Source organism: Pseudorasbora parva, chromosome 13 (assembly GCF_024679245.1).
Source record: "Pseudorasbora parva isolate DD20220531a chromosome 13, ASM2467924v1, whole genome shotgun sequence".
Taxonomy (NCBI): domain Eukaryota; kingdom Metazoa; phylum Chordata; class Actinopteri; order Cypriniformes; family Gobionidae; genus Pseudorasbora; species Pseudorasbora parva.
The window spans coordinates 13,827,101-13,971,279 of record NC_090184.1 but is presented as its reverse complement, the minus strand read 5'-3'; the positions used below and the strand labels follow the sequence as shown (position 1 = coordinate 13,971,279).

At 39.6% G+C, this 144,179-nt stretch overlaps 4 protein-coding genes across 4 annotated transcripts; 1 reads left to right on the top strand and 3 right to left on the bottom strand.

Moving 5' to 3' along the window:
• Positions 1-16,575: 16,575 nt before the first annotated feature.
• On the bottom strand, positions 16,576-19,337 carry LOC137038090 (E3 ubiquitin-protein ligase NEURL3-like). The gene is made up of 4 exons (XM_067412533.1): positions 19,207-19,337; positions 17,810-18,307; positions 16,982-17,137; positions 16,576-16,892 (listed from the first exon to the last, which is right to left on the bottom strand). The coding sequence occupies exons 1-4, from the start codon at positions 19,223-19,225 to the stop codon at positions 16,723-16,725; spliced, it is 843 nt and encodes a 280-aa protein (XP_067268634.1). The 5' UTR covers positions 19,226-19,337; the 3' UTR covers positions 16,576-16,722.
• Positions 19,338-53,798: 34,461 nt separating this feature from the next.
• LOC137038088 (G2/M phase-specific E3 ubiquitin-protein ligase-like) lies at positions 53,799-59,910 on the bottom strand. Its single transcript, XM_067412532.1, has 11 exons — positions 59,624-59,910; positions 59,043-59,540; positions 58,845-58,952; positions 58,631-58,738; positions 58,077-58,312; positions 57,794-57,934; positions 57,018-57,232; positions 56,656-56,923; positions 56,421-56,581; positions 55,087-55,325; positions 53,799-54,984 (listed from the first exon to the last, which is right to left on the bottom strand). Exons 1-11 carry the CDS (start codon positions 59,625-59,627, stop codon positions 54,719-54,721), a joined length of 2,244 nt encoding a protein of 747 aa, XP_067268633.1. The 5' UTR covers positions 59,628-59,910; the 3' UTR covers positions 53,799-54,718.
• A 17,013-nt stretch (positions 59,911-76,923) lies between these two features.
• Positions 76,924-80,265, top strand: nkx6.3 (NK6 homeobox 3). Its single transcript, XM_067412531.1, has 3 exons — positions 76,924-77,585; positions 78,763-78,932; positions 79,677-80,265. The coding sequence occupies exons 1-3, from the start codon at positions 77,165-77,167 to the stop codon at positions 79,905-79,907; spliced, it is 822 nt and encodes a 273-aa protein (XP_067268632.1). The 5' UTR covers positions 76,924-77,164; the 3' UTR covers positions 79,908-80,265.
• A 5,793-nt stretch (positions 80,266-86,058) lies between these two features.
• Positions 86,059-138,330, bottom strand: inpp5l (inositol polyphosphate-5-phosphatase L). Its single transcript, XM_067413240.1, has 16 exons — positions 137,792-138,330; positions 113,723-113,764; positions 111,029-111,129; positions 110,458-110,545; positions 104,459-104,522; positions 99,542-99,645; positions 97,678-97,730; positions 97,222-97,341; positions 95,688-95,766; positions 95,506-95,601; positions 93,658-93,732; positions 93,498-93,571; positions 91,915-92,026; positions 91,677-91,745; positions 91,504-91,563; positions 86,059-86,133 (listed from the first exon to the last, which is right to left on the bottom strand). The coding sequence occupies exons 1-15, from the start codon at positions 137,849-137,851 to the stop codon at positions 91,522-91,524; spliced, it is 1,179 nt and encodes a 392-aa protein (XP_067269341.1). The 5' UTR covers positions 137,852-138,330; the 3' UTR covers positions 86,059-86,133; positions 91,504-91,521.
• Between the last annotated feature and the right edge of the window lie 5,849 nt (positions 138,331-144,179).

The following is a 144,179-nucleotide window of genomic DNA, read 5'->3' as shown; positions in this document are numbered from 1 at the left end:
TTGTTTTCTATGGGGCACAGCTGATTGGTTCCTGCTGTATCAACAGCCAATGAGCTTTCTGCTTAACTTTCAATTACTTGGTCAACGTCTACAATAGAAGTGTGCAGCACCCTTTTAGAAGCCCTCCACCTTCCCCAGCTCCACCTGCATAGATCTGCTAAAGGTAATTTATGTATGCTAATGTACAGCCGCAGCATGTCTTATTTGCTCACAGCAGCGTGTTGTTGTAAGCATTGACAGTAGCAAGTCCCGTACATGCTCTGCCGAAGCAGCAATGAACAACAGCAGCAGATATATTCCATCAAGACCAAACTTATTGTCAAATATTATCATTTATTTCAGCTTTATTTCAATTAACGAAAAAAAAAATCATTTAAGTTTTAGTTAAGAGTTGGTTCTGCTGCAAAATTTATTTCTTGGGACATGGATATCAGAACCCGATCTCACGAAAATGCGTGTAAATAGTGTGTGTGCAATCTCATGAAATGTAAACGGCAAAATGAGTTTGGTGTGCATATGGTACGCATTTTTTTTGCGTGCTATATGATGCGCACTTTATGGCGTATTATACGTACGAACCACCCACCCCACCACCCCCCAAAAAAATTCAAGTACAAGTGAAGTACAAATAAAAAAAGTATTAAAAAAAACAGAACAGATTTTTCCTCAAATAAATGAGTAAACTTGTTTTCCTTCACTTTGTAGACAATGCCTCCTTCCCAAATGTATCTACTGTATGAATAAATGACCGTTGTCAACCTGTCGCACAGGAAGCAGTCTGACAGGAATCTAGCAGATCAGGCTCAACAACAGCTACTCATGATGGGGCAATATAATGCCTCTGACAGGCAATGAAACATTACAACTGTTTTTAATGTACTCAAAACAAGGTAACCTTTGCCCACCAAAACACAGCAGCTGGTTAATGGCAATGTTTTGTATTGTTTTTTACTGAATAACATTTTAATTTTTTAGTTTCATATAGCTGTATGTTATATAAGTAAAAACATGCAAAGACCTAAAATAACCCTACAACCCCAAAAACCTATAATATAAAACCCCAGTTATCTTTGCATTCACACCGTCGCTGACCTTAAGAAGTGGACTTGGATCTGTTTTTGGTAAACTTTAGTGTCAATCACTTTAGCAGAATAAGATGTCTTCAGGCTACTAAGGGAAATCACCAGCCACTTCACACAAAATAGGTATGTAGGTACATTTGGTAGCTGGTGGGTGTGAATTTCACTCCCTGTGTGTAAAATGTGTAGCATGCATATCCACAAATGTTACAGCAAGAAGGAAAGTGACAGAAAAGATCACAGATAGTGATGTTTCATGTTCAAAATCCCCTTTATATTCAAAAACCAACATGAAACTAACTAGCAGTGAAGAACAGAAGAATGCTGTTGAGAAAAAGAGAGTCATGAAATTTGAAGAGAACTGAAACACGCGTATTTACCGTGAGGAGACGTTTCCCAGGAATGAGTAGCACAGAAAGAAGCAGAGAGAGGGAAAGGATTACAGCCAGCTCTGTTTTAGCCGGGAGGGCGTTTGCAATTTACTCGGATTCTGTGACTCAGTGTGTGTGTGTGTGTGTGTGTGTGTGTGTGTGTGTGTGTGTGTGTGTGTGTGTGTGTGTGTGTGTGTGTGTGTGTGTGTGTGTGTGTGTGTGTGTGTGTTCCCTTGTTTATATTTCATTGTGGCTGGTCCCCACTTTTCAAAAAGCTTATAAATCATACAGGATGATGTTTCCTGTGATAGGTTTAGGGGCAGGGGCAGTGTAGGGGGATAGAAAATATGGTTTGTACAGAATAAAAACCATTACGTCTATGGAGAGTCCCCACAAAGAAAGTGAACCAGACGTGTGTGTGAGTGCATGCGTGCGTGTGTTTGTGTGTTACACCATTCTGTGCAAGCCAGGATCATACATGAAACTCTCTGTGCCTAACGAGTCCAAAGCGCTGTAATAGTTTCCATCCCATACTCACATACATACACACACACATGCACAGCTGGAAATAATAGAAAGTACCATGCAGGCTGAGGAGAAACACCCTCTTGTGTGTAAAATCAAAAGAACAAATGAGTGCATTTCCCTTCCCACACACACAGACGGCCTGTTTGATCTGCAAATACATCAGTTCATTGTTCATTGGAGGACAGAGACTCACTTTCTCCGTTTCTCTCTCTGAAATGCTATCATCTCATGTCATCATGTCTTTTCTACTGTCAAACAAATGAACACAACATGCATCCGGGGCTTCATTTAGTCAGGTCATACTGCCTGAATATTACAAATGCAAAACATGTCAATTGAAGATGTGCCCTCTGCTAGAGCATGAATTGTGACAATCAAATAACATCACAATGTCCTTCTAGTTCAGCCCCGACACACTTTCTGGCTATTTCTACAGGCAATGAGGTTTAGTGGCCACTTATGTCCATTAAATTAGAGGATACTTAACTACTGGGCTGGCCAGCTAAGATGGGGCACTCTATATAACATCAACCTAAAAAACACATTTCAAATTACCGTCTAGGGTTGCATAAAGAGAAAATCTTGACATCCGACTGCTTTCTTTGAAGTGCCAGTGGTCAATTCATGAATGAGCCAGATCTTTTAATTAAATTGTGTAAAAATCTCAACAATAATCCATTCGCAGTTGTTAAAAGTGAAAGATTATCAGTAACAAACTTAAATTTCAGTGTGTTATTCGTTTACTTATTTACTTACTTTTTTATTTGTTGTTCAACAATTCCATTTAGGTTGTAAAAAAAAAATATTCCACTACCAATAAAGGGGTTAGTTCTCCTAAAAATGAAAACTATCCCATGATTTACTCACCCTCAGTTCATCCTACACTGTAAAAAAAAAAAGTCTGTAGAAATAGGGCACAATGTACTGCATAAATATGAAGGAATATTGTTTTTTACAGATGTTTTTACCTGTATTTTGAATTACACGATGCATTAGTTTGTGTTTTAAGAGTTAATGTAAATTTCCGTAAAATTACTGCATAATGTACTGGCAGAAAATTACCAGTACAATTTTTGTTTTTATTTTTTTACAGTGTAAGTGTTCATGACATTCTTCTTTCAGACGAATACAATCAGAGTTATATTAGGAATGCCCTGGCTCTTCCAAGCTTTATAATGGCAGTAACTGTTGCTCTGTTCAACCTTTGGAAAAAGTGTAGCGCCCGCGCCTCTTGCAGTTCAAAATGCTTATCCTACATCAGACGAGAGTTACTGGTGTAATGTCGTCAAACGAGAGGTTTCCGTAAGTTGAATACGGAAGGCGATTCGCCGGAAGCTAGATAATTTACTTTATAAAGTTTTAAATATGGATATTTTTCTAAACAAACACGGCGATTCCCTTCTGAAGGCCTTTATTAAACCCCTGGAGCCGTGTGGAGCATTTATGATAGATATAGATGCACTTTTATGGACTATATATCAGAACTATGGACTATGTTTGGAAAAGCCAGGACATTTTTAATAATAAATAATGATTTTATTCGTCTGAAAGACTAATTACACCTATGGCTTGAGGGTCAGTAAATCGTGGGCTAATTTTCATTTTTGGGAATTTTTCTAAGCCTTTAAACCAGCACTTATATATTCAATATGAGTCATCAGCATACGGAGATGTTAAAACATGCCTCTTGTGTGGCTAGTTTTGTAAAAATGTGGATAGAGCTGAGGTTAACTGTATAATTACACAAACTGTAAAACAATGACAGAACTTACACCCAATTACACTAATTCTTACACACAGTGACTCATTAAAAGTGCTGTTTATAACGTGTAATGCACTCTTGTGAAGAACCCTTTCACAACCATTTCTTATTCCAAGTAAAGGCAGTTTGATGTGAATGAGATCATTCATCCCCATTTACACCACCTTCCTTTCCTTATAATAATCTCTAATATCACACAACAGTATGCAATATGAGTGGCTGAATGAGTCACAAAAAGACTGTAATTCAAATGAATGAAGAGTCATTCAAGATGGGAAATTACAGCAACTACATTACATAAACTGCTTTACCTGCGAGGCCAAAGCATTTTCTTAGCAGCCATTACTCTAGTCAAAAAGGAAACACTGTTACATACTTTTTTTTCTTTTTTTTCAGTTTAATGTAATTTATGTGATTTTGATCAAAGCATAAAATTGATTACAATTACAGCAAAACGAAAACCTTTCAAACAATTCCAAACTTTTGAATGGTATAACATTATATCAACCATTGTAAGACATACAGACCAAAAATACTGGAGGTATTTTGTAGTGAGCCAAAGGCTCTTACCGTGCTGCACGTCTGTTGATAAGGATGTTTGTTTTCTTCATCGAACTGAGCCTTTAAGTGCAATCTTCAGTTCACTCTAACTATTAACTATTCTATAACCCCCATTCTGGTCTGACTCAATGGCACCCTCACTTCTTTTCTTCCTCCTCAGGCTCTGTTCTGTCATCCAACATAAATATTTAACAGTCAGACAATGTGACCAACTACCGAAGGTCTCGTCCTACTCACTCTGCCACTCTCCTCCCACATTTATTCTTATGAATTCCCCACTCTTATTACTAGATTTCTGGGGTGCTGCTGTCACGGTAATGTAATGCTGATGACCAACTCATTGGACTCGTTGGCCACTGCAGAAACCCAACAAGTTATAGAGTGGTGCAAATATGTCGTCACACCCTGGAAGACCAATTCGCCGCTGACTCCTTTCTTCTTATTTTTATAAATGTACTTTTTTAATAAGTAACCAGATAAGACTGCTTTGGCTGAGAGTATGTACATAGTAGAACAAAACACCAAAAAAGTACAAAAGTATCAAAAGTTATGTTTACCACAGGCCTTGTTTTACTCAAACATTGAATAACCCCATTATAAATTCTCCCATAGGTAAATCTCAAAGGAACCAGCAGAGAATTAGACTTTGGGGTTCTGATGTCATACGTTCACCACGCTATACAAGAAAGTAAAAAAGATTCTGATCTGACAGAAGATGATCTGGTGTACCTGACAGAGAAATTAACAGTAAGAACTGGAGAACACTTCTGTCGCAACTTTTTGACATAAAACATTACAATGGCTGTCATGACTGAATACAGGAAGCAAATGCAAGTAAGCTCATTTATTGTCAAAAGTAAAAAGAAGTAACAGACACAGATGACGTCGGGTGGCGCAGGGACTAAGACGGTCAACACACAGAATAGATGAGAAATGGTGAGTCGTTGTGATCAGGTGCAGGTGCAGGTGCAGTTGGAATCCAGAAAGAGCATAATCCACAGGAACACCGAGCAGGAACAAGAAGCACGAGACTGGAACGCCAAACAGGACCGGGAGACACACAGCACAGAAGACATCAACAACGATCTGACAATGGAGATGAGAAACGGATGAGTATATGTAGGTGAGAGTGATTAGCTGCAGCTGGTGCTGTAATAACGTTCAGCTGAGCCTTAACACACATAACAACACAGACATGAGACAAGCAGGAAACAATGCATTCATAAACCGTGACAGTACCCCTCCTCCTAGGAACGCCTCCTGGCGTTCCCAGACTCCCTTACCTGTCGATTGTAATCATCGTTAAGGGAGTGATCCAGAATGTCTCTAGCAGGTACCCAACTTCTCTCCTCTGGACCGTAACCTTCCCAGTCCACCAAGTACTGGAACCCGCGTCCCCTCCGCCTAGAGTCCAGAATGCGATTGACCGAATAAGTGGGTTCCCCATCTACGAGTCGCGGCGGGGGAGGAACCGGGACTGGCGGATTAATATGAGAATGAAACACGGGTTTTACTTTGGATACGTGGAAGACGGGATGAATCCTCCCGTACGCAGGAGGGAGTTTGAGGCGGACTGCCACCGGACTAATGATCTTGGTGACAGTAAACGGACCAATAAATTTAGGAGCAAGCTTATTAGAAACGGAGCGGAGAGGAATGTTCTTGGTAGAAAGCCACACCTTTTGACCAACGACGTATACGGGAGGCCTTGACCGGTGGCGATCGGCCTTGGCCTTGGTGCGCTCCCTCACCTGGAGCAGAGTCTCACGGGCTCTAGTCCAGGTGCGGTGACACCTCTGGATAAAGGCGTGAGCAGAGGGGACCGCGACCTCGGGTTCCAGACTAGGAAAAATAGGTGGCTGGTAACCTACACTACACTCAAACGGAGATAGGCCCGTGGATGACACTGGTAACGTATTGTGGGCGTACTCCACCATAGACAGTTGCTGGCTCCACGAGGAAGGATTCTTAGAGACCAGACATCGCAACGCTCTTTCCAAATCTTGGTTGGCTCTTTCAGTTTGGCCATTGCTCTGGGGGTGAAACCCTGAGGACAGACTGACAGTCGCTCCCAGTAACCTACAAAATTCTTGCCAAAATTTGGACACAAATTGGGGTCCTCTGTCGGAAACCACGTCCGTCGGGAGGCCATGTAAGCGAAAGACGTGATTAATGACTATCAACGCTGTCTCCTTGGCTGAAGGTAATTTGGGCAAGGGAATGAAATGAGCCGCCTTCGAGAACCTGTCCACCACGGTTAAAACCACCGTGTAACCTTGAGAGAGCGGAAGGGCGGTGATAAAATCTAGCGCTATATGGGACCAGGGTCTCGAAGGGACAGACAGCGGTTGAAGTAACCCATCAGGGGGTCGATTGGAAGTCTTACCAGTGGCACAAACTGAACAAGCCAAAACAAAACTGTGAACGTCTCGAGCCATAAGTGGCCACCAGAATCGTTGCTTGACCAAAAATTGAGTTCGTCTGACTCCTGGATGACAAGCCACATTAGAACAATGCCCCCACTGAATAACGTTGGACCGCAATTCCTCCGGCACAAATAACCGATTCGGTGGGCAACCGGACGGAGGCGTTACCCCTTCGAAGGCCTTCTTGACCTTCGAATCGACCTCCCATGTGAGTGTGGAGACAACTAGGGTCTCAGGTAAAATGCATTCGGGAGTAGACGGGCGTTCGGAACGGTCAAAAATGCGCGATAAAGAATCGGGTTTGATGTTCTTGGAACCCGGGCGGTACGAGAGAGTAAAATCAAAACGACCGAAAAAAAGTGCCCACCGAGCCTGCCTGGAGTTCAATCTTTTAGCAGTTCTAATGTATTCCAAGTTCTTGTGATTAGTCCAAACTATAAAAGGCACCCCCGAGCCTTCTAACCAGTGGCGCCATTCCTCCAATGCTAACTTGACTGCCAACAACTCTCTGTTACCAATGTCATAATTCCGTTCGGCAGAGGATAAACGATGGGAAAAAAACACGCAAGGGTGCATCTTGTCGTCTGTGGGAGAACGTTGGGACAACACCGCACCTACCCCCACCTCTGACGCATCGACCTCCACCACAAACTGACGTGATGGATCAGGGGCGATTAAAATGGGGGCTGAAACAAAGCAACCTTTCAGTTTGACAAACACAGCCTCGACTGTGTTTGACCACCTGAACGCAGTTCTGGGGGAGGTCAAGGCGATCAGAGGTGCGGCTAGTTGGCTGAAGTTGCGAATAAAACGCCGGTAGAAATTGGCGAATCCCAGAAACCTCTGTAGGGCCTTACGGGAATCTGGACTTGGCCAATCTACCACAGCCTTAACCTTTTCGGGATCCATACGCATTCCCTCAGTCGAAACGATGTACCCCAGGAAAGGAACAGACTGTGCATGAAAAGCGCATTTCTCCGCCTTGACAAAAAGCCCATTCACTAGCAACCTCTGAAGCACTCGTCGAACGTGCTGCACGTGTTCCTGGAGAGAAGAGGAAAAAATCAATATGTCATCCAGGTAGACATATATGAACTGATCGACCATATCTCGCAGCACGTCATTGACGAGTGCCTGGAAGACCGCTGGGGAGTTGGACAGGCCGAAAGGCATGACCAAATATTCAAAGTGCCCCCTGGGGGTGTTAAAAGCGGTCTTCCATTCATCCCCCTCCCTAATGCGGACCAAATGATAAGCGTTTCGTAAATCCAATTTTGTGAAAATCGACGCTCCCTGCAACCTCTCGAAAGCTGAAGACATCAACGGTAAAGGGTAAGTATTCTTTACCGTGATGTTGTTCAGCCCCCGGTAATCAATACAAGATCGCAGAGATCCGTCCTTCTTCCCCACAAAAAAGAACCCCGCCCCCGCTGGAGAAGAGGAATGGCGGATGAACCCTGTTGCCAGTGAATCAGAAATATATTTCTCCATAGCCTCCCTTTCTGGAGCAGAAAGTGAATATAACTTGCCTTTAGGCGGAGATTTACCTGGCAGTAAATCTATGGCACAGTCATAGGGACGATGCGGAGGGAGAGAAGCAGCCCGAGACTTACTGAACACCTCCTTCAGGTCGCGGTACTCTGCGGGCACGTTAGACAAATCCACTGCTTCCTCCTGAAAGACAGAGACAGAAACAGACGGACATGCAGACACAAGACAGGACTCATGACATGTATTGCTCCACGCCAAGATCTCTTTCTGATGCCAGTCCACTCTAGGGTTGTGATGGATGAGCCAGGGGTGACCAAGAACGATGGGTGCGAGAGGAGAGTCCAGAATATAAAAGGAGATAATCTCAGAGTGGTTGCCTGACGTGATGAGGGTAATCTCTCCAGTGGTGAGCGAAATGGTGGGAAGTTCTTGACCGTTAAGGGCATGTACACCGATCTTGTTAGTGAGGGGTCTGAGTGGAATCTGAAGCTTGTGTGCAAATGTGTGATCCATGAAGTTACCTTCAGCCCCGGAGTCCAGAAGTGCCTGACAGTCGTGGGTGTTGGTTGACCATCTCAGTCTTACCGGGAGGAGTGTAGATGTGGATGAGGTCTTCTCGGCGGAGATCCCACCCGATAGTAGCCTCATACTTACTATCGGGCTTGGCCTTTTACCGGACAGTTGTAAGCGTAATGGCCCGCTCCCCCGCAGTAGAGGCAAAGGCCTTGAGATCTCCGCCTCTCCCTCTCCTCCCGGGAAAGCCGAGCTCGCCCCACCTGCATGGGTTCGTGATCGTAGACTGGACTGACCGCGTCCCCGCCGCTGAAACGTGGACCCTCAGCTCCTCCAGGGAAGCGGCTGGGCAGGGTCCGTCGCTCGACTCTGGACAGTCGAGCATCCACTCTTAGAGCCAGCTCGATAAGTCCATTAAGTGATGTCGGAAGGTCCAAGGCGTAAATCTCCCTCTGGACGCGGTCAGCCAACCCATGCAGGAAAACGTCCCACTGCGCCTCCTCGTTCCATTGACACTCTGCTGCTAATGTTCTGAACTCAATGGAAAAGTCAGAAACTGATCTCTCTCCCTGACGAAGATCCACAAGTATTCTGGCCGCCTCTCTCCCGGCGACGGCCCGATCAAATACTCGTTTCATCTCAGCGGAGAGTGTCTGGAACGAGGCGCAGCACGGATCTTGGTTCTCCCACACCGCCGTTCCCCATAACGCCGCTCTCCCAGTCAACAGCGTCAGGACAAATGCCACCTTGGCTCGCTCACTGTTGAAGGTCCTGGGTTGAAGAGAAAAATGCATGGAACACCGTGTTAGAAATGCTCTGCAGTAACTGGGTTCACCTGAATATGCCTCAGGAACTGGTAGACGTGCCTCTGACTGGGAAGGGCTCTCTGGTGGTGTGGGGGGAACGGCCGGTGTGGGCGGCGCAGTGGGAGCTCGCAGAAGTTGAAATTGCTGGGTGAGCTCGGACACCTGCGCCACCAGGGCCTGGACTGCGCGACCCGTGTCATTAAGATTCTTCTCCTGGGAATCCATACGACGAATACTGCAGTTAACAAAGTCCTCAAGCGCTGTAGATGGATTACTCGCTGCTTCCATTGCTTGGTCAGATCGTTCTGTCATGACTGAATACAGGAAGCAAATGCAAGTAAGCTCATTTATTGTCAAAAGTAAAAAGAAGTAACAGACACAGATGACGTCGGGTGGCGCAGGGACTAAGACGGTCAACACACAGAATAGATGAGAAATGGTGAGTCGTTGTGATCAGGTGCAGGTGCAGGTGCAGTTGGAATCCAGAAAGAGCATAATCCACAGGAACACCGAGCAGGAACAAGAAGCACGAGACTGGAACGCCAAACAGGACCGGGAGACACACAGCACAGAAGACATCAACAACGATCTGACAATGGAGATGAGAAACGGATGAGTATATGTAGGTGAGAGTGATTAGCTGCAGCTGGTGCTGAAATAACGATCAGCTGAGCCTCTGATCAAACAATGAGTATCAGCCACGCCCACTCACACACACATAACAACACAGACATGAGACAAGCAGGAAACAATGCATTCATAAACCGTGACAATGGCAAGTTAATACAGTAAATATTGAAACGCAAACCTATTCCAAGGTAATGGTTATATGGTAACAATTGATGAAGCAAAATATTATGACTAGTCACAGCAGGTGAAGCAAATATTGTTGAGTATCTCCTAACAAGCTCACATGTTAAGGTCCGGGTAGATGGAAAACAAACAATCAGTTCTTGTAATCAATGTGTTGTATGCAGGAGAAGTGTGCAGAAAGAAAGATATGAGCGACTTTGACAAGGGCAGAATTGTTATGGTAAGGCGACTGGGTGAGAATATCTCTGAAACGACAAGGCTTGTGGATTGCTCTTGGTCAGCAGTGGTGAGAATTTACCAACAGCGGTCCAAGGAAGGACAAACTACAAACCAGTGACAGGGTGTTAGGCGCCCAAGGGTCATTGATGCATGAGAGCAGCAACGGCTATCCCCGTCTGGTCTGAACCAACAGAAGGTCTACTGTGGCACTGCTGCATATGGGACAGTGTATGCCATTTACCTGGGGGAGTGATGGGACCAGGATACACTGTGGGATGACGACAAGCTGGTGGAGCAACAGTGTGATACTCTGGCCAATGTTCCACTCCACACCATTCATGTGGACATAAATTTGACAGATGCCACCAACCTAAACATTTTTCCAGACCATGTACACCCCTTCATAACCATGTTGTTCCCTGGTAGATGTAGGCTCTCTCAGCAGGATAATGCACATTGCATACATTGTTTAGGAGTGGTTTTTGAGGAACATGATAGAGTTTAAGGTGTTACCATGGCCTTCAGATTCCCCAGCTCTCAATCCAACTGAGCATTCTAGACCAACAAGTTCAATTCACAGCAGCTGTACATCACAACTGACAGGACTAGAGCTCTGCTGCTTACATCTTGGTACCGGATACCACAGCACACCTTCAGGGGTCTAGTAATGCATCCGTGGTTCAGAGCCGTTTTGACAGCACATGGAGCACAAAACTCCTATTAGGTCACACAGTTTTGGCTCATATTGGCCTAAAAAAATTAGCATATTGTAATAAAGTTCATTATTTTCCATAATGTAAAGATAAAAATTAAACTTTCATATATTTTATATTCATTGCACACCAACTGAAATATTTCAGGTCTTTTATTGTTTTAATATTGATGATTTTGGCATAGAGCTCATGAAAACCCAATATTAGCGTATCATGAAAAGGTTCTCTAAACGAGCGATTAACCTAATCATCTGAATCAACTAATTAACTCTTAACACCTGCAAAAGATTCCTGAGGCTTTTAAAAACTCTCAGCTTGGTTCATTATTCAAAACCGCAATCATGGGTAAAGCCTAGTTCACACTGCCCGATTTTTGCCCCGATTTTGAGTCGCCGACAGGTTTTGCGAAATCGCCGACAAATGCCCGAGATCACAGGCAAATCGTTGCTCATGCACGCGAGTGACAATCACGCAGTGTGAATAATCAAAGACCCGATCAGAGAGAATCGCCGACGAGTCGCCGACGCCGGTGAGATATTTGGCATGCTAAATATCTGGACCTGTCGGCGATTCAAACTCCTGCTGTGTGAACAGCGTTCTGACTGAAAATTACACCGACAGCCAATGAGAGAGTGAGATACAGCAGCAGGACGTTCAGGGAGGAGTTATAGAGCAGAATATCAGTATTTTAATAGATATATTTACAATTCTATCAAACAGAAACAAAGCCCAAACATTTGCACATCCAGCCACAGCCGCAGCACATTACAAAATAGTTTATTTACCTCAAGCTGTCTTTGCAGAACACAATCCTGGCTCCCTCTGTCTCTCCAACAATTTCTTCCGGCATAATATTTTTTCTTTTTCTCCACAAATCAGCGCACATACAGTTTGGAGCAAACGTTGTGCAGTTTATCATTTTAAATAACGATTCAAACTCTTGCGCGAGAACTCCGGTCTGACGCACGTGTGATCTCGCGTTGTTTACTCGGCACATCGCACGTGTGTTTGGGAAACGTAGATTGCGCACCGGAGAGAGAGAGTTGTCGGCGATTCTTCCTCTTGTTCAGTCATGCAGTGTGAACTCCTCTGTCATCAAACCATCGTGCAGTGTGAACACAACAGTGACTGAATGATACCCCAGATAGTCATGCAGTGTGAATAGAGCAGTGACCCGACAAGTTTGAAAATCGTGCAGTCTGAACTAGGCTTAAGACTGCCGACCCGACACTGTCCAGAAGGCCGTCATTAACACCCTGAAGCGAGAGAGTAAGACACAGAAAGAAATTTCTGAACGAATAGGCTGTTCCCAGAGTACTGTATCAAGGTCTGTGGGAAGGAAAAAGTGTGGCAAAAAACGCTGCACAACGAGAAGAGGTGACCGGACCCTGAGGAAGATTGTGGAGAAGGACCGATTTCCAGACCTTGGGGGACCTGCGGAAGCAGTGGACTGAGTCTGGAGTAGAAACATCCAGAGCCACCGTGCACAGGCGTGTGCAGGAAATGGGCTACAGGTGCCGCATTCCACAGGTCAAGCCACTTTGGGCTACAGAGAAGCAGCACTGGACTGTTGCTCAGTGGTACAAAGTACTTTTTTCGGATGAAAGCAAATTTTGCATGACATTCGGAAATCAAGGTGCCAGAGTCTGGAGGAAGACTGGGGAGAAGGAAATGCCAAAATGCCTGAAGTCCAGTGTCAAGTACCCACAGTCAGTGATGGTCTGGGGTGCCATGTCAGCTGCTGGTGTTGGTCCACTGTGTTTTACCAAGGGCAGGGTCAATGCAGCTAGCTATCAGGAAATTTTGGAGCACTTCATGCTTCCATCTGCTGAAAAGCTTTATGGAGATGAAGATTAGGTTTTTCAGCACGACCTGGCACCTGCTCACAGTGCCAAAACCACTGGTAAATGGTTTACTGACCATGGTATTACTGTGCTCAATTGGCCTGCCAACTCTCCTGACCTGAACCCCATAGAGAATCTGTGAGATATTGTGAAGAGAAAGTTGAGAGACGCAAGACCCAACACTCTGGATGAGCTTAAGGCCGCTATCGAAGCATCCTAGGCCTCCATAACACCTCAGCAGTGCCACAGGCTGATCGCCTCCACGCCACGCCTCATTGAAGCAGTCATTTCTGCAAAAGGATTCCCGACCACGTATAGAGTTTATAACTGAACATAATTATTTGATGGTTGAATTTTTTTGTATTAAAAACTCTTTTATTGGTCGGATGAAATATGCTAATTTTTTGAGATAGGAATTTTGGGTTTTCATGAGCTGTATGCCAAAATCATCAGTATTAAAAAAATAAAAGACCTGAAATATTTCAGTTGGTGTGCAATGAATTTGAAAATTTAATTTTTATCATTACATTATGGAAAATAATGAACTTTATCACAATATGCTAATTTAGAAGGACCTATATATAAAATGGTAAATGGACTGCATTTATATAGCACTTTTAACAGACCCTATGGCCATCCAAAGCGCTTTACCTTTTTGCCTCACATTCACCCATTCATACACCTACGGCGATGTAGGGCGCCATCTAGCTCGTAGGGAGCAGCTGGGGTTGGATGTCTTGCTCATGGACACTTTGACACATGGACAGGTGGAACTGGGGATTGAACCACCAACCTTTCGGTTTGTAGACAACCTACATGAACCACTGTGCCACTGCCGCCCCAAATATATATACTGTGTATATTTATTTAATTTATTGTAAGACTTAATTTTTAGGAACACCAACGTTAACTCGTTAAAGCAAATATCTAATCAGCCAATCACACGGAAGCAACTCAATGCATTTAGGCATGTAGACATGCATTGCGTCCGAAACTGGAAAATGCTGCCTTTGGAGGATGCATTTCAAGGTAGGAAGGCATCAAGGCACGTCCAAAACTAATGTTAGCATCACTTCCTGCCTCCTGAGATACCTTCATCTGATTTTTGAAGACAGCACAGACGCATCCTTCGCTGCCTTTGATATCCCACAATCCTATGCGTTCTATTCTGTGACATTTGAGCTAGAAAAGAAAGATCTTGTCTGAAAGTTGCAGTTGCTGGTCAGCTTATGTGTAAATGTAAATGTTTGAGCAACGTTTTCCACCTTTGATGTCATTTACAGCGAGAAAATACTACTTTAGTAATTAGATATTCGCTCAGTTACCACCAACACTCTATTTTGTTGTAGATCATTAAACTGTTACGCTGCCTCGGAAGTCTGTCCGTAATCAGTTTCGTGAGGTGCCTTCGTGCTCAAACACTGCCCTACAGGTCATTGCCTGATAAGGCAGCGAAGCAAGGTTGACTAGGTTTTTGAACGCAGCCCTGCACTGAGCATCAGAATGGGGAAGAAAGGTGATTTAAGTGAATTTTCAACATGACATGGTTTTTGGTGTCAGACGGGCTGGTCTGAATATTTCAGAAACTGCTGATCTACTGGGATTTTCACGCACAACCATCTCTAGGGTTTACAGAGAATGGTCTGGAAAAGAGTGAGTTTCAGTTCTGTGGGCGAAAATACCTTGTTGATGCCGGAGGTCAGAGGAGAATGGCCAGACTGGTTCAAGCTGAAAGGCAACAACTTAAAATAACTACTCGTTAAAAAAGGTTAAGTAGAAGAGCATCTTCTGCACATCGAAGCAGATGGGCTGCAGCAGCAGAAGACACACTGGTGCTAAGCCTGTTAAGCTAAGAACAGAACAGAAACTAAGGCCACAATTTGCACAGCTCACCAAAAAAAGACCTCGCCTGGTCTGATGAGTCTTAACTCCGAGGACCCTGTAAAGGGTCGGGAATGACATCATACTCTTTATGCATCACTTCGGCATTTGTTTTACACAAAGTAATGTATTTACACTAAATTACTCTGGTACCATTTACGCCTGGATTTGACCTACCTAAATTGAAAAGCCTCCCATACACACATACAGTGGTATAAGTTCAAAATGTTTGTCATTTTACAGGAAACCTTTTGACGTTACATAAAACACTGCTAAAAGGGATAAACATGTAAGACATGTAACCCACTATTTTCTGGAATTTAGTTGAAACAGCTAAAACTGTCTGAAGGGTCCTAGAGCTCATAGGGCCTGAGTTACACACTTTCAAAAATGAATTTATAAAAATAATATTCATAAAGCGCCGACTTTTTTGGGGGGGGGGGGGATTACAGCTATAAACATATACTTACATGTTTATCACTTTTAGCAGTGTTTTATGTAACTTCAAATGGTTTCCTATCAAATGAAACCAAAATTTTGAACTTAGACCACTGTATGTATGTATGGGAGGCTTTTCAATTTGGGTTAGGCAAATCCAGGCGGAAATCCCAAAATATTGGTCTTGGAGTTTTAGTAGTTAATTTCTGCTGCAACATTCAGATGGTAGGGTCAGAATTTGAGGTAAATTCATGAAAGCATGGATACATCTGCCTTGTATCAACTCTTCAGGCTTTTAACACAAAAAAACTTAAGATTTGTTTAAACTCTCTTATGTATCAACCAGCCCTGATGCTATTTTGATTGGTTGAAATGTCATGTAAATATAAATGCTAAAAATATAAATGCTAACAAAGTAGATTTCTATTTTGTCATATTATATAATTTATATTAGGCCTATATCAAAACCAGCTTTGTCCTCATTAATTCAGTATTCCTCCATATTCAGTAAAATTCATAAGAAAACTATAGTGTGAACTTCTAGACTTTAATCTATAACAGTCAGCCCACATGCAAACAAACGAAACCAAATATAGCACTTTCTCTTATTAGTACACACTGCATTTCTCACGCCCAAATTCGTAATTCCTCATCCCCACCCTTCCTGACTCTTTTCAACTATTATTTTAAAGGGGAAAAGCTCACCCACTTCTAAATATAGACTTCTCCTGCTGGACTGAGCCTTATATTTTGAATGTATAACATCGTCGTAAAGGAGTTAAAATAAGTAGAATAATGGCTAATTAAAATGTTGTAAGTAACCGTTTCTTCTGTTGGAGTATTTGTTTTTCTGTACAATACTGACACCTGGCGGAAATGTTCAGTAGTGCAAGCGCTTTATATGCTTTGAGGTAAATAAATTAGCATAAAAGGTCAGTCCTACAAACTGTTTACATAAAATCCATTTAATACACAATTAAAAACATTGTTCATATTACATATATACATATTTACATTACATACATATTTACATTATAGCTTTAGACCATAATCAGATATTTTCATAAATATATGTTATTTCTAAATAAATAATCAGAATTCTACAATCATTTACAGAAGAGAAAGTGCAACTAAAGAGAAACGTTTTTTAAAAGCATTTGCACAGTGCAGTGATAGATTTGTACATCCCAACAGCAATTGTGAAATAAATTGTACAAAATACATTCAACAAACAGTCCACATGGCCCCTAGTTTAACTGGGATGAAAACACGTCACATCATGGCTGGAAGAAACTCAAGCACTGACGACACAGAGGGCATGTCCCAAACGTCGTGTAAACCCTCATGCCGCACGGACGACAAACACATTTATGACCGCAGCTTAAACGACAGTTTGCCACCTCACTGTAACACACCACACATTCTTCACAGTCTGGAGTTTCATGATCTGAGGGGAGAAGAGAAGAGGTTAGGAGGTGAAACTACATGTACTAACTAGACCATACAATGGCTGCCATGAGCTTATGTGATTCTTACCTGTGTTGTCAAGGTAATGGCTTCTCAGGTTTCTCTGTTCCAGCATGTTCATTTGTTCCTTGTTTCTTCTGAGCCTCTCTTTATCTTCGGCTTGTTTGATGTGTGTGAGAGCAGGACAGGACATTCTAGTGAAGATACAACATCTCTTTTTGGAACCTATAATGAAACCACAGACCATATACACTGTTAGGCAAAACTAACAAAATAATTATAAATTTTATATATATATATATATATATATATATATATATATATATATATATATATATATATAAAATTAGTATCTTAAGTGGATTAAAAATAATAATACTGTCAAATGCAGGTTATTGTAATATATATATATATATATATATATATATATATATATATATATATATATATATATATATATATATTATGTCAAAAATCAAGATATTAATTGTTTATTCTACTGTATGTTAATCTCAAATATAATGCAATTTACTAAAATGTAAATATTTTGAGATTATTTAAAAAAAAAGTAATAATATAATAAGGTGATTGTAAAAAAAAAAAATATATATATATATATATATATATATATATATATATACACAATCACATTCACCATTTTATATCATTATTATTTATATATTAATTGTTATTATTAGTAGTAGTATTATTCATTATTCTAATAATTATTAGATCATTATATATATATATATATATATATATATATATATATATATATATATATATATATATATATATATATATATATATATATATATATATATCAAAGGGTACAAAAAGCACTTTTTGTTTTCTTTTGCTAATAATGCTATCAGAGCAGATGATCAGAAGCCTCACCCAGCATCACCACTGAAGTGGTCTGTCCATAGACGTCAATCATCGCCCAGACGGGCCATGTGGGGTTCAGGGTGGTCTGCTCCGTGTGTGTTCTATCAGAACTCCATATGCGCAGACAGCCATTCTTCTTCAACCAGAACTGAATCTCTGAGCCAGGGCGACAGATGCCCTCGGGGACTACTACTGCCGCGAACAGTGGAGAGTTGGTCAGGTCTGGGATGGCCAGAGGGGGTAAAGTTGTGTGCTCGGGTAAAACATGAGTAAATCCGACCCGCAGTGCTCCGTGCCAACGTCGCTCGCTGTGCTCGACTCGCAGGCGCACCTTCTCCTCTATTTGCACCGGTCGCCCGCTGAACGTCAGGCCGTGACAGAATGACGACACGTCCCTGGTCACCCGACGACCACCTTCACTCAGCGTTATCAGCGGACCCTTCACGTCTGAGTGAAAGGAAATCGCTCTCAGGCTCCTTGGCGCGTGACACACGCATTTCACCGTATCTGGAAAATAAATAAAGGGTCATTATAGATTCATCTAAATAACCACGCGGTATATGTGGACATTCCTGCTATGATTCATGGGTCTTTTTTGCAACTGTGTTTGTTCGGGACTTTCCTGTAGGCTACGTCCGATTCGCGATTCTTTCTTGTGAGCAGAATCAACCGTTTCGAACGACTCATTCAAGGACCGGACTGAATTTAGATATAGTTCAGACACTTTTCTCATTCCTCTCAATGGCAAACGTGTCCTCCTAATTAACATTTACGACGACGAGACAGTTTTATCCATCAACACAGGGTTTAATCTTAGTCGAGAGATTACATTTTAATTCATTCAGTGATGTTTAATGTAAGCCAAATGCAATTAAAGGTTTGATTTAAATTAATCAACCTGAAGTGGGACACATTAAATTAAAATAATCATCCTTATTAAAGCTTAAAACGCAATGCATGTAATTTACAGCATCAAATAAGTCGTTTGAAATGAACTTTGCGCTTTGAAAAAGAACTGTTCAAAAGAACCGATTCGCTGAACTGACTCAATGTCGGCAACATCGCTTTATAGCCACTAGAGGCCGCCGCTGCTCACTGTCAAAATCACTGTTTTGGAAAGTTTCCTTCCACGCATCGCATTACACCACACGTTATCGAGCTCGGATTCACCAACGTTGCACTGCATATATTATAATTACATATTTTTGACGCATAATATAATTTACTGACATTTTTATTGTATACATTACTTTAATGTAATTTATTGGTTAACCTTCTTTAAAATTACATTTAGAAACTTGCTAATTTCAATTTTCAAATATCAACACAACTCTAATCTTGACATATTGCTTTTTCATTAAGAGATATTGTAGAAAAGTTACCATTTGCCTCTAGTGTCATCTTACCTTTATTTTTCTTTGTCATCCTGTTTTCTTAAGCTCTTGGTATCGTCAGTAGGACACATCAGTTTCTATATCTAAGCAGAAGGAGAATGTGTTGCTTTTTAAATGCATGTTTTGGTTTATAGCTAAACACGAGGATACCATTGGATGGGCGGGACTGGGGCGGAGTCTTGGAAAGTTCCTTTGAGGATGACTGAAGTGATAGCAATAACGGCTCGGAAAATTTTCGGTATTTAGTAGCCTAATCCATTCGTTTTTTGTACGTAATCTGGTGAGCAAAATAAATGATTTGGGTGTTTTTTATGCGCGTTTGGTCCTCAGACTCGGTATAACACGGAAAATACACTTTTCACACGTTTATTTATTTTGTCTACTAAAGTAGCGTATAGCCTACAGTTTGATTGGAAATGCATTTAATAAAGTGACATTTATTTGTATGTTTTCTACACGTCTTCTCACATTTAAAAAATAGTATATTTAGGCTAAATGGTATATAGACCTATTCAGTATAAATTATTTACTTTTGCCATTCAGCCATTTTAATTAATGTATAATTGAACATGTTTTCTAAAAAAAAAATCCTGGATCAGGGACATATTAGCTTGTGTTTTGCACTTTAATTGATTTAAATTTCAAGAGCTTTGCAAACCAATCAACAATATTCAAAAAACGCAGTAGTTATTATTTCACTTTCAATTTGAGTGTTTGAGTCAAAGTTACTATATTTTTATGATATCATTAACTCATTAAATCATTCACTCATCTTGTGATAACCACCACCACAACATATAACACAAGATAACACCTTCTTTGTTTGCTTGGTCTATGATTGTTTCAAACGGTCAATGTGGAAATGAATTAAATCTCTAAATGTATTTTCTGTTGCCATTTTTTAATTTTTATTAATCAGAGAATCCTGAAGAATGTATCACAGGTTACAAAAAAATCATATTAGAATGATTTCTGAAGGATCATGTGACACTAAAGCATGGAGTATATATATATATATATATATATATATATATATATATATATATATATATATATATATATATATATATATATATATATATATATACACACACACTACTGGTCAGTAATTTGGGGTCAGTCTTTTTTTTGTGGTTGGTATTATATTGATAAAAATTGATAGTAAATGAGATATATATTATTTGAAAATATGTTTTTATTTTGAATAAATGCAGTTATTTTGAACCTTTTATTCATCAAATATATTAGGCAGCAGAACTGTTTCCAACACTCATAATAAATCCGAATATTAGAATGATTTCTGGAGGATCATGTAGACTGGATGTCACATGTGACTCTGAAGACTGGAGTAACGATCCTGAAAATTCAGATTTGCATCACAGAAATAAAGGATTATTTAAAGTATAATAAATTGAAAACCAAATATTTTAAATTGTAATAACATTTCACAATATGTTTTTTAAAAAATCTGTATTTTGTGATGAAATAAACTACAGAAGAAACTTCTTTCAAAAACATTACAATTAATAATGTGTCCAAACTTTTGGCCTGTAAAGACCCTGTTACATTTTTCACTCTTTGCTATATGGCAGCCATTTGCTAAAATCATTAAAGTTCATTTTTTCTCATTAATAACACAGCACCCCATATTGACAGAAAAACACAGAATTCTTGAAAAAAAAAATCAGATTTATTAAAAGAAAAACTGAAATATCACATGGTCCTAAGTATTTAGACCCTTTGCTCAGTGTTTAGTAGAAGCAACCTTTTGATCTAATACAGCCATGAGTCTTTTTGGGAAAGGTGCAACAAGTTTTTCACACCTGGATTTGGGGATTCTCTGCCATTCCTCCTTGCAGATCCTCTCCAGTTCTGTCAGGTTGGATGGTAAACGTTGGTGGACAGTCATTTTCAGGTCTCTCCAGAGATGCTCAATTGGGTTTAAGTCAGGGCTCTGGCTGGGCCATTCAAGAGCAGCCACAGAGTTGTTTTGAACCCACTCCTTCGTTATTTTAGCTGTGTGCTTAGGGTCATTGTCTTGTTGAAAGGTGAACCTTCGGCCCAGTCTGAGGTCTTGAGCATTCTGGAGAAGGTTTTCGTCCAGGATATCCCTGTACTTGGCCGCATTTATCTTTCTCTCGATTTCAACCAGTCATCCTGTCCCTGCAGCTGAAAAACACCCTCATTGCATGATGCTGCCACCACCATGCTTCACTTTTGGGACTGTATTGGACAGGTTATATTTTTCTCCACACATACCGCTTATTAAGGCCAAAAAGTTGGTCTCATCAGACCAGAGAATCTTATTTCTCACCATCTGGGATTCCTTCAGGTGTTTTTTAGCAAACATTGATGTGTCTTGCACTGAGGAGAGGCTTCCATCGGGCTACTCAGCCATAAAGACTCGACTGGTGGAGGGCTGCAGTGATGGTTAACTTTCTACAACTTTCTCCCATCTCCAGACTGCATCACTGGAGCTCAGTCCCAATGATCTTTGGGTTCTTCTTTACCTCGCTCAACAAGGCTCTTCTCCCCCGATAGCTCAGTTTGCCTGGACAGCCAGCTCTAGGAAGAGTTCCGGTCGTCCCAAACGTCTTCCATTTAAGGATTATGGATGCCACTGTGCTATTACGCCACATTCACACGGGGCGTACGCATCAACGCTTCCCATTTACTTTGAATGGGTGACATCATCCGTTGCCGAACTGAATTGTGGGTTCCTTCACGTCGCTTCACTCGCGTTGCAAGCGGCAGAAGCTGAAGATTTCTCAACTTTTCAAGCGCCAGCGCAGGCGTCATCCAATCAGATCGCCGTATGCAAATATCCTAGAGCAGGCGCTAGCCAATTGTGTTCATTACTGCTCCTTGAACTATCCAGACGCAGCTCCCGGACCAGTACGTGGTATTCTTGCCGCTGTCGCGGTTTTTTAGGATTGATTATACCCAAAAGCTTCGAGCACCTGTGCAGTGCACTGACAACAACTACAGGGGAAATCGCATTCGCACATACAACCAAATCGGCATCCATTTTGTCTCACAGACTAGCTGTCAAAAAAGGCGCTTTTTTTGTGTTGTGGTCCAAGCGGCAAGTAAGCTAATGTGATTGGCTGTTGTCACTATGACGATCGCTTCAGCACCAAGCTTCAGCCGTGCCCACCGTCAAGCGTTAACGCCTACGCCCCGTGTGAACACACCGTCAGGAACCTTAAGGGCAGCAGAATTTATTTTGTAACCTTGGCCAGATCTGTGCCTTGCCACAATTCTGTCTCTGAGCTCTTCAGGCAGTTCCTTTGACCTCATGATTCTCATTTGCTCTGACATGCACTGTGAATTGTAAGGTCTTATATAGACAGGTGTGTGGCTTTCCTGATCAAGTCCAATCAGCATAATCAAACAGCTGGACTCAAATGAAGGTGTAGAACCATCTCAAGGATGATCAGAAGAAATGGACAGCGCCTCAGTTAAATATATGATTGTGGTGTGGCAGGCAGCGGGGCGAGGGACCGCGAGAGCGGGCCGGTGATTAACGTTCACGAGTGCCAGCTGCGTGGCACACCGGTCTCGTCTCGCGGCCATGTGACGGGAGCATATAAGGAGGAGCAAGGACAGCGGAAGACGAGAGAGGACCAGGCCTGGATTTTCCCCGAATCTGGAGTCTCGAACAGGTCTCGGACAATGATTTCACTCACATCATCAAGAGTGATATCCTGTAGGCCTATGGACTGAAAGGCCAGCTCTTTCTCTTCCTCTGGTTCCTGCTTAATGTCAGGGCTTTCTCCACCTTGTGGTAAACTGTAACTTTTGCTGGACTCCTGAAGAGATGTACCTCTCTACCCTGTGAATCTAGATTGGATGATGACGGCAATTCCTACCCTCTCTTTCCTTCTGGCCCCCACCATCCTACAGAACAGCAGGACATCTGTACAAACCAGCCTTATGGCACCCCTCAACCTGGCTCCATCCAACCCATGGATTCTCCCAGCAGGATATTTGACTGTCCAAGCATCCAAATCACTTCTATCCCAGCCAGTTGCCACCAGGACCTGGGCACCCACCAATTGGAGCAGTTGGCAGGTGCTTGTGGGGAAGCCGGTGCCGGGTCTCTATCAAGGGACCAGCTCTTCCTGCCATTGGATGGCTCCTATAGGGACACGTCCTCACTGTGTCCCAGCCCCTGCAGCAGTTTGTCGTCCCGCAGCTGGTTGTCCGACGCCTCATCCTGTGAATCCTTCTCGCACATCTACGATGATGTGGAGGCAGAGCTGAATGAGGCGGCCGCTCGAGTCCGGCTTGCGTCTCCTCTGATGTCACCGTTGACGTCTCCTCTGCCATCGCCCCTTACCTCTCCCCAGGCGATCCCCCTCAGCAGCGAGGGCTCTCCGACAGCGCGTCCCTCCTTCCTCCCGGGTTTTGGCACCAATGTAATACAGTTCGTAGATGGGAAGGAAGGAGGCGGGAACCGGCGAACGTTTCAAACCCATTTATTCAAAATAAATAAACAAAATGAAAGTAAAACCGCGGGCAGCCCCTCACGGACGACTGCCCGCAAACACACAAAATAAAACATAACATAAACTCCAGGCCTGGTCCTCTCTCGTCTTCCGCTGTCCTTGCTCCTCCTTATATGCTCCCGTCACATGGCCGCGAGACGAGACCGGTGTGCCACGCAGCTGGCACTCGTGAACGTTAATCACCGGCCCGCTCTCGCGGTCCCTCGCCCCGCTGCTTGCCACACCACAATGATCATCTATCATCAAAGGGTCACATGCAAAGGGTCTGAATACTTAGGAGCATGTGATATTTCAGTGTTTCTTTTTTTTATAACTTTGCAAAAATGTCAAGAATTCTTTGTTTTTCAGTCAATTTGGAGTGATGTGTCTATGAGGAAAAAAATTATTTAAATGATTTTAGAAAATGGCTGCAATATAGCAAAGAGTGAAAAATGTGAGGAGTTCTGAATATGTTCCGTACCCACTGTGTATACCCACACACACACACACACACACACTGACCAGGCTGTGGTGTGCCAAGCAGCGGGGCGAGGGACCGCGAGAGCGGGACGAGGGACCGCGAGTGCGGGCCGGTGATTAATGTTAACGAGTGCCAGCTGCGTGGCACACCGGTCTCGTCTCGCGGCCATGTGACGGGAGCATAAAAGGAGGAACATGGCAGCGGAAGACGAGAGAGGACCAGGCCTGGAATTTTATGTTATTTTTTGTTTATGTGTTTGTGGGCAGTCGTCCGTGAGGGGCTGCCCACGTTTTGTTTTGTGTGTTTGCGGGCAGTCGTCCGTGAGGGGCTGCCCGCGGTTTTACTTTCATTTTGTTTATTTATTTTTAATAAATGTTGTTAAACGTTCGCCGGTTCCCGCCTCCTTCCTTCCCATCTACGAACTCGTAACACAGGCATAACATTATGACCATTGACAGGTGAAGTGAATAACACTGATCATCTCTTCATCACGGCACCTGTTAGTGGCTGGGATATATTAGGCAGCAAGTGAATATGTTGCCCTCAAAGTTGATGTGTTAGAAGCAGGAAAAATGGGCAAGTGTAGGGATTTGAGCGAGTTTGACAAGGGCCAAATTGTGATGGCTAGACGACCCATATATATATGGATAGGGATTGGGTGAGGCTGCACTCTTCTCGTCTTCAGCACTCCCATCTCTGGGCTGTGTTAATGTCCAGTAACAGACTTCATAATATTTTCATTCAAATGACATTCGGGAAATGATTGCAATGCAGTTTATGTGCTACTCCAGAATAGAGATAAGCCAAAATGAAAACCCGTCTGGTGGCTAAATGTGTGTTTGGCACACAAAACCAGTCGATCGCGATTAGGTTTAGGACGGAGAAAATATAATTTACCTGATATAAAAATAAATTAAAGTCTATATTAGTCCTCACTATTATAGCCTATTGAAACGAATTGTGTGTGTGTGTGTGCGTGTGTGCGTGTGTGTGTGTGTGTGTGTGTGTGTGTGTGTGTGTGTGTGTGTGTGTGTGATGTGATCATAAATCATTGTCTTTGGAAAGTCCCCATAAAACATACGTGTAAAACTTAAAAGAAAATCACGGTCCCGTACTGTCTTGTAAGTTTGTTACTTCATTGTGCTTCATTATGTCATAAAGTTCTGAAATGATGTATCACATGGATGTATAAGGAGCCACACTTTAACTGAACTGTCAAAACGAAACCTTGATATTGTGCTGAGAATGGATAAGAATGCTCTTTGAACATTGATAAAAAGCTTGATTATTTAGTAGTGTAAATCATGTAAGTATGCTAGGCCAAAAGCAACATGCATCGCGGAGGCTATGGCCAAATTTCTCCCAATAATGTTATTGTTGCATCATTATCAAAGCTGAGTCTGCTTTAATATGAGTCACATAAAAATGTAATGTGGCCATTTTGTCAGTCTGACGTAAAACCATTGTCGTTTTTAGGAAGAAGTTATGTATTAATCTAACATTTCCTAATTAAAAAAAGCAATACAACTGCTATTAATTGTGAATTGTTTGTAGAAGCTAAAAAAAACCCCGAAGTATTAGAGTATGATGTTCATGCTGTCACATTTTGAAAAGTGTTTATTCCATATGGTGCCAGATAAGTGTAAGAAGAAAAAAGGTGAATCCATAATATTGTCAATCAATAATTAACTGTCAGGTATTAAGCTTTTACCTCAAGACATGGCAAGACACACATCTGAAATGGCGATAGATAGATAGATGTGCTGCACTCCTGTTGCACCAGTTTACTTTCACTTTTACTCAATTGTTTTTGTGCTTCAACATTTTTGGAAATCCTAAAATTCAATATATATTTACAAAATAAACAATGGACAAGCATTGTGGATAAAAGGTGTTATTCATATTTGCCATTTCAATGCCATTTATGTATACTTTAAGCTGTTTTCAAAATTTTCCTGGATCAAGGACATGATAGATTTTGTTTTGCACTTCACATATTCAGAAGATAAAGATAAAGACAGTATTATTTCACTTTCTATTTGAGTGTTTGAGTCAAGGTTACTATATTTTATACAATTTCCTCATTCAATCACTCATTTAGTTGAATTGTTTCAAAGGAGTAAATTAATTAAATAAATGTATACCATTCAAGCATGTTTATACGAAGCGAGGAATAACAAATAATAATACATATGAACAAATAATAATGGTAATAAAGAAAATATTACAACACAAAATAACAACTTAAATAAACGATGTAACAAATTAGAACATTTGACACCACAGTGTTTTAACATATATACTCACACATACTGGGGGTCACTGTGGTGGACAGTAGGAAAACAATAAATATATAAAATACGTATTATTACATTACTTCTGTTTTGGTCCCCCTCATTTGTCAGGTATAAGGAAATGGAAGACCCAGATGCAGAGTGAACAGATCATTTATTGACAGGCACAAGAGGGTGGTGGAGGGTGACAGTTCAAACTGCTGGGTCAATGGGGAACAATGACAGGACAGATGAGGGTGGCTGCTGGAACCAGCTCCAGGATGCAGCAGGTCGGAGAACCACTGAGGACTGACCAGACCAGGCAGATGGTAGAGGTGAAGACAGGGCAGGACACAACGAAGCAGAGGTCCGCTACTTGCTGCTCACAAACTCAGAACCGGTCTAGCTACCAGGTAGAAGGAACCAGCAGGCAGGGAATCGAATCCCACGGAGGAGGCAGGAACAAACACGTGACAACACTCAAGACGAATAAAGAAAACAAAACAAAAACAAAAAAACTGCCAAAACACCAGTAAACAAAAGATAAACTAAAAATAACTGGAACTAGAAAATGGAAAAAACAGAAGAGAAATCAAAATAAAGCCCGGAGAAACCTAGATCAAAATAAAGACAGAAACTTGACTAGACTAAAAATTTATGAACAAAGAAAAAATTGAAAATTAAGAAATACTTATCTAGAACTGACAGAAGGACTAAATCTTAATAGGACTTAACAAAAACTGCAAGCAAACACTGAATACATACTCACAAGCACACACAACGGACCAGCAAAGACAAGAGGAACAAGGAGCTCAATATAAAGAGATCAGCACATGAGGAACAGGTGAGCAGAATTAATGAAACGAGGACTAGACCAGACTAAAGAAGGGGGCATGGTAACAGCAAACAAGGAGGCAAGACAATAGGAAAAAAGAGAGACGGATCCATCACATAGAAACGGGGGGGGGGGGGGGGGGTAAAAAATGCTGTTTCACTGTTAAAGACTTGGATTCCCATCCTAAACATAGACAAAGTTTCAAAAACTACTGTTGGACGTTTGATGGAGTATTTCTGTGTCAAAAATACTCCTTCTGGTTTCTCACAAGTTTCGGAGAGTTTTTTTTCGAGTATGGCTCGACTTGACGTTAATAGATCGGAAGGTCCTTGTATGGGCCGTACGGGCTCTTCTCCCGATCGGGTGCGCGCGCGCGTGACTAATGCGAGAGAGGAAATGCAGGCCTGTAAACACTCAGGTGCAGATCCAGTCGATCCAGGTGCCGCGCTCCACTTTATTCCTATGGGTGAGGTCGAGAGACTTCAACGCTTCAGCACAGCATTCCGGGAAGGCAGCGCTGCATTTGACCCGATTTGAACACAGAAATGACGGGAAGCTTCACAGCATCGCTTCAGTCGCATCTCAAAGTGGATTTACACGCCACTGCTGTCACAGGACTTCACCAAATCATTCCAAAGAAGTGTGTTTTTGACGGAGCGGTCCTAGCGATAAAGGTTCGGTCCTGCTTTGGAAGCAGCCGGTGAGTAAAACTAGTTCAAATGTCTCTGCTGTTGGCTATCGTCGCGTGAGTAAACATCAGTAAACGACACGATCGCATGCTTCGTCATTCAAATGCGCTAACGGACTCCATTGTTGTTCTATGTACACTAGTCTGATGTGCAAAACTGTTTTGCTTGCTACTGCTAGGGTTTAATCGCATACAGTAGTCCATAAACCGAATCATGTCCTCATGAACTGCGAGTAAACACACACAAATGTTGACAGGCCACTAAATACAGTACATACCACAGAGACGGACGTCCTGCTGTTGCCGTTTCTCCTGTTCAATTTATTTCAGCCTCCGAATGTGATTCTGGATCATATATCAATTAGCTGAGATCGATAGCCATGGGTTTCTCCACGCTTGAGGACGTCACCGCTTTGTGCTCTTCATTCTTTAGCTCCGCCCACACGATACGCCTCCAGGCGCTCGGTTTTTTCCGGAAAGACTCGGTACAGCCTATATTTCTTTTATAAATATAATAAAACTAAAGACTTTTCGGAGATATGAAGGATGCAATACTACTCTATAGGTACTCAAGATTGACATAAGATTGAATGAAACTGAGTGTTTCACCCCCCCCCCCCCCCCTTTAAACAAAGACAAAACAGACTAGACTGCCAGGGCACAACCCTGACACACTTGCTGTCAAATCAGCCCTTACCAATCAAGGCATGGACTCCACTCGACCCCTTAAGGTGTGCGAGGTGGAGGTTCCATGGATTGGACTCGTTTGTTCAGAACATCCCACAGATGCTCGATTGGATTGAGATCGGGGAAATTTGAAGGCCAAGTCAACACCTCAAAATCGTTGTTGTGCTCCTTAAACTGTCCCTGAACCATTTTTGCTTTGTTGCAGGGCACATTATCCTGCGGAAAGAGGCCACAGCCATCAGAAAATACAGTTTCTGTGAAAGGATACATGGTCTGATGCTCACATGCCATGGTCAGCATGGGTCAGCACCCTGACTGGTCTGTGATTATGCAGCCTCATACACAACAAACTGCAATGCACTGTGTATTCTGACACCTTTCTGTCAAAACCATCATTAACTTCTTGAGCAATTTGGGCTACAACAGCTCGTGTGTTTGTTCGGACCACACGGTCAGCCTTCGCTCCCCACGTGCATCAATGAGCCTTGGCCACCAATGACGCGGTCACTGGTTCACCACTGTTCCTTCCTTGGACCACTTTTGATAGATACTGACCACTGCAGTCCAGGAACACCTCACAAGAGCTGCAGTTTTGGAGATGCTCTGACCCAGTCGTCTAGCCATCACAATTTGGTCCTTGTCAAACTCAAATCCTTACGCTTGCCCATTTGTCCTGCTTCTAACACATCGATCTTGAGGACAAAATATTCACTTTACATTTAAAACATTATTAAAGACAAGTAACAGTATTTTTTTAGGGTAAATACTGAATAAAGTAATCAAAAGCTAAATAAATAATAGTCTTCACTCTATGAATTAACAGATTAATCCTTATTAAAGTTACAAATGTTTTTCAGTCAAGAGCAGTGAGTGATTTTTTTTCATTGACTTTTGTTGTTTGATTAAAAACACAAAGACAGCAGCAGAAATATTAGGCTGCTATCCCTTTAAGACAATGCACGGACCCAATATACATGTGTGTTGACTCTCTACTGTTTACGTTCACCTAAGACATAAGTAACTATGTTTACTAGTGATGTTACGTTCGTGGATCAATCTTTTGAACGAATCTTTTAGGTGAACGAATCGTTCTCGTTCACGTAGTCTATTGACTCCTCCCTCCACTGCAGCGTGGCGCTATTAGCAGCGAGCGCATGCACAGCTCTGTCGACTGTTTCATTCTGTCAAAGAATGACAAAACCTCAAGCCAATAGCGTTCGAGTATGAGATGTGACGGAGCATGTGATTTGTTGAATTCAGTGAACGAATACGCCCTTTAATGACCGAGAGGCTTTGAGTCTGACTCTGAACGAGGAATCTCGTTCGTGAACGAATTGGGTCATGTCGTTCGTTCGTGAACGAAATGAATCAGTGGTTGAAGGATACTGATAGCGAACAGCTCGGCTCGTGTAGGTGGCATATTTGCAGCAAAGAAAGAAATGTGCACTTTACCACTGTAATGAAAACAATGTAATAATGCAGGTTGATGGTTAAATGATTAGCCTACTACAGAGTAAAGTAAAGTGTGATTGTATTTTATGTTTTATGTTTGAACCGTTTTCTTCATTACGTTTGAGTCATGTCATGCACTTCTCTAAAAACTGTAAAACAAATAAAAAATGTGACAGTAGCCTATATGGTTAAAAAGATCTCGTGTGTCACGTCATAGCATTCTGAGCTACTGAACGAACTTCACTCACCGAGTCGCCGTTTTGAGTCTGAACGAGAGAGAGAGAGAGAGAGAGATCTCGTTCGTGAATGAACTGGTACTTCTCGTTCGTGAACGAAATTAACCAGCTCTAAACGAGAGAGAGAGATCTCGTTCGTGAACGAACTGGTAGGCTACCTTCGTGGTCATTTAGCATGCGTGTCAGTCTCGTTCAGCAATCAGCAGAAAGCGGATGCAAAGCACAGTTAGACAAATCTCTTGTTTATAAGCCCATGTTGACCATACTCCCAGATATTTGAATCTCTAAATGTCTGACCAAACAATTAAATGTTAATCATGCAAGAAAACATGCTTTGGTCATCTGAACCACTTATTTAGACTTATTTTATTTAATGAGTAGATTATGCACATTTTAATTAAGCCAAATCAGTTTTTTTTTTAAGTAAATACGTTCGTTGACTTAAGACATTACACATAAAACACTCTTTTTCGTCACCTGCGGTCATATATTTAGGTAATATTTATTTTTTAAAATGTTACTGAACGAATCAATGAACAAATCTGAATGAATCATTTTTTGTGAACAAACTGAAAATGAACGACTCTCTTAAAAGAATCAAAATTTCCACCACTAATGTTAAGAGTTTTTTTTTTTACATCCTTTAGTGTGAATTAAATGTGGGATAGGACGCATGCTACAGCGCAAGAAGACGGGAAAGAGAGCTCAATACAGTAATCGTGCACTGTCTGAGACGCAGCTTTCTGTGCGCGTGTGTCAGATGTGTGTGCACAAAACTTGTCACACAAAAGAGTTCACGTTCGCATCTTTTTGTGCTTGAGTATTTAAATAGGCAATACCTTAATATTGTGGTGAGAATGGATAAGAACGTTCATAAAAAGCTTGATTATTTAGTATTGTAAATCATGTAAGTATGCTAGGCCTATAAAGGCAACATGCATCGCGGAGGCTATGGCCAAATTTCTTTCCATACTGTTATGGTTGCATCATTATCAAAGTTGAGTCTGCTTTAATATGAGTCACATAAAAATGTTCTGTGGCCATTTTGTCAGTCTGACGTAAAACCATTGTCCTTTTTTAGAAAGAAGTTATGTATTAATCTAACATTTCCTAATTTAAAAAAAAAGCAATACAACTGCGTAAACGAAAACTGAAACCAAAACTATTGGTCCAAAAACATTTTCGTAAACTGAAATAAAATTAAAAAATCTGAATTTTCACATCTAGTCCTAAATGGCAGTTCACAAAGAATCAATGCGTCCGTGGCAGTGAAATGGGAAATAACACAAGGTAATGAGATGCACGTTGAACTTCTTTTAACTTAAGCTCACTGTTTTAGAACGCCGTTTCTTACGCGATGAGAGACGCAGGTGCAAAAGTCAGCAACTACAGTAGCAAGTACTAGCCTACTGAGCGTTTGAGATTTCATGTTTGCATAATATTGACAGGCTCAAAGGTGTTATCATAATCATTTACTACTAATAATATAATTGTCTGTGTGGAGACATTTCCCCATAAAGTAGGGAATACCAGGACACACATACACACACGTTTGTTTCACTATATAAGTGAGGACATTGCATGGACTTCCATTGATTTTATATCAGGTTAATTATATTTTATATCCCCTAACCCAATCCCTATCCCTAAACCTACCCATCCCAAGAACGTGCAAAACAATAGATTTAAATAAAAACATGTTTTGGCCGATTTATAAGCCTTTTTAACTAGTGAGGACCAGTCAAATGTCCTCACTAGTCAGTTATCATAATATTTTACTAGATAAGTGAGGACATTGGTCCCCTTTACAATTATAGAACAACACACACACACACACACACACACACACACACACACACACACACACACACACACACACACACACACACACACACACACACACACACACACACACACACACACACACACACACACACACATTATTTCATCTTTGTTATGAATGAGTTTGTCTGGAATTTATAATTTTTACTTTTATATTTTACGTTGCATTTATTTTGTTCCTTAGATCCTCTGAGTATTAGCTTATGTCAAAAATATCAAATATAATTTTTTAATATCAAAATATAATTTATTTCATTTTTAATCTCCAGATCCTTGTTTGTATAGGTCATAGTTTGACTCAAGCTTTTTTGCTCAAAGGTGAAGACCCAACTTTATGCATGTTTTGTAAGACCGTCCTGGGTTTAAACAATAAAGCTTGTTTATCAAGTTATTTCACTTAAGGATGTTTAGTAAGATTAAACTCTAATCTGTGCAAACATTAAACTTTGCTGAAATTAAAAACCTTGATTTGGTCTCTACACTTCATTTTGGTAACGCTGCTAAACTATAATATCTAAAACTAAAACTGAAACTAAATAAATAAAAACTAAATAGAAATGTATTTGCAAAATAAAAACTAAACTATAACTAGCAAAACCATTTGTAAAACTAACTAAAACTAAACTGAAATTTGTAGCAAAATTGAAAACGATACTAAAATAAAAACTAATTTCAAAAAGCAAAACTATAATAACCTTGGTTTGTAGAAGCTAAAAAAACCCCGAAGTATTAGAGTATGATGTTCATGCTGTCACATTTTGAAAAGTGTGTATTCCATATGGTGCCAGATAAGTGTAAGAAGACAAAAAGTGAATCCATAATATTGTCAATCAATAATTAACTGTCAGGTATTAAGCTTTTACCTCAAGACATGGCAAGACACACATCTGAAATGGCGATAGATAGATAGATAGATGTGCTGCACTCCTGTTGCACCAGTTTACTTTCACTTTTACTCAATTGTTTTTGTGCTTCAACATTTTTGTTGAAAATTCTATATATATTTACAAAATAAACAATGGACAAGCATTGTGGATAAAAGGTGTTATTCATATTTTCCATTTTAATGCCATATATATATACTTTAAGCTGTTTTCAAAATTTTCCTGGATCAAGGACATAACAGATTTTGTTTTGCACTTCACATATTCAGAAAACACAGTATTATTTCACTTTCTATTTGAGTGTTTGAGTCAAGGTCAAACACCTAGATCAAAATAAAGACAGAAACTTGACTAGACTAAAAATGTATGAACAAAGAAAAAACTGAAAATAAAGAAATACTTATCTAGAACTGACAGAAGAACTAAATCTTAATAGGACTTAACAAGGAATGCAAGCAAACACTGAATACGTACTCACAAGCACACACAACGGACCAGCAAAGACAAGAGGAACAAGGAGAGACGGATCCATGTACTAAGACACAACACTAACATAGAAACATTAAACAAAGACAAAACAGACTATGAGTAATGAGTAGATTATGCACATTTTAATAAAGCCAAATCAGTTTTTTTTTAAGTAAATGCGTTCGTTGACTTAAAACATTGCACATAGAACACTCTTTTTCATCACCCGCGGTCATATTTATGTAATCATTTTAAAAAAATGTTACTGAACGAATCAATGAACGAATCTGAACGAATCATTTTGGTGAACAAACTGAAATTTTGACTCTCTTAAAAGAATCAAAATTTCCACCACTAATGTTAAGAGTTTTTTTTTAACATCATTTAGTGTGAATTAAATGTGGGATAGGACGCATGCTTCAACGCAAGAAGACGTGAAAGAGAGCTCAATACAGTAATCGTGCACTGTCTGAGACGCAGCTTTCTGTGCGCGTGTGTCAGATGTGTGTGCACAAAACTTGTTAGACAAGCACAAAAGAGTTCACGTTCGCATCTTTTTGCGCTTGAATATTTAAATAGGCAAGGCTTAAACTTGTGAGTGGCATCACTAGGTTAACTGTACAGTTGATTGCATTTTTGCGCATTGGGTTGTGCTCCCACTCAGTGTTTGAGGGGTGGAGGGGTAATTAGTGAAGTTTTTATTAACAAAATTTCGGGAGGAGCACGTGCAGATAATTAAACCTGACTAAACATAAGCGGAGCACGCTCATATAATTAAACCTAATTAAACACAAGTGGAGCACATCAAGCTAATCAACGATAAGAGGGGTGTATAAATACAGCTGATTTACCTTCTTTCGTTGACCATTTTCATTTTAGCATCCCTCCACCACCCCAGCTCCTCACTTGATTCTAACAAACTCTTATTAGATGTCAACTCAATCTATAATATACTCCAGTCCAGTTCTAGAGTATCTCTATCACGGGGGGGGTACTCTGGGTTCGGGCGAAATTCCGAGCCCGGCGCCCTCCCCCGGACAGCACGCCAAATACGCATAATCTTTACTCTATTTAATTTGATGTAAGTGTGAACTAGTGAATTATTATTGGCCTTCCAATGCCTCTGGGCCCCCGGTCCACAGTACCCCCCTGACTATAGTCTTTTTAAATGTTAATGACACACCTTTCTACTTTGGTGTTGTTTAACTCTATAATTGCCATTTTTCAGTCTTTGTAAATGCACTGCCACACATAAATTACATGGCCAAAAGAGTAGATATCAATTCTGAATGAACACATATTCTTATTCCAGATCCACCCATTCAGTTATGCTTATGTGAAGAGTTATGCTCATGCACATTTAAAGTAGAGATTATCATACAAAATCAGACCTCACTGATGATCGTGTCTGAATAGGATCAAATCACTGCAGCCTTTACAGATGAGTAGAAGCTGTTATCCTTCCGTCCTTCGGATGAGGCATTAAACCAAGGTCCTGACTCTCTGTGGTCAAGATGTTTTTTGGGGAAAAGAGTAGGGGTGTGACTCCAACAACACCCTGGCTTAAATTTGCCCATTGGCCTCTGTCCATAATGGCCTCCTAATCATCTCTGTATCCTGATTGGCTTCATCACTCGTCTCCTCTCCACCAATCAGCTGGTGTGTGGTGAGCGTTCTGGCACAAAATGGCTGCCGTCGCATCATCCAGGTGGATACTGCACATTGATAGAGGTTGAGGAGATTTTCCACCTTATATATGTAAAGTGCTATGAGTACCCAAGAAAAACGCAATATAAATGTAACAAATCATTGTTATAACAACAGAAGAGAAGACTAGCACCCTATTAACCCCTATATTTTTATAAATAAATGTTAAATATAAGGTACTTTTGGCCACATCTATCCTTCAGATGGATCGTTAAACCAAAGTCATGACTCTCTGTGGTCATTAAAAATCCCATTGCTCTTCTCATAAAAGGGTGGACCTCTGTGTCCTGGCCAAATTCCCTCCATTGGCCCTTACCAATCACGGCCTCCTGCCATGGCATCATCCAAATGGTGCTGCACACTGGTGGTGGTTGAGGAGAGACCCTTGACATGAGTGTAAAGCGCTTTGGGTGAACCGTATGAAAGCGCTATATAAATGCCTCATTCATTCATTCACGTCTATTTACCTAAAAACATTTCTGATTTAGTGCATTGTGAATTGACTTAGGGCTACTTCAGGCCAAGGTTACGGATATCATTGAAACTACTGTGGAGGTGGGAGCCAATAGAACGGATGCATTCTTAAGTTGATGATAAGTTTATCACTATAATGCGATAATGTTTCATTTGACTTCGCAGAGAACGTGAGTAATGTTGTGAAAATAAGATAAATTTATTGCTGTTATTCATAAATACAGGCTGTTTATTACATCTATTGTAAAGCTTATCTTAAAAGATAAGCTTAGTAGATAAAGAGCATTTTAGAGGAAATAAGTTTACTACTAACAGAAGCTCAGAGAAAATATGTATTTTGTGAGTATTCTGTAGTTGGACAGGACATTGTTTGAATTTAAAAACTTATTGTCATATTAGTATGTGCTGTATTTAATTATATGAGCATATTAATATAACTAACTCTATTGCGACTGACATGAGGTCAGTTATAAATGCTCTGGTTAAAAATATGTAAACAAGCTATTGTTTTATCCCTCCTTTGTTTTTTTTAGTCCATGTTTATTCCTATTAAATGTTTTCTTTCCTGCCATAAGAGTTCTTGGTAGTGTTCAACCAGGAATAAAATAGCATAGAGGTTAAAGAGAACAAATCATCTTTCTTTTTTACATGACCATCCTCAAATATTCACAAGTTTAAAAAGTCTTAATAGACTTGTAAGTCTTGTGCAATTTGTTTCACAATTGATTTATAACCTTATTTTATTAGGCATATAATTACAACAGTTTCTCAAGTTGTCAGTACCCTGCAAATAAAATATCAGAATATTTTAATATTTTACTAACTTTTGTAGGCAGTTATGACTGTCCATTATCAAACATGCAAGACGGTGTGTTCACAAGTGAGCGGTTTCAGAAATGAATCATCCTGTGAATTTCACAGGATGCAGATCAGAAGCTATATGGCTGCTGTTTCATGCTGGTGGAAATTTAGGACACCAAGATGCTTTTGATACCCTGACCATGTGACAGTTGCCCTCTACATCCACAAATATTAAGCATCTTATTAGATTTTCAGAATGCGTTTAGTATGTTAAACAACGCAGTGGCTCAAGCACAAAGCTTGAGCCCTTGCCCCTTTGAAAGTGAAAGTGCCCTTTTCGATCGCGCCGCGGTGCCCACGCGAACGCGATTTCTACCGAGGGCGACCCCGCACGGAAGGCGATTCTTACCGGTATACACGTACCACCGCGGAGGTCCGTGCACGCCACTGAAACGGAATTTTGATTTAGCTTTAGGCTATCCACCGTCAGTTTCAGTATGATGTAAGATTAAAGGATTTAATGACATAGCATTTTAGGACTGACACATCACACAAAATATTTTACGTGTGATGTCAATTATTTTCTCCATATGTTTACCCAGCAACAATAAGGAGCGCAAAAGATGATGTCACTATGTATTTCAAGGAAGTCACATGCGGTATACACGTACCACCGCGGAGGTCCGTGCACGCCACTGAAACGGAATTTTGATTTAGCTTTAGGCTATCCACCGTCAGTTTCAGTATGATGTAAGATTAAAGGATTTAATGACATAGCATTTTAGGACTGACACATCACACAAAATATTTTACGTGTGATGTCAATTATTTTCTCCATATGTTTACCCAGCAACAATAAGGAGCGCAAAAGATGATGTCACTATGTATTTCAAGGAAGTCACATGCGGTATACACGTACCACCGCGGAGGTCCGTGCACGCCACTGAAACGGAATTTTGATTTAGCTTTAGGCTATCCACCGTCAGTTTCAGTATGATGTAAGATTAAAGGATTTAATGACATAGCATTTTAGGACTGACACATCACACAAAATATTTTACGTGTGATGTCAATTATTTTCTCCATATGTTTACCCAGCAACAATAAGGAGCGCAAAAGATGATGTCACTATGTATTTCAAGGAAGTCACATGCGATTTATTTTAATTGTTTTACTTTTATCACGTCACGTGAGCAGAGTGAAAGAGCGGAAACGGATGGTGTTCTGGAAGTGATCTCACAACACAACCAGTAATTTTCCTATAGCAGCTACAGTAGGGCTGGTGCTTCTAAGCTGGCTGGAGTGGTCGTGGTCAGGAGGAGGAGAGACCAGTCTGCAATAGATAATCTCATACACAAATCCATGGCCTTATCATTAAATGAGTGCATATCTGGCACTACATTTTAGCAGGGTTGTGTGTAAAGGGTTCCCTGAAATATGATTGCCGCCCCCACTGGTTCCCAATACTATCGATAGTTTTCCGTCACGTGACTGTCGCGAAGCCTTGGAGGCAAAACCGCCATAGAACTCAATTGAACTGCAGCATAAACCTGTCAAATTTTCCATCTTAAAGGTGCACTATGCAACTTTCCGTCCCCTGGAGGGCGCCTATTCTAAACAAAGGCGTAGTTTGATGACGCCAAGTGTGAGCGCAGTATTTTGGTACAAGTGGTCTTTACCTCACAGCCGGTGGAAAATAGGACTCGGGCAGAAATCATGTTCATGGATGCGGTTATTAACGTTAGGCCTACTGTAGTGTAAAGCAGAGCAGGAGTGAGTGTTGTGGAGCTGAGCACGGCCGCTGGAGCATTTGTTTTACAAACACAAGGCTCGCAAGTACCGGGACTTTTATTATGACCGTACGGGACACAGTTGCCGGGCGCACTTCCGCCTTTTCCGGTCAGGTAAGGCAGCTCTGTTTATCATAACAGATACATTTAAGTGTGTTTAAAATGATCAGGGCTCTCAAGTCTCACGCATTGGGCGTGAGACACACGCATTTCAACCCGTTCACACGCTCACACGCCACACCTTGTATTTCTCACGCAGAGAAATCGCCAGGGTAACACACACTATAAGTTGCGCGCTATTAGAGGAATCAAGCGAGTTCCCCATAGAGTATAGAGCACGGCCCTGCCACGCACCAGTTAATCTAATAAAAATAGAGACCGAACAGCCAATCATAAAATAGATTTGCTGTATCTGGGTAAGATATGGATATTCCCTCCACCCAATAACGTTTACGTTCTGATTCCAACGTCACATTCTGTGATTCACGCCACGGCCTCCGCCTCGCTCATTGAATCAAATGCTCTCTGAAGTACCGTTAGTTGGCAACTAGAAGCCCCGATGACAGACCAGACGAAGAGGCACAAAGATAACGGTGTTAAGTTAAGTTTTTGACAGCACTTTGTGTTTTCTATTCTTAATCCCTCAACAAAATTTAAAGGACACTCAATCATGATTTGCATGAAATGCCTTTTGCTATCACGTTATTGCGCTCTCACTCAGTGAACATCTGTGCTCTTCTGCACTCGTGAATGCGGTGATGGACAGCTGTCCTCATTCGACTGCTGTTTGGATGGGATTTTTTTTTTTTAACTCACTTTCATTAATTAATTTATTAAAAGTAACTCCATTTTGTAAGATCATTTTCATCTAGTAATTCCAAACATCACGAGGCAGACGACATTATGATCAAATACAGTCGAGTTATTAACCCGCTCCACAGCACCACCCAGTGGATTGAGTTATAACTGCGAGATTTAGAGGGATTTATAATGGATTCACTGCATTTAGGCCAGCGAAGCAATATAGTAAAATTTCAATTTTATTTTTATTTTTCGAATATTAATTACAAATCGAATATATTCGTGCTCACCCCTATTTTTGGAAGTTGAAGTGTAGCGATATAAAATTTGCAATGCAATATGCAAAATGGCAATGCATTTCAGTATTTAAATTTACATTTTCCATACCATGTGTGCAACATTTGGAACAAAATGATAATTCAAATTGAATAATATAATTTACATTTGCTATTTCCTACACTAGTTTTAACATATAATTTAAACATAACTTGTATATTGTAATACTTTATATAAGTTGCAAAATTAAAATTAAAAGGTATTACAGATATATTTAGATGTGTTTAACATGTTCAAGCAAAAATTGTAGCAAAATGATCTTTTAAATGTTATTTTTCCAAATTGCATTTAAACTCCCATTTAAGATTCTTGCGATTGCATTTTGATTATATATCCCGCAATGAATGTAGCAAAATTCAATGTGGAATTGAAAATGCAAAACTCCATCTCGCCTAGAGGTAGAGCCGGCCCTGCCGCTGTCATAAAGAGAGGAAAAAATACAACTATACTGATGATATAGCAAACAATAATCATAGGCAGCTTGTCTAAGATTAATTGAGAGTAAAATAATCTCTGTTGTAAACCACAGTTCACTTCAGTGCGACCGTGCTCATGTTAAGGTGCAACCAACCTCTGGGCTGAAGGCCTCAAAAACCTGCTACCAACACCAATAAACAACACTAACCATTCTCTCTCTCTCTCTCACACACACACTAATTAAATGCGTTTTTTTTTTATTTGTACGAATGTGTAATTTTTCATATCAGACCCCCGTACCCAGCCAAACCCCGTTGCTGCCGCCACGGCCGAAATCTCACTCTGAACTCAGTTCAAAACTTGAGAGCCCTGAATGATGTTATGACGTTACTCTGTGCGTTCGCTCGGCGCTGCTGTGACATGTTCACACTGCTAGGAGAAAAGCGCTTCTGCAGAATAAAACCGAGGGTAATGCAGAAATGACGCGATTGACAGGCGACTCACTCAAACGCTATGCTGACACGTCCCGGTTCATTGGTTAAAATGCCAATTTTCTCACAATTTACAAATAGTTGGAAACATTTGGGATATTGTAAGTACTCAACTGAACAAAATATATAACAGTGGCCTAGTGGTTTTTGGATATTTTACTGCAAAAATACTACACGGTGCACCTTTAAAACAAAAATATGTGTACAAAAAACACACGTTTTGAACACTATACAGCACCTGCTGCAGTATTTCAACCACTAAAAACAATGGGACGTCTTAACGTGAAAAACACAATTTTTTTTTATATTAGGCTGTACCTTTTATATTAGAGTTGCACCAACAAGGATTCAGATAAGCAAAGTTTAACTCTTATTCTAAACCATCAAAGTGTCACTTTTTTGATGATGCATACTATAAGTACTAAGGCGAGTAGAGGAAACCCGGAATATGAACGCAATGTTTTCTTTCTAATGTGTTTCAATGGGGAAAACACCTAGCGAGAAACCTCGTGTTGCACTATTATTCTGGGTTAATTTGCTTTCCTGTGCAAAGTTTGCAACTCTAATACAGTGTATATTGAATTTGGTATTTTAATATCAATGTCTTACAGCATTAATACTGACTACAAAATAGTCCAGTGGGGAAGAGCGTTGTGTGTATGAAGAGGCTCTGCTCATCAGCTCGTCGGTTCTCAGTATCGAACTTGTCCGAAAGAAACGGTTTTCGATTCTGTACTGCTGATCTGAGAACCGCTGCAGGTTCAGTTGCACGCACATGCTCAATATGAGCAGCTCGTGAGTTCATCAGTTCTCTCAGCAAAACTCAGTTTAGTGAACGGTTGGAGTTACAACATATAATTTAAGACATTAGTTTAGTTCTATTCAGAGGGACTCTTGTCACTCATGTCAGAAAGTGAGCAACTAAAGTAACTTGTGTGATCAGTGCTGATTTGAGATGCGAACCGTTAAGAACGATTCAGTCCGATTTGGTGAACTGGTTCGCCCGGTTCACTAAAAAGAACCGGTTAAAAAGAACAATTAGTTTGTGAACCGGACATCATAGAGTGATGATCCGATCGGGCTCACAAGTGAAGAAGTAATGGTTCATGTTTGTGCCTTTTCCGAATTGTGGCAACAGAATGCAAAAATTTGCAGCGAACACTTGACTAACTTACACAGACACAACACAGCGGGCCGGTTGAAGAAAAATGCCATTCCATGGTCGAAGACGGGTGCAACCACTGTGGAGGTAATGTAAACTGTATTTATCTTTCCATTTGGGCACACTCGGCTTGAGGAAAGATGTGCAGTAATAAAATAATCATGCTTTACACACACAATGCTCTTCTCAACTGGACTATTTGCCTTTTTTTCTGGCTACAACTGCGTTCCCACGGGACTTCAGCGTGAGACTACAGCTAGCCGTCTAAAACACTTTAGGTGAATTTAAACAATGGCTAAGTGGCTAAACACATCTCATTGTCATTTAAGGGCCCTGTTCATGTTGGACAGACATTTTAATTGCATTTTGTCTGTTAAGAGCCACAAAGACACCCTTTACGTCTATGCCCCCATAACTGCCGTTTTAGCTGAGTGGGGGCTCTGGGCATTAACTGTACCAATAGCTCCGCGTTGCAAGGACCAATCCGGTTAGTTTTTTTTCTTCTATAGACTGTACTCACAAAGGTATAACGATCAAGATAAACTTAAAAATGTAGTTGTCCTTTAAGGCTTAAGGTCGTTTCTTTCAAAAATCAGACAAGAAATTCTTTATGAAGTACTTGAATTAAATACAATTATAGTAAGTAGGTTTCGGTAAAATATATGTGGGTTCCAGACCAGCACATGTAGGGATTAGGGAAAATTAGGTTCTATATTGAAAGATAAAATAGAAATTAAAATTAATATTAGCAAAGCAAGGGCTAAAGATGTAGTAAAATATCCCAAAACCACTAGGCCAGTGTTATATATTGTGTTTAGTTAAGTTATTACAATATCCCAAATGTTTCCAACATTTGTAAATTGTGAGAAATTGCTATTTTAACCAAGGAGCCTGGACATCCAAGGGAGTGGCCTGTCAATTGTGTCATATCTGCGTTACCCTCGGTTTCTGGTTTTATTTAGCAGAAACGCTTTACTCTTAGCAGTGTGAACAAGTGTCAGCAGTTGCTGAGCGAACACACAGAGTAACGTCATAACCAGAGGTGGGTAGAGTAGCCAAAATCTTTACTCAAGTAAAAGTACAAGTACTTACGGAAATATTTACTCAAGTAAAAGTAAAAGTAACAATCGTAATAGTTACTTGAGTAAGAGTAAAAAAGTATTAGATGAAAAAACTACTCAAGTACTTAGTTACTAGTTACTTTCGATCTGATTGATAAGATCCAAAACCCTGAATTTCAGACTACTTAGAGAGCTTTCACACACCTCCAAATATATATATATATATATATATATATATATATATATATATATATATATATATATATATATATATATATATGTGTGTGTGTGTGTGTGTGTGTGTATAAATGCAAGATGTCACATTAGGCTATTCAATTTGTTTCGTTTTTAGCCTGATCTCATCAGTACCTGTGGCAACGTTTTTGCAAACCACAAAATATGTACGAATATATTGCGACAGTTTCGAAGTGAAATGTCCACTGGGTGGCGCTAAAAGCTTATTTTTTTCCAGAACATATTTGCGTGAATCTGACATGTTTTGTTACGTTGTGTTTTTAACGTAGCCTACACCCACACTAAACCTACCCGAAAGTGTTAACAAAAGCAAATGTGACAAAAATAAAATTGTGTCCATGTATTTTTAGCTTGTGTTTAGAACTCGTCTTTGAGCTCTTATCATGACTCGTTCTTCATGGGGTTCGTTCTCAAGCTTTTCGCATTGCAAATACAAATCTGTATCAGCTGAGCTATCGAGCAAGTCTAGTGAATCAGAAAAGCAGAACATGGAGCTGTGACGCAAAATTCAAAATGTTTTACAAACCATAGACTAACAAAAAATGCAGTTCCCTTTCGGGGAACTCGAGCTGCGTCGAAACGCTGTGAGAACGCCTCTGCGTTAATGCGTCGTGATGCACCTGTAGAACCATTCCATCGGAAAAAAGATCGATCGTCGGCGTGATGATCACTTCAGCAAGCGATCTGTGTGAACCTGTCTGTCTATTTGGTGTTTTTGTCTGTCTATATTCAGAGATTTTCCACCCTTTTTGTTAAATATCATTATATTAACAAGAAAAAGAGAAAAATAATATAGATAGAAATGGCGAGTGAGAGCAGCAATTTCAGGAAGTGTGTTCCTCCCTGCCCACGCTACATCACGGGCGGGGACACACACCTTCTCTGTGTTGCATGCTTGGGAGCGCAGCATGCCCAGGCAGCCCTCGAGGGGGCTGCTTGTGAGCACTGTGAGCGATTGCCATTAAGAACGCTGCGCTCCCGCCGGGCACTCTTCGAGGAGGGTGCCTCGGCTCGTGTTCCCCGCGGCTCTGGTCCCGCTTCCGCCGAGGCGGAGCGAAGGCTGCAGTCGTGGGGATCACAACTGGATGTTGCAGAGGGGTTAGAGACGGGCGCTGCCTTATCTCTGCCCTCACCTGCTCCATCCAGCGGCTCTTCTCGGGGCATGGAAGCACGCATGGCGGTTTCTTCCCCCCCGAGAGAGTCGCCGGTACTTCATCTGTCCAGCTCTGAGGAGGTGGACGTTGAAAGTATCGATACTGAAGATTCGCCACTTCAGTCCCCTGCCAGTGAAGAGCTAGTTGAGGTTTTGACGCGAGCAGTGGCCAGATTAAATATCGACTGGCCCACTGAAAGATCTGAGGCAGGAAGAAAACGTCATAGCAAGCTAGACGAACGCTTCCTGCCATCTCGCGCTTCAGAACCTCAGCGGCGGGGCCTGCCGTTCTTCCACGACTTGCACACCGAGGTGGCAAGATCGTGGAGGAGACCGGCATCATATCGTGTCTTTAGCCCGCAGACTTCGGTCTACAGCAACATCAGCGGGCTGAGACAGTACGGTTATGGGGCGATGCCAAAGGTCGAAGAGACGCTTGCGAGCCATCTCTCACCTTCTTCGGCATCGTCCCTTAAGGCCCCGACTTTACCCCCCAGACCATTAAAAACAACGTCGGCGTTGGTGGGTAAAGCGTACTCGGCAGCGGGTCAAGCGGCTGCATGCCTGCACACGATGGCTATCGTGCAGGCATACCAGGCTGACCTGCTGAGGGATCTGGACAGTAGTGATGCTGTGGGGGGAGATATTGTCGCTGAATTAAGATCATCAGCTGATTTAGCTCTCCGGGCCACCAAGGAGACGGCCAGATGTGTTGGCCGCTCCATGGCAGCATTGGTGGCTACGGAGAGGCATCTATGGTTGAACCCCACAGATATCAAGGAGAGGGAGAAAGCCTTTCTGCTTGATGCGCCGCTTTCTCCTGGAGGCCTCTTCGGTGACGCAGTTCACACTGTCACCGAGAGGTTCCAGGAGTCGAAAAAGCAAGCTGCGGCGCTCAAGCAGTTCCTCCCTCTCCGAGTCCAGGTCCCTGGGGCTGCTGCTGATACCACCAAGCAGCCCAAACCGAGTACGAGCTCTTCACACAGGACTCAGCAGAAGCAGAGCGTCGCTGCCCGAGCTCCCCCTCAGCGTGGGGACGAGGGGCGGCGCTCTCAGACGAGGCCTTCGAGGGGCAGGGCTGATCTGCGGACAGTCCTGATCGCCAAGAAGGCCTCGTCGAAGCGTTCCTGACGCCAGAAGCGTCAGGACGCTGAGGGTGGTTCCCCCCGTAGGGAAACGGTGTTTACCCCTGCTAACGGTACCCGTTTCCCTACGGCACCCTCGGGGGGCCGCGCTGCCAACCCCGCCGCAATGCCGGGGCGCAGTCGGTCTCCGCGGGCCACCCGAGGGTGGTCCGCACCCCCTTCGGGGGGCCCCCGAGCAGTCAAGTCAGTCGTTCCCTGCCGGTCCGCCGCTTCAGGGCACTGTGCTTGTTGCTCAAAATACACCAGAGGCCAGCCTCGAGAGGCTGGTTCCCTTAGTAGATTTTCTAGACGAGTGGAAACGTCTATCAAACATATCTCGTTGGGTCCTGCAGATAATAGAAAAGGGGTACGCTATTCAATTCAGAAGTCGGCCACCTCCTTTCTGCGGTGTCCTACCTACAGAGGTAGGCCCGGAGCAGGCTCTGGTAATGGCACAGGAAGTAGAGACACTCCTGCAAAAAGGGGCTATAGAGAGGGTTCCCCCTCCCAGCAGGGAGTCTGGCTTTTACAGCCGTTACTTCATCGTGCCCAAGAAGGATGGGGGCTTACGCCCAATATTAGATCTGCGGCTATTGAATCGCTCGGTGGCCAAGCTCAAATTCAAGATGCTTACACTCAGACAGATTGTAGCGCAGGTCAAATCGGAGGATTGGTTTGTCACCATAGACCTCAAAGATGCGTATTTTCATGTCTCCATCCTTCCACATCACAGGAAGTTCCTGAGGTTTGCCTTCGGGGGAGAGGCATACCAATATCGTGTACTTCCCTTCGGTCTAGCACTGTCACCCCGCACGTTCACCAAGTGTGTGGATGCAGCTCTGGCGCCGCTGCGTCTACAGGGCATCCGCATACTGAACTATATCGACGACTGGCTGATTCTAGCGAATACAGAGCAGATGGCGGTTCAGCATCGAGATGCTGTTCTCGCCCACATGTCGAAGCTGGGGTTGAGGCTGAACGCCAAGAAGAGTGTGCTTTCTCCGGCTCAGAGAACCACTTTTCTAGGTGTGAACTGGGACTCGGTAATTATGCGGGCGCAATTATCGCCAACACGCATAGCATCGATCCTGGCAGCCGCCAAAGAACAGAAGCTAGGCCGAGCCGTCACTGTGAAACAGTTCCAGAAACTGTTAGGTCTCATGGCAGCAGCGTCCAACGTGATACCTTTTGGCCTACTGTACATGAGGCCACTGCAGTGGTGGCTCAAAACAAAAGGGTTCTCCCCGAGGGGAAATCCGCTCCGCACGATCAAAGTCACGCGGCGATGCCTACGTGCTCTGGTCATGTGGAAAAACCCGGGGTTTTTGTCTCAGGGTCCCGTGTTGGGGGCTCATGTTCGTCGCGTAACGCTAACGACAGATGCCTCTCTCACGGGCTGGGGGGCGACCATGAGTGGTCGCTCGTCCCAGGGTCTATGGCAGGAACATCAGCGGCACTGGCACATAAATCGGCTAGAGATGCTCGCAGTGTTTCTTGCATTGAAACAGTTCCTGCCCGACCTCAGGGGCCACCACGTACTAGTCAGGACAGACAACACGTCCGTGGTCGCCTATATAAATCACCAGGGGGGTCTGAGGTCTCGTCCGTTGGACAAATTGGCACATCGGATCCTCCTGTGGGCCCAAGGGAAATTGCTGTCAATCAGGGCAGTATATATCCCGGGGGCCCTGAATCAGGAAGCAGACAGCCTGTCGAGACAGGGGCCGAGGCCCGGGGAATGGAGACTCCACCCAGAGGTGGTGGAGCTCCTTTGGAAGGTTTATGGGAAAGCAGAGATAGACCTGTTCGCTTCGGCGGAGAATTCTCACTGCCCGCAGTGGTTTTCTCTGACCCATCCGGCCCCGCTGGGGCTGGATGCCATGGTACAGGAGTGGCCGAGGCTGCCTCTGTACGCCTTCCCCCCGATTGTCTTGCTTCCAGGAGTTCTGGAGAGGGTACGCCGGGACGGGGCCCAGGTACTTCTAGTGGCTCCGAACTGGCCGACCCGAGTATGGTTTTCGGACCTGATATCTCTCCTGGAAGGTTCTCCGATGGAGATTCCGACCAGGAGGGATCTACTCTCTCAGGCGGGCGGGAGATTCCTGCACCCACGCCCGGAGATGTGGAAACTGTGGGCCTGGCCTCTGAGGGGGCTAGGCTCATAGAGGAAGGTCTCTCGGCCGAGGTCGTAGAGACCATCCTACACTCCAGAGCTCCGTCCACAAGGAAGCTGTACGCTTTGAAATGGAGACTTTTCTCAGCATGGTGCAGAGAACGCCAGTGGGACCCAGTTAACTGCCGGGTTGGTACAGTGCTGGAGTTCCTGCAGGCAAGGTTCTCGGCAGGGTTGACCCCCTCCACACTTAAGGTGTACGTGGCGGCCTTGGGTGCCTTCCACGTCCCTTGCAGTGGAGTGTCTTTGGGAAGACACCCTCTAATTACACGCTTCCTTCGTGGCACTTTAAGGTTGAGGCCAGTTATGCACTCGAGGGTCCCAGCATGGGACTTGGCCATTGTTTTGAGGGGCTTGTCCGGACCACCGTTCGAACCTCTGGAGGAGGTTTCGGACAAGTTCCTCACCTTAAAAACCATTTTCCTGTTGGCCATTTCGTCTCTTAAAAGAATAGGAGATATTCAGTCCCTGTCAGTAGGGCCCTCATGTCTAGAGTTTGCGCCTGGGATGGTGAAAGCATTTCTGCATCCCAGGCCGGGTTATGTCCCCAAGGTTCCTACGAGCCCACGGGGCCCCATCACTCTACAAGCCTTCTGTCCTCCTCCGTTTATGACGTCAGACCAGGAAAAGTTAAATCTGCTGTGTCCTGTGAGGGCACTGGATACATATGTCCACAGAGCTGCCCTGTGGAGGAAATCTGAACAATTGTTTGTCTGTTTTGGACCCCCTAAGAAGGGGGCTCCAGTATCCAAGCAGAGGATGAGCAAGTGGGTGGCCGAGGCCATCTCACTTGCTTATGAAGCTACCGGGCAGCCATCTCCACTGGCTGTCCGGGCGCACTCAACCAGGGGTATGGCTGCTTCTAAAGCACTATTGTCGGGGGCTTCCCTCCATGATATCTGCAACGCGGCCGGATGGTCGTCTCCTTCTACCTTCGTCAGGTTCTACGAACTAGACCTGGCATCTACAGTAGGGGCACAGGTTCTCTCGTAACCGTGTGCGCTTCGGCTTCACACATACGAGACACTTGGTCCTATGGCGATGTGGGTATAAGCGTTCTCACAGCGTTTCGACGCAGCTCGAGTTCCCCGAAAGGGAACGTCTCAGGTTACGTATGTAACCCTAGTTCCCTGAGGGAACGAGACGCTGCGTCGCTCTGCCATACTCCCGGCGTGTCCGTGATCACTTACTTCAGGCTTTATCAGAAGTTAGTTCCTGTTTGTTTTCACGGACGTTTTATAGCTTCCGGTCGATGACGTCATCACGCCGACGATCGATCTTTTTTCCGATGGAATGGTTCTACAGGCGCTTCACGACGCATTAACGCAGAGGCGTTCTCACAGCGTTTCGACGCAGCGTCTCGTTCCCTCAGGGAACTAGGGTTACATACGTAACCTGAGACGTTTTTCTACCTATAGTGTTCATTTCTGTTGGAATTCCTGCAGTGTGTATTGGTACGTATTTTGTGGTTTGCAAAAACATTGTCACAGGTACATTTTGCCAATGAGGTTGCTCGTTTTATGAGAAACAAAAGATATGTAAATGTGCAGATGTGAACGTTTGTTTGTGGATGTGTGTTCGGAGGATTCAAACGATTTGTCAATGCTTGCACAAGAGCGCATATGAGGAAAACACTCGGACAGTGTGTGAAATAGTATTACAATAAAGGAAAAGTGCCCATAGTTACCAAATTACCATTAACAGTGTTCAAATATAGGCATCATTGTTACACTTACCACTGCTCTCTCAGGTTGGAGCTGGAATTATTGTATGCTGAGATGTCAGTTCATACTGGTGCACACAGCATGCATTAAATTATGAAACTGTTCTTTTTGACATCTTGGACTGAAAACAGGCTGAACATGAGGCCACGTACGGATGATCTGCCGTAGCTCACACACATCTCCCTCTGCTTTGGCCATCATCTTCTGACTAAACGCGCGCTAATTTTATGCGGGTGATGCGTATCCACCTCTCGCGAAGCAGCCTCTCCAACGTTTCGCGAGACTTGCGAACAAGTCATAACTTATTTTAAAATATATAATTAATTATCACCATTGACAGTAGTGGAGGAACGCCACCGAATGTAACTAAGTAAAAGTACAGTTTTTTCACAAGAAATGTACTTGAGTAAAAGTAAAAGTACCCATTTTTAAATATACTCTAAAAGTACAAGTTACCCAAAAAATGTACTCAAGTAAATGTAACGAAGTAAATGTAATTCGTTACTACCCACCTCTGGTCATAACATAATTTTAAACACACTTAAATGTATCTAATATGATAAACAGAGCTGTGTTACCTCATACTCATGACCAGAAAAGCGGAAATGTGTGCGACTGTCCTGTCATAATAAAAGTCCCGCTCGCGGTCTCTCCAGCGGCCTTGCTCAGCTCCCTCAACACTTGGTCCTGCTTCATACTGCAATAACGTTAATAACCGCATCCATGAACATGTCCATTTCCCGATTTTTTTTTTCACCAGCTGTGAGGTGAAGACCACATGTCCCAAGATTCTAAGCTTAAACTTGGCGTCATCAAGCTACACCTTTGTTTTGAATAGGCGACCTCTAGCGGATGGAAAGTTACATAGTGCAGTTTTAAAAGCATAATATGGGAATATGGGAAAAGAATAACCCCTGGCGTAAAGTATCACACGCTTTGACACAAGCTGGGCAACAAACTCAAGCCCCCTCTTATATTAATCCTCCGTAATTTCTCTTTAAAAATTCTCATTTTAGAATTCTAATTCATGACCGGTGTTTTGTCTTGCTCTGTCCTCTGTCAATACGTGATCCGTCAGGTCAGGGGTTACTGTTTCACACCTTCAAAAGGTGTGCATTTTTTCACCAATGCATTGTTAAAGGATCAGTGTGCTTTGTAATTGTCCCATATAAAGCTAATTGGCCAACTGAAAAATGGTATAATAAAATGTGCTAATTCACAACATTAATACATCACATCCTTTATTAAACCACTTTGTCGAATTTAACGCATCTTTACGGCTGGTGTTGAAATGCTGACTTAAATCAGTGTAATGGTGCTTAAAGCTGTCATTTTTCCGTCTGCTAGACGGCGCCTATTCAAAACAAAGGCATAGTTTGATGACGCCAAGTTTGAGCGCAGAATCTTGGGTCATGTGGTCTTCCAACATGTCGTGACATCGTGACTTTTCGTAAACATACACGCCACTTTCTAAAGGCAAGTGGCGTTATCTATACACATTTTGAGCTATCCGCGTGTATGTCTACACCGTGTGATTCCGCGTGTATGTCTACACCTAAACGAAGCATCATCTCTGCGTGTATGTCTACGCCGTGTGATTCCGCGTGTATGTCTACGCCTAAACGAAGCATCATCTCCGCGTGTATGTCTACGCCTAAACGAAGCATCATCTCCGCGTGTATGTCTACGCCTAAACGAAGCATCATCTCCGCGTGTATGTCTACACCTAAACGAAGCATCATCTCCGCGTGTATGTCTACACCTAAACGAAGCATCATCTCCGCGTGTATGTCTACACCTAAACGAAGCATCATCTCCGCGTGTATGTCTACACCTAAACGAAGCATCATCTCCGCGTGTATGTCTACACCTAAACGAAGCATCATCTCCGCGTGTATGTCTACACCTAAACGAAGCATCATCTCCGCGTGTATGTCTACACCTAAACGAAGCATCATCTCCGCGTGTATGTCTACGCCTAAACGAAGCATCATCTCCGCGTGTACGTCTACGCCTAAACGAAGCATCATCTCCGCGTGTACGTATACATCTAAACGAAGCATCATCTCCGCGTGTATGTCTACACCTAAACGAAGCATCATCTCCGCGTGTATGTCTACACCTAAACGAAGCATCATCTCCGCGTGTATGTCTACGCCTAAACGAAGCATCATCTCCGCGTGTATGTCTACGCCTAAACGAAGCATCATCTCCGCGTTTATGTCTACACCTAAACGAAGCATCATCTCCGCGTGTATATCTACACCTAAACGAAGCATCATCTACACGTGTATGTCTACACCTAAACGAAGCATCATCTCCGCGTGTATGTCTATACCTAAACGAAGCATCATCTTTTGTGTGTATGTCTACGCCTAAATGAAGCATCATCTCCGCGTGTATGTCTACACCTAAACGAAGCATCATCTCCGCGTGTATGTCTACACCTAAACGAAGCATCATCTTTTGTGTGTATGTCTACGCCTAAACGAACCATCATCTCTGCGTGTATGTCTATGCCTAAACGAAGCATCATCTCCGCGTGTATGTCTACACCTAAACGAAGCATCATCTTTTGTGTGTATGTCTATGCCTAAATGAAGCATCATCTCCGCGTGTATGTCTACACCTAAACGAAGCATCATCTCCGCGTGTATGTCTACACCTAAACGAAGCATCATCTTTTGTGTGTATGTCTACGCCTAAACGAACCATCATCTCTGCGTGTATGTCTATGCCTAAACGAAGCATCATCTCCGCGTGTATGTCTACGGCGTGTGATTCCGCGTGTATGTCTACGCCTAAACGAAGCATCATCTCCGCATGTATGTCTACGCCTAAACGAAGCATCATCTCCGCGTGTATGTCTATGGCGTGTGATTCCGCCAACCTGATAATATTTATAGCCTAATTTTAAAATTCGGAGCAACTTACTCCACTCCTACCCTAAACCTACACACTCTCAACAATATAAAACACGTAACAGGCAAATAAATGTACAGTCACATGTATTTATTGCAAAAACTGACCAACAAAACAGTATAAAAGGATTAACTCATGTTGCATTCCAAGTCTTCTGATGTCATACGATATCTTCTTGTGAAGAACACACTTTATATTAATGTTTTATTCGTTGAAATGATGATCGCGCCCCTTCGTTAACAGAACACACACGCACTCATTAATATTTCTGATTCAAATGATACACGAGACGACAAGTTTAGAATGACGCAATCGGTCACGAGACACACGAGAGCCAATGGCATTTTACAATCAAAGCTGACGTAATGGCGCAATTGGTCACGAGACACACGACAGCCAATGCTGTCAAAGCTGATGTGACATTTCTTCCGGCAGCAATATTTGAAATTTATTATTAATCTTTGGCAGATGGACTCGACGTTCTGATCGCTTTTGGGGATTTTCTTCACACAAATCAATCGTTTGGCCTCGGAACACTTGGAGTATTTGTACTTTCTGAATAAATTGTGCCTGCAGTCGTATCTGCCTGTTATATCCTGTTTTTTATAATACACAAATGGGTAGGTTTAGGAAAGAGTTTGCGTTCAAAATGTGTCTGAATATGTGTGTGTGTCCACAAGGTAAATGGATTTATAAACATGCTAAATTATGTTTTTTTAATAATGTAAAAATGCAGAATGTTTCTTGTGATGGGTAGGTTTAGGGGCTGTGTGTGTGTGATGGGTAGGTTTAGGGGCTGTGTGTGTGTGATGGGTAGGTTTAGGGGCTTTGTGTGTGTGATGGGTAGGTTTAGGGGCTGTGTGTGTGTTGGGTAGGTTTAGGCGTAGGGGCAGTGTAGGGGGTAGAATGAAACAGCGTTGATAAACACGCTAAAAAGCGATTATGCGTCTTGCTAGCACGCCAAAATGGCATACCAATTGGCGTGTCATACATACACCATTTCATGAGATCAGTCTGGGTCTTCACCTCACAGCAGGTGGAAAAGAATCGGGATAGGACTCGGGCAGAATTCATGTTCATGGATGCAGTTATTACCGTTACTGTAGTATGAAGCAGAGCAGGACCGAGTGTTGATGAGCTGAGCAAGGCCTTGCGAGCAGCGGGACTATTATTATGACGGGACACAGTCGCGGGAGTATGAGGTAACGCAGCTCTGTTTATCATATTAGATACATCTAAGTGTGCTTAAAATGATGTTATGACGTTACTCTGTGCGTTTGCTCAGTGGCTGATGTGACACTTGTTCACACTGCTAAGAGAAAAGCACAGATATGACACAAATGACAGGCGACTCGGGTGTCCTTGTTCATGGGTTAAAATAGCAATTTTCTCACAATTTACAAATAGTTGGAAACATTTGGGATATTGTAAGAACTCAACTGAACAAAGTATAACAGTAGCCTAGTGGTTTTTGGATATTTTACTGCAAAAATACTACATAGTGCACCTTTAACGCAAACAGTCATACAAACAGAGAGCATATTTAAAGTGGAAGTTCAAGGACCAATGAGCAATAAAGAACACACTGAATCATGATTTATTCTTATTACTTTCACTTTCATCTTATGACTGCAATAATAATGCAAAATCTTACCCAGACAATACATGAAACCCAGAAAATAGACAAAGACATGCAACTAAAATATCTGAGAACAATTTCTTAGCAACTAGGCATTGCACACACATACACACACACACATATATATATATATATAAATATATATATATATATATATATATATATATATATATATATATATATATATATATATATATATATATATATATATATATATATATATATATGTTTGTATATATTATATAAGGCATCCAGTGGCTACACAATATTACTGGTATTCATTTGAATCCTTAAATATAATTTGGAAACATTTCCAAATTGAAGCCTCTCCACAGGCTGACAGCTCAAAAACGACACGTGGCGCGTTTCCCGAAGTTCCGATGTTGCCAACATGCAGAACTTGTGACCAAGTTGGGTAACAATGCTTTTAGGAGAGTGTGTTATTGCATAGGTTTGGCATTTAAAACTGGTTTACAGAATAATGACTGACAGGTCCTATTCTCTTTAATCTACAAACAGAACTGGTTAGTATGCCGTGAACCCAAAGAATGTTATTGAAATTAAACTTATTAAACTTATTAAAGAAGGAAATGTTTTGATGTGTGCAGGCTTTTCTGCAGTTTGTCGGGACATTGTTTTACTCCACTTGTAAAGTGGAGTAAAACATATACTCCACTTATCGATCCTATAGTCGACATTGAACGAAATCACTGTTGATTAAAAGAAATAAACACTCGATTTGTTTATTTTCTAACAGTTTATAGCCTACAGGTATGACTGACATTTGGGCCGCATTTTATTTTACAGTACGTGTAATTACCTAAGAAAATAGCAGGTAATATAAGGTAACAGGGGTTAAGGTTTAGAGATAACCCCTTGTTATTGTAAGTTTTTGTAATTACAGTAATAAGTAACCTGCAGAGTATGTTCATGGGGCATATGACTGTAAAATAAAGTGCTACTGACATTTGTATGAAAATAAAATATAAATATAATATTAAAAAATGTATGTGGCATAGTGCGCAAAATGTGTCAAATATATACAGCATATACAAATAACTGTACATAAGTTCTTTTTTTTAAAGTAATAAAATAATAGCTTGTAAATAATAATTATATCGGCCTATTAGGGATGTTTCCATTATGAATTATATACATTTATGTTCTCCCAAATTCAGCTGAGTCTCGGATTGCTCTCAAGAGCATTCTGTAAAGTTCCACTTCATCTTTTACAACCCTGGGCAGGAACAATCCCATCATGCATGTGTTAGCATATGGTAGACGGCATCCACGCTCCTCTGGCTGGTAGAAGTGAATGCTGGGCTTCTGCGAGAACCCAAGCGGTGGGACTTCATCCGCTCCAGTTACGAAGGCCAATATCTCCTCAAAATGCAACTCATTTTGTGGAGCTTTTGGTTTTTTATCTGTTATGGGGGAAAAATTACAAGCTCAAGACTCAAATGAATTGCCAATTTACAGGCACAAAGTACATGATTACACAGTTAACAGTTAACTAGGATACTCACCCTCAATCATCTTAAGCACCAGTTCCCAGTAATGTAAAGTGTGCTCTTCAGCTGCCCTCTTCTTGGTCCCTGCTTTACTCCAGTCGATTTGGAACAGGGCTCTGAATGTGCTTCTGGAAAGGGGCTCTTGCATGTTGATAAAGATGGGCAGAAACTCAACCCAGTGAGTTTTTACCATATCCCAGAACTGTCCATAAGCATTCAACCCCTTTGTGAACTGATGAATCATATTCGATGTTCTGTGAAAATGAGGACAGAATGTTAAATGACTATTCTTATATTCAAGCAATATCACATAACATATTACTAAATAGATATTTATTCATTGTATACATATATTAAATAGTACAGAGCCCAAAGTGACATGGTGGAGGGGAAAAAAACAAGATGGGAGGAAAAATAATAAGTCAATGCTTTTGTGTTCCCTTGCAAAAAATAAAGAATTAAAATAAAATCAAAATTTGCATTCACTCAAAGAGCTCAAATGCATTTTTCCTCCCATCTCGTTTTTTTCCCCCTCCACCATGTCTCTTTCAGGGGCTCCGTAAAATAGTGCTCTTGGAACAAATAGTCAAATTGGAGGTGGTGTCATATACATAAATGAGTGTTAATTTAAAGCTACACTATGTAACTTTTCCATCCGCTAGAGGGCGCCTATTAAAAACAAAGGCGTAGTAAAATTGACGCCAGGTTTAAGCGCAGAATCTTGAGACATGTGGTCTTCACCTCACAGCCGGTGGAAAAGAATCGGGATAGGACTCGGGCAGAAATCATGTTCATGGATGTGGTTATTAATGTCTCTGTAGTATGAAGCAGAGCAGGACCGAATATTGAGGAGCTGAGCAAGGCTGCTGGAGCGATTGTTGCGCAACACACGTCTTGCGAGCAGTGGCACTTTTATTATGACGGGATACAGTCGCCAGTGCCATTTCCATTTTTCCGATCATGAGTATGAGGTAACACAGCTCTGTTTATCATATTAGATGTATTTAAGTGTGTTTAAAATGATGTTATGACGTTCCTCTGTGCGTTCGCTCGGCGGCTGCTGTGACACTTGTTGTACACTGCTAAGAGTAAAGCGTTTCTGCAAAATGAAACCGAGGGTAACGCAGATATGACGCAATTGACAGACGACTCCCTCAGATGTCCCGGGTCCCTGGTTAAAATAGCAGTTTTCTCACAATTTACAAATAGTTGGAAATATTTGGCATATTGTAAGAACTCTATTGTAAGCAAAAATACTACATAGTGCACATTTAATAAAAACAAAGGAGTTAATAAATGTTAGTACTCTTTCTAATTAAATGTGATCAAATTTGAATACAGATACATACCTAAGATATATGTAATGTCGTACTGCAAAAGAGTAAATCTTTGGTACATCTTGGATGGAAATTTCAGGTCTGTATATTCCAGGGAATCCACAGTCACAGATCCATTCACCATGCTCTGTCTGCAGCCTGTGGAGGTCTGCCGTCGTTTTACATGACAAAATCTGAACGCAAGATAAAATGATTAGCGATCTTGTAGCTAAAGAAGGAACTGATTGATGGAGAAATGGATGGAAACCTTTTTCAGTTTGTCCTGAATGTCAGCATCGGGTATTAGGTGCCAGTCAAAGTCTTCCAGTCGACATTCATTTGTGCACATCAGTTGGTAAAGGCATGGGTCAAGAGCTTTGAGTCCTGGTCCGCCATGAGCCACAGACCACGCAATCAGCTTCCCTGCCAACTCATACTTGTGTTCCTCCAAGGCCATCTGATCATAGGTGAAGAACAAGTGTCCGGACGGCCCCTCAAAGATCCCCAGCGATCTTTGCACCTCCATCATCAGGATTCTGAGGCAAGGGTAAAGATTGCATTCATGTCAAATCAAACAAAACAGTGTTCAACACTTTAATAAATACAACATTTTCATTGTAAGTGGCATACCTAAAAAACTCTCTCCGTGGACCTCCACAGTCTAGGGCTTGCTCACCATCAAATGTCACAAAAGGTATTTTGTTCCAAGGGAAATTGAGGTTGGAAAGAGCATCTTTAGCACTCTGCAGCAACTTGGTACGAGAAACCAATACTGAAACATGCTCACTGGCACTGAGATGGATGTGCTGAAACTCTCTGAGCAGAGAGCTAACGTCCATGTCCTCCTGTTGAAGAGATGTACATACTGCCTTATGCTGCCCTTCTGCAATGTCAATGTCTGAGGTGTATGCATGGGCGTCAGAACCATTGTACGTGGGTGGGACAAGACCAATGACATACGATCCACTCACTTTTACCATCTATAATTCTGTTCACCTACCCCTAACCAATAAGCACTTTATTACTAAACACACGATAGACACTTTATTTCCACTTTTCAAATGCTTTCTTAATTCTTATTGAAAATGCCTTTCCAGTCTGATATGTGATGGGAAAAGGGAGTAGAGCAAGTTTGGCTAAAGGTGGATTTGAACCTCGGGTCAATTTGCGTCAAAACTTTCTGCCATGTGTCTTACCCCTACATTATTGTCACTGTAAATTATTTGGTGACTTTTGTATTTTGTCTGGTCCAACCAGACATTAGTAAACAATGCAGACTATTTAAACTTAATGTAAATTGCATCTGTTCCAGTAAAAATGTTGGGGGGACCCACCCACATTTTTTATTGCTTCCGACGCCCATGGGTGTATGCAAGGTGTGTGTGTGTCAAAATTAAGATAATTACCATTGAAGAGTTTTGGCTTGAACTTGAATAACTGTTGGTTGAAGTCAGCCGGTGCCTCTCTTGTGCGTGAACAGGTGGAGGAGAGCGTGATGATGGGAAAGAATTCACATTCCTGACTAATGAAAGTGTGTGTGCCGTCATCTATGGAAAAAGTAATAGCCTAGTTAAGTTGTATAGTATTGTCAAGTAATTGTCAACTAGTAGGTTGAACAAAAAAGTGTCTTCAAAGAACTTTAGTGCTTAAACATTCACCTTCCACAGTATTAAGAACTTCCTACTATACCTCATTTAAAACAATGTCCGTCTCAGGAATTATATAAAGTTGGCTGTCACCCAGCTCCTTCTTCATTTTCTTCAGAGTGTCTACATGTAATCTGCAAAGTCTTCCACGTTTACCAGCCTTTGCAAAATGGAAACCAATTAAATCAAGATTGACTAAGGGATATCTGGAGCAAATGAAGCTTTTCAGCTCTCTCAAAGTCCAGTTTAGATCTACTCTTGACTCCTGAGCAGGTATGCCTAGAAAGCATCACATACAACATATGGTAAGATTCTTATAAATTCTTTCAAACTAGTGTTAATTGTAAAATGTTGTAAATGTTGATGCTGGTGATGTTTTTAAAGGGATAGTTCACCCAAAAGTACAGTTGACGGCACCTGTTGATTCCATAGTACATTTTTTTCCTACTATGGAAGTCAATGGGTGCCGTCAACTATCTGGTAACCAACATTCTTCAAAATATCTTCATTTGTCAAACTCATATAGTTTTGGAACAACTTGAGGGTGAGTAAGTAAGTTTTCAATCCTGTTAAGCTAAAAGTAGTCAGATAATGTACCTAAACCAGCTCTTGTGAGATCTGCATGTTCTTTGGAGCTTGGGAATGTCGTCTGGTTGGCATACTGTACAAGGAAGAGACTCGGCTTCCAGTGGACAGTTCTGGTGTCTAAGCATAATAAAAAGGTCAATGTAATCAGTACACTGGGCTCTAAAAAAATATTCTTGATGGATGGTTCATTATTAATGTTGGCATATTAAGAAAACCTTTTCACCTGTTTTATGGTTATAACTAGGCTCTTCCTCTGAAATTTGTCTCGTCAACCAGTTGCCACCCTCTACGGGACAAGCCGGGCATGATGTTCGACTTCCCCTCCTGGAGCCTACAGCACATTAAAATGTTTTACTAAAGATTGTCTCAATTCTGACTGAACTGAAAAACAAACTGAAATTAGGCTTTTTCTTACACTTACCCAGAAGGCGGACAGCACTTGTGCTCCCATACAAATCAATGAAAACCCACAGTGGATTATTCAGGTTCAGTCCTTTTGCTTTAAGGTAATATTTCTCTCCACCTCTCTCTTGGATAATAACCATGCCTGCATAGTTCATCCAAATCTGAAGCTGAACACCACGTCTACATAATTCCTCAGGCACTGGCACAACACAGTACCCCTGTGCGTCCCTGAGGTCTGGTATAGAAGCAGGTGGTATATTGGTTCTTTGTGGGCAGATGTTAGTGAAACCCACACGGAGAGCTCCATCCCATGATGAGTTGTGGTCCTCAATACATAAACACAGCTTTTCGTCCACCTTTACAGTGCGGCTAAGATATGCCAAACCATTCATGAAGGTCGAGGTGTCTCTAGATGCGAGTTGCCCTCCCTGGCTGAGGCTCACATATTGACCTGACAGGTCCACATTGAAAGTCATCGGACCCAGACATCGACTGCCACACATGCGATCGTGCTCTAATATAATACAAATTAATCTTACAGTCAAACTAATGAACCTATATAGAACCACTTTATATATTTTGACCAGTTATACTCACCCATTGTTGGTGTCTTTGCCTCATGAAAAGATTCTGATGTTCAAGATGGTAAACGCAAAACAAAAAACTATTTGCGACTGCTTTTAAGTCGTTCTAAGCACCACAGAACAAAAGCCTGTTTAACAAGTTCCACTGGCTGAATAAATAAAAGACGGAAGAAGAAGGGGAGGGCATATTATGCAGGTGAAAGCACAGGGAGGAAAATTGCTGACTGAAGTTTCTGGGTTTTCCACACAGCAAATTACATTACATTAAGAAGTCTGTTTCATTTCCTTAGAAATTTTAGATGATGAATTAATTGGAAACTTATTCCCAAGTCCACTTGAGTCCCATTACAAATATTTCATGATTATTTCTTTATGTTAAAGGAAGTGTATGTAAGAATGTGGCCAAAACTGGTACTGCAATCACTATTGACAAATCAGGGCCATTTTATGATTAATTGAAATACATTTCTTACATACAGTTCCTTTAATAAATCTTTAAATTGCTGTTTGATAGACACTTCCAATGATTCCAATGAACTTGACACTAACATTAGTGCAAAGACTCCTGCCAGGTTCTCTCTCACACCTGTGACCTGCCTGCTCCCGCTTCTATTTTAAGCTGTGTCCACCTGCCATCAGCCTGTAATGATCCCGCTTCCCATGGCTACATTATTCGTCTCAATGGTAAAAATGTCACAGAGAAAAACAAATCTTGTTTAATTAAATAATAAAATGAATACCGATACGATGGCAGATGACATATGTCTCAACACTGAGCATCGCCCCTCGAACATGTCTGATAGAAGGCCGCCCACCCTCTCTCCCTCATTCACATTGCTTTAAAAAGGCAGCAATTTTTCTGCAGTCACTCTGTGCATGCCCTCCGTAACTAAAAAGTTAATAAAATTAAGTTCTAATATTATTTGTGGATTTTCTCTGGTCTCGGCTCGGACTCTGCCCTCTCTGGTCTTGGTCTCGGCCTCGACTTGGACTCTGCCCTCTCTGGTATCGGTCTCGACTCGGACTCTGCCCTCTCTGGTCTCGGTCTCGACTCGGACTCTGCCCTCTCTGGTCTCGGCCTCGACTCGGCCTCTGCCCTCTCTGGTCTCGGTCTCGACTCGGACTCTGCCCTCTCTGGTCTCGGCCTCGACACGGACTCTGGCCTCTCTGGTCTCGGCCTCGACTCGAACTCTGCCCTCTCTGGTCTCCGCCTCGACTCGGACTCTGCCCTCTCTGGTCTCCGCCTTGACTCGGACTCTGCCATCTCTGGTCTCCGCCTCGACTCAGACTCTGCCCTCTCTGGTCTCGGCCTCGACTCGGACTCTACCCTCTCTGGTCTCGGCCTCGACTCGGACTCTGCCCTCTCTGGTCTTGGTCTCGACTCAGACTCAGCCCTCTCTGGTCTCGACTTGGACTCTGCCCTCTCTGGTCTCCGCCTTGACTCGGACTCTGCCCTCTCTGGTCTCGGTCTTGACTTGGACTCTGCTCTCTCTGAACTCGGCCTCGACTCTGCCCTCTCTTGTCTCGGTCTCGGACTCACCCCTCTCTCGTCTCGACTGAGACTCAGCCCTCTTTGAACTCGGTATTGACAGTCTTGACTCGGACTCTGTCCTCTCTGGTTTCAGTCTCGACTCAGACTCAGCCCTCTCTGAACTCGGAGTTGACAGTCTTGACTTGGACTCAGCCCTGTCTGGTCTCAGTCTTGACTTGGACTCCGCCCTCTCTGAACTCGACTCTGACTCTGCCCTCTCTGGGCTCGGTCTCGACTCAGACTCTGCCCTCTCTGGTCTCGGTCTCGACTCAGACTCAGACTCAGACTCAGCCCTCTTTGAACTCGGTATTGACAGTCTTGACTCTGACTCTCAAGTCACTTGACTTGACTCTTGACTGACTCAGTTAACTCAAAGGAAGGAGAGTCTGCTTTTAGCTATTATGCCAGCCGTAGTTGGAACCAGCTTCCTGAACAGATCAGATGTGCTCCAACAGTAGCTACATTCAAATCCAGACTGAAAACACATCTGTTTAGCTGTGAATTTACTGAATGAGCACTGTGCCACTGTACGTCCAACTGATTGCACCTTATCTATGCATCTTTTTTTTTAAATTATTTTTATAATTGTTTTAGTTTACCTTTGTTCTTTTCTTTGGTTATCATCATTTTATTATTTTTAATTCTCTTTACATTGTATTCTTTTTCTTATGCATTTTTTATCCCTATTTTATTTCCTTTCTATGTAAAGCACTTTGAATTGCCATTGTGTATGAAATGTGCTATATAAATAAACTTCCCTTGCCTTTCCTTGACTCTGCCCTTTCTGGTTTCAGTCTTGACTCAGACTCAGCCCTCTCTGAACTCGGTACTGACAGTCTTGACTCGGACTCAGCCCTCTCTGGTCTCGGTCTCGACTTGGACTCTGCCCTCTCTGAACTCGGTCTTGACTCGGACTCAAGCCTCAACCCTCTCTAAACTCGGTCTTGACTCAGACTCGGCCCTCTCTAAACTCAGTCTCGACTCTGACTCAGCCCTTTCTGGTCTTAAGTCTCGACTCAGACTCTGCCCTCGGTTTTGACACGGACTCTGCCCACTCTGAACTTGGTCTCAACTCCGACTCTGCCCTCTCTGAACTCAGTCTTGTTTTGGACTCAGCCCTCTTTGAACTTGGTCTTGACTCGGATTTAGCCCTCTCTGAACTCGGTCTCGACTCGGACTTAGCCCTCTCTGGTCTTGGTCTCGACATAGACTCTGCCCTCTCTGAACTTGGTCTTAACTCAGACACAACCATCTCTGAACTCAGTCTTGACTTAGACTAAACCTAGCCTGGATGCCAGCCGAACTCAGCCCCACCCACAACATTTGAGCTCGGGCAGTTCGGTCTGGACTTGATCCATAGAGGAGTAATTATGCCTGAATAATTTATACTTATACCAGCGTGCATGTAGACAGGGTTGTCAAGTTTTTACAACAAAACCTGCCAACTACTAGCCCAAAACAAGCCCATAAGCCTTTTGATTTGGCAACACAGTGCAGTTGAGTTCTGTTGACATTTGACAACTAATGTTGCTCTACTTGATTGTAGGTCTATCCATTTGAGGTCTTTCCTGGTTCGGTTGAAACATTCCCCAAAATTACAGCCCAATGGAGCAGTATCAGACTCATATTCTGACTAGAATTGAGTATGACGACTTCAGGCTAGACTAAACCCTTTCTGAACTCGTTCTTGACTCAGACTAAACCCTCCCTGAACTTGGTCTTGACTCAGACTCGAATTAACTGGTCTTGACTACAACAATGGGCAGAACCATGATGAGTAAAGGAACCACCAGAACAGAGAGGTTGGATGGGACCAGGAAGTCAGGAAGGGATATAAGAAGAAGAAGATCCCTTCTGGACGGGAGCGCCAAGGGAGATGAAGACTCAAGGGTTGGGACTTGGGTGGAACCCTATTGTAAAGTGCTACAGTTTAAACTTAGTTGGTAAATAAGCCATGTGCTTTTGAACAACAATGTTTATCATAAGCTTGTGATTAACAAGTGAGATATTTTTTGTTTTGTTTTGAAGTCTTTCCTGGTTCAAAATCCAATAAAGCTACCACAGAAATCTTACAGAAGGATAAACTTTGGTTCATTGAAATACTACTAAACCAAGGCATGGGGCAAATAGTTATGTGAATGGTTTTTAAGAAAATAAACAGCTTACACACTGTATTATCTTTAATGAAGTTTAATGGTTTAAAGCAAGAAATATGGATCTGATGCTGAGATAAATGCAGGAATCTCCCATCAGTTGAAATCTCTAAAGTGAGATGGGGCCTCCAGATCATTTTAATGTAGAATACTGTATGACTTACCAAATTATATTCATGTGTCATATAAGTGGGTTTAAAACTTTTAATACTCATGTTATATCAATTATTGATATGAGTCATTACCAAAATGCCATGCTGAGTTTCCATTTTACTGCAGTACATTTCTTAGAAATCATAACACACCTGGTAAATCCAGGGGCCGGGATCATCTGAGATCCAGGGCCCATCCCACTTTCCTTTTCTTAACAAACAGGTATGTGGCAAGAATACTGTCATAACGAAAGCAAAAGTATGAATCCACTTGACCACACATGACTCTCTAAAGAATAAGTCTTTTGTTATTTTGTTATCTGTTTGGTGGTTAACCTTTAGACATTAACATTCATAAATCAAGCACTTAAATAGATAGTTCGGCCAAAAAAGTTATCAAAAAGTTCATAAAGAGATCGTAAAACTAACCCATATGTGAATGGAAGCTTGTTTATCATATAAAGTGATTGTGTCACTTCAGAAAGTATTAAATGACAGAATTTTCATTTATGGTTGAACCCTTTAACACAATAATAAAATGTCCAGAAACAACAACAACAACAACAACAACAACAACAACAACAACAATAATAATAATAATAATAATAATAATAATAATAATAATAATAATAATAATAATAATAAAAAACTTCAAAAACTTAAAATTATTATGGGGGAAAAAACTAAAATAAGAAGCTAAATAATTTAGATTCTGTAGCATAAGTTATGTATAGAATGTGTTGATTTGAATCACCAATTTTTTTATCTTTCATCATTCTGTGAAATGAAAGGCAGTGCATCCAAGGCCTGATAAAACATGCGGAACCTGAACAAGTAAATAATGATGAAACATGCCTGACATGAGGGTTGCTGATCTACCTGCTGTAAACACAGCAAAATGAGGTTGGGTATCTATATTTATGATAAATTAATAATTGCTGTGGACTTTTTGTATTTGACCCTTCAATATAAATTAGCTAAAATGTGTAGCATACATGTGCAGTGAGCTTCTGACCTTCCATGGCTTGACGAATGAACCAGATGTCGCATTATCAGTGACAATCTTTACTTTTTTTTCTGATATTGTGCAGTATGCAGTATTAATCTGTGGAAGTGATTGGCTGCAGCAAACAGAACTCCATATTTACAGAAACTGTATAATTATCAGCTCCATTTCACATGTTTATTTTAATCCATTCTGCAGAATAATGGAAAATTTCACAATGTGCAATTCCAGATTATACAGGCATGTCATTTCCAAGATTCTGATAAATTCTGAAGAACTTGCAACAGCTTTCCACAAACATTTGGCAGTGTGTGGAAGCAAAAAAAAAAAAAAAACCTTTTGAAAACTTTAAATAGAGCGCTTTAGAAAGCCTAGATGACCAGATCAAGAGGCACTGCAGAGATTAAATAAGATACGGTCTCACGTGTAAACACAAATTCCATGTAGTTGTTTGTAACAACACACCCCTTTTCTCTTAAAGCTGCAGTCCCTAAGTTTTGCCTCTTTCTTTGTCGCCATCGCTGTTTGAGACCTGCAATTGCAGACCAACTCAGAAAAAAAGCATTACAATTAATTGCTATAGCTTAGCTTATATCAAATCAAGCCGTGCATATTAGTCAAGTCAAGTCAGGTCAACTTTATTTATATAGCGCTTTTTACAATGCTGATTTTTTCAAAGCAGCTTCACAGTGTTAACAGGAAAATAATGCAGCAGAATTTGATTTGTCTGTACAGCCGCTCTGAAGAAAACGGTGATATCATCCAGCTCATTTCAGTTATCATTTAGCAACAATTTGGGCAGATCAGTAATATTGTCAGACACAGACGAGGACACAGATGGATTAGTGTAAGTGCAAAGTTTATTATCAGAGGTAACGGACACAGGTGATACTTAGATGGGTGGTGACACTCAGACGAAGGAAAATGAAGGTGAAGACGATCATGATGGTGAAGACAAAGACGATGATGATGAAGACGAAGAGGGGTACAGATGAGGTCTTCGATGACGGACAGGTAGTCGAGGTTGGATCAGACCAGACAGTGACTACGTTTACATGGTAAGCAATACTCCGATATTAATCTGATTAAGACAATACTCTAATTAAGAGGCTACCATGTAGACAGTGATCTCTAATTACCTTAATCTGATTAATCATAATCTAACTAAACATAAATCGGATTAAGACATGTGGAATATGCCTATTTTAGTCGCATTATTGGAGACATGTACACACCTTAATCTAACTATTAATGTCGTGTCGGAGATTTCGCCACATTTTGTGACAGGACACATAACGTTACGCACACCAGGGAAGTGCAGAGGGGAGGCTTTGTGGGTTCGAGCCTCTGCCCTTTTTTAAAATTGATCAAAAGTGCCCCTTTCAACAATCATCGATAATATTGTGGCCAATAAAACAGAATTGGAATTATAATTAATATAACGTCTACAAACCAGTAACAAATGGCGGAAAAGTCCCGTTTATCTTTTACGTATCTGTCAGTCTGAAATGTCGTTGCCATAACGTGTTGCTATGGGCGGTGTGTGTTTTACTTGACTGTCCATTCTGAACACTGCATCCTCTCTCTATATTTTTATTTTTATTTTTGTTGTAATTATTATGCTCATTGTAAAAGTAAAATACAATAAGTTTGTATCTGTAATCACAAACCAGATGGGTCATTCAGTGAATGCCTGTGGCTCGACGGCAGGAAAAACAATCCAAACAGTCACGATTTTTAAACCTTTTTCATCATTAATCAAAGCTATAATTCTAAATGTAGGCTGTCAATAAGGAGGAAAGAGGGGTAGTGTCTCTTCAAAAAAACAGAAAGAGACAATACATAATATTAAAAAAATAAATCAACGTAAATGTATATCAAACATTATAAAAACGCATGTTTTTTATACTTCTAGATGTAAAGTAACACTGTCCAACAGCGACACCCGCAGGTGAAGTTAGCGAGTTTCTTGAGCCCATAAAATTAACAGACCTGCCAAAGTCACGCTATAATTGGATGTTGGAGAACATAGCGTGGCATGGGGACGTAATGGCGTGCCATAATCGATCTATGTTCTATCACATGTAAAACGGGAACATGAACTCTAAAGTACTCTAAAGGCAACTCATGTAAACACCTTAATCAGAATATTGTCTTATTTAGAATAAGGCCAATAATTAGATTACTGCTGTCCATGTAAACTTAGTCAGTGAGTGTGAAGGTGAGCCAGGTTGATATAGGGTGACTGGTGATGGTGCCCAGGTGTTTAGAATGCCAGTGATGGTGAACGAGTGGGCGTGGCAGTGTCTGATGGCTGTGAGGGCGTGACAGTACCCCCTCCTCCATAGGCAGCTCCTGACAGCTGGGACGGGCGACGACGGGCAGCGACGGGGTCTTCCACGGCCCAGAGGAGCGGGTCGGTCAGGGTGGTCTTGGTGAAACTGAGGGAGAAGATTAGGGTCCAGCATATCGTATAGCCAGGATCTGTGGGTGAAGAAGGGACAGGTTCAGTAAAGGGTTTCGGGCTCAGGGTCGGCTTGGTGGAGATGAGAAAGGGCATCTGCCTGGTTGTTCTGGTTCCCTGGATGGTACGTCACCTTGAAATTGAATCTGGTGAAGAAGAGGGCCCAGCGGGCCTGACGATGGTTCAGCCAATTGGACTTCTCGAAGGTATTCAAGGTTACGATGGTCGGTGATGACTTCAAATGGATGTTCTGCTCCCTCCAGCCAGTGTCTCCATTCCTCCAGGGCGAGCTTGATCGCCAGGAGCTCCCGGTTGCCGATGTCATAGTTCTGCTCCGCCGGGGATAGCTTCTTGGAGAAGAAGGCACATGGATGGAGTCGTGAGGGTGTCCCCTGCCGCTGAGACAGAACCGCTCCGACCCCGGTCGATGAGGCGTCTACTTCGACGATAAACGGAAGATGAGGATTGGGGTGGACCAGGATCGGAGTGGACTAGAAGGCGTTCTTCAACTGGTGGAAGGCCTCCGTAGCTGATGGAGTCCAGGACAGAGACTTGGGCTGGTTCTGGAGCAGAGAGGTGAGTGAGGAGCTGAGCAGGCTGTAATTCTTTATGAAGCAGCGGTAGAAGTTGGCGAATCCCAGGAAGCGCTGCAGCTCTTTGATGGTGGTGGGCTGTGGCCAATGGGTGATGGTGTCCACCTTCCTCTGGTCTATCTTGACTCCATGGTTGTCTATGATGTACCCAAGAAACTGGACAGTGGAGATGTGGAATTCACACTTCTCGAGCTTGAGATAAAGGTGATGGTCTCTGAGGTTTTGCAGGACTTGGCAGACATGCTCCTCATGCTCCCTCAGGTCAATAGAATAGATGAGGATATCGTCGATATAGACGATGACGAACTTTATAAAAAATTCACTAAATACCTCATTCATGTAATTTTGGAAGACGGAGGGTGAGTATCACCCGATATTCATAGTGACCTGAGGGAGGGATGAAGGCTGTCTTCCACTCGTCTCCCTTGCGAATGCAAATGAGGTTGTAGGCACTTCTGAGATCGAGCTTGGAGAAGATGGTGGCCCCACGGAGCTGTTCAAGGGCGGATGGGACCAGAGGAAGAGGATAACTTAATTTGACGGTCTAAGAATTAAGGTGACGGTAGTCGATACACTACCTGATGTAAGCCTTCGTCCTTCTTGGCCACGAAGAAAGCGAAGCGTCAGGGGAGGTCGATGGATGGATAAACCCTTGTTGTAGCGCTTCGTAAAACGTACTCCTCCATGGCCTTTTGTTCCGGGATGGACAGAGGATAGATGCGGCCCTTCGGTAGAGTAGCCCCAGGCAGGAGGTCGATGGCGCAGTCCCATGGCCGATGGGGTGGTAGTTTGGTAGCCAACCGCTTACTAAAGACATCCTGGAACGCCCGGTAACCTGGGGGAATGGCCACGTTGACTTGAGTTTCGGGACTCTCTACTGAGGTGGAGTGGACAGGTAATGAGGAAGGAACTGACGATGATGATGGACCTTTTCGGCAAGGACGATGAATACACCGATCTAAGCAGTTCTCACCCCATTGCAGGATCTCTCCGGTGGACCAGGGAATATGCGGCTGGTGTAATATAAGCCAGGGGCAAGGTGATGTCCACGGTTGACTCCTCCAGCACCATGAACGTGATGGTTTCCTCATGCAGATGACCAACGCGTAGTGTAAGTGTGAGGGAGAAATGACAGACACGACCTCGGCCCAGCGGTTTTCCCTGAATGGTGGTGATTCTGAGGTCGATGGGACAACGTTAACGTTGGGCGGTTAGCTTTTCGAGGGTTTGCTGACTGATGAAGTTTCCCACCGACCCGGAGTCGATGAGGGCTTGTGCTGCAACAAATGAGTGAGAATTACGAACGAATACTGGTGTCTTGGTAAGGTTTGCCGTTAAAGGAGGTAATTAGATCGTACTCACCGCTGGCTGAGTGGGTCACACGGGGCAGGTCGTAATGCCATGTCCATCTCCCCCACAATACAGGCACAGATGTTGTATATCCTGCATTGGCGTTCGGTTTTGGTGAGGTGGTATGAGTCGATCTGCATAGGTTCAGGTGCTGGAGGTGTGACAGATGTTTGAGCGGGCGGAGGATCGGCAGTGGGTGAGGAGAGGCCACAGGCAGATAACTGTTTTCTGGATGAGGGCCTCTAAGCCCTTGGCGTCCTCATAGAGCACAATAAGTTGCTTGACTTTAGCGAGGAGGCCGTGGCGAAAGGCGGTGACGAGGGCTGATTCATTCCATCCACTCATACAGGCCAGCTTGTGGAAGCGCAATGCATAGGAACTCGTTGTCTCTCGTTTGCCTTGGCAAATAGAAAACAGTTGATCATGGACAGATAATTCGGCAGTTTGTTGACCAAATACCTCTTTAAGATGAGTGCAGAAGGCGGTGGTTGAGCCGATGACGGGGGTATTCGCTTCCAATAGCGACTGTGCCCACTGTAGGGCTCGGCCTGAGAGTAATGAGATGATAAACACCACCCGGCCTCTCTCGCTGTGAAACAGATGGGAGTTCGCTTCTATATACAAGGAACATTGCAAGAGAAACTGTGGTGTGGCAAGCAGCGGGGCGAGGGACCGCGAGAGCGGGCCGGTGATTAATGTCAACGAGTGCCAGCTGCGTGGCACACCGGTCTCGTCTCGCGGCCATGTGACGGGAGCATAAAAGGAGGAACATTGCAGCGGAAGACGAGAGAGGACCAGGCCTGGATTTTATGTTATGTTTTTGTGTTATTATGTGTTTGTGGGCAGTCGTCCGTGAGGGGCTGCCCACGTGTTATTTTGTGTGTGTTCGCGGGCAGTCGTCCGTGAGGGGCTGCCCGCGGTTTTACTTTCATTTTGTTTATTTATTTTGAATAAATGTTTTTGAACGTTCGCCGGTTCCCGCCTCCTTCCTTCCCATCTACGAACATCGTTACATTGGTGCCAAAACCCGGGGGGAAGGAGGGACATGCTGTCGAAGAGCCCTCGCTGCTGAGGGGGATCGCGGTGCTGGAGGTCGGGCAGCGCGGATGAATGAGGACCGCGAGGGCTGCCCGAGGCGATGGTGCTGGAGCGATATAGGTGGGACAGATACCTCGCTGCCGTGCCCCTGGGTCGAGGTGGGGTGGCTGCCGTCCGAGAGGGAGCGGAGGAGTCGCCGCGCTTGCCGTGAGCCGGAGCCTGCTGCCATCCGCCTGAGAGGGGAGGAGCAGGGAGCGCGGGGCTCGCTGCCGGGTCCCTCGGAAGGAGGAGTCACCGCCGGCCGCCAGGGGGCGGAGGAGGATCGAGCTGCCCACCAGGCGTCCAGTGCCATCGCACAGCATCGCGAGGAAGAGCCTCTCGGCGGGCGGAGGGCCGAACGGCAGTGTGTCTGGGAACCGGACCAGAATTTTTTTCTCGTTCTTTTTTTTCTTTTCCCTCTCTCCCCTCTCTCTTCCGCGGGCTCCTCGTGCTCCCGTCTACATTTCTCTCGCCTCTCTGTCCTTACCCCCAGGTGCCGCGGCCGCCGTGATCGCCCCCCCCCCGGGAGAGGGGGGGGGGGAGTAGAGCGCAGTCTCGGGAGTGCCCCCCGGCCTGCGAGGGGCGATGGGGGTATGTGGTGTGGCAAGCAGCGGGGCGAGGGACCGCGAGAGCGGGCCGGTGATTAATGTCAACGAGTGCCAGCTGCGTGGCACACCGGTCTCGTCTCGCGGCCATGTGACGGGAGCATAAAAGGAGGAACATTGCAGCGGAAGACGAGAGAGGACCAGGCCTGGATTTTATGTTATGTTTTTGTGTTATTATGTGTTTGTGGGCAGTCGTCCGTGAGGGGCTGCCCACGTGTTATTTTGTGTGTGTTCGCGGGCAGTCGTCCGTGAGGGGCTGCCCGCGGTTTTACTTTCATTTTGTTTATTTATTTTGAATAAATGTTTTTGAACGTTCGCCGGTTCCCGCCTCCTTCCTTCCCATCTACGAACATCGTTACAGAAACCCACTGCAATCCTCCGCCGCGCTGCTGTAGGTCGCTGGTCGGGCCATGGGACTTACGCAGGCAGCTGATGAAGTAACGGGTGCCGATGGTGCAGGTGATGACACGCTAGCTTGAGTCGCGTTGGAGGAAGTGTTGTGAACCAGTGAGGACCGTACTGCGTGAACCAGCGTGGTGAAGTGGTCTGCATTGCGGTCCCCGCCTGTGTCCGAAGAGCTCTGCATTGGGTCTGGTCTTCTGTCAGACACAGATGTGGACACAGAGGGATTAGTGCAAGTGCAAAGTTTATTATCAGAGGTTACAGACACAGGTGATATTTAGAAGGGTGATGACACTCAGATGAAGGACGATGAAGGTGAAGACGATGATGATGATGATGATGATGATGATGATGATGATGATGATGGTGATGGTGATGATGGTGAAGATGAAGAAGACGAAGAGGGGTATAGGCTTCGGATGAGGGCTTCGATGACGGACAGGTAGTCGAGGTTGGATCAGTGCAAGACCAGACAGTGACTGTGAAGGTTGATATAGGGTGACTGGTGATGATGCCCAGGTGTTCAGAATGCTGGTGATGGTCAACGAGTGGCCTTGGCAGTGTCTGATGGCTGTGAGGGCGTGACAAATATAGTTGATATAGTTAATTTAGTTTAGTAATTACATTTATTTGGATATTTAGTTGAAATTTTAGTGTCCCCAACTGGGCAAGTCAAGCCAAAGGCGACAGTGGCAAGAAACCAAAACTCTATCAGAGCATGATGGAGAAAAATAAACCTTGGGAGAAATCAGACTCAGTCGGGGTGCCAGTTCTCCTCTGGCCGACGAACAAACAGTGTAAGATTATTATTCTGGCAACCTTACAGTTCAGAAGTTATATTAGATCTGAATATTCTTAAGATCGGAGTCATTACGGCGGAGACTGATTTATTGAAGATGACGTGTCAATTAAACAATTAATAGGAATATTCGGATCGGAGAAATCACAAGAGACAGGTTTATTGAGGATGTTTACAGGGAGAGTTTAATTGACACGCTCTCTGCAGACATTTCAGGGATGCATTGGTCATGTCCAAGTGCAGGTCCACCATCTGATCTGGATACAGCCTGGATCTGGCTGACTGATCTCGGGAAAAACAGGGAGACTAACATTATTACAGATGCTATTATTTTTATGATGTAACGAGTACACCAGGTGATTATGGGGTGTGTTCCCGGTTCCGGCTGGCCTAGTTAATGCAGCCTAACAATCATTTAACTTTATTTGAATTATATAAATAAAAAATGTTTAATGAGTATGCCATAGTAAAGATGTAGCGCGGCCACATAAAAGGGGGATATATATATACTGCCGTTAATTCATTTTAATTATGAACATAAGACAGCTGTTTTGTATATTTCCCCCTGTCGTATTTTGCCCGGAAATGTGTTTGTTCCCGTTCTTACTCAAGCGAGACTTCTGTCGGGAGCGCCAGGGAATCCCTGTGACGTCATGATGACAGCTGATGTGGCACATCTGATAAAAGAAGCCGGCTTACAAGCGCTCGGGAGAGGACGCTCTCAGTAATAACTGGATTACGCGATTGGCCGATCGAAACACAAGAGTTTAGTTGTCACAGTCTGTGGATAGTTATCTCCCTAAGGAAATAAGGTTGGACTATTTCTCGTTGGGGATCCAACACAGGATAACGCTCTTCTTCATCGAGCTCCCGGACTATAAACTGTACCGGTGAGGCCGATCACTTACTCATTCACTCACTCACTCACTCACTCACTCACTCACTCACTCACTCACTCACTCACTCACTCACTCACTCACTCACACCACTCAACCAACTATTTCACTCAGTCAATTAACCAACCAACTCATTCAACCCACTCAACTAACCAACTCCCTCACTCAACCAATCAACCCACTCAACCCACACACTCACTCAACCCACACACTCCCACAACCCACTCACTCACTCACTCACTCACTCACTCACTCACACACTCACACACTCACACACACACACACACACACACACACACACACACACACACACACACACACACACACACACACACACACACACACGTTGGTCTATGTGGTTTACAGGGACTCTCCATAGGCGTAATGGTTTTTATACTGTACAAACCGTATTTTCTATCCCCTTACACTGCCCATAAACCTACCCATCACAGGAAACATTCTGCATTTTTACTTTCTCAAAAAAACATAATTTAGTATGTTTTTAAGGACATTTGAATTATGAGGACATTTGATATGTCCTCATAAACCACATTTATAGGGTAATACCAGTGTAATACCCATGTAGTTATACAAATTTGTGTCCTCATAAACCACATAAACAGGCTCACACACACACACACAGGACCTGAACAGGATTTTCGAAACATTTTTTCTTACCTTTGTTTATATTGTATATATTGGTTGTTTGGGGTTTCTGGTTCAATACACTTTGGGTTGACATCTATACGGTTGTTGTGAGAAGTTTATCTGAGCACCTTTTAAAAGAGGGTTAAAGAACCGTGTTAATTGTGTAAACTGCCTTTACCAGGCTGAGTGTTACAAAGAGATGTGTTTTTAGTCTAGACTTAAACTGGATTTAAACTGACAGTTTAAGTGTGTCTGCTTCCCGAACAATATTATTACTATTTCTACTTTGTTCTTAAATTGTTATTGTTAACAACATCAACATTGCGTGACCTTGTGTAGGCTACTTAGTGTGTATTAGCATTACCTGTAGATTTCAATTTCAGTACAGTCTAATCTTTTGCTGTTGACTACGGGTGAATCTCCAGTTGTCACTCATTGTCATTTGGACCTTTCTAGATTAAAATCCGGCATCCAAATGATACATTTAATTATTCCAGCAGCTGTGAGAAAAGGCTATACATGATGCCACCTGCAGCATCCTCACATGTGATAGCTGGACTCGTCATGTGACATAATGAGGTAAAGACGGGCGCCATCCTATGGAAAGCTACCAGTACCGCTCAGATTAGAACACATTATTACAAGATTACCACTGTGAATCGGGATATGGTAAGGAGATTGTTTTGAACAATGACTGGTTATGTACTTGCTCAAAAATGTATTTTGGACCATTTTAACCCAAAAAAGTTACAGACAGCAGCTTTAAGTTAATATAATACAACATGGTAACACTTAACAATAAAGTCTCATTTGTTAACATTAATGTATTAACTAAAATGAACTAACAATGAACAATACATATGCTACAGTATTTATTTATTAATCTTTATTAATGCTAGTTAATACAAATAAAATTGTTCATTTTTATTTAGTTCATGTTAGTTCTCAATGCATTAATTAATGTTAAAAAATATAACTTTTGATTTGAATAATGTATTAGTAAACGCTGTGAAACACTGCACAAATATATTCATTCTTACTTCATTATAACTAATATTAATGTTAACTAATGAAGTCTTATTTTAAAGTGTTAACCATATAATTATAACATGAAATCTGAATGGAATGGCTGCTTTTCTGTTTAATCTCTTTCAAAATGTCTTAATACAAAGTCAAGTTCAAGTTGAGGCAAGTTCAGCAACTTCATTCGCCTGCTGATCACAGATAGTTTTTTAAAGCATTGACAGATTCTATGTTAGATTCACCTTTATATATTGTATCTGCTAGTGATGAAACATTACTTAATATGCACATCATGACCATGTTAGTATTAGAACACATTACACACTACACATTACAAATGCAATTAATTAATTTATTAAATGCTTTCAATACTTGTTTTCCTGCACTGAATGAGGGCTTGTCATGGGTCTCTAGGGGAGATTGTTGATGTCGGGCATCATGACGAACATCTAACGCCACCTAGAGGAAATCCGGGAAGTAGCCCAAACAATAAATTCCAGCTAGGGAATTATTCATTATAAAACCAAAAATCAGTGGAAGAGGCTTTTGGATAAAGGTTTGGGAATCAATTATGGTGAACAAACTGTGAGCATAAAGCATTTTATGTGCTAGTTTTTTTTAATGTTTATTTTTTAGTTTTATTAAAATAAACAGATTTTCTTTCTTTCTATCTATCTATCTATCTATCTATCTATCTATCTATCTATCTATCTATCTATCTATCTATCTATCTATCTATCTATCTATCTATCTATCTATCTTTCTTTCTTTCTTTCTTTCTTTCTTTCTTTCTTTCTTTCTTTCTTTCTTTCTTTCTTTCTTTCTTTCATTCTTTCTTTCTTTCTTTCCTTTTTATACCTATAGACAAACCTACAACACTGACCCAGGGGTTCTGGGTTGAAATAAATGTTTTCTTAGCGATAGCTGATATTTATACTAAGTGCAAATAGCTGTAGATGTTAAGTGAAATAGCATACTAAGTGAGTGATATATTCTATTACACCATGTAAAAGTAGTTATTTGCAATATGTGTAAATAGTAATTAGACACTATTTATATTTTATTTTGACAGATGCATATCATTTGCAATAAAAGCCCTCCCTACAACCTCCTACCCCTTACCCTACCCAATAAATGCTTTTATCAACATTAAACATTTCATCATGCACTTTATTTCTATTGTCTTAATTTTTATTAAAAGTAAATTCCATTCCCATTTGTGGTAGGAAAAGAGAGAAGAGCGAGGTCTGCAAAAGGCGGATTCGAACCCGGGTCGATCACACCAAAACCTAGATCTTTAAGTCTAATACTTTAATGACTATGCCACTGAAATGTTAAAATATAAAAATGTTATTTTTTTAAATTATGTTTTTCCCAAAGAGGCATTGTTAGGCAGAATTAGTACGAATATCACTTGCCAACAAGGCACGCTAATTGTAGTTGGTGTAAATAGTAAAAATTTAGTTTTTGACTATTTCAATATGACCTTAATTAAAAAATTCCTATATATTATTATCTGATATATATATATAACACCTTAACCTTTTTATACCTCAAAAACAAACTTGACTTGTGTCAAGAAATGTAAGAATTTATGCATGAATGAACCTAGACATAATCAATAGCTCAGTACAAACTGTAATTGTTAAATCCTTCTTGTGCTGGACAGAATATCAAACAGTCTAAGACCAGGAAGTCAAGGACAATGCCTAGTTAAAGGTCAGACTTTTAGTTTAACTTTTGCTTTTTTACATTGCTGTAGATTATTTACACTTATTACATTATATAACATCATTTTGTCATTTGCTTTACCTTTTGTTGCCTTTTTACACTTAAGAGTACATATAATAATATGTATAATAATAATAATAATAATAATAATAATAATAATAATAATAAATTAAAATATATTAAAATATACATTATATAAATGTAATAATAATAGCTCTTTAAATAAACACATTAAACATTTGAGTTTTTCCAGACTTTTGTTGACTAAATAATTTCATACTTTCGATTAAAACTTTAAATTGTTCTACAGTTCCAGAAATAGAATTTTGATGAATGTGCATATATTTTGAGGAATTACGTAAACAGAGAGGGGAAGATTTTGCAGCTGATATTAGTACGAGAGGATAACATCTGTCAGACATAGTCACTGAACATCATCTTATTCATCTTCCACAATGCCACAATCATTATGAAGAAAACGACTGTGTGAAATATATTCCCAATGACCATTCAAGACGACAAAAATCCCATTTCCTCATGTTACGCTTCCTAGCCGCACCTCCACAGCCACGGCAGACGGCCCATTAAAAAGCAACTTATTCTCACCCAGACTTTTTAAAAAACTATTAATCTGTTGTCAACCAATCAAAGGCTGTCCCACTGCGAACGGACCAATGAGGAAATCAGGCACGTTGAGCGCTCAACCAATCAAGACGGGGCATTGTAATTCTGTCCATCATTATGAAGAAAGTGCCACAGCGGTGTAAGGTGCATCTTATTTATGACCTGCAACCAGAGAGCCAGTGGGACATTTGTCTGTGAAAGTGAGAGTAGCGCTGGGTGTTCACTCTGGAGTTCCAGCATCCATTATGGACTAGTTAAAAGAGTTGAGAAGAGGAAGTAACAACAGACTCTTACCTGACCTTTGAGGCATTTTGAACCTGGGGTGATGTGAGGACCACACTGAGCCCTGGAAACACTCCAGATTATCAAACAGAAAGCTGTCAGGTTGTGTTGAACTCAGATTAGACCCTTCGGAGTACTTGATGTCAGGACCTTGGTAAGAAATCAGCCTGGAACCATCATCGTCATCAGGAACAGAAGAAGAGCGCACACTAGTTTCCATGGAGTCCAATATTTCAGGGTCTTTCCTCTTCAACAACAGCTTGAACCAGTTCCCCTCAGACATCAAGGCCCCGGTGTGCCAGTACTCCATTCCCAACTCCTTCTACAAGCTCAGCCATGCCAATCTCAACTCTCAGCTCCAGGCTGGCACTCCGCATGGCATCAGTGACATCCTGAGTCGATCCATGATGGGCGGCCCGGGAACCCCTGCGCTATTGTCCGGGTACCCCTCCATGGGTGGCTTTGGGACAGCTGTGCCCAGTCCAGGGGTGTATTATAATCGGGATTACGCCCCATCGGGACTGACCGCTTTCCCTAAACCTGGTGTTGAATGTTCGGGTATGAAGGGCAAAGGAGGCAGCAGCTGCTGGGTGGATGGAGGATATGAGTGGAGAGGAGCGAGACAGCAGTGTGGCAACAGTAAGTCTCTGCAAGACAGAAGAAGTACTCTGATTAATTTGACAGAGTGTTATGTAATACTAATTTACCTACCATTTAGTAAATTTATGGAAATTGTATGTATATCATACAAAAAAAGCAATTAGACTGTATTTAAAGACCTCACTCGATGAGATAAGGTCAAATATTAGTCCAGTTAGTGTGATTATTAGTAGTGTAGCTGACTGTATATGATGTACATTTTATTTAATTATAAGGACGTGAACAATATTTCACTATTTTTCAGTAAACATATTATGAAAAAACATCTTAACTTATTAAACAGTTTATTATTTTAAGATTTCAGTGGAAATGTTACACGATTTACGAATCAATGTTAAATAATGTAAATTAAATTTAAATAAAAAGGTTGTGGATGTTATTTCAAATGACTGTTTTTTCAGTAAACAATATATAAAAAATATATAATATATATAAACTAAATATATATATATATATATATATATATATATATATATATATATATATATATATATATATAAAACACTAAACTAAACTAAAATATATATAAAACAATATATAAAAAATCTATAAAATTAATATATTTATTAAATCAGTGTATATACATTGACTGTATATAGTGTAAAATACATTTTAATGATGACCTTTTTTCAGATATACAAATAATTGTTTACTTAACAAAACTGTAGGCCTATCGTTTTAAAACGTTAGTTATTTTAAGCTTTAAGTGGAAATGTTAAATATTGTATTGAATATAAATATATTCATTATTTATATAATATAAATATAAATATATTTTATTTAATATATTATATTACATTTTTTATACAATATAATAAACATTATATAATCTTATTAAACATTTGACATTTTCATAGACAATGAAAAGTAAAATTTATAATCCCAGATGCTTTTTGCTTTTTATTTAAGATTATTCTATTTATTCCAATATCTCTTTTTTTCAGTTGTTACTAACTAATATGAATGTTTCTAACATAAAACAAAAAATTATACATGTACATTTTTTTCTATTTGACCAGTTCATGCTTTTAAGTTAGGGTGAATTCAGGGTGATTGGGACAATTTTTGACATTGAGATGACTTCCAATATCCCTGAAATCACATGAAATTGAAATTTAGTTTAGTTGGGATACACAATCTTGTGTTTACTCTGTAGATGGTGGGCATCACACTGAGACTGCGGGGAAAAAGAAGCACACAAGACCCACTTTCAGTGGACACCAGATCTTCGCTCTGGAAAAAACCTTCGAGCAGACCAAATACCTGGCAGGACCAGAGAGAGCCAGACTGGCATACTCACTAGGCATGACTGAGTCACAAGTTAAAGTAAGATAACATTCTACTACCACATTGTAAAAACATATTTCTATACTTTTTTATAGATTTTTATAACTTTTTTTCTTTTGTCAAATAAACTAAAAGAATGAAAGGGGTAGTAGTTCACCCTAAAATGCAAATGTTCTCATCATTTACTCACCCTCATGTTGTTCCAAACCTGTATGAGTTTCTTTCTTCTGCTGAAAAACAAAATAAGATATTTTGAAGAATGTTGGTCATCAAAAAGTTGATGGGGGTCCATTGACTTAAATGAAGAAACTATGGCTACTTTCAACTGGTTACCAGCATTCTTCAAAATATCTTCTTTTGTGTTCAACAGAAGAAAGAAACTCATACAGGTTTAGAACAATGTAAGGGTGAGACAGAAATTATGACAGAATTTGCATTTTTGGGTGAACTATCCCGTTATTGTGGTTCAGATAACATTTTCTGAGTTTCTGTTGATTAAACCATTATCATTGGTTATATTAACTGACATTTTTTATTTCAATGAACTCAACCATTTTTACAGTGTAATAAAAATGCATTCGTTTCGTGCGTTAATCTAAAAACAACACCGGGGAAACGTGTAAATTGGTTGGTGGTTAAAAGTTGGTAAAGTTGTTGAGAAGCTAAAATAGGAGGTTGTATGTACATAACAGGAACATTCTCAAATGTTTATTGTGAGAATTTATTCAGTAATGAGTTTTAACAGCACCTGCGTGAATCTGACACGATGATGTGGTTCCTCAGGTGTGGTTCCAGAACCGGCGCACTAAATGGCGGAAGAAGAGCGCGACGGAGCCCAGCTCCACACAGGCCTCGCGGGGAGAAAGCGGAGGAGATGGGTCAGAGAACGAGGTTGAGGACGAGGAGTACAACAAACCGCTGGACCCCGACACGGACGACGAGAAGATCCGACAGCTTCTGCGAAAACACCGCAGAGCTTTCTCAGTACTGCGCCTGGGACCGCACCATCTCTGAAGGCGAACGCGCGTTTAATAGTCTGTAATGGGCCAAGCACACATATTCATACCATATACAGTAGGCTATACACTTTATGAAAACAAGGGGTCTCGAAATATACAAATATACAGTAATATAGGCCTAGTCTCATGACTGTTTTCGGTAACACTTTCTATGAACATTTCCACCATTTGTTGTGGTCAAAATTATACCGGCACAGCCTAAGCTTTTCAGCGGCACAATTGTAAACAAAACAATTAATGCAATGGCTAAATTAAATGCGAAAGGTAAAAGACTACAACATGTTTTGGGCAGTGTGTGCATTGTATAAATGCACTGCAGCCTGTTGTTACAAATTTTCCCTACAAAAAAGATAGCGCACATTTGTGGACTAGAATTTTGGATCAAGATTATAGTTACTGCTATTGATCTTTCTCGTGAGACATCTAGCCCTGTAACTGATAACAATTATTATTATTATTATTATAGGTTATATTACAATGCATTATAAATCAATTTTAAGCCATTACGAATAGATTTATGTCGCATTAAAGGCTTCAAAAAAGTGTTATAGGCTATAAATATTGCTCAAACTTTATTCAGATATCAAATGTATTATAACTGCTCATAAAACTGCAGGGATAGCAAGTGGATATGGTAAAATGCAATCACATAAACCAATACCAAATGAATCAATAGCCTACCATATTTTCACTCTTTATATGACTGTACATTCTTCCTTTATTCGAAAAGCATTTCATGTCGTGTCCGTGTCCGTGAAGTTTAACTAACCTGCAACTGCAACCCTTTCAGTCCATAAATCAGTTCAAGTTCAGACAGGGATGTTTAGCATGTTTTCCATAATGCCATACAAGCACTGTGAAGATATTATTTATTGATTTTTAAAAACTCTTGAAGACAGGGTAGATAGATACTCCCCTAATAATAAATAAATAAATAAATAAATAAATAAATAAATAAATAAATAAATAAATAAATAAATAAATTCAACCATAAATAAGTCAAATGTTTAACATCTAAAATGCATATATTCTAATGTATATGATCTGTAAATTAATTATGAAGAAAATGCACAATAAATTGCTGTTTTGAATGTTGAGTCAGTCCTGTTATTATGAAAACCACAATCTCTTTTCCAAACCGTAACAAAAGCTGTTTAGTGGGGGGAAAAAACTTTTCAGCATACTAGATAATGATCATTATAAAAGGAATGAAATATTAAGAATATTAAGTTGCATTCTAAATTATTGCCTGAGTTTAGCCTGTTGGAAAAAGGCTGTTTGAACTGCCAATAAATATAAAACTTGCTCTGATAACTCTACAGGAAATCAGCCGGCACTGGATATAAAGTGGTCATCATTGTCAGTTTGATGAATCTCATTTAACTAATAGCTCCTTTGAGATCAGTTGTCTACAGGGAGACATTAGTCAGATCTCAGATCCTTTAATCTAAAAGAGAGAGCAGATGGTGGGTGGGAGGGTGTGTGTGTCTTGTTGAGCATCTGCTTGTTATGGACGTCTTAACAGCACACCTCAATTAAAGGGCCTTTTAATGATAATGACTCCGGATTGATCAATTAATGTGAACAGAGTCAATGTGAAACAATTGACCAAACAGGCATCAATGGAACTTCTCAGCGATGCTAATTTTAGCACCTGTTGGGATATTAAAATATCGAAAAACTCGATGGCTGTGTACGAAAGCTGAAAAATGCTTCCTCCGCAGACAGCATAAGAAGGTATAAAGGGTACATTTTCCTGTAAGAAATTACTATTGTAGTAGAAAATTTGCTTAGTTGTCACCAAGTTGTCATGCAAACACTGCCTGCAAACTCATTGCATGTTCAAGTGAGCTGCCTAAGCTTTCAGACTGCCCATATGCCATTATAATCAATGTTTCTGAATAATAAAAAAGGCTCATTCCTAATCCTACTACGCATTCAATTTCCCTGACATTTTTTTATTTGTTTGTTTAAAAAAAAAAGAAGTTAATGTTTATTAATTAAAGGAAGATTAGGTTAATGGCTGCTGAAAATTCAGCATTGCTATCAGATACATTTTATTTTAAAATATATTAAAATAGAAAACTGTTCATTTAAATTGCAAAAATATTTCACAATAATACTGGTTTTACAGTATTTTTTTTAACAAATTAAATGTATTAGTGATCAGACTTTATTTAAAAACTTTTTTAAAAATCTTACCAAACAAACTTTTGAACAATAGTGTATGTGTTCATATATTCAATAGCAGTATCAATTCACATCTTTATCGCAATTAACAGAATTAATAAATAATTTCAATAGTTTAGTTTGAACATTACTATTTATTTACCCAATTTAAACATTCAGTTGTATTTTTCCAAAAGTATTGGGACAACCCTCCAAATCATTGAATTAAGGTGTTCCAATCATATCCATGGCCACAGGTGTATACAATCAAGCACTAGGCAAGCAGACGTTTCTACGAACATTAGTGAAAGAATGGATCGCTCTCAGGAGCTCAGTGAATTCACGCTTCTCTGTCTGGCAATCCGATGGATGAGTCTGGGTTTGGCAGTTGCCAGGAGAACGGTACTTGCCTGACTACAAAGTGTAAAGTTTGGTGGGGGGGGGGGGGGTATGGTGTGGGGTTGTTTTTCAGGGGTTGAGCTTGGCCCATTAGTTTCAGTGAAAGGAACTCTTAATGCTTCAGCATACCAAGACGTTTTGGAGAATTGCATGCTTCCAACTTTGTGGAAACAGTTTGGGGATGATGGCTTCCTTTTCCAACATGACTGCGCACCAGTACACAAAGTAAGGTCCATAAAGACATGGATGAGTGAGTTTGGTGTGGAGGAAATTTACTGGCCTGCACAGAGTCCTGACCTCAACCCGTTACAACACCTTTGGGATGAATTAGAGTGGAGACTGCGAGAATCAGGCCTTCTCGTCTAACATCAGTGCCAGACCTCACAAATGCGCTTCTAGAATGGAAAAAAATTCCCACAGACACTCCTAAAACTTCTAGAAAGCCTTCCCAGAAGAGTTGAAGCTGACATTTGTAAAGGTTAGGCCAATTCCATATTAAACCCCACGGGTTAAGAATGGGATGTAATTAAAGTTCATATGCATGTAAAGGCTGGCGTCCCAAAACTTTTGGCAAAATGGTGTATGTATCTGCTAAAAACTAAACAAAAAACAATACGACTTATCAGTTAATGAATATATACATTTTATTAGGAAATAAGACATACCATATTTAAGAAAAACATTCATTGGAGCTGCAGAAGGTATAGTACAGTAAGGGGTCTGTAGACCATTTCAGGCCAGTCCAACATTCGGCAGCACATTAGGTACACCTAGAGTAAATGCACCGCAACTATTTTACTGCATCTTGCGTCTATTACAACAGATCTATCAAACACAAGGTCTGCCAAAAGTCATAAAATGGAAGAAAAAAAGGAAAAAAACAATACAAGGAAATATAATATTTGGCACGTTATCAAGCATCGTGTACATCTTCAATCACTTAAGAGAGTAAAGAGTGTTTTTTTTCTCCTCCTGCAGTTTTTAGGTATGGATATGACTGTTTAAAGGGATAGTTCACCTAAAAATGTAATGTCATAATTTACTAATTTACATTTATGCATTTTTCAGACGCTTTTATCCAAAGCGACTTTTATTGCATTTAAGGTACACATTTTGTAAGTACTTACCCTATGTTGTTCTGAACCTGCATGAGTTTTTTTTGTTTTGTTCTGTTGAACACAAAAGAAGATATTTTGAAGAATGTCTTGGGACCTGAAGTCAATGGGAACCAGAAACTGGTTAACAACATTCTTTAAAATATTTATGTTCAGTAGAAGAAAGAAACATACAGGTTTAGAAGTTGAGTAAATGATGATAGGATTTGTTTTTCACGTGAACTATAACTTTAAGTAAGATTCATTTGTTTACTCAAAAACAGCCTATAATTTCCAAACGGCAAATTACTCCTGACCCAGCAGTCACCATTAAAAATAAAATAAAAAATTAAAAAAAAATTTAATATCCATTTTCTGGATAGACAATATATAACAATATCTTTTTCAATTGTTCTGGAATGGCTCCATGGCAAAACCTAATTTCAACAAGTACAACATGTTCCTGGAAAAACATTCCAACCAATCAGATTTAAGGGACCAATTTACAGTTTATGTCAAGTTTAGGCTTGCACCCATTGTTAGGTGTTTCTACATCAGTGTTATTTCCCTATCAATCCCTTCTTATTTTAGGGATCACTCATGGATAGGGTTAGTGACCCAAGAACGCGTCTAACTCTGCAAAATCGTGCTAATCCATGACAATTCCTCAAACAAAGTCAATTTTTTTTTTTAGAAAAAAGAAGAAGAAAAGTCAGAGAGACACAGAAAGTAGAAATAACTTAAAGGTTAACATAAAATAAGCAATGTGACTGATTTCACAATTGCTATGAAAGAAAAAATCCCTTTTATTACTATGAATGCTCACATCACTGCTAAGTAAAACACTTCCCCAAATCTAGTGCAAACATGAATGGCTACATACACGTGTAACTTAGCATGCTAATAACAGTGCACATAAATCTCAAGAGACTGTAGTGTTTGTGTTTATCTGTAAAATCTCAAATGCTAAATGACATCGATGCCGTTCCTACAGCGACTCTGTGGCCTCCTATTGAACCACGGTTTGAAGCGATGCCCCCGAGAACAGTAAATTATGTTGACCATACCATGAATCAACTTCAACAAGTCCATTATTGACAAATGGGCTGTACGATTTAACCCTCGCGCCTAAATTATGCGTGGGGATGTTCAGATTATATTGATTTAATCAATAAATTCAAGTTTGGTTAAGAAATCACCGCCCTGTCATATCTGGATATAATCGCTTGTAGAGATTTGAAATGAGGAACATGTTGCTCTGGACATTTAAAGGGGCATTTTAGTATAAAAGTGTGTCAACTTCAATTTTGAATATTATCCGTTTGATTATTAATATATTTCTGAGCATCAGTGACTCCAAACATCTCCAGATGGGCAAACAAGGTGATTCAATAACAGTTACGTAGCCCTACGTATTTACTATTTAAAATCATTACATAAAGCAACGCATTTACCACACAGAACCATAATAGATGAAATATGCTTATTACAACTAGCTTTAAACAGATTTAACGCTGGACCAACACCAATGAAAAGTTATATAGAATGGTTAAACTTAACTAAACAATACCAAATACCCAAGATCCAACGTAATTAAAACAACAAACAGATCTTGAATGCCATGCTCCACATTAGCATTCCACATTGCACTAGTGCTCTAATTAAAAGTCTGGGGGCTTCCAGGCCAGGGCACTCTGGGTGGGATTTCCATAATTCACAAGTGCTAATGGCTTTATAACTTGTCCCTTGCTGTCCTGTACATATTCTATTGATCCGAGAGTCTGACTAACAACCCCGCAGAGACAATGACTGAAGCCGAAGACCCGCTGACAGCCATAAGTGCTGAGGCGAGTGTAAATGCAAAAAACGCACGATTATGAATCCATACTCGCACATGCAGGAACTGAAAAGCAACTAGCTGAAAGCTACAGTGTCAGCCCACACTTGCTCGATGCACATGCACACAGATGAAACGCAGATGATGAAAGTCGATGCAAAGTGATTCCGGAGAGAAACAGCGGCCAAAGCTTGTGCGTCGCAGCAGCTTGCGTTTGGATACGGTGCGCTACTTTCAGCATACTTGTACTTGTATTCACATTCTTACAATGAGTAAAAGCAAATGAACGAAGCTGTAATTTTATAATTCGCACGAGTTTACTCTATGCAAAGTCTAAAGCTTAGTTGTTTGAACAAAACCAGGAGTTGAGAGCTTTGAGAAGTGCCTTTGTGTTCTTTCTTTTTCCTTTCTCGATGTTGTCCGATTGTTCTTTGTTCAGATGTTTCTGAAGTCACACTGAACATACCTGAAGTCTTTGTTAAATGTGCATTGTGAGGAAAGTAAAACTATGAGAACATCGCTTTCAGAAAATGAACAGCTCCTGTCCTTTACATTGGGTGCCCATTTGAGTTTGCCAGGAGGTTTCAGGGGTCCTGTAGGGGTTTTCTCATTGTCTCGGTGTGTGAGAGTGAGTGTACATCAAGTACTGTAGAGTCCTGGCGTGATCGGAAGGGATGACCACACGATAGCCTCTAAGGTACACATCCACAACACAGGAAGTCCTGAAAAAGAGAGAAAGTGTTTATCAACTGGAAAAAAAAATTTTTTGCACATGACAACTTTGTGACTTATTTGTTTGGTTTATGGGTATTTGACATGAAATTTTGGTTACACTTTATTTTAAGGTGTCATTGTTATAGTGTAATTATATATTTAAGTACCGAGTGATATTTAGTAACTACATGTACTTGCTATAGGGTTTGGTAAATTTGGATTAGGGTTTGGTTGAGGGTTAGCTGCATGTAATTATGCATAATTTACTGTTATTACTACGGTGAGTACATGTAACAATACAGTCTAACCAAAATGTATTCTGACACCTTCGAAATTCTCACATTATCACAGTTTATTAGCTATATTTTAGAAAATGTTAAAAAATTCAAATATTTGTGAAAATAAACTAAAAAGTCTCTGACTAAATTTGGTCACAATTCTTTATCAGTTTTACTGGTAGTCCACTATATGAACATGTTTGTGTATAATATTTCACAGGTTACTTTATTCTGCTATCCCCCGGTGCAGTCCTGCACCCACTATTAAAAAAATAAATCTGGTGTCTGAATAATGATTGGTTTGACCATGTTACAAGGACACTATAAAATAAAGTGTAACCAATTTTTTGGAGGGGGAATTACTGAAGGAAAAGGGCGATTTAAACATTGTGAAAAACTAAATGTATTGTTCCAAGACATACATTTTCCGTTACATATTGAAATAATTTTTAACTCCAGGGCCATATTCTTAAAGGTGCACTATGCAATCCATCCACTAGAGGTTGCCTATTCAAAACAAATGTGTAGTTTGATGATGCAAAGTTTGAGTGCAGCATCTTGGGACATGTGGTCTTCACCTCACAGCCGGTGGAAAATAGGACTCGGGCAGAAATCATGTTCATGGATGCGGTTATTAACGTTACTGTAGTGTAAAGCAGAGCAGGAGTGAGGGTTGTGGAGCTGAGCACGGCCGCTGGAGCGATTGTTATACAAACACCTGCCTCGCGAGCACCGGGACTTTTATCATGACGGGACGGGACACATTCGCCGGGTGCCTGCACGCACTATTTCTGCTCTTCCGGTTATGTTTATGAGGTAATACAGCTCTGTTTATCATATCAGATACATTTAAGTGTGTTGAAAATGATTTTATGACGTTACTCCATGCGTTCACTTGTTCACACTGCTAAGAGTAAAGAGCTTCTGCCAAATAAAAAACGAAACAGAGGGTAGCACAGATATGACGCAATTGACAGGCGACTTCCTCAGATGTTATGCTGAAACGTCCCTGTCCCTAGTTAAAATAGCTATTTTCTCACAATTTACAAATAGTTGGAAATATTTGGGATATTGTAGGTACTCAACTGAACAAAATATATAACACTGGCCAAGTGGTTTTTGGATATTTTACTGCAAAAATACAACATAGTGCACCTTTAAAGCATCTAAGAATCCTCTCAGAAAGCTCCCAATTTACCTTAAAAATGTAGGAGTCTTAGCTAAAGAGTGATTCAGGACCGATCTGAGAGCAATTCAGAGGGAGGAAAATAAAAATAACTGTTATCATAGTGAAGAGGCGGTGTTTGGTTGGTTGTCCAAGAAAGAAGCACTTTTAAGTATAAGGTCTATAAAAGCCTTCACTTTGAAACAGACTAAATTTTGCTGCTAGCTTTAGATAGAAAACATTATTTGTGTGCAAATGATTTGTTGAAAAGCAAAAAAGCAGCAGCCCTTTCAACAGAAACAACCAGAGAGGGAGAGAGCTTGCGCACGAATGTGTGTGTGTGTGTAAAAAAGACATTGTATGGTTGCAGCAACTGAGCTATAGCATAATAATACTCATAGATCTAGCCTATGTGATGGTTGTGCATGATTTGGCAATAGGGGACAGCCATATGCTGGGGAAAATCGAGCCGCCTCCCGAATTTTTTGATTTTGTATGTTTGAAAAATATTTGGAGATCGGGAGGTGCGAAAAATGTGCTCGGCTTGTCTTGTTTTTCCGCTCACATGCTGCGAGCCACGACCATAAGAGCATCCACAATGTCCACGCGAGAGAAAGAAATCGCCTGCGAGCTCGTATGACAGCAAAAATTGCAACTTTTAATAATTCTATAATAATAATAATGTAATATATTTTTATATTATTTTCAATAATTACGTGCCAATATTTTCAAATTAATTTAAAATGGCCTTTTATAATGTTTGTATTTTTTTGTTTTGTTTAAATCTCTCTCTCCAGTGTAAAACCCTTTGAATTACCAGTGAGTATGACACAAATGCTATGTAAATTAACTTGCCACGCTTTGCCTGCTTTTCTATATTCTGTCTGCACTTGTATCACAATTTTTGCAGTTTTGTATTGCTTGGTATTCGGATCGCCAATGTCACGTGATTTCAGCAGTTTGGATCACGAGTCAAACTGCCAAACTGATGAAATCCCGTGACATTAGCGATCCGAATCATTGATCGATTCACTGATTCATGGCCATTTGAATCTTTATTTGAAGAACACGGAAGAGAAGACAATGAGTCATAGTTTTTGATATTTTTGGACCAAAATGTATTTCTGATGCTTCAAGAGATTCTAATCAACCAACTGATGTCACATGTGGACTACTTTGATGATGTTTTGATTAGCTTTCTGGACATGGACAGTATAGTGTGCATAGACTGCATATGCTCTGGGACTAAAATATAAAATATCTTAAACTGTGTTCTGAAGATGAACGGAGGTCTTACGGGTGTGGAACGACATTAGGGTGAGTCATTAATGACATCAATTTCATTTTTGGGTGTACTAACCCTTTAACTACCGAATCTATGATATATGAAGCGTTTGTGAATCTGGAGGAGAGTTTTCGTAAAGGCCCATTTTATGCGCAAATTACTCCGAATTTGCTCATATATTTATGAAAGATTCATGAATGAGCCTTTGTACTATATGATGAATGAGGCCCATTGCCTTTGTACTATACTTAATATACAACATTTCATATCAACATTGTTTCCAGCCTTTAACTTAATTGTAATTTTACATTCAAAGTGGTCCAAACCTTGTAACTATTTTACGTTTTTGCAGACTGAAATGTTTTACAATGTATACTGCATTTTCTTCAACATAATAATAAATGGTAAAATAAGGGGGTGTCACATAATCCGCTTTACACCCCAATTCTTCGATTTAACAATCAAAGAATACTAATGTCCATAATTTAAGTCTATTTGCAGTTTAAATCACAGACCAGTAGCAGTAGTAAACCCATCTAAACACTAGACAAGCGTAACCTATAGAACACACATAAAACTGGCAGCAAAACAAAATCACTGCCCTAAAAATGCCAATATGGGACAACAATGCAGGATAGATCTGTGTTCTGTGTATCTGTAATTAATGAACACTGGTGCGTTTATGGTTCAGTGCAAGGAATTGCTTGCGTAGGCTTAAGAGACAGGGAATCCAACAGACATAGATCAGGAGACGAGCGGCGGGACCCGTCTTCCATCATGCAGCACTGAGGTGCTTCATCTCGGCTCAGCGTCACAGTAAACGAGGGCCGAGGGGCTGCTAACGGCTCCTCGGGGAAGATCAGAATAGAAATCTTAAGTGGACTGATGGACATTCAGCAACTAAATCTGGTAATGGGAGAGATTTACTTAGGTGGTTGACAAATAACATGGGCATAAACCTTTTTCCAACATCAAGATTTTATGCCCTTTTTCAAAATGTTGATTTTGTTTTTGGAGTTTAGTTGGTTTTCATGTTTGAATGTTTAAAGAACAAATATATTCACATTTTTACATTATTGCCGCACTTCTTTTCCCAGTCTGTCAGAAAAGGTCTTTGCATACGGAGTTTATAATTTTCGTATGTGTTTTTTTATATTCGTCATCTGGTTTTGAATTGTCAAAACCTCTCTCAAAATACTTGAGCGGATGTGAAAAACAGAAAATCGAACCGTGCAAGGACCTTAACGCTCTGTTTAGTTCCCGTCTCTGTAGCCCCTCCTTCAGAAAAGCGCAATGTGCTCTGATTGGCTGGCTGGACCTGTGTGTTGTTATTGGTCAATCAGAAATGTCACATCCCTAACCATATCCTTAAAGGGATAGTTCTCCCAAAAATAAAAATTCTGTCGTCATTTACTCAACCTTTAAGTTGTTCCAAACCTGTATGAATTTATTTGTTCTGTTGAACACAAAAGATATTTGGAAGATATTTGTAACCAAGCAGATAGAGCAACCATTGACTACCATAGTATTTTTTCCCCTGCTATGGCTGTCAATGGTTGCTCTCTTTCATTCTTCCAAATATCTTCTTTTGTGTTCAGCAGAACAAAGAAATTCATACAAGTTTGGAACAATTTGAGGGTGAGTGACAGAATTTTTATTTTTGGGGGAACTATCCCCTTAAGTTTTGACACACACAACTCAGCCAGGCCTTGTCCCCTATTTTGTGTATACCTTTGGCAGGAATTATTTAAAGGAGGAATATTGTACCTTTTGTATATATATAGCTTTTCCCGGTCAAGCATATGTGGAGTGACGCAGCACTGTTTTATGATATTAGATACATATGAAAATTATACGTTGAAAATTATGTTAAAACATTACTCTGTGCATTTGCTCCTTGGCTGCTATAAGAATCTTGTTGCACACTGCAGTAAGCTAGCTCGATATTAGAATGTCATATGAATGGCTTGTGTTGCTAAATGGCATGAAATTCATTGGTAATCATATTATATTATGGAGAAAATGCTGTACAGAAATTAGTTTTCTGTCTACAAATGTATCCATACAGTTGTTCCCTTCTCTAATGAAATGCATTAAAGCATCCTTGGTGTTTCCATTTTTTCTACAAAATAATAAAACTAAAATCAAAGGTAACGCGGGTATGATGTCATTGATAGGCGATGCACAGGCACGGTCCATGTCCTGGGTAAAATTGCTTATTTCTCTGGATTTAAAAACATTTGGGATAATGTAAGTACACATGTCAAAAAAATATATAACACTGTTCTAGTGGTGTTTGGATATTTTAATCCAAATATCTTACATATTATCAACTATGATATTTAATATAGTTTTAGTTGAAGTACATCATGTCACACTGCCGTTAATCTTTAATATAACAAATAAAGTTAATTACATTGGTATTTCTTAATTGGTATTTTATTTATTTTTTTACATTTTAAGGTTATTCCTAAAACGATATATAAAAAGTATAACTAAATTAAATACCAATATAGTTTGATTCTATTTACATAATCCCAGTATAATGTATTGTCCATATTACTGGAATATTTTGAAAGGTCAATCGATGTTTCAGGTCAAGCTACACAAGCAGCAAACACAACACAAACAAACTAATGAAAGGCCTCACCCTTTGAATCTCCTACTGTCAATGTGCTGTTGTCTTCAGTGGAAAAAACAGGAAAACAGGCTGGAGACGAGACATAAAACATCACCAATTATATGATAAATAGTTATCATCATTTATAGATTCATCCATGTCTACATTTTGATGAAGACGTGATGTTTGAGAGATCTGATCACCTTGTGGTCTCCCATGCAGATGTTGGAGCCCAGCGTGTTATAAACAACACCGCGCTCACCCTCTTCCATCTGCAGACAACAAAATAAATCCACAAATTAAGCTGTTCATTCATCTCAGACATGCACAATGCATATCGTTTTGTACCAAATTATTATTTATTTCATCACATGGATATGTAATATACAATAACATATTTAGTTGTGGTGAAACAAAACAAAACTATAAATGTAAGCCTACCCGGTGAATGATGTCTGTCGCGCTGTGGGACATTAGGATGCGGTCACACCATGCCGGGCATCGGGTGTTCATGTACTGTGTAGGTTTAGTGTAGTCTTCACTGTATGGGTAACTGAAACATTAAAATGGTACATACAGAACTCAAGACATGAAAATTACATGGTTTTGGACTGATCATTTAATATTTAACCTTTCAATGTATCCTCACATTGCGTTCACTCAAAATGAGAAAAAAACTGTCAAGAAACATAAGAAACATAAACATAAGAAACATTTTCTTAACATAAGAAAAAATCTTTCTGGCCCCAATCTTTTGAACGATAGTATGCCATTTTACAGTTGATCTACAGTTGATATATATATATAGATCAACTGTAAAATGGCATACTATCGTTCAAAAGATTGGGGCCAGATAGATTTTTTCTTATGTTAACCATGGCTGCATTCATTTTATCAAAAATACAGTGAAAACATTAATACTGTGTAATATTATTAAAATAAAAAAACAGTTTTCTATCTTAATATGTTTAAAAAAATTATAATAATTCCTGGGATGGCAAAGCTGAATTTTCCTATGTATTGACAGACAAGAAATCGAGTGTATTATTTGAATAATCAAATGTCTGTCTTTGGTCTCACTTTATTATCTGTCTTTGCTGTTTGTTGTTGACCTTTGATAGTCCAATTCAGCCATACTAATAAGCAAACATTTCTTTAGGTAAAAATCACATTTGTTTCATTCTTTTTTTTATTGCTGAAGAAAGAGTGTTGAACTTTCTTCTTCTGAGTCATCTCACATTTGGTGTGAAAGGGCCTTTACATCTGACAAAAATATAACTTTTTTTCAGTTTGTTGTTTAGTCCAGCCAAAGTGAGAAAAAGTACCACAAAAGTAATGTAACACATTATTTTCCAAAAAAGTAATGCAATTAGTTACTTTTTTCAGGAAGTAACGCAATATTGTATTTTTTTTAAATAACTTTCCACAATACTGGTCTGGTCTTCGGATTCACATGATCCTTCAGAAATGATTTGAATATGCTGATTTATTGTTCAAGAAACATTTCTTATTTTTATCAATGTTGAAAACAGTTGTGCTGCTTAATATTTATGTGGAAAAAAATGTTTTCAGGATTATTTGATAAATTAATAAAATGTTCTTATGAATAAAAGTTCATAAGAACAACATTAATTTGAAATGTAAATATTTTCTAACATTTTAAATTCAACATTTGATCAATTTAATGCATCCTTTCCGCATAAAAGTATGCATTTCTTGCAAATAAATAAATAAATAAAAACTTGCCAATCCAAACTTTTGAATGATAGTATTGAAAAGTATTGTATTTCTGTCAATCAGCAACATGCAATGTTGGACCTGATTTTACAGTGTCCATAAAGATCTGATTGGTCTTTGAAAAGTGCAGATAATATTATTGTTTTGTTTTTTTAAATGATACACTTTGGCCTTGCAAAACAAAAATGTATTTCAGAAGCGGCGTCTGATGCTTGGATTTTTACCTTTGGAATATTGTCCACTATTTAAAATTCTCGAGTGATTTTAAGATTTTTAAAGCTGTTCACCTAGGAGGAAACCGGATATCCTCCTCTGTGATGACGTCGTGGAACGCAGAGATCTCCTTATCGTACTTCAGCAGCTGAAAGAAAGAAAAATACATAAACACAAACACAACATTTCTAGTGATATACTCTTTATATCTCAATTATTTAAAAAAATTCAAACCTCTTTTCCGTTGTTTTCTCTGAACACAGCCTGGTGCAAGTAAGCAAATAACTTGGTCTCTATATGGAGGAGAACCTAGTGATGGAGTGATAAGAAAGAAGACAGAAAGAATGAAATATTGAAAAGAAAGCGAAGGAACAAAACATGAGTACAGAAAAAATAAACACAAGGAAAGACAAAGAGTAAAGACAAAGGTGAAAAGAGAAGGACAGAGGTTAATGCAGGGCATAAAAAACCAGCAAAGAACAGAGAGTAACTTCAACTTTGCTGGCACAAAAAAATGAAGCACAGGTCCGCAGGAGTGATCTAAATGCAAGCTCGCATTTTCAGGACTGGCAAGAAGTCAATATCAACCCTTCAAGAACCATAAATCTGGCTGGACAGTGTACTGGATATGTCTGAGCGCACACAAAAAGAAAAAATTAATCATCTCCTGGATGCAAAGTCAGAGCCCTTAACATCTATGTTTACAAAACCTCAGGAAAGCAAGTGTCTGTTGGCTGGTGGCTCTGTCTTTCTGCATATTGGTAAATTTAGAAAAAGAAAAACATAAAAAATAAGGTTGTCAATTTAACACATTTATTTAGTGACATTAATTGTAATATAATATATATTAGTCAAGTAATAGTGGTTACAGTGGCCAAAGTCTGACTCATCCACTACCAATCAAAAGTTTACTGTCAGTTACAGTTAGAGTTTTTTCTTAAGATTCTTTATTTGCTCACCAAGGTTGCATTGGATAAATTGTGATATCGTGACATTTTCAGCATTTTCACCAGTCTTCAGTGTCACAAGATCCTTTAGAATAATTTCTTAATATTACAATTAATAATAACTTGCTTAAACATATTTATACACATACATTACTTGATATAGTATTAATTTGAAATAGTAAAGAAATTTACATTGTTAAGGCCCATTTTACACTGGACGCGATTTTGACGTGCGAATAAATTGCGAGATGGTTTTATTTTTTGATCAGCTGTTTGTGTAATGAGCGCTTCCACACTGAACGCAAATGTGCTGTGGCGAAAAAACGACATGTATTTTTTCGCTTCAATGCCGATTTTTTTTACTCTAGCCACGGCAAAAATGGCTTCAACCAATCACATACAAGAGAACAAAGGTGACGAAATGTCCAGTTGATGTCACAAGCTATTCAATCAACATTAACCTTTGCCAGGCATGGCATTTCTCATGAGATAACAGCTGTAAGCTGTACAGCTGCAGCTGTGTTTGCCCACTGTATGCTACAGACAGCAATAACTTAGCCTTTTATAAATTGTTGATTTTTTTCGAAACGTTGTGTCCACAATTATGGAAAGTGGACGTGTTGCCATCAGTATGTGGCACTGAAATGTTCACATTGTGACTCGACTGGAAACATCTGCTCCTGAAGTGCGCGGTTTGTCTTGTCAGATGCTCTGCTGTCTCGGGATGAGATTCTCAAATTGTCCCACAGACTTTAGAAAGCTGTCGCTGCGAATGTTTTGGAATGTTGGAGCTCTGAAACGTAGCAAATACGTGTCGCGGATGATGTGAATGGTTTTGACACAAAATATTCGCTTATTCGTTTCGCTTTTTCGTTATGTGTCCTTTGAAAGGGCCTTTACAAAGGATTTCTGTCAATTTAGATCCATTTAATGCATCTTTGATGAAAAAAATAATTCTCACTGACTTTTTGAATGGTGGTGTACAATTGGTTTGAACAATTAATGCAATGTGTAAATGGCCCATAGATTTTCCTCAGACAGACTTAAGTTAACTTTTGTAATGTCTACTGAATCTTCCTTCTCTTTTCTCACCAATATCTGTTTTCACCGAACAGCTTTAAAAATAAATACTCACCTGGTGGTCATTGTCTTTTTCTTCACAGATGATTTTTTCTACTTCGTTGCTACTGTCTTTTTTTACCGTCTGGATATCAGCCGACATGGAGAGGTTCTGTACAAAAACAAATATTAATCTTTATATAATATATGTGTGTATGATTTTCTGTGGTCCGTGTGGAATATATCAGTCAGATCTACCTGTACTAGACTGAGTGTGTCAAGGCGGAAATTGAAATCTCCAAACAGGAAGAAAGGCAGAGGACTGTTATCTGCTAACCTGCAAGACAAGAGAAAGAGTTTGATATGGGACCACAAACCGCATTACAACTCAATGGGCCCTATTGTAACGATCTAAGCACATGGCGCAGGTGCACTTAGGACGTGTCCAAATCCACTTTTGCTATTTTAACGATGGAAAAAAGCGGTCTGTGCACCAGACGCAGGGTCCAAAAGGGTTGTGTTTTTTGGGCGTAATGTAATAAACCAATGAGAGTGTCATCTACTATTCCCTTTAAAAGCCAGTTACACTTGCACCATGGCGGATTCACTATTTACATGTTGGATTTTGTGAGTGGAAAAACTGAATGCTTCTCCAAAGAGGAATCCTGTTTGTGTGCGGCTGCGCGTCCCTGAGTGTGTAACAAGCAGAGTGTATGTGAGTTGTGGACCCACCTATAGGCGCATTTCTAACTTACCCTTTAAATAACACAACAAATACTGCACTATTGAATTTAGAACAGGTTTTTGTTGCCCAATGGTGGAGTTTATTTTAGCTGCCTCAAAATAGCTATGCGCCATCAATGCGCCTGAACACACCACGTTTTCAGACCAGCCATTGTCGAACAGATGGGCATGAGTGCATTTGTTTTTTGAGGGTTCCTACAGATTTCTTCAAGTTAAATTCAAGTCTTTTTAAGACCTTTTTAAGACATAAAAAATGAATACCCATTTCACGTCCCAACCAGCAAAGAAAAAAAATGTTTGCGCTCCTCCTTTGCTTGTTGCTCGAGGTCTGTGTTGTGTTGTGTTGCAGTGTATGGTTGTGGTGCTGTAGCACGTGATCTTACTTAAGGCATCATGTGTTTGCAGTATTTTGTACTGTGACCCGGGGCTGCATTGTGTTCTCAATTATTGGTTCCGCTACGCTTTAATTAAACTACGTTATTTAATCAAAATAATCGTGGTTCACAAATGAAACTTTTGAGGAAAAATACAATACAGCACAATTTTTAAGACCCAGATATCAAAATTCAAGACTTTTTCAAGTCTTTTTAAGGTATTATTTCCAAATTAATAAATTCAATGCTTTTAAGGCTTTTTAAGACCCTGCAGGAACCCTGTTTTTAAACAATGTGGTCCTGGACATGAAAATGATAACTGATGTGTTATGTTGTTATCAATGATAAATGATAACAACACAACACAGCATTTAACTATATATATCTGTATGTAAAAAAACTTAAAATAATGTTGGCCTGGACAATTCTATTTAGGCTTTGATTTGATCATGATGAGTGAACTATGATATTATAGGTTAATAAGATTTTACCCCACCATTGTGGCCTCAGTTTATGAAAGCAAGCTTCTTTTTGTCTTCAGAGTTTTTGTGCAGTAAATGCAGGGATGACGTGCACAAATGCATGTTTTTTCATTCTAATTTCATGTCGTCTTTGCATCCATTGTCATTTTTATAACTTGAATGTATTTACACAAATAATTCAGAAGCACCAACCTGTTGATGACGTATCTGAGAGCTTTTTTGCGGTTTGCTGAATACACTGACGGACTTGCGTTGCAGGCTATGAGGTTGGAGGCGTCGTGAAACAGGTGAACGTTCACCAGGTCTAAACCCCTGTACACACACAGATAAACACAAGAAATATTATATATGGGGAGGAGGGGGGGGGGGGGGGGTCATCTGTGACTGATGTGGGACATTAGCTGATAGGATGGAGTTCACAGGCTCCATTCATTTATCACTCAGTCTTCAGGTTCCTGTACTGCTCTATTATACTGCTGCCATGCATCTGCTATTAATGTGCTTATGATGACATACTATTCCACTAACACACAGCAAACACAAAGTGTTTTCTTTAACCTGAAGCCAAAGAACACTTACACGATAGACTGTACAGAAAATTATGGGGGACATCTCAAAAGGTGAAGAAGAGTGTGTGTGAAAACATACTGGTTGTGAATGATCCATCGTGTCCTCATGTAGCCTTTTCTGGACCACTTGAACTGTAATAAAATGCACACACACATTCGCATGCATATTAAAATTAAGATGGAATCCATATTACTTTATAGACAGAGTTCCAGTACTATTTGTGGTCTTGCCGATAACTATGCTGTAATAGAAAAAATATTTTTATATTTATATATATTTTCATGAAATGACAAATCACCTGTTTATACCATGAAATATAGAACACTACACAACCCTCTATGGACACTTTTGAAGCTTGAATTGAAGCTTGATCCGCCATTGTCTAGTACATTTTTATCGTATTTATTTATATTGTATCATTATAAATAGAGGTAGCAGGGATATTAGGCTGCTATCACTTTAAGACAATGCATAGATGCAATATTACGCATACGTCGTCTTTCTTAACTGTTTACGTTCACTTAAGTCATAACTGACTATATATGCACGCCAGGGGTGCATTTCCCGTACAACAACATAACTCACTGCTTAACTACCATAGTTTGTTGCATCGTTGAAGAAATCAACTAGCTAGTCACGACTTTTAAATCTCTTGACAAACTTGAAAGACATAAATGACATTTGTATGTATTCTAAGTAAAAGATATAGATCGTACTCAATGTCAGTTTTTGCTCAAGTTAAGGAATTATTAAGTCCACGTCATGCAAACAAAAAACTATGCTTCTAACCACAGGTCGAGAGCTGTCATTGCAACCACACAAGTTTGTGAAGCTGTTTGCTAATGTTCGTTGGAACAATGGTCTCGGGAAACACCGACATGTTGAACTATGCTGACTATGCACTTTGACATCCTTTTTTGTGAAACTTTTTGTTTAAGCGCAAGAAGACGCGAAATAGCTCAATTCAGTATTCGCCTTACTGTGTTTGATTGTTTAAATTGGCAAGGCTAAAAAACTTTTATGAAGATGCAGCGCTGGTCCGATCAGGACAGTGACAGTTCTGTATACTGCATTTAGAGCTAGCATGTGTAAAAGCTTCTCTCTATCTCTCACTTTGTGTGAGAGAAAGCGACAGAAGGCGCTCTCCGCCAAGTGGTGGTGTGTAAGGCTCAGCAGACAATGAAATTCTATCTGCGCTAAACTTATTTTTGCCTTTAACTCAATCACAAGCGACTAAAATTGTACAATTTACGAGCCAATTGCAGATTTTTGGGTCGCTTAAAGTCACCTTGTGTGAAATTCGGTCACATATGCAAGTAATTTACTCGAATTGTAGAGGGTTGGAACATTAAACAAAGATCATTTTAGTAAATTGTATGCGTAACAAACCTCTGAAGTCTTGCCTTCTCTGTATCCAAACTATATCCAACAATTAAAATCATGCAATATGTCATCCAAAATTGTCACATAATCTATTGAATTAATTTTCATTTAAAGTATTAAAACATAAATAACATTTAATATATGCAACATTTTAATATTTTAGTAATAACTGCTTGTTTAATATTTATCTTGAATTTTAATTACCAAACATTTACATTTTACATACATCCTTGTTACTATCCTATGTTACTATATTATTTTCCCCTCATTCTAAAATATATAGCATTCATTAAAATTGTGATGACAAAAAATAGCATAATTTTGAACATTTTTACACCATGATGGGAAGATAAGTAAATATCTGATTCCACAATATTACATGGTATAAATGTGTTCAATGAATTAATTAAATGTTTAATCAATTCTTGAAAAATGCTGATAGTTTGTTCTACTTCCAGTATTTCTGTGTTTCAAGGTTCATGTAACACATGCTCAATGCATTGTAAGAAAGCATTTAAACAATACAAGTATGAGTAAATACCACTACACACACACTTACATCAGGCCAAAAGTTCTTGGGGAATTTCTCTTTTTCCATGGTAGTCACTCCTTCCAGGGAGCCCACGTACTTGTTATGACCTGAGACAGCTTTAAACTCCTTCACTACAAGGAGGAGGAATAAACAAACAAGACATATTGTAAGAAAAACATGCAAATGCAAAATCAATATACTAATGTTGGCGTTGTCGTGCTGCTGTAGGCTGTGAGAGCAGGATCTATGAGGCACTGATTTGATAGGGCACCAAATTCATTGGTGCACTGATCTTAATGGCTCTTCTATTAGTCCTCTTCTTGGGAGCTTATTCATGAGATGCTGTGACTAGAACAGATGAAGGCTCCTGAAAAAAGCTTATGAGGTTAAATCCTGTTCTATCAGAGACTAACCAAATGAGTCAAAGGAGAACATTTATTTCTGTTGTGTTGGTTGGAAATGTATCTCTCTGCTAATAGTCTTATTTTTCGACTGGTAAGATGTGAATTTCACAAAAATGTATTTAAAAAAATAATTTAATTGTGAAAACATACAGTGGGGCAAAAAAGTATTTAGTCAGCCACTAATTGTGCTCCCAGTTAAAAAGATGAGAGAGGTGTGTAATTTCCATCATATATACACTTCAACTATGAGAGACAGAATGAGAAAAAAAAAAAAAACATTGTCTGATTTTTTAAAGAATGTATTTTTTTTAACTCCAGGGTTAAGATCTGGAGACTGGCTAGGCCACTCCAAAGCCACTTATTCGTTGCCCGGGCGGTGTGTTTGGGATCATTGTCATGCTGAAAGATCCAGCCCTGTTTCATCTTCAATGCCCTTTCTGATGGAAGCAGGATTTTACTCAAAATCTCATGATACATGGCCCCATTCATTCTTTCCTTTACACGGATCAGTCGTTCTGGTTCCTTTGCAAAAAAAACAGCCCCAAAGCATGTTTCCACCCGCATACTTCACAGTAGGTATGGTGCAACTCATCTTTCTTTCTCCTCCAAACACGACAAGTTGAGTTTTTACCAAAAAGTTTAATCTGACCCTATGACATTCTCCTAATCCTCTTCTGGATCATCCAAATGCTCGCTAGCAAACTTCAGACGGGCCCGGACATGTACTGGCTTAAGCAAGGGGACACGTCTGGGACTGCAGGATTTGAGTCCCTGGCGGTGTAGTGTGTTACTGATGGTAGCCTTTGTTACTTTGGTCCAGGCTTCTTTGCAGGTCATTCACTACGTCTCCCTGTGTGGTTCTCACCATTCTTGTGATCATTTTGACCCCACAGATCTGCTTTGATCTTGCGTGGAGCCCCAGATCGAGGGAGATTATCAGTGGTCTTGTATGTCTTCTATATATATTATATATATTTTATAATAATTCCATATATATTTTATAATAATTGTTCCCACAGTTGATTTCTTCACACCAAGCTGCTTATCTATTGTAGATTCAGTCTTCCCAGTCTGGTGCAGGTCTACAATTTTGTTCCTGGTGTCCTTTAACAGCTCTTTGGTCTTGGTCACAGTGGAGTTTGGAGTCTGACTGTTTGAGGTTGTGGACAGGTGTCTTTTATACTGATAACAAGTTCAAACAGGTGCCATTAATACAGGTAAAGGGTGGAGAACAGAGGAGCCTCTTAGAGAAGAAGTTACAGGTCTGTGAGAACCAGAAATCTTGCTTTTTTGTAGGTGACCAAATACTTATTTTCCACCATAATTTGCAAATAAATTCTTTAAAAATCATGTGATTTTTTCACATTCTGTCTCTCATAGTTGAAGTGTACCTATGATAACAATTACTCTCTCATCCTTTTAAGTGAGAGAACTTGCACAATTAGTGGCTGACTAAATCCTTTTTGGCCCCACTGTAATTCACGTGTTAAAGGTGCCCTAGAATGAAAAATTGAATTAACCTTGCCATGGTGAAATAATAAGAGTTCAGTAAATGGACATCACATTCTGTGAGTCTCAAACATCATTGCCTCCTACTTCTTATGCAAATCTCGTGAATCCAAAACACCACGGAAAAAAAAGTGCTTCTCAACATAAACCCAACCGTGACGCAAGCATTTGGGGATCATTTATATGCACATTATACAAATAAAATTTATGAATTAGGTTTTATTTAATTCTATAATTGTCGCTACATGATAAATTAACATAAGCTGATAACATCACTGTTTTCTCCAGAACGACTGTACAGCCAAATCTAATTTTGTTGCAATATTATCCTGTTTGACACTGTGAAGCTGCTTTGACACAATCGTGATTGTAAAAGCGCTATATAAATAAAGTTGATTGATTGATTGATTATATAACAACATTTGCATCTATCCAAACATGTTCATTTTCAGGCGGAAATGACGGAGCGAATCATCAGGTAAAACAAGCTGCTCGCATGGACACACTTCATGTTCCAGGCTGTTCAGGAGACTTTTCTACCCTTCTTACAGATAAAAAATGTCAACAGTCATGGTTGATGTTTATAATCCGATACCACAACAATTTAATTCAAGATCGTTTGTTTGTTCGGCCCATTTCAAGCACGCTTTGCTCAGCGTCTTAAACTGAAGAAAGTGGCAATTACAACTGTATTCCTGCAAGTAGTAAGTAGCGATTTATCCACTTATTGCCTGTTTAAACAATTTCTGATTAAATTCAAAGTTTCTTAGAGAGACAGCATTGTCTAGATAACGCAAGATGCTTACAGTAACAATAGAAAGTACCATACCAAACTAAATAGTGTGTCTAATGACAAAGGGTAATATTATTTTGTATTACAAAATACAACCGTAGATACTTTGCTTAGATTGTTCACTCGATCCTTCTAGCAAACGTCACCTTTTCCACCATATAAGTTAAAACGATAGTCATTTGACAAGGCTATTCATTTTGTAAAAATATAAGTTATATATTTCTATTTTTGAGAACTGAAGTATGGTGTTTCCTATGATGTTTTTGCCTATTTGTATTTCAGATTAGGCTATATCACAGTCACTGCGTGACGTTAGCCTACATTGTGACTAGCGTTATATAAACACGCAATATCATTGGCGAAAATAGACAAGTCTAAAATGTAGGCTGAATGACACACATTAAGCAGAACAACTCAAATGGAGATTGATAAAATGCTTACTTGTTTATTGGTGTTTTCAGATCATCTGCGCGCGAGAGAGAGCTTGCGTGCATATGGTTGCCAGATTGGACATGTTTAGGTAAAACACTGGATAGCATACAGTTTTTTTTCACAGAAAAGCTCTGTTGGGGGATTTAATTACTGAAAATTACTGAACGCAAGCTCTTTCTCGTGTGTGGATGATCTGAAAACACCAATAAACAAGTGAGCTGCATTTTATCAATCTTCATTTGAGATGTTTTGCTTAAAGTGGCATTTAGTCAGTCTGTGATCTGTCAGGACGGTCAGGACTCACGAGCTGAACTGCAGTGAGCTGCTGAAATAAGCCAATCAGAGCAGAGCTCAACATTAAAATTCATGACCCTTCCAAATAAGGCAAAAACAGAGCATTACATCCTAGGGACAATTTCTAGGGTTGTAAATGGACTTGTAAAACTGTATTTGGACAATTTTTGCCCTTAAATATGCCAAATACCCTCTATGTAGATATCAGAGAACAATTTAACTTTGTTAAACAATTTAACATGTCAAATCATTCTAGGGCACCTTTAAATCATTGTATCATTTAACTCAGTTCATTACATAATTTCCTAGAAACTTTTCATCAAACAAACATTTTATTTAGCATTTACAGAGATACTAATAATATATATGTGAATAAAACATGTTGAGAAGCAACACTGTTGCTCAACTCAATTCTATAAATTCACTTGATTTTTAAACTTTCAAACTCTCATTAACGAAAAGCATCCTAGCATTTTTACTTCACGTTATTCATTCGCATTATTTCCAATGGTGATTCTCATTAGTTTTTCATGACTGTAGTTCTGTCAGTTAATACAATGTTTTGTATACAATGCCTTTAAAGAATAAATTAAAGGCAATAAATTCAAAAACTACTATTATTATGTATAAATACTATGGCTGTCTCATCCAAAATAAAAGTTTGTGTTTACATAATACATGTATGCGTACTGTGCATAATTGTGCATATTTGAATACAAGCACATACATATTTAAGAAATACGTGCATGTATATACTGTACTGTATTCATATAATTTATACCATATATAAATATACATATTTTATATATAAATATTTGTAAAGAAATCTTAAATATATACATGCGTATTTATACATAAATAATACTTATTCACAGTACACATGCATATATTATGAAAACACAAACTTTTATTGTGTATGCAATTAATAATTTGGCAAAACTAATAAATTCTATTTAGAATACAATTTAGGGGAAAAAAATATTTTATTGTTACACCATATTTTTCTTTATATTAAAGTACTTCTATTTAATTTATGTACTTAATTGTCATGAAAATACTGTCACAATGCAAAAATCATTATGTTAATGCATGGCATTCAGCCTTCAAATATATCTAAGCATTTCAAATATATTTTATATTTTAAATATATCTAAGCATTCTATTATGCATTTAAAAAAAATCTAAGCTCATCCACAGGTAACAATGTATAATAGAATAGAATGTATGACCAACTGACCCCTCCATACCTTAAAGTTATGAAATAAAATACTCAAAAACATTTTTTACTCACATATTTAATGTCCATTTATTGATTTATTTGCTAAAAAGCCATGCAATGAGCAGGTGGATGCTTAATCAGCTAGTCATTATCGCAAAATAAGTCCCAACATGGTGATCAGGATTTTGCAATCTAGCCTGGGCTTGTTCTTGACAAGTTTCATGAAATTAAACTATAATATTTTATAGTAGTATAAACACTTTAAAGTATGTTTATCTAAATAAAGCTCTTACCATTGAAGTCATATTGTTGGATATTTTTCAGTGACTTGTGGATGAAATACATGCTTCCCAGAGCCTAAAATCAAACAAATCAATCAGTCAAGCAAACAATCATACATGATTTCATGTGATCTAATAATATTCCGAATGAATACTGGGATAATGACCTGACAGCTTAAAGTAATGCACAAGCAGGGGTTAATGGAGATCTTCAATGTCTGGAGAGCTGCTTTGATTTTGATGATGTTGATGATGTACTCACATCATAATCATTAAACCCTGACTTCAAAGACTCTGTTTCTTTTAATTTCCTTCTGTCTGTAAAACAAAACTAACTGATCATATACTTAGTTAGTCCATAGCTTTGTTACCCAAAAAACACCTAGATATGCCCATGCAATCTCTACTGACAAACCTCACACATCCACACTCCTCGTGTTTTCTGACAGCACGCTGAATGAATTTAATGTACTAGCTGCTTGCTCTGGTGAGCGCACATCAATCCAGCTCCGCCGAGATCAATACGGACAGAAAATTAAAACAATCACACAGGGATTAAACACAGGGCCCTGCTGTTGGCCCAACACAAGCCCCATGGATGGCAGAGAAAAATGACCTGCCGTTGAGGGATGTTTTGACATGAAGCATGCCACACCGTAAACACACACAGAGTCATGTTTTCTTCAAAATATCCATCCCAGGAGAAAGAAATAAATCTTGTGAGAGAAATTATGTTCTTTTAATATGACAGTGCTTTCTAGATGACCAGTCTTGAGAGACTGGACATTACAACAGACATATGTGCTACCCAAGCACAACAGCTCCGACGGGGAAAGGAAATTATTGGGACGAATGATGGGAAATTGGACTGGGAAATGATGCAGATTAGATTAACCTTTTTGAGTCTGTTTAGAATTTTATATCACAGTTTAAAAAATGTATAGTAATTATATTGTATTAATAATTTGTTAATACTTTTAATTAGACTATATTATAACAGACGTTATAGATATAAACAGTATACGGAGAGCATTCACAGCGCTTTACTTTTTACACATTTTGTTATGTTACAGCCTTATTCCCCCAAAAATGTCCTCAATTCTACAGTCAATACCCCATAATGACGATGTGAAGGAAGTTTGTTTGAAATCTGTGCACACACCTGTCTATATAAGGTCCCACCCCAGTTAACAGTGCATGTCAGAGAGCAAACCAAGCCATGCAGACCAAAGAATTGTCTGCAGACCTCCAAGACAGGATTGTATCGAGGCACAAATCTGGGGAAGGGTACAGAAATATTTCGGCAGCATTGAAGGGCCCAATGAGCACAATGGTCTCCATCATCCGTAAAATGGAAGAATTTTGTAACCACCAGGACTCTCTAGACCCAATGGCCACTCTGACAGAACTCCAGATTTTTTCTGTGGAGAGAGGAGAAACTTCTAGAAGAACAACCATCTCTGTAGCACTCCACCAATAAGGCCTGTATAGTAGGGTGGCCAGATAGAAGTCACTCCTCAGTAAAAGGCACATGACAGTCCGCTAAAAGGCAACTGAAGGACTCTCAGACTATGAGAAACAAAATTATCTGGTCTAATGAAACAAAGATTGAACTCTTTTGGCCTGAATGGAAAGCGTCATGTCTGAAGGAGACCAGGCACCACTCATCACCTGGCCAATACCATCCCTACAGTGAAGCATGGTGGTGGCAGCATCATGCTGTGGGGATATTTTTAAGCGGCAGGAACTAGGAGATTAGTCAGGATCGAAGAAGGATGAATGCAGTAATGTACAGAGACATCCTTAATGAAAACCTGCTCAAGTATGCTCTGGACCTCAGACTGGGTCGAAGGTTCACCTTCCAACAGGACAACGACCCTAAACACACAGCAAAGATAAAAAAGGAGTGGCTATAGGACAACTTAGTGAATGTCCATGAGTGGCCCAGCCAGAGCTCAGACTTGAACCCAATTGAACATATCTAGAGAGATCTGAAAATGGCTGTGCATTGGCGCTCCCCATTCATCATGATGGAGCTTGAGAGGTCCTGCAAAGAAGAATGGGAGAAACTGCCCAAAAAGGTGTGCCAAGCTTGTAGCATCATACTCAAACAGACTTAAAGGCTGTAATTTGTGTCAAATGCGCTTCAACAAAGTATTGAGCAAGGGTTGTGAATATTTCTTATTACTTCCGTTTTTTTTTTTTTTTTTAAATTTGCAAAGATTTCAAACAAACTTCTTTCACTAAAAAAATTATGATTTGAATCTGTAACATAAAATGTGGAAAAGTGAAGCGCTTTTAAAATTTTATTTTCCTTTCTTTTTTTAAGCAATATTTTTATTCAGCAAGGATGCATTAAATTGATAAAAATGACAGTAAATACATGTATAATGTTACAAAATATTTCAAACAAATGCTGTATCATGTTTTCCATAAAATATAAAACTCTTTAATAATAACAAATGTTTCTAAAGCACCAAATCAGTACAATATAATGATTTCTGAAGGACCATGTGACATTGAGACTGGAATAATAATGCTGAAAATTCATCTTTGCCATCACAGGAATAAGTTACATTTTAAAACAGAAAACAGTTATTTTACATTGTAATAATATTTCAAAATATTACTGTTTTTACTGTTTTTTGTAATTTATGTAATTTTTCACTGCTAGAGGTCACCAATTCAAAACAGTAGTAGCTTGATGATGCGTTGATTTCGCCGTGCCTTCATTACGCCGCAGAAAATCGCTTCTGCTTTCTCTGGTCATGCATATGTGGGGTAACGCAGAGCTGTTATATTACATATTACATTTGAGTGTTTTGAAAGTTATGTTATAATGCTACTCTGTGCGTTCGGTCGGCGGCTACTTTGAGATGCACACTACAGTAAGATACATTGATATTAGGCATTGTAAAACATGGTACTAAATCAAGAAATTGATATAAAAGATGAATGAAAGAGATTTAAACAATAACACTAAATGTGTTGAGCAATATAAAAATAATTAGCTTTTTGTCAATAAATGTATCCAAACAGTTGCTCGCCTGTCTAATAAAAGACATAATATATAATAAAGAGTCTTTGGTGTTGCCATGGTTTCTATAAAATAAAACTGAAAATTGAGGGTAACACAGGTATGATGTCATTGATAGGCGTCACATTGACACGGTCCATGGACTAGAAAAAAATTCTTATTTTTCTGGATTTAAACATTCTTGGAAACATTTCAGATAATGTAAGTACACACATCAACAAAACATATAACACTTCGGATAAACTTTATTGTAAGGTATCATCGTTACAGTGTAATTATTTATTTAAGAACTGAATAATATTAATTAAATACATGTACTTATAGGGTTATGGTAAGTAGAGATTAGTTTAGAATTAGTTGCATGTAATTATGCATAATTTACTGTTATTACTCTTGCAAGTGTTAACCATTGTTCTAGTAATTGTTGGATATTTATATTGTGCCTTTAACACTTTAAAGCTAAAGAACTAAAAGACAATATATTGCTCTAAAGTATCATTCCATACTGTTGACAAGGATCGAGTGTATTTGCAATGAGGCATGGGAAAAGATGGGTCTGTTTGATAAACAAATAACTGTGATGGCATAAAATAATCAAATCTTGCAAAAAACGTGCTGCTTTTTTAATAAAGGTCCTCAATGCACTGCATGAACTCACACACACTCTCACATACACAGCCATCGGCTGTGTAAACACCCACCTTCATTCTCATTTGTCTCACATCATCTGTATTGATTTGTAATTAGTTTTCTGAGGGTTGTGAATCATCGCTTGACTGGAAAGAGAGTGTGTGTGTAAATGCAGAGAGCGTCTGGCACACATCGTACAAATGGTGTTTAGATAAAAAAATCACTTTTAAGTCAATACATTTTTATTAAATGCTGCACTGGCCTGATTGATGAAGATAGGTGTAAAGCTGCAAGTGTGCTGATCTCTCTTTAAGTGTGTGTGTGTGTGTGTGTGTATGCTGTCTGGGGGTCTTGATTAACTTTATTTTTTTCTTTTGACAAAGATGATTTGTATGCATCTATAACATTTTAATATTTGACATACATTTATAATTGGGATCAAAAACTGAATCAGGTGTGGCAAAGGGTCTTTGTAGAGAAAAACTTACTACCCATCCTGCATCAACAAAACAAATACACACTCACTCACTCACTCACTCACTCACACACACGTACACCTTCAGTTTATTTATCATGTTCAGATGAGAGAGGCCTAATCAATAGTTTTAATCTGGAGTTAAACGTATTGACTCGGTCTGCTGCCTGGCCACTCCTGCACATTAACCCAGTCCATCAAGGTACAGACCAAACACATTGTGCACAAACACACAGACAGCACCTCTCACCTGGGTGGGCTGAGGGTTAATACCCTGCCAAACACCAGCAACTTCTCTCTTTTCACAGAAGTTACTTTGAGTAATGAAAGGGGTGCCTCTGGGCTCTGTCTTTGGTCCATCGCTGTTGTTAGACAGCTGGCCAATAATTTACTTAAAGGGTTAGTTCACCCAAAAATAAAATTATGTCATTAATTACTCACCCTTGTGTTGTTCCAAATACGTAAGACCTGCGTTCATCTTCAGAACACAAATCAAGATCATTTTGATGAAATCCGAGAGCTCACTGACCTCTCCATAGACAGCCATTTAATTTTTTGCGCAAAAAACAAACAATCTGTGTCAGACTCCTACGCAGTTCATGTGGCCAGCTCTTGCATTATCATCACACGCATACGTCGTGGTGCTCGTGAGAACATCGTCGGTCAATGGCAAGCCGACATTCTGACGTAGCTCGGACGTATCTTGGAAGTGTTGCACTGTATTTACTACGTCAACAGCGTAGAAGACTGACACAGACGTGAAGAGATTGTTGTATAAAGTTATCTTTGTTTTTTGTGCACAAGTATTCTCATCGCTTCATAACTTTAAGCTTGAACCACTGGAGTCACATGGACTATTTAAACTATGCTTGTACTACCTTTCTGGGTCCTGAAAGTGGTAATTAAATACTTGTCTATGGAGGGGTCAGAGAACTCTCTCGATTTGTGTTCCAAGGATGAACAAATACATTTTTGGGTAACCTACCATTTTTAACAGGTCTTTGTAATTTTCTATTTTAATATGGTCTCCCACTCTATGTTTTATCCAAAATCGGACTGATCATGTGCTTGAGTTCAACTCACTAACTGGCCACAGCATCTTACTGTGGGAAACAATTATCAGTTCTGTCTGTTCCTCACAAAAAACTATTGGATGTCTTCAGAATACTTGTGATATAATATATTGTGCATATAATGTGTAAGTAAGCTATTTTCTGTAAATGTGCAAGACTCCCAATTCATTAGCGACTATAAATAAAAAACCTAGAAGAAAAACAAAGTGCCGTAAACAGCAAAACTATTTGCACTACAAACCAGTTTGGTTATGTGATGCTATTATAAATTAAAATTACATGATAACAGATACCATTTTGCAATGTCCAGCAGCACAATGGACTGTTTTTGTCCAGCTCAAATAACCAGAAGCGAATGATGCCTCGCACATTCAATGTTACATTAAAGGCGGATAGTCTACTATTATTGTGCCTCTTCCCCTTTTTTGCACCTGTCCTCATTCACTTATACTATGAAAATATTTATTTATTTTATATATTTATTTGTATATATATTAGGTTAAATGATAACATAATTTACATTTTAAATTGTCTATCACTTTAACTTTGAGGCAATGCTGTGAGTATAGATAGCACTAGAACACACAGGAAGGTGAGTAAGGTCAGTTTTGGAAGACTAATCTTAAAATGGTTGTAGAGCTCCATCTAGTGGACATCCAAACCAACCATCACAGCACTGATGTTGCAAGAAGCAACACATTCAGAGATTGCATGACAGTTCAGCTTATTTCCCTTGATCTAAATCACCAAGGAAACAAGTGAAAATTTCAGATATTTCAACAACTGTATCACTCACCGTGAAACTGTCCACAGCCTTGAAATGACTGTCTACATAGACACAAACTCTGTCGAAGTCTGCCATCTCAGAACTGGACTCTATGGTCCTATAATCAGAAGAAAAATACAATATATTTTTTGCATATATAGGAACAATAAATCCTTTGTAATTTAGTAACAATCTGTTGAATACACTGCTGTCACATCCACCCAAAAAGCACTGAAAAAAAATGCTATCACATTATTGGGATATTTCTAGATATGATGCAACAATTCATCCATGTATTCCATGGGTGGGGAAAGTTGATCCAGAAGGGCCACTCTCTTGCAGAGTTTGGCTTCAACCCTAATCAAACACACCTGAAGCTAATCAAGGTCTTCAGAATTACTAAAGTTACAGGCAGGTGAGTGTTTTTGTTCAGGGTTGGAGCTAAACTCTGCAAGAGAGTGGCCCTTCTGGATCAACGTTCCCCACCCCAGATGTATACCATGGTATATAAACTCGGTAATCAATGGTCTGGTACCATCTGACACTGACATTGTGCCAATAAGCTGACTCATTTATGGCACACAATTTGCCATATCCTCACCAGAAAAAGTTCTCTGCATGGCCCATGTTCACCATGTAGTCCTTTCCACCAACTTCCTGAAAGTGCAGAGCGATGAAGCGTGGCTTGTACATGTGGACCGCCTAAGATGATAAAATTGACATTAGACATACAATTCATTCACTAGTGTTTATCACTGAATTAATTAAATTGATAAAATCACAAGAATAATATTAAAGGGGTGGTTCCGTGTTTTTTTTCTACGCTTGGTTGTGTTTATGGGGCGCAGTATAACAGGTCTTAATACTTCTTTTTTTTTTTAAACAGCGTATTTTTATTTTATTTTACCTTTATTCCACACCACTGTCTCCACTGTCCTTTGAACGGCTCGTTTGCTTCCTGCTTCTATAAAGCCCATCCCTCCAAAAAACGCAATGGTCTTAGATTGGTTAGATGGCCAAATGTAGTTTCATGTATTTTTATTGGCTGAAGTGCCAAGCACAGGTTGTCCGGAAACGCCACGCCCCTTACCATTACGGGCAGAAGTCACATCTGCGGTGACTAGCAGGGGTTTATGATGTCACCAACCCGGGAAGAAGCTCTTTGTAGTCCAAACCGGCCATTTTTCAGTTTGCATTGAATTTTCAGCGCTGTAACTTTGCAGATATTGTTTATGCTCAAGCAGCAACATTACAAACTAAAGTTAAAAAAGTGAAATCGCATGCAACCACCCCTTTAAAAAATATATTTCAAATAAAAGTAGCTACTGTACTGTCACGTAGGTGTAGAATTTATATAATAGCACCTAACCCAAAAAGGACTAACAATTAGAATGTAGCATACGATTTAAGGAAAGTCAACATTGTTCTGACATTAATAGTTTGTGTAGCACATTTCAACATGGATATTTTTTTGTAAATTGTTATAGAAAAATATATTGAGGCAAGTGTATTTTAAATTTTAAGGTGGGGTAGCTAAGAATGATCTAAAACAATTTTGCCCAAATTTCTTTAAACTTTCTTTATATGTCAATACATAATTAAAATGTAAGTACTCTGAAAAAGAGAGTATAAAAATCAAGTGATTCTAGACTTTTTAATCTGCAATAAACGACGCTCATTATTTTCGTTCGGGACGAAACAAGCGATTGGCTTGGGCGACTGCCATTCTCTCTCGCTACCATAGCGACCACCGCTTTCGCTACAGGTTCTGCCCACACATGCGCGCACCCCTAGAAAGAGCAAAAGCATTCAAAATGCACGGTGCCAGGTTTTGCAGTCAGCGAAGGCAAACAATGCAAAAAAAAGGAAGACACTAGGCCTACATGTAAAGTCACTACAATGCATAAAAAGTCTTTGGATAAACAAAGAAATCAAACGATGGTGAGAACTGAGGGACCTTAAGGGACTGAAAAACGACTCATTGCTGGCTGTATTTCTGCTGGACAGGTAATCTTTCATTTTGATTATACATTTTTTTGGTTTATGTTTTCATGAAGCATGTATCAAGAGCACATGTAGCTGCCTTACAATATTACAATATTATACACTTAGAGATGATAAATACTCAATGTGCTTAGTTCAAGTTGATCGCTGTTGTGTTGAATTTTGCAAAATTTAACTTTAGATAACAAAATGCATGTGTAAAAGCTAGTCCACCGCATCCAGGAACTTTTTTTTAGAACTAAGTTAGCTTTAGCTACTACTAATCAACAACGCTTTCATCATTGAAACTCTTACATGCAAAACACAGTATATGTTATGAATCTTACACAAAATTCATCTTCATCACACTATAACTGATGTTATTGGGAAAAGTTTTTTTATCAATGCTACTCGTTTTTAGCCTTGCCTTATAAATATAACTAGCTTGTTACCGAATTAAACAAAAATATATTTTAAACTTTACCAGTATCGGTATTCGAGCTTGATAGTGAGTACTAAAAGACTCTTATTTGTTTATATTCATACTGATAAAGTTAGATGTTTTATTACATGTGATTCTGACATGATGTCACTACATGCACACTGCTCATCTCAGGTAAATAATGCATCTTCCAACTGAGCGGTTGGTGTAGCGAGTTCATGTATTTTGGGGGCGTGGCTTTGGAAAGAGGCCAGAAGGGAGAAGGTGGAGTGAATGGAAATAATGAGCTGTCTTTAAAACAGTTGTGAGAGGTCTACAGACACTCACATTTTATACTTTCTTTTTTAGAGTACTTACATTTTAATTATGTATTGATATATTAAGAACGTTTAAACAAATTTGGACAAAAAAGTTTTTTAACCAATTCTTACCTACCCTACCTTTAACTTACTTTTTTTTATTGCTATCTTTGATAATTAAGTTGCACAAACAATGTTACCAGGCAAAAAGACGACCAAAGACAATTCAAATATAAGGTAACAGATTTTGTATGCATTAGATGCAGAGATTTTGTAGTAGGAAAATCTGTGATTCAACTTTTGTTCACAACGTGACAACAGCATGATTTTATGGTGTACCAAAGACAGGTTGTATAAATGAGGCAAACACCTTTAGGTTCACAGTGACTGTTTAACAGAGTAAAGTTCACTCTGCAAAGGTGTGTATGTGTGTTTATAACATGTTTAAACAGATGGAGAGCTCTGACAAAGAGATGTCCGTGTGACTTAAAACAGTAAAGAGCTTGTGCTGTTTAGTTTTTTCACTATTATACATTATAGCATCAGATGTGAGCGTATGGATGAAACTCACCGTGAAGAACTCTCGCAGCCAGTCTCCTTCAATCTCACCCACCTGAGGAAAAGAACCAGATTTCCCTGTTAGGCCACTTTTATAATACTAATAACATGGTCAAGTAATAACCTCTGCTTTAAGCTTTGAACTGCATTGTGGATTACATTTACTGGGGGATGGATCTCATTTCAATTCAGAGCATTCAAACAGCTGAGGTATCAAGTTTGAGGGATTTGATTGCCATTGCAGGCATTTCTGCCACTGAAGGTCTTTATCAAATCTCATAGAGGCATTACGATTGATTATGTGCAGTAAAAGTGCTCTCAAACAGACAGACAGATAGACTTGAGGTGTGTTATGCACTTTGCACAACTGCTTTGTTTTTCACTGCTGAATTTTAATTGATAATAAAACAATAAAGCAGCTGTAAAGTGATATATATGTCATGAAGAGTCTGAATGTTGTCACCCATCCGTTGGGTAAAAGTACAATATATCCCTCCCATTAGATTATAGAGTTACTCTTACCCCTTTACCAAACTGGACAAGAATAAATGGACATAATAAAAAATATAATATCACAAAGAAGATTATTGTATATGCAGCATATGCTGTTCACAGAACAGATGTCTCACTCCATCCTAAAATGAAGCTATTGTGTGTTAGAAAGAAAACAAGGATTTTGAACAAAGAAAAACATTACATTAAAACAAGTGTATGAATAATTTATGAACTGAAAGCAAAAACCATTTAAAGTGTGTGTGTATGTGTATTGGCGGAAAATATTATTCAACATTTATTTGGTTAAGAGCAAGTACCAAGACTACTGCCAATACATGCACATGTAATATACATGAAATAACACCCATAGCAGATCTATACAGGTGGAGCTGGGGAAGGTGGAGGGTGTTTCTGAAGAGCGCTGTAAACTGCTAACAGTAAAACTACCTGTATTTAAGCGTTGAGCCACAGCTCATTGGCTGCTGATGCAAGAGCAACCAATCAGATGTGCTAGGTCGATGACAATGCGATTGCTAACAAATGAGTAAAACACCTATCAGCTTGCGGCATCTAGAGTTTCATGCAAGAACTTAGTGTATGTCCTTTTACTCATTTTATTTGATCTATCCTGAATAATGTCTTTCAGAAGAAATTAGAGAAATAAGTTTACATAAAGACATTTAAAAGGGTGGTTCTTGTGACCAGACTAAAATTAAACTTTTGGCTGAGAGCCAAAAGTTTGAGGCAGTCTCCATGGAATAAAGGCGTGCGCACAGTATAGCTGCGTTTCCACCGTGGGAACTTTCCCCATGATCTAGGGACTTTGGGGTGGTACTCTGTGTGTTTTGACCGCATGAACTGGGGTCTTAATTAAGTTCCAGGTAAAAATGGCCCCCTTAAAATGGCTCTGCTTGTGAGGTAGTAGAGGAACTTTGGGGGGTGGGACTTGGGTGCTGAACATGCTGATTGGTTAACGCTTTTTACGCATTTTATTTCAACCTAAAAGTCTGTTGTGGTGCGTGGAGTCAAAGTTTCAGTGGAAATGGGGCTTTTGTGTATAATTTCTTCTGAAGATCTGTGACCTGCCACTGTAAGTTATGAATAGCAGAAATGACTTGCATTTTGGAGGTTAGACAAAGATTTATGATTGACTTGACAAAGCCGGCAGCATGAAGCTCTAGGGCATGAAATAGGTTCAGGAAGGAGCAAAGATATTTCAGTTATGACGGTTGAAAATGAGAATAACGTATCTCAGAAGTGTGATATCTCTTAGTACATTTACAGGTATTTCAAGTAGTCCCTTGTTAAAAAGAATACTTTTAAAAACTGGCAATGTATGTTTTTGGACACTTAACTGCATGTTAATTGTGATTAAATGAAAATTTATTATAGTGTAAACTGATAATAAGTTATTCAATATTACATTTATTATCTTAATGGGTCAAAAAAAGCAATTTCAGCTAATTGCATTTATTATCAGTTTACACTATATTTAATGTTTTCCTTTTGTGTAATGTATCTGTTTGTGCATGTATAATATCTGCATGTTATAAAGCTTAAAGTCGTCTACAAAAGGATTTATTCTATCCAACAGAGAAATTTCAATGCGAAAGCAAATCCCCCTTTCTTTAGCCATCTGCTGAAAATGGATGAAATTAAACAATATGTAGTTTAATTGTATTTTTAATGCTGTTCCTGAGCTATGCAACCCAAAAGTTAGCTTGTCTACGGCTTCCTACACTTGGAATACAACACCTTTACACACCTAAATAAACAAGAAATATACTTCAGTATAAAATTGTTTTTTATTTTGTCACTTCCGGACATAAAGTTGTTACAGTGAAGATGACAAATTAAACCGTTGTTATAAAACATAACATATCTGAAAGGTAAGAGTTACAGGATAAAAACATACCACTGTAAAACGTTCGGCTCAAGTTGTGCCTGCAAAATTGATTCAGAACTGCTTGATCATCTGCATTTTCAGAAACTAACTCAGACTCAAACTACCGTAATACGGTAATAAAGACCGCATTATTAAATGTGATTAAAATAGCTTTAGAAGCCTTAAAACAAAAAAAACGCAATTATGGTAAAGTGGCCTTTGTTTTCCGACACATGCTTGAGGTGTTTGGCCAATCAACACACACCGGATTAGTTGACCAATTAGAGCTCTTTGAGCTTTTCGGAAGGTGGGCTTTGCAGAAATTAGAGTGTTTCAAACAGGCTGGCAATAACGTACAGTACAAGAGGTACTGCAATATCGTATAGTACAAGAGGTACTGCAATATCGTACAGTACAAGAGGTACTGCAATAACGTACAGTACAAGAGGTACTGCAATAACGTACAGTACAAGAGGTACTGCAATAACGTACAGTACAAGAGGTACTGCAATAACGTACAGTACAAGAGGTACTGCAATAACGTACAGTACAGAGGTATTGCAATAACGTACAGTACAAGAGGTACTGCAATAACGTACAGTACAAGAGGTACTGCAATAACGTACAGTACAAGAGGTACTGCAATAACGTACAGTACAAGAGGTACTGCAATAACGTACAGTACAAGAGGTACTGCAATATCGTACAGTACAAGAGGTACTGCAATATCGTACAGTACAAGAGGAACTGCAATAACGTACAGTACAAGAGGTACTGCAATATCGTACAGTACAAGAGGTACTGCAATATCGTACAGTACAAGAGGTACTGCAATATCGTACAGTACAAGAGGTACTGCAATAATGTACAGTATGTGGTTTTTGAACCTTAAAGCATGTTTATCTATTATTTTACACCCAACAAACAAAGTAATGAACTTCATATGACCCCAAGTACAATTATGTTGCCTTTTATTTCATTATTATATTTTCTGTAAGACAGGTACAGTTTATATATATATATATATATATATATATATATATATATATATATATATATATATATATATATATATATATATATATACTACAAGTTTCCAGTACTTATTTATTTTGCATTGTTTTACATGTACTGTGCTCTACAATGTGATAATTAATATAGTAATGTTACTACATTATTTTTGGTTACTTTCCAACATTATGAAATTAGCCACAATATATAATAAAGCTTTGTGATTGAATAGCGATCCAATTCTGCCCGAAACTGCAGGTTATGTGAAGGTCTTAAATAATGGCTACTAACTATTTAAAGGATTAGTATACAGTATAGTATACACAGTGTGAAAAGAGATAGTAATGCTACCCATTACTTTCCAAAAAATGTAGTGTGAGTAAAAATTACTTGTCCAAAAAACTAATTAAGTAAGAGTATAAGAGCAGCTTATTTAAAAGTACTCATGAGTGGTAAGCTGCAGATTCTAACCCCTTATATACAAAATGTAGAGAATGAATAATAACTATAATCCAACTGTTTTAAATACTTTTTCAAATACACCAAAACAACAATTTGATGTTAATTTCAGTACCAATAAGCATTTTAGAACGGCCTTAACACATCCTAACCTAAACTGTTATCCTGTTATCATGGCTATCAAAATCCAGTGTTCTGTATTTTGCGTACGTGAGTTTTTGTTGTAGATGGCTATTGCGGCACGATTAGCTAGAATGCCATACAAAACCAACCCATTGGGCCACTGAATCTGCTTAACGACAACAGTTGGGGAAACAGCCTTAGTCCTAATGGGTTGTTATCATGGCTATCAAAATCCAGTGTTCGGTATTTTGCGTACGTGAGTTTTTTGTTGTAGGTGGCTATTGTAGATGGCTATAAAAAATAAATAAAAAAATTGTGTACTGTGCTAATTAATTGAGATTTCTTACAGCTCTTACAGGTTGTTGGCCTTGTTTGTTTCATTGCTTCTATTGCTCTCCCCTTTTTTGTAAGTCGCTTTGGATAAAAGCGTCTGCTAAATGATTAAATGTAAATGTAAACTCATCAAGGGTCAACAAGCTGCCAACGGCTGGAGGATTCGTGTGAGGGACAGAACGCACGTCTCTATTCACCTTTTTCCTGATGAGCCTACAGCGTTTATGGTAAAAATGGGAAGAACTTCCGCTTTGGGGAACTTCCACTCAAAAAGACTGAAACAAGGTTGCACTACCTAATCCTCATCAGCCGGTTTGACAGCATTTCCCTGATGTTTTAATTTTCAGACATCCTAAGAATGTAACACTTGGTATTTTGATGAGATATGGTATCACAAGAATATCTGTGGCGAGAGCTCTTTTCAGTCTGCTGCATTATTTTCCTCATGATAATTTTTTTCTTCTTCTTTGTATATTTCACTGTAACAGCATGCCAAAAGATATACACCGCACATTTGTGGTCTGCTCTCCTTATTTAATTATGATATATCCCATAATCCCAATTAGCAGGACATTTCTAAAGCATGTATATACAGTATTTGTTATCTGGCAAAATGACAGAAAACACTTTATAAATATTAATGAACATTTTTGATTAAGGCAACCTAAATTGAATAATAATTATTACTACAGTGATATTTAACACATCTGTAATATAGCTTGTGGAGGTATCCATGGTCTGTTGTCGTAATTTGTTAATGCATTTACATTTCCTTTTAATGTTTGATGGTTGAAGGGTGAGTAGATTAATGTCACTTCATTCATTGTACAATGTACACAGTTACAGTTTAACGGAAGTTACTTCCATAATTTACGCAAAGCATCGTGGGTCGTAGGAAAATGCTGGATATGCGAGTGGGAATTGCACACATAATGAATACAGACCTTGCGGGAGTTATTAACATTGTATGCAATGCTCGGAACCTCGCTCAAAATTCCAGCTCCGTTCAGTTGGTAAGCAGAAATCTGAAATTTATCTTAACATGATTCTTCACATTAGAAGAAGAAGCTGATATCTAATTTGAAGTCACTGATTATTCCCTCTCTATCCAATCATCTTGATGGATAAAAATAAAATTAAAACAAGAAATGAGCCAAGTCAAAATTGGCATAATATTTAGTGTTCTTATAATGGTCTTAACCATTTTAATCACAAATCACTGGTCAGGAAATTAGCAAGAATCGCACAAATACTGCAGACATCTGTATGACTGTAAAACCCTGGTCTTCCCCTTTGTTTTCTTGAAATGTTTAAGCCATCTGGGTAAACTTGCAGACAGCTTTTTACAAGTAGAGTCAGTGTTGTTCCACTCATGTTGATGATGGCTTCAAACTTATCATAAGTAGTTGTAAAATGTCTCCCAGTTAGCATGAGTTTAATGTAGGAACAAATATTTACTATAGTGTTCAAATCTGGTCTGATGTACTTGTCCTCAAGCTACACTCTCAGAAAAAAGGTACACGGCTGTCACTGGGGCGGTACCCTAAGGTACAAAAGTGAAAAGGTACATCTTTGTACCTTACTCACCCCTAAATGGTACATGTTAGTACCTTAAAAGGTACATATCAGTACTTTAAGAGTGCGTATTAGTACCTTAAAGGTACAGAGTAGTACCTTTTAGGTACATGTTAGTACCTTTTGGGTTTTGTACCTTAGGGTACCGCCCCAGTGACAGCAATGTACCTTTTTTTCTGACAGTGTACTTCTTGGTTGTGTGTGCAATGTGTGGGCAGGGACATATCTAAAAAATAACATCTGATCATTCCTCTTTGGACAACAACTTTTCAATTGTGAGAAGCAAGACATTCTGCAATATTCTCCTGTACTCCAAAGCATTAAAGTGGCCCTATTATGTTTTTTTCTTCTTCTTAGGCCCCGTCCACACGGAGACGTGTTTAGCTGTATACGTATAAATTTTGTACCGTATCAGCGTTTCGTCCACACGGATCTGGCGTTTTAGAAGCATGAATCCGATATTTTTCGAAACCGGGTCCCAAAGTGGATAAATCTGAAAACGATCATCTTCCGTTTTCGTGTGTACAGCGAATCCATATATTTTCTGAAACGGTGATGTCATCACACTACGTCCAGCACGGTGAAAAAGTTAAGGGATACAACTACGGGCACTGGGCTTGCGCACATCAATATCGCGTCATTTAATTAACGCATCTGCATTATTGTAAGGGTATGTTTTGGGTTGGGGTAGGTGTAGGCATTAATAAAACACATCTGTTAAGTAGCAAATGTATTTATTGTTATTTTATTGTGATATTTTGCCTCACCTCCGACCACTGCTATACCCCTGCTAGCCACAACTCTTCTTCTCCGTTTTTAGTGTATTTCTGTGGCAGAATTACAGCGCCACACACTGGCCTGGCATGCAAACTACATCGTTTTTAGTCAGTTTTCGCAATCTCGTGTGGACGCAGATATTTCTTGAAACGAGGAAAAAAAAGATCGGATTGGGAAAGCGCTGGCTTCGTGTGGACGGGGCCTTATATTCCCTTTCATGCAGTAATATAAGCTGTTTGTGACTGTGAATGTTCTGCAAAATTGTAAAGTCAAAAATGCCTGATAAATAAAGTTATTGTCACCTTTATTTATATAGTGCTTTTTACAATGTTTGTTTCAAAGCAGCTTCACAGTGTTAACAGGAAAATAATGCAACGGAATTTGATTCGGCTGTACAGCCGCTCTGGAGAAAACAGTGATGTCATACAGCTCATTTCAGTTATCATATAGTGTCAAAGATGGCAGATCAGTAATATAGTTGAATTTTAAGTGTCCCCAACTGAGCAAGCCAAAAGCCAAAGGCAACTGTGGCAAGGAACCAAAACAACTTCAGGGCCAGAGTGGAGGAAAAAACCTTGGGGAAAAACCAGGCTGAGTCGGGGTGCCAATTGTCTCCCAAAAGAAAGAATTGACTCTGAACTGCCTAAACGAGACATTTGTATTTTGAATCCCGCTGGGTGATGGTTCTGCATCTCTACATTTGCATAATGCCTGCCAATGTTGTATATTGTCTGCTCGTAAACAACTTGACCTTAAAGAGGTCATATAATGGTACATGCACTTTTGCAAGCTGATTGTATGGAAATGTGTGTTGGCAGTGCCTGTACACAACCATCCTATAATGATAAAAATCCATCAAGTGTTTTTCACACGATCGGACGCCCCTCCCACGACTGACAAGCTGCGTTTCATCTTAGACCCGCCCTGCGTGAGCTCAAGCTGTCGTCGTTACCATAGACATCATATAAGTTTCAAATATATATGATGTCCATGGTCTAGAGTGCGGATCGGGCTGCATTTTTCTGTCCGAGCCCCGCCCACGTCTGACAGAGCAGTACCCGAATCCGACCCGAGCCCGACAGGCATTAAGATATCTATGGCCGAGCCCGACCCGAGCCCAACAGTTAAAATCTTTTTCCCTCATATACTAATGACACATGTAGCTACGTTTGTTTGTGTGGAAAGCCCGCTTTTATTAAGCAACTGTAGGAAGGCATTCTGAAATGTTTACAGACGAGGGCATCAGCACGCACATGGGGCATCAAACATTACACAGAGCCCAATCAAATAGCCAACTGAAATGAAATGAACAAAGGTCTACTAAAAATGGCCCAAGCTAACAGAACAAAACATTAACGTAACACAATTGAAATGCTTATTGAACTGAAAGTCTATCTATTTAATCTATTTAATAAATAGATTAAAAGATCTATTTAATAAATCTCTCCATCAAAGTTTAGGCTAATCAAGGTTTTATGCAGAAAAAGGATTGCATCATCAATAGATGGCTTCAAGGCTGTCCTCCTCTTCTCGACGGTCCAGCCAGCAGCGCTGAAGTTCATTGCTACTGCTGCTGGCTGGAATGACAAGGATGCCGCGGGCGATATGCACGCACGTGTTGCGCGTTGTTGTCACAGCGACATACCGGTAAACAAATTTCCGCACACAGGAAGACGGATGTAAGGGTAATATTTTACATTTATTTTAATCACAAAAACAAACCGTGTACCCTCGGGACCCGTCGAGCTTGGGTCGGGTATCCATCCTCTACTATGGTTGTTACAGTCCGCCATTGTATAAGTAGAGACGCTGGGCGATTGTAGGTGTCTGTTCTTGGGTGTAATAATGAACACAGCAGTCATTCTGATGTTCCTAAATCCGAACATTTAATTCAGCTGCTCCTGAATAAAGATCTGTACCAGCTCTTCGTGTTTATGCTGCCCCTCCACAAGAAGTTGAAACGCTTCACGATAAACTGCAGCTAAACTTTACAGGGTAACGTTAAATTACGGCATGCTTTCTATGTATGATGTTTTCAATATAATTCATAATCCCACGTTTATAATGAACAACACGTTATGGTTATTGTGTTATTACAAACTGTGTACGCTGGTTTTAAAGTTAACGTGGATGTGGTAAGTTAACACTAAGCTTAATTATGCAGATGGTTTATAAAGGTGTCTGTTACTGACTAAAAATAAATCGTGTTGTAACAGTTATTACAATGCATAGATAACATTACGTATCACTGACAAACCGACATTAAAAGAAAAAAAGGTTTTATTGGCCTTGGTGTAACATCAATCTGTCAATGAACTAATCAGTAAACACATAGCATTCGCGCTAACATTACCCTGCCAGATAGATCAAAGTGACATTACGTTAACCAACCATTCAGAAACGTCCTGTTTAGCCTTAAATGTCGAATTTCGTTGGAGCTGTCTGTGGCAAGCAGCAAGGCGAGGGACCGTGAGAGTGGGCCGGTGGTGAGTGATAATGAGCGCCAGCTGCGCAACACACCGGACTCGTCTCACCACGGCGGAGTGACGGGAGTATAAAAGGAGGAACAAAGACAGTGGAAGACGAGAGATAACCAGGCCTGGACTTTACGTTGAGTTTTTGTTTATGTTTTGTTATGTGTTTGCAGGCACTTGTCCGTGAGGGGCTGCCCGTGTTTACTTTCGTTGTGTTTATTTAATAAAAGTTGTTGAATGTTCGCCGGTTCCCGCCTCCTTCCTTCCCATCTACGAACTGCGTTTCACTGTCATCTTGTTCCATATTTTTTTTTAAAACAGCTTCTACAGGGCGATAGTGTAAGATACAAGTTAATGGAGCCTTTTATACATTGTCGTGTTTCTTTAGAAATAAACAATGGACAAATGGAGTCTTTAAATGCCTCAGATGTAAAGTTATTCACTGTCAAAATGACGCAAAAATGAATGGGAGTCAATGGGATGCTAACAGCAGGTGATGGCTTGGTTAGCAATGGCCGCCCATATGGGTGGTACGCTTTCCGAGTGCTAGATTACCCCCTTGGCCGCCCCTCTGTCATTCTTCATTTAAAGGGGTATGCACCGAAATGGCTTGGTGAAAACAGAGCTGTTTTTGACCAGGTAAAATGAGTGCTTTCTTACAATACTAATGAGAGTGTTTAATTAGAGTATATTACAAAGTTTTCATTTAGACACTAAAGAATCACATAATCATAAAAATGGCATTAAGAATCATAAAAATGGCATTATATGACCCCTTTAAACTTGACTTTTCACATTGAAATAGTTTACTGATACCAACAGCTAAAGATGACACCTCATTATGACCCCACACAATGACACCTCTTCCTCCATGTTCCAATGTGTTAGAGAGGCATTTGTTAAATTTCACACTAAGCTTACGATCAAGGGTGTAGCCATCTTTGCAGAACTGAGGGGGACAGAAATGTCAAAAATACTTTGTCTAAATTTGTGACAGATTTATTTTATCTCATCTCTTGATTTTAATTCAGTAAGATATCAAATGCACTACTGAACATTAAATGTGGGATAAGTGCTATTTCTAGGCCTGTCACGATAACAAATTTTGCTGGACAAGAATGACAATTGGCCAAGAAATTGTTGCGATAAACGATAATATTGTCGTTCTGAGACCATTTTCATCTAAAATAATGATAATGGCATAAAAATGCAGGTAAACCTTTCAAAGATCAATAAACTTTATTTTCTAAAGACTACTTAACACTAAAAATGGAAAACATTTTAAATAACCACAATAAATGAACAAAACAACCAAAAACAATAAAAGCATGGACTCTCAGTCTGTTTAAAAAAATGCATTTAAATAAGAACCAAAAACAATAAATAAAATGGATAAAAACTGCAACGGATGATTGTGTTTTAGGTGCATATTAGGGACGACACGGTTCACAAAACCCACGGTTCGGTTCGTATCATGGTTTTAGGGTCACGGTTTTCCGTTCTGTACGGTTCTTGTTGTTATTTTTCTTTTAATCCAGAAATGTACTGCAGCATATGATATATTAATTATCCACAATTTAGGATACAGTATTTTTTTTAAAATTATATCATAGCCTAATCATGCACAAACTGAATTTGACCATCTCTGAGGAAAGTGATATTTTGATATAGCAAGAGAGAAGAACATTGATGACATGCTTTTCATTTATTTGGCAAAAAAAGGAGAATGTGTCTTGCTATCTCTAGAGGAACTTTTGTGCCTTTTTAGCACACAAAGATTGAACTGAAGAATTAACTTGCGTTTATAAAACTTCAGTGTAGCTTTAAGCATCGTTTATACACGACGCGTCCGCTCGAGCGCAAGGATGCGCGCGGCAAAAATGACGTTGCGCGAGACCCCATTTTGCTTGCCGTTGTGCACGTCAAACTTCGTAACTATGCGTGTGGCTCCGCAACCGAAGAGCCATGAGTTCCAGACGAATCTGCTGGCCGAGAATGACGTCTCATCACGCCGCACCCGGTCTGCGCGTCGAGTATAAACACCTCCCCAAACGGACGAGGCGCGCTCAGTCAACGAGAGAGACGAGGAAAACAAAAAAGAATGCATATGGCAATTATCGCGGCCGGAAAAATTATCAAGCTCATTTTTTTTATCGTGCGTTTAATTGATTTATCGACTATCGCGACAGGCCTAGCTATTTCAAAGCCGTTTTACAAAACGGACTCAGGCCAAGTCCAATAACAAACTTGTAGCCAATCAGCAGGTAAGGGGCGTGTCTACTATTGATGGTGAGAAGAGAGGCTCAGTGCAGGTCATTATTCAAAACACACGAGTCACACAGGACGGACATTAGCCGCAAACTAATATACGCTGGCTTTTGCTTGAATATGCTCGTGTGTCATGTTCGCTTGTTTGTTCATTTGCGACTGTATTGTCACTCACTTCAGCGATGATAAAGACCCATTAATTTCCAATCACTGTATGGAGCGTCTAAATCTCCTCACTGACTGTTTCAAGCGTCAGCTCACAAAATGTGTCCTACAAGTAAGATAATATACTCCTAATATATGTTTGTTTTCTCTTTTCATGATCTATAGAACCCTTATCTGGTCATAATTGTAATATTTCGTTAGCTGGACTATCGAGCTTGTGTACTATCGAGTTGCCATGAGAACTGTTTGTGTTTTTGTGATCGCTATAACTCTAATCTTGTCATAATTGTAATATGTTGTTCATTAGTTGGGCTGTCGGCTCATGTTAATGAACAACTTTCTATCGAGTTGTTCATGAGAACTGTTTGTGTTTTTGTGATGGATATTCACTTTTTCATTGAATATTTGACCTGGTATTAGTAACACACAGATTCTGCTATAGTCGTTGCCTGGGTTACGTGTGTGTAGGGTGGAGCTATCAAAAATAGGACCGAGACCCTTTTTAGGGATAGGGGCGTGTTTGTTTTGTTGATTTAAAATAACAACAACGGTTACCAGAAAGCACTTACCCCACCTTTAACCACTAATATCTATAATATTTTTACCCTATATTTGCCAATTTTATGATAGAAAATAGGTTTTTTAATTTGTAATAATATTTCACAATATTACTGTTGTAACTTTATTTTTGATTAAATAAATGCAGCCTTAGTGAGCAGACGATACTAAACATTAAAAAGGCTGTCAGTTAGCACTGCATTATTCATATACCGGTACTTTATAGTCAATAATACCTTGAGATTGCTTGAAAAAACACCTTTTGAAAAACCTTACTTAAACTTAAAAAAAATTGTACACATTCCCAGTGTAATATAAAATAAATATATATAAAGATGTACACTGGCAGCTCAGAGCTGTACAGCAGCATTTAAGTGTGAAATGTATTTAATAAATTTAAAAATAAAACACTACATAGACTTAACTATAAAATATACATTGATTCTTAGCTACTGTAGTAGTTTTTCAGTCAAGAGCAGTCAGTGATTTTCTCTGTCTTTTGTTGTTATTAAAAAAACTCTTTCATTGAGAAATGAATACAGGTTTTGGAACAGTATTAGAGTGAGTAAATAATACATCATTTTAGAGGTCAACTGTCCCTTTAAGGACAGTGTGTTCACTAGGCTGCGCTGCTGTCAATTAAAGACCTGCGTGCATCTAATATACAGACACATGCGATTTTACTTTCACTGTAGTTCAAGTTCAAGTTCAATTTTATTTATATAGCACATTTCCCACAGCCCCCAGGCTGACCAAAGTGCTTTACAGAAGGTCAAGAATAGCATACATACATAAAAATAAAACCAGAAGAGAGTAAAAAATAAAAAGCACAACTTTTAAAAGTCAAACACATCAGGGTAATCAGTACGCTAAAGTAAATAGAAATTTTTTTAACAGTGACTTAAAAATAGACAGGGTAGGGGCCAGCCTGATCTCTAAAAGCAGGGTATTCCAGAGTCGTGGCCCTGCTACCGCAAATGCACGCTCACCTCTACGCTTCAGTCTAGCGCAGTTCTAGCACTGTAGACATAACTGACTGTGTTAATGTATGTTAAACTTGTGTGTATTCGACAGTATTAACACAGTATGACCAGAGTCCAGTAATCACGTGTTTGACAGGCGTTTAGTGCTCGCGCTCGAAAAAGCGCATGTTAAAACTGTGCATAAGCACGCAAATGAAATGTTTAACCGGCTTTAAAGCGCATACAAATAATAAACTTTTGTGATTGTGAATAACTATACTGTTCCGTCAGTATAACTAATGTGTGATGTGAATGTATATTGTTGTTCAGTATATTGGGATGGAGGCAAATGATAGAATTTGTAGAAAAATAATTAATTCAATGCAAAACCAGAAAAAACGCAATTCACAAGCGCGTATTGAACCGTGAATGCCGTACCGAACGGTTCAATATTTTACTGAGCATTGTGGCATCTCTACTAGAAACGATTCATTTCGACACCCCTAGCCCGATGACACCACTCTGGAGCATCAACTTGTGTTCCATTGTGATTCATCGCTCCACACAACTCTTCTGAACCACTCTGAACCAAACTTCTCACACTCTGCCAAAAACTTCATTCTGTCTTTGATGTTTTTCAGAGACAGCTGTTGCTTTTTGAGTAGTGCCTTTTCTTTTTGCTTTACATTTTGCTAATTTCCTGACCAATAATATGTGGTAAGGAGACTATTAAAAGTTTAGTTTTTTTGTCCAGTACAATTTCTGATTAAAAAAAACACTTAATTACAGTAACATAAGTATTTGTATTTTGTTACTTCACACCCCGCTAAAGGTTTTAGTAAATAAACAGTTTTTAAAAAAAACGGCCACAGAATGACTAAATGTTACACAACATATTTAAAGATATCTGTATCTACTTCCTAATAACACTGGTTGCTACAAAAAAGACCAGTTTTATCAGTGTCACAGATATGTGCCCGTGGTCTGCTATATTATAACCACAAGTGTGATTCACTTCAGTCCTTCGGTCAACTCATTGCAGAATAGTAAGGTACAAGACTTTCCGATGTTCATTTGAGAACTCTAATAGAAGGCAGACCACTGCCAGTGTATCTGCAGGTTGTCTAAAACATACTGTGCTACATGTTGCACAGTTTCATTTGTTTTTGTCTCTTTCATGCAATGGCCACTAAAAAAGTGAAAACACTAACCACTCCCTTCCACAGTCAGTCAAGCATGCAGTGAAATCAGGTCAAGAGAATTTGACTGCACAGCCGGTGAAATAAATGGATGGAGCAGCAGAGCAGAGCCTCATTGATTCTAGTGAATTTGACAGGGCCCAGAACAGAATTGCATCTGATGCAATTCAGTGTTACTTTGATCTTATAAAGACCTTTTATGGACTTTTGTTCACTATCTTTGTTTTCTTGGTTCCACTGAATTTGAAGGGTGGGGAGGCCAGTGGAAACTTCCTTCATTTTATCTCTCAAGAGGATTTCCCAAATTTGAAATGCATCATTTCCTGTTGCCCGCTCCAGACGCGCTTACAGCCGACTTTAAATAGCATAGAACTAAGTTCATTGAATTAGCGTACTTTAAAATGGCAGGTAAACACTGCAGTGTCTAGAGGAGTCACTATCGGAGGGAAAAGAAAGCTTTAACCATGCAGCTCTAATGAGGAGTTCCTCAGATAGTTGCACCTGTGCATTCGGTTATTCCATCATTGATCTGACATGCAACTCTCCCAAAAAAGCAATCAGTTTACAATAAAAAAAGATCAGTCATTGCTGAAACCCTCATTGCGTAACAAAAAGGCCTTGACAAAAGAGCCTTCAGCCAGAAACACTTCATGCAAGTATGCAAAAACAAAATGCATGTTATTCGAGTAAGCTGCCATAAACTTGACTTTTTCTTGTTTAGCAAGATTCTCTTTTCAAGTTCAAGTTGCTCGAAATGACAACACAAGAAGATAGTTTACTCAAACATGCCATAGAGTCCTTGATACCAAGTCAAGTCAAGTAACCTTTATTTATATAGCGCTTAAAAACATATATAAATAATGTCATCATCGATCTCAGTTCAGTTCTCATACAACAGAGTTAGTACAGTCAGATCAATACAGTAGAGTCAATAATATTGAATATTAAGTGTCCCCAACTAAGCCAGAGACAACATGATGTGCGCTATGAATTGCGGTCATCGATTTTCTGATACATTTTTGACCAAATGTGATAACTGGTTATGCAATCTGATACGTATTATAACATCCAATAGGCTTTTTTTGAGGGAATTTTAAAATAAAGCATTAAGAAATGTTTGGAGTATGAAAAAATAAATGTGTTAAATAAGAATTTACATTCTGCATAAACAACATGAGGTTTATTTTAAGGAACATGAAGAGTTTGTTCAGCACTGCAACATACTTTATCTTATATACAATTTATATATATTTTTATATATATATATATATATATATATATATATATATATATATATATATATATATATATATATATATATATATTAGGGGTGTAACGGTTCACAAAATTCACGGTTCGGTTCGATACGATACACTTGTGTCACGGTTCGGTTCGGTATGTTTTAGATACAGCAAAAAGAAAAAATTGGCAGATAAATTACCTTTTTTATTATTTTTTTTATTAAAACTAACAAAGTATAATTTTTTTTTACATTGAACAATGATGGAGCTATACTTTACCCATCTTCTATGTAGTTACAGGAATAAGACATTAGCTCTTTACATTAGCGTGTGCGGTGCGTGTTGCGTTGCGTGTGCGTTGCAGGAGCCCCACACCCTGTAGTGCTTTCACACATGCTGCGTTTGCAGTCCGCAACTGATCCGCTGTTGCGTACCACAAACACAGCATTTATTCATTATTTTTTATTTAAAATCCAAAAGTTTTTACTGAACATGCCTCGTCAGAATTCCAATTCTCTTTGTTTACTCTTTAATAGAAGTCAGGTTACGTAGCCTACTACATTTAAACAACATTTTATTAAACTCATTTATTCATATTTATATACTTTAGATTCAGCTCACACAAGTGGCAAAACATTTAAACATAAGTTATAGCCTTAAATCACAAACATTTTAAATTAGAAACTTACAATAGTCTATTCAAAAACAGTCGACTCTCCTCTTATCTTTCGTTTTTACACCCTTTTAAAAGAAATCCTGCAGGTCAAAAAGAACTTTGCTTTTCACCTCCAAGAAAGTACAAGTGCTCTGCATTATGGCACATTTTTTTAACCTTAATGCCAGGAAAGGTGTCGTTTTGTTGCTTTACTTGAGAAAAAAAAGCCATGTGTTGACTTTGAAACAAGAGTATATTTTAAATGATATGCATCTGTGGTGAAATTACTAGATTTTCGCGTCAGTACATGTTTATTTTAATGCGAACAATGTTCTATCACTTTAATGCAGCAACGCAGCGCAGCAAGAAAATAGACTCGGTACGAAAACGATCCGTGCACTGCTGCAGACGCAACGCTCCTGGAACGGACTGACGGACCGCATCCGCGTGCAGTGTGAAAGCTGTCATCCGTTAACATGGGTACGGAAAAAAATACGCACCGCACACGCACTGCAGACGGAGTGTGTGTGAAACGGGCGTTAGGTCTCATATCCGCAGCTATAAATAGACCACTCGCCGCGGTGATGTCTTTTGCCATTTGAAGTTGGAAATGTCAGTCTAAATGCTGCGGGGATAGTTTGTGGCTGTTTCTCCTTTTTATCGTCTTATTATCGGCGTAAATGAGTTGATTGACATGGAATGAATTATTCCCGCTGCTGTACCATCAGCAAATGCGACAAACCGTTGTTTTTTAATCCATCACTCTTGCCAACACCATCATAGCTTACAAATAATCCAAAGTTCACCCAAACACCAGACCTGTTGGTTATTGGAGGATCTTCTATTTCTGGTTTGTTAAACGCAATAGCCATTTTGCCACGAGCATTCAGCGCGTAGCCTACTGAGTAAGCGAGCACCTGACTGAGCAGCCTAAAACATATTTGTTTGTTTTTTTCTTTCACTTCGGCGGTGTCAGGGGCATTGGCTGTTATGTCGTTTTGGTTATTGGGCTACCTTGTTGAACGCATTTTATAATTCACACACTTTTTTATTTTCCAAATCTAATTAATTAGTCCAAGAACCGAAAGCCTCGTACCGAACGGTTCAATACGAATACGCGTATCGTTACACCCCTAATATATATATATATATATATATATATATATATATATATATATATATATATACACTCACCTAAAGGATTATTTGGAACACCTGTTCAATTTCTCATTAATGCAATTATCTAATCAACCAATCACATGGCAGTTGCTTCAATGCATTTAGGGGTGTGGTCCTGGTCAAGACAATCTGTCAGAATGAAAAAATAGAGCTGAAATTATCGAAATATTGCAAATGTAATGTACATATCGCAATATGCATATCGCAACGACACGCAATATCGCAATGATTTTAATAGGTTACTTCAACATTGTGAAAAGTGTACGTTTTAGGTCGAAGCATATAGCAGAGAATCGACTGGGCACGCGACTGTTACCCATGGGACTTTCTTGATGTTAAAAAGAGAAACCGAATGAGTGTCTATAGGATCCGAGCTCTTAAAGTGACAGGCAGCTAATATAGTAAAGCTGCTGCTCCCAACAACATAAGAACAAGAGAAAAACACTCAGTGCTCTTGGCTGAATAACCTTTGCAGATTATGAATTATGAGATTGATACAATTTGTTTCACATTCTTTCTCAGTTTAATACTTTTATTAAAATATAATTTAAATAGATTTTACACACTATTGTATCGCGTATCGAATATCGCATTATTTAACAAGATATCGCATATTGCATTTTTCTTTAATATTGCACAGCCCTTATGAGAAAGAAAGCTGATTTAAGTATTTTTGAGCATGGCATGGTTTTTGCTGCCAGACAGGCAGGTCTGAGTATTTCACAATCTGCTCAGTTACTGGGATTTTCACGTACAACCACTTCTATGGTTTACAAAGAATGGTGTGAAAAGGGAAAAACATCCAGTATGTGGCAGTCCTGTGGGCGAAAATGCCTTGTTGATGCTAGAGGTCAGAGGAGAATGGGCCGACTTATTCAAGCTGATAGAAGAGCAACTTTGACTGAAATAACCACTTGTTACAACCGAGGTATGCAGCAAAGTATTTGTGAAGCCACAACATGCACAAACTTGAAGTGGATGGTCCATCCCTTTATGACCACCATGTTCCCATCCTCTGATGGGTACTTCCAGCAGGATTTTCAAATTGGTTTCTTGAACATGACAATGAGTTCACTGTACTAAAATGGTCCCCACAGTCACCAGATCTCAACCCAATAGAGCATCTTTGGGATGTTGTGGAACGGGAGCTTCGTGCCCTGAATGTGCATCCCACAAATCTCCAACAACTGCAAGATGCTATCCTATCAATATGGGCCAACATTTCTAAAGAATGCTTTCAGCACCTTGTTGATGCAATGTATGAATCAATGGTACATTCATATTAGTGTTTTCATGTGTCAGGACAGCTACGATAAAGCCACAATAAGCCAACCTGTCAATCCATCTTGATAGATGAAGCCAGGGGTGTCCAAACTCGGTCTCAGAGGTCTACTGTCCTGCAGAGTTTAGCTCCAACTTGCGCCAAACACACCTGCCTAGAAGTTTCTAGTATCCTTAGTAAGACCTTGATTTGTTGGTTCAGCTGTGTTTAATTGGGTTTGGAGCTAAACTTTGCAGGACAATGGCCCTACAGGATCAGGATTGGACACCCCTTGGTGAAGCAGGAACATAAAGGGGTGAACTCTAACGAATAAGAAAGTTTTACTCACGTGACTTGCATAAACACATTTTGGCTTGCTTTGAAATGTTGCCTTGTGAAAGTGAACAGAACCAAGAAGAAAAAGCAACATTGTAACAAATTAAGTCCCTGTTTCAGAACAAACCAAACAATGTAGAGGTCTGAAAATGCCCTTAATTAATCACTTTTTTGCATAAATGGATTGTATAAACCTTTAACACCGATTGTCTCTACTTAGACTCAATCCTTTTAGGAAATGAAGACATTTAGCATCTTCTGTGAGATTTGTCCTTTCACTAAATATGATCACCTCATTAGACATGACGAATAACAGCTAAACACTAAACTCAAGGATCTTGCAAAACTTGAAAGGTCTGGTAAACCCTTCATGTGGATAAGAAGAATGTAACCATTTTTGGAAGTCTGCTACAACATTTATACTGACCTATTCAAAAAAAGAAGCGACTAAGGGTTGAAGTCCTTTGGGAAAAGATATTCATCTGTTTACAGTCACAATGGACTGTGACATGTGCTTTTTCTCAGCCAAACATGGCTGGAGGAAACTGGGTACAGGGCCAAATTTCCACTTGTAGCCTCAGTCCTCCATACACACAATGAAGCCAATGCTCCAACAAAAAACACTCCGGAAAGACAGGGCTGAACATGCATAGTATGAGGCAAAATTATTTCTGTAGCAAGACTCTGACTAGTTCCAGTTTTGATCCAGTTTTATCATCTAAAAATTGGATTATTTAGAAATTTAGTAAAATCTTTCCTTCATCAAGTCTCATGATTTGACATGGTATTAATCATGCCTTTATCTTAAATGTGCAGTGTGTAATAATCATGATTTATCTATTGACAGAAATGATATATAATATACATAACTTTGTTTAGTGGTTTATAAATACATAATGAACCACTATTTTTTTATGACCTTAGAATGAGTCATTTCTATCTACATACACCGCGAGTCCCTTACAGTGAAGTCACCATTTTGTAGTGGTGTAACAGATCACAAAACTCACGGTTCGGATCACGAGTCACGGATCGGATAATCCACATGAAGCCAGAGTTTTCCCTATTTAATCTTTTTTTTTTTCTCATCTCAAAAAATATCTGCGTACACACGAAACTGCCTCAGAATGATGTAGTATATATAATGCCAGGCCAGTGTGTGGCGCTGTAATTCTACCACAGAAATACATTAAAAACAGAGAAGAAGAGTTATGGCTAGAAGGAGTACAGCAATAATAGGATGCGAGGCAAGATAAATTAGCTACTTACCAGATTGTGTTTTATTAATGTCTACTCCTACCACAACCTTAAACCTACTTTTACAATAATGCAAATGCAGTAATTAAATTACACAATATTGATGTGTGCACACTGTAAACCCTAATAAGTTGAGAATACTCAAATGATTTGAGGAAAGTGATTCCCTCAATTCAATTGAGTAATGGAGTCTCCTAAAACTTGAATATTTAAGTTTACTTAACTTGGTGCTCACTTTCACTGTACTTAAATTGTTAAGTTCACCAAACTTGCTACACCAGTTCAGTACACCATGCTGGGTACAACCAATCAAAACTTCCCCATTGGTCCCAACATGCATTGCAGCATGAATAAATTATGCGTCTGAATTGTGACAAATTTTCTTTGAATTCTTACTATTTGCTGTTACTTTTGCTGTTTTGTTCTGGTGTTTTTGTAGCTTGTTTTATGTTCAGAGTTGATCTGTTTATCAGATTTTTTCACCATTGTAAAAAGTTTTGTCACCATTGTAGAGATTCATACGCAGATTAGTGATGTGTGTATGTGTCTAAATAATGCCATAGATTTAAACATTTTGTGAACATAAAAAAAAAAAAAAAATTATATTAGCACAATAGTGAAGATTCTAGTATTATTAATATTTCAAAACTATTAATAACTGCTTTGATATCCAAAGCATTGGACTCTGCACAAGATCAGGGATTCTGCCTATACTTGATGATGTTATTATCATCATCAATGAATAAACAACACCACTTGATGATATTTTCTCTTGGCTTTTTGTTACTTAACATATGTGTCTCACAAACACAAAGCAGCCAGAGAAACACTAATATTACATTATCATTTGTCAAGAGCCCAACTAAAGCAAACACTTATCTCCATCATGGTGACTTCCAACAAAACTATTATTTTCATTAAAACAGAAATAAAGTCAATCTGGTTATAAGTTAGTTCACGTATTATTGTTAGGTTTAGTAACTTACAAATTTTTACTTACCGAATTTAAGATTGCACACAATGAAAAAGTCTCCATCTTAATTTGAATCAGCAACAAGCAACAGGTGAGGCGAAAAGGACCGCCTTTTGGAAATGTCCTCCAATCAGTGAATTCGTTCTCTTGTTGCTAGACAGAACTCCTTGCATGGCCAATCACATCAAAGCAAGACCAGAGTGAGCTATTTTAATTACTTATGATTTTGAGTTCATACAACTTGAAATCTTAAGTTTATGCATTTTGTAGGTTAATAAGTTATACTAACTTATATGACTGAGTTTTTAGACTAAACTAGTAATATTTAGTCAAGTTTACTTGATTTGTTTAAGTAAAGACAACATTAGGGTTTACAGTGCATGCCCAGTGTCTGTAATTGTATGGCCTTCTTGTATCGTCTTTAACGAAAACGTAAGGATGTCGGTTTCAGATTTATCCACTCTGAGACCCGTTTTTTTTTTAAATACCAGTGTCAGGCTCCTAAAAACTTTGGATCCATCTGGAATAAAGGACAACTCCGGTGAGAAATAACCCTAGGGGTAATTAACAGATGGTTACCGAGTAGATCGTTCTCTGGGATGCGTTTTCTTGAAAATCAAATGTAAAGAGTTTTATCTTTAAAAACAGATTAGCTTATAACGCTAGTCTATGGGGCACAGGGTAGACACAGGGTGGTAAAATTAAATCGCTAGTTAATACCACTAACAAGGCTCAAAATAGCCTCACACTAACACGGTAGCATAATGAGGGTCCCTACATGCAAATCGAAGCATTGAGAACTTTGTAAGTGTACAAACAGTATAATAAGAAGATAATTTATAAACATAGTCCCTTACGCGTTCACGGACAGGCACCATCTTGGAAAACAGTCTCGACTAATCGATCCACGAGCGCTGTTCTAAGTGAGCTGGTCGATAGGAATTAAGTTTGTGAAATGTAATAACATGGACATTTTTAGTTTTATTTATTTATTTTCTCTGTTGTGTTCAGTGTTTTCTTCCGGAAACAACGGACCATATGAGATTCCAAGTCACAGTTCATCCCTTAGCAGAGCGCTCGTGGCTCGATGGCGCCTGTCCGTGAACGCGTAATGTACTATGTTTATAAAGTGTCTTTTTATTAAACTGTTTGTACTCTTACAAAGTTCTCAATGCTTCGGTTTGCATGTAGGGACCCTCATTATGCTACTGTGTTAGTGTGAGGCTATTTTTAGCCTTGTTAGTGGTATTAACTAGCGATTTAATTTCACTACTCTGTGCCCCACAGACTAGTGTTATAAGCTAATCTGTTTTTAAAGATAAAACTCTTTACATTCGATTTCCATGATAACGCATCCCAGAGAACGATCTACTCTGTAACCATCTGTTAATTACCCCTAGGTTCATTTCTCACCGGAGTTGTCCTTTAAGCGCTGATACAAATTTTTTCTTTTCATTTTTTTTTACTTATAGCTAAATGTGTCTCCGTGTGGACGAGGCCTAAGTAATACGCTTCTCAAACAAGAAAAAAAATGTACGGTGGGACTTGTTTTTGTCTGTCAGGAATGTATGGTTGTTGTTTACTATTGCTCAGATCTCATGTGAGTGAGTTATTCATCCTTGCACCGAAAAAACTCATCAAAAAATGTCTTTGGAAATTACTTTGATTAAAGATTACGACGGTACATTCATTAAAAAAAACTATGATGCGCATGGATAAATCATTTAAAATAAATACTGCAATATTCTATGAAAAATAAGAATTACAACTTTTTTTTTCATGGTGACTTTAAATAACCACTTCCACAATATTGGAAAAGGTACTAGTTATTTAAGAAACAAGTACTAGTGAAACTGAAAACGATACTAATTACATGAAAGCAACCATGGTAACATAAAAATGGGTCTGTCGTAAAAAATGTAAAGACAACTTGTCATAAACTGCCAACATTAGCTATTCACAATTCATAATGAAAGCTCATGTATAATTGTTTTTTTTCCTTCAGTAGACTAACATAACTGCAGGCCAGAGTGTGTGTGTAGTAGCAGTATAGCAACTCCCCAGTTTCGCGGTAGCGCTTTGAAATATCTCACAACTGGTTGTCAGTTTCCTGTTTTATTTGAATACACACACAGGCCGGTCGCGCGGTGTGTGATAGGTCGTTAGACCTGTGGGGAGGTGCTGTCATACAGCACACTGTGAATGGGGGAGGATATCACTCTAGACTGGGGACTCGTGTGTAAGAAAGGCCCAGTGGAGCGAAGAAACCCTGAAGTGGGTTCACAGCAGTACGTTACCTGCAATATGGAGGAGCCGCATGAGAACGTCCAGCTGATAAGAGAGAGGTGTCGGAGCCACTCGCGCAGGACGCGTTCTCGCGTTCAAAAACAGCAAGACGCAACACTCGCGTCTCGCGAAGCGTTTTAAAAGTTGAACTTCTTTTAAATTGATATGGCAACTTAAAAACGAGAAGTACGAAGCTGGAAAAGAAACGGTGAAAGACTTCAGTATTTACAAAGTGTTTACATAAAAAAATAAAACGACGCACAATGACGCAAGGCGGCGTCTCTTATGAACGGCCCCTTAGAATATAACAACGGATGAGTTAACGTAACAACATTAACAGTTACACCGATTAATATATAGCGCCGTTCGGAGTCTTTTAAAACGCAGCTATTCATGGGGTGATTTGGCCTACCTATATTCATAAAACGTCTATTTTCAAGATCACCTAAACAAACACAGCGCTGAAAAGCAGGTTTCTAGTGAAGTACGTGCATTTGCAAATGAACCGCTTGAAATAACACACCCCAAAATATTTCGTTGCGTTACTCATTTATGACGTTGAGTAATATTCTACCTGAAAAGTAGTATGAAATTTAAACAGGCGACTTACATTGTCAAACAGTGATCCAACGTTTGCAGTGACCAGTAAGACGTCCGTGAACATCTCCATGATCAGAAGCGAGGTGGAGAAAAGTCTAATCTTACGGAGGAAATCCCAATCGCAGCTCTTTATTGTAGGAATAACAAATGGTTTACAGATAAGAATAGAAAAGTCTAGCTATCTTGCCCTGAAGACAGAGCCCACGAGAGCGACGCTCGCATCTCCAGTCCTTCTGTCATGAGGAAACATTCACGTTCACGGTGTTTCTCTTCTTCAGTTGCTCAGCGGTGGACACGGAGGGATTTCTCCTCCTGTCTTCATGGTAATTGGACTAGGTTCTTAAGCTGAATTAACCCAGCGTCGAAGCATATGAAGCCTCAGAGTTCCTGCCGTGCCAGACTAAAGCAAACTAGTTGCGCTGTCAATGTTATGTTGCATTCGAAGCTCCGCCCTACACATGTAGTGAGGCAAGCTACTGTACAAATGCGAAGCGTCAAAGTTTCCGTGTGTCAGTCAGACCCAGACCGTAAATACTCACTTAAGCGAGGTATCTAGGCCTTCTGTGCTTTGTGAATTTGTGTCAGGCTACGTACACGCACACGCAGGTGGTGCATATATATATATATATATATATATATATATATATATATATATATATATATATATATATATATATATATATATATATATTAATAAATATATATTATATATATATATAATATATTAATAAATATATATTATATATATATATATATATATATATATATATATATATATATAATAAATATATAATATATTAATATATAATATAATAATATATAATAAAATAATAATATATAATATATATAATATATTAATACATATATATATAAAATTATGCACCACCTGCGTGTGTGTATGTAGCGTAGGGTACACAAATTAAATATATATGTATACATCAAGTGGACCGAAATTTATTGGATATTTCAAACTTTTTTAACAAATCAAAAACTGAAAAATTGGGCATGCAAAATTATTCGGCCCCCTTAAGTTAAAGGGTTAGTTCACCCAAAAATGAAATTGATTTCATTAATGACTCACCCTAATGTCGTTCCACACCCGTAAGACCTCCGTTCATCTTCAGACACAGTTTAAGATATTTTATATTTTAGTCCCAGAGCATATGCAGTCAATGCCCACTTCACTGTCCATATCTAGAAATTCGGGTCGCCAATGTCACGTGATTTCAGCAGCGAACTGCTGAAACTGCTGAAATCACGTGACATTGGCGACCCAAATCTTTGATCGATTCACTGATTCATTAACCGTTTGATTCTTTTTGGAGGCACATGGAGGAGAAGACAATGCTAAATAAAATCGTAGTTTTTGATATTTTTGGACCAAAATGTATTTTCGATGCTTAAAGTGATTCTAATTAACCAACTGATGTTACATATGGACTACTTTGATGATGTTTTGATTAGCTTTCTAGTGCTACAGTGAAGTGGGCATTGACTGCATTATGCTCTGGGATTAAAATATAAAATATCTTAAACTGTGTTTCGATGAATGAAGGTCTTTCGGGTGTGGAACGACATTAGGGTGAGTCATTAATGACATCAATTAAAATTTTGGGTGAACTAACCCTTTAATACTTTGTTGCGCCACCCTTTGCTGCGATTACATCTGTAAGTCACTTGGGGTATGTCTCTATCAGTTTTGCACATCGAGAGACTGACATTTTTGCCCATTCCTCCTTGCAGAACAGCTCGAGCTCAGTGAGGTTGGATGGAGAGCGTTTGTGAACAGCAGTTTTCAGTTCCTTCCACAGATTCTCGATTGGATTCAGGTCTGGACTTTGACTTGGCCATTCTAACACCTGGATATGTTTATTTTTTAACCATTTCATTGTAGATTTTGCTTTATGTTTTGGATCATTGTCTTTTTAGAAGACAAATCTCCGTCCCAGTCTCAGGTCTTTTGCAGACTCCATCAGGTTTTCTTCCAGAATGGTCCTGTATTTGGCTCCATCCATCTTCCTATCAATTTTAACCATCTTTCCTGTCCCTGCTGAAGAAAAGCAGGCCCAAACCATGATGCTGCCACCACCATGTTTGACAGTGGGGATGGTGTGTTCAGGGTGATGAGCTGTGCTGCTTTTACGCCAAACATAACGTTTTGCATTGTTGCCAAAATGTTTTGGTTTCATCTGACCAGAGCACCTTCTTCCACATGTTTGGTGTGTCTCCCAGGTGGCTTGTGGCAAACTTTAAACGACACTTTTTTCTTCTTGCCACTCTTCCAGAAAGGCCAGATTTGTGCAGTATATGACTGATTGTTTTCCTATGGACAGAGTCTCCCACCTCAGCTGTAGATCTCTGCAGTTGATCCAGAGTGATCATGGGCCTCTTGGCTGCATCTCTGATAAGTCTTCTCCTTGTATGAGCTGAATGTTTAGAGGGGCGGCCAGGTCTTGGTAGATTTGCAGTGGTCTGATACTCCTTCCATTTCAATATTATCGCTTGCACAGTGCTCCTTGGGATGTTTAAAGCTTGGGAAGCCTTTTTGTATCCAAATCCGGCTTTAAACTTCTCCACAACAGTATCTCGAACCTGCCTGGTGTGTTCCTTGTTCTTCATGATGCTCTCTGTGCTTTAAACGGACCTCTGAGACTATCACAGTGCAGGTGCATTTATACAGAGACTTGATTACACACAGGTGGATTATATTTATCTTCATTAGTCATTTAGGTCAACATTGGATCATTCAGAGATCTTCACTGAACTTCTGGAGAGAGTTTGCTGCACTGAAAGTAAAGGGGCCGAATAATTTTGCACGCCCAATTTTTCAGGTTTTGATTTGTTAAAAAAGTTTGAAATATCCAATAAATTTCGTTCCACTTCATGATTGTGTCCCACTTGTTGTTGATACTTCACAAAAAATTAGTTTCATATCATTATGTTTGAAGCCTGAAATGTGGCAAAAGGTCGCAAAGTTCAAGGGGGCCGAATACTTATATAGGAATAAGGCACTGTATATATATATATATATATATATATATATATATATATATATAGAGAGAGAGAGAGAGAGAGAGAGAGAGAGAGGGGGGGGGGTGGACAGAGTACACAGCTTCATTACTTGAGTAAAAGTACAGATACCCCTTCCTAATTTTACCCAAGTACAAGTACAGTCAGATGTCTACTTAAGTAAAAGTAGCCTACTGAAGTACTTGTTTTTAAAAGTACTTGAGTATTAAGAGTACATTTTCTAAATATTGCATTACTACTGCCACAGTGCTTACATTTATGTACAGAAACGTCTTACGTGGAGTTATGAAAAATGTCAATACCTTGGAGAATGTAAAAGGAATTGAACGTAAAATCAAATCACTTTTTACCATGTTGCTTTATTTAACATTTCTCACTTTCCCACAAGGCAATAGCTCTGACAAACCTCTGCTAGAGTTTTAATAGATTTTTTTGCACCCACATTTGAACCTAAACACACCGCATACTCAAGAACATCGCGGGTTGGCAAATTCCTGGAATGGACCTGCTGCTTCTTCATGCATTGTTTCGTCCATGGTTTCATCTCTAAATCTGACCATTGAGTTGACTTTGGCGGAAAGCTGAAGGTGATTGCTGATAGGCTGTCCCAATCAGTGGCGCCTGCACAACAAACTGGGTTTTCGAGATTTTTATTTTTCCCTTTTTTAGAAGTAACATGTACTTATGGTTATGGATAGAAATGTAGCTGAGTAAAGAGTACACTTTGTGCCTCTCAAATGTACTTGAGTAAAGTCATGAGTACTCCCCGAAAATGATACTCGGGTAAAGTGCAAATCCCTCAAAATTGTACTCAAGTATGTACTCTATTACTGTCAAGCTCTGTATATATGTATATATTTATATATAGAATATACATAAAACAAATTGTTCTTAAATATATACATGCATGTATTATGTAAACAGAAACTTTTATTTTGGATGAGATTAATCGTTTTGACAGCTCAAAAATATATGCACCACTAAAAGGTGAAATAAATAACACTGATTATCTCTTCATCACGGCACCTGTAAGTGGATGGGATACATCCACATTTTTTCACTATGGGAAGAAGACAGGCATCAGATTGAGCATCTCTGGGATGTGCTGAACAAACAAGTCCAAACCATGGAGGCCTCAGCTCGCAATTTACAGGGCTTAAAGGATCTGCTGCTAACATCTTGGTGCCAGATACCACAGCACACCTTCAGGTCAAGTGGAGTCCATGCCTTGACAGGTCAGGGCTATTTCGGCAGAAAAAGGAGGACCAACACAATATTAGGTCATAATGTTATGCCTTATCAGTTTATGTATATTTCATCATATATGTGTAAATTCATAAAGAGGAAATGTGTTATATAAAATCAGCAGTGCCTGATTCTGTGCGTTTTTTGTGGTTGAGAACTTCATCTTCCATAAGGTTTAAGAGGGTTTTTATGGGAATTTTTGACCATTCTTCTTGAACTGCATCCACTTATGTTGGACGAGAAGGCCTGGCTTGCAGTCCCTGCTCTAATTCATCCCAAAGATGTTCTATTGGGTTGAGGTCAAGACTCTGAGGCCAGTCAAGTTCCTCCACTCCAAACTCACTCATCCATGTTTTTATGGACCTTGCTTTGTGCACTGGTGTCCAGTCATGTTGGAACAGGAAGGGGCCGTCCCCAAAAGTTGAGAGCATGATATTCTCCAAAAGTCTTGGTATGCTATAAAATCAAGAGTTCCTTTCACTGGAACTAAGGGGTCAAGCCAAACCCCAGAAAAACAATCACACACCATAATCTCCCTCTCCACCAAACTTTACACTTGGCACAATACAGTCAGGCAAATACTGTTCTCCTGGCAACCACCAAACCCAGACTATTCCGCATCCAATGCTTTGCATTGCACTTGGTGATGTAAGGTTTGGACGCAGCTGCTCGGCCATGGAAACCCATTCCATGAAGCTCTCTGCGCACTGTTCTTGAGCTAATCTGAAGGCCATACAAAGTTTAGAGGTCTGTAACTATTGACTTTGCATAAAGTTGGCGACTTCTGTGCACTAGGCAATTGAACATGCGCTGACCCCACTCTGTGATTCTAAGTTGCAGTTGTTCCCAATTGCTTCCACTTGGTTATAATACCACTAACAGTTGATTTATGATTTATGATTTAATAATTATTTATTAGTGAGCAATTTCACGAATGGATATATCCCATAGTAATCACGGTACCATGCTCGAATTCTCCTGAGAGCGACCCATTCTTTCACAAATGTTTGTAGAAGCGTCTGCATGCTTAGGTGCTTGATATTATACACCTGTTATAATGGAAAAAAGTTCAATGCGTGTTTGTCTGCAACCACATTTAAATCTGTTTTTGGAGTTTGGAGATTGTAGGTCACTAATCCAATAAGTAAATTTGTATCATGGATCATAAGAACTCTTGTTCAAAAGGTCAAATTTCCTTCTACTGAAGGAAAAAATGCTATTTCCATCATTCTAAAATCATGCTGGAGATAATCAGGTTTAACAAACATTTAGAAACCGATTGAAAACAAATGCCTTATGGTCTCAGGTTAAGATACAATACGTGTTATTGTTAAATATCAATGTCATATGCAATATTCATGGACTTTTTTTGTAATTCATGTAATATTTATTGCATCACTGTATATATTATTTAAAAAATCCCAATGGCATTTTTTTTTTGCAAAAACAAAACAAACAAAAACGGATGAATGTAGTTTCTGTTCTGCATCTGTCCTGTTGCAGAACCACAAATTAGATAAATGAACACAGCAGTTCATAATCTAGTTAGTTTGATGGATTCAGAGCTGGTACAGGTAAGGTAACTGTGCAGAAACTGATGCACATGTTCTTATGTCCAGTGTTCCCTGGCAGACACTTAGTTGGAGTTTGTCGTTTTAAATGTTCCACCAAAACTGATTTGAAGATCTGGAACTCTTTCTGTGGTAATGCAAGGGTTACATTCACCAGATGAAACTTATTGGCTATTTTAAAAGATCTTTTAAAATCTAAATTGAATCCTCTGTACCAAACATGAAAAAAAAAGATAAGCACACAGCTTACTAGTGTACTCAGCATGCAGTTTTTTGTGTTATGATCTATCCATCAGCTCTTGGGCTGGGCTGGGTGAAGTCATTTTATACCCTCTTGATATATAGGCTGTTTACCAAAGAGTTGTTCCTTTTCAAGTGAAATGTCACCATGAAGGAAATTCTCAGGTCAGACTCCAGCCCAGCAGCTGAATGAATGTTTATAATTCATGTTAAGCGAAAGGACTCTGGCAGAACAACTTGTCCCTCTGCTTCAGTGCTTGACACTGTTCTGCAGTCATAAGTCAATATAGAGCCTAAAACCAATGTCCAGTT

Bases quoted from the DNA above. Each gene is read 5' to 3' on its own strand.
- LOC137038090 (XM_067412533.1), bottom strand. The intron at 17,138-17,809 runs GTGAGGCTTCTG...GTTTCATTATAG, and splicing joins CACTTCAGTGGTGATGCTGG to GTTCCAAAAAGAGATGTTGT. The intron at 16,893-16,981 runs GTAAGAATCACA...TTCTCCCCTCAG, and splicing joins CCATTACCTTGACAACACAG to ATCATGAAACTCCAGACTGT.
- LOC137038088 (XM_067412532.1), bottom strand. The intron at 57,935-58,076 runs GTATAGTAGGAA...CTTTTTCCATAG, and splicing joins CGGACATTGTTTTAAATGAG to ATGACGGCACACACACTTTC. The intron at 56,582-56,655 runs GTTTCCATCCAT...TCTTGCGTTCAG, and splicing joins TTCAGGACAAACTGAAAAAG to ATTTTGTCATGTAAAACGAC.
- nkx6.3 (XM_067412531.1), top strand. From the start codon at position 77,165: ATGGAGTCCAATATTTCAGGGTCTTTCCTCTTCAACAACAGCTTGAAC. The intron at 77,586-78,762 runs GTAAGTCTCTGC...TTTACTCTGTAG, and splicing joins GAGACAGCAGTGTGGCAACA to ATGGTGGGCATCACACTGAG. The intron at 78,933-79,676 runs GTAAGATAACAT...GTGGTTCCTCAG, and splicing joins TGACTGAGTCACAAGTTAAA to GTGTGGTTCCAGAACCGGCG.
- inpp5l (XM_067413240.1), bottom strand. From the start codon at position 137,851: ATGGAGATGTTCACGGACGTCTTACTGGTCACTGCAAACGTTGGATCA. The intron at 111,130-113,722 runs GTGAGTTTCATC...TTATCATCTTAG, and splicing joins GGCTGCGAGAGTTCTTCACG to GCGGTCCACATGTACAAGCC. The intron at 97,731-99,541 runs GTAAGTGTGTGT...ATTTTATTACAG, and splicing joins CCAAGAACTTTTGGCCTGAT to TTCAAGTGGTCCAGAAAAGG.